General features: G+C 41.7%; 2 long non-coding RNA genes across 2 annotated transcripts; both read left to right on the forward strand.

The window, feature by feature from the left end:
• The first annotated feature begins 25,641 nt into the window (after positions 1 to 25,641).
• Positions 25,642 to 103,434, forward strand: LOC309363532. Its single transcript, XR_014165376.1, has 6 exons — positions 25,642 to 25,686; positions 30,793 to 30,942; positions 69,668 to 69,746; positions 87,872 to 87,913; positions 100,958 to 101,020; positions 101,949 to 103,434. It is a non-coding gene; the product is annotated as an uncharacterized lncRNA (long non-coding RNA).
• A 29,324-nt stretch (positions 103,435 to 132,758) lies between these two features.
• On the forward strand, positions 132,759 to 137,998 carry LOC309363708. The gene is made up of 3 exons (XR_014165547.1): positions 132,759 to 133,159; positions 136,004 to 136,070; positions 137,874 to 137,998. It is a non-coding gene; the product is annotated as an uncharacterized lncRNA (long non-coding RNA).
• The last annotated feature ends 6,181 nt before the right edge of the window (positions 137,999 to 144,179 follow it).

The raw sequence follows: 144,179 nt of genomic DNA on the forward strand, positions 1-144,179 counted from the left end.
GTGGTATAGGCTGTTTGATTCTCCGTTTCATTGTGAGTCCTCGTCCTCTACTTTGGTGTGAGCTCCTCTTGTTCTTAGCAAGTGATTGACTGAATAAATGAACATATTCAGATGCTCTACTGCAATCAAGAATTGTGTCAGTCAACTAGTGCTGGCAAATTCTCACAGTGTAGATGGGATGCAGTATAATCCCACACAAAGTATGCAGTTCTGGTGAGGAGACTGGACTGAAGCATAGGTTATTGACTAGCCAAATCCAGTCTTAGTTTATCTCCAATTCTAACCTCCCCCTCCCCCCTTCTGCACTTGTGGCCTTCTTCACATGGCAGAGGAGAGAATTCATCTCCACCTCATCAAATGGGACAAGGCCTTTTCAGTGGTAATACCAGCCTTGTGAAACTCACTTCCCAGGAAAAGCCTGCTCTCTTGGGCTGTGGGGGCATTTTTGTTTAGTTGAGAAAACTGAGAAAGGTTTCCTTTTAATGAGAGAGTCTTATTTTCTATTACCACTTAAAAAATTTCCCCAATGCTATTGACTAGGGTTTCATTCTCCCCCTGCTGGGCAAGCCTTCATATGCTCTTTGCACCTCCTCATCTGCCAAGTGTCAAAAAGAAAAAGAAAAAAACGAGTCGATAAGTTCGCTCTACTCTCCTTAAGAGTGAGAAATGTTACAATCTCTTTTGACTTGTACTCATGCATATATTTATTCTTTTGACATTGCAATAAATGTCAAAATTACTGGGCAGGAGTTAAGAGCTGTGTGAACGGGCCCCTAAACACTTAAGTTTCTCTTTGCCATTACTTGTCTGGGGCTGGACTCATTCAAAATGTATTTTATTATGAAGGTCATACCTTATTTATGAAGGTCATATCTTCAGCTGATGTAAATCTATTGCTTTCCAGGGTAGCCAAAGGAGTTGTGCCAGTTTACAGTGGCTGTGAAACTGCCATATAAAGATATATGGACACACACACAGTCCTGAATTCAATAAATTTGGAATTCGGGTTCTTTCTTTTTTTGCTGGAGGAGCAATAACACAGAAATAGTTAGCTATTACCCTATAGGTGGCACTGTTGTAACTAGAGACAGATTTAGAGCTCGGAAAGGCTGCAAAGTTTTATTCTGTGTTTCAACTTTTATTGTTCCTGAACTGATCAATTTTGTTGGTATTGCTAGATTATTTTAGTGTTCAGTTATGCTTTTTTGAAATGCGACTGGCTGGCTCGATATCCATGTCTAATTCTGAAGCATGTTTCTAGGTGACAATGTGCTTTTCCGTTCCCTTAATCATTTTGTTTGTCTTTCGAATGGCAGCTCCTCGACATTCAAAGCATTCCCAGTCATACAGATCATGTTTCAAAGACAACCTTATATGTATTTTCAGATGTATGTGCCTTTATGAAGGCTTCTGCAAATGAAGAGACACAGACTTGGAAGGAATTTGATGATAAATGAAGGATAAAGCTATTTGTTTTGAAATTGAATACTATTCTATAGCATCTCTGTTTCATCAGAGGCTATGGGTGGGATCCACCTAACCCTTTTCCACTGCTCCACTCAACATTCCCCCTGAAATTGGCTGTTGGAGGTTTGGGAGAATCTCCAGAAGAGTACATGGAGGGAGGAAAGGGGGATGGTTTCATTTGCCAAGATGATATGCTTGCACAGATTGAATATTTTGAATAGCATGACATTTGAAGTCTACCCTTTGCATTTTAAAAGTTTCACAATGGATCACTTAAAAGGACAAATGGGATGATATGATTGGTGCAGGTGCCTAATCTGACCTGCCCACCACCCTCTCCAAACCATCAACTTGGAGGGGAAGGCAGTTGGCAAAGGCAGTCCTTGAGTATTAAGGAAGGGATTCCTTGAGTATTAAGGAAGTGATGCCCAGAGCACCAAAAATAATGGGGCAGCAGTCAGTCATGTACCACTCTCAAGGGCACTCTTTCAAAATGGCTGATCAGACAGTATATGGAGTGAGGATCCAGGCAGGGGGGAGGCAGTGGTAAGAAACATCCCCGTGTCCTATCACCGTAAAACCTCAGAGGGAGATCCCTAGCAAAAATGTATCATACTCATGATAATAAATGCTGGAAATGTAAGGAAAAAGAAGGAACCTTTTACCACATGTGGTGGACGTGCCCCAAGGTAAAAGACTTCTGGGAAAGGATTTATAATGAACTGAACAAAGTGTTGAAAAACACATTTATGAAGAAACCAGAAGCCTTTTTACTTGGTATAGTGGGGGGGCGAAAACCCCAAAAATGATGTTACTTTTTTCCTGCATGCCACTACAGCTGCAAGAATATTACTAGCGAGGAATTGGAAGAAACAAGATTTACCAACTATCGAAGAATGCCAGATGAAGATGATGGACTATAAGGAACTTGCCGAACTGACTGGGAGACTCTGAGACCAGAGAGAAGAGATGGTGGAAGAAGACTGGAAGAGGTTTAAAGAGCATTTGAAAAAAATATGTTAATATTTAAATCTTAGAATAGCTTTGGAAGTGGATATTGGCTGTGGGGTTAGAAGTAGAAGATAATGTATTTTAAAACAGTATTATTTGTAAGGGATAAAATGTGAAGATTTTTATGGTAAAAGGATGTGTGATAAAAAAGGTTAAAAATTATGATATATGTAATCTGCTAAAGATGAGTTAAAATGAAAATCAGATAGGGGGCACTTGGGGAAGTTCACCCAACAATGTTTAGAAAAAATAGGGATAAGGCAAGAATTTGTTTGTATTGTTTGTTTTTCTGTTTTTGTTGTTCATTTGTGTTACAAAATGAATTATATATATATATATATATATATATATATATATATATATATATATATATATATATATATATGGAGATCCCTAGGATAGCAGCAGTTCTATGTCAGGGGAACACACACATGCCAGATAAGTGACTGATAGTAACTTCCAGGACTTCAACATGTTGGTCATTTCTGCATCTCCCATTTCTGCATCCCTGCAATACCTTTCATATTTGGAAACCACATATTTTCCTACATATATGTGTGTTCAGCTTACTCCAGATCTAGCAGGTCTTTCTCTCAAGGAGAGAAGAGAAAGAGAAGAGGGAGAACTGGAGAGAAGAAGCAATTGCCATTGTCAGACAAATGGGAAGTAGAGGGCAGATGTGCCAGGGGTATGATTGAAGAAAGGGACAGAACAGCAGTAGATGAGCTGGGGAGTGTGGCAATGTCAGCAGCTTCACCTATGCCCACATCAGCCAGATAAGGGCTTTGGAGAAAGTGGTGATGAAGCTTGCATCTCCCACTCTAACCATGTTGGGCCAGAGCAGCTAGCTGAGCTCAGGAGAGTCGTCGTCTTCTTCTTTTTTTAAAGGAACAGAACAGTTTCCTTTCTACTTCCTTACCTCTCATTTTGGATTTTCCATTTTTGTGCCCCCTGCCTTGAGGTTAACACTTGGGTATGCAAATACAGAAGCAGTCCTTAGTAAACCTAACTACTATGAGCGTTTATCAAGCAATCATTACAATTTGTGCTCTTACCTATTTAAAACCAAGAGTTGTGGGTTCTTTTTTTAAAAACAATTCTGCACCAGGCAGCTCAAAGGAAAGTTTCAGAATTGCTGTTTATATATACAATCGGTTAAAATTTTAATTAACATTGAATACTGCCAAGGCTAATATATATAGCTATCCCTCCACATGGGATTTTAAACTACTAAGTGAGAACTTTAAGATGCCAATTATAAAATGATGCTTGTACAATTCCTGTCAGTTTAAAACACAACAATGAGCTTTTTTGTTCTTACATAAGCAAAAGAAAACACAGGATAAGGAACACTTTGCAAGTTTTCAAGCATTAAGTTAAGTATTAATGAACCTCCAGCATAATAATAATTATCTGCTGGAAGGGCGTTCCACAGGGCGGGTGCCACTACTGAGAAGGCCCTCTGCCTGGTTCCCTGTAGCTTTGCTTCTCGCAATGAGGGAACTGCCAGAAGGCCCTCGGCGCTGGACGTCAGCGTCTGGGCAGAATGATGGGGGTGGAGACGCTCCTTCAGGTATACTGGACCGAGGCCGTTTAGGGCTTTAAAGGTCAGCACCAACACTTTGAATTGTGCTCGGAAACATACTGGGAGCCAATGTAGGTCTTTCAAGACCGGTGTTATATGGTCTCGGCGGCCGCCCCCAGTCACCAGTCTAGCTGCCACATTCTGGATTAGTTAGCCTATTTCCCCTAACCCATCTTTCATTTTTCTCTCAGTACAATAATTGCCCAATAAATACACATCATCCAATTTTAAGTGACCTTCTTAAAACAATTGGTTGACGTTTGGTCTTATGTAGTTTCTTCAGTGTAGTTCAAGGTTCAAAAGATGCCAAAAACACAACATGAAATTTATAAAATGGAGTCTTGTTTATTAAGAACACAGCTCTGAACATTGCAAACACTCTGAGCATCTAATTGAAAACTGCCATGCTTTTGGTGAATCTACTGCAGTGCTCATTCTGAATCAGAATGTTTCCATTATGGCCAAGATTACTACAATGAATGTTAAACATTTTCAGGATATTTGCTCTCTTGAAATATGGAAATGTTACTAAACCATTATGCGATGGATCTATAACTATCTCCCTTTTGCACATTACTGTTTTCTGTGATCAGGTGTGGCCAAGAATAAACTAGATATGCACAAGAAACATACTTAAGATCAAAAACTTGTAAGAATTGCTGTGGGTTATATCCAAGTACAGTTATACCTTGGGTTGGAACATAATCCGTGCGGGAGGCACATTCGCAACCCGCAGCATTCACAGCCTGAAGCGCCACATCTGCACACATGTGTGATGCGATTTGATGCTTCTGCGCATGCGCATGAAGTCATTTTGTGTTTCTGCACATGTGCGAGTGCCGAAACCCGGAAGTAACCTGTTCCGGTACTTCTGGGTTCAGCGTTCATAACTGGAGGTATGACTGTATAACTTTGTGCTTGCCTAAGTACTTCTGTAAAGTAGGGCAGCTGATTTTTACTGACCTCCTAACCAGTGTACCCTCCCACCCACCACCCAAAAAATTCTGAGGAAATTCTCTGGAACTGTATGGGATATGACATAGCATGCTGAAATTGGTAGGATGGTACCTGAAAATGGGGTGTCTTGCCTTGGGCAAGTGTAAGCCCCTTCTGATAATGCAAAGCCACTATTAGATAAACTGTATGATTATGTAGCTTTAATACTATATAATGCATTGTGCCCTTGCATGAAAATGTATGTATGAAAATACGTAGGGCCTTGAATTATACAGTTTATAAAATACTGAGCCGGGGGAAACATGACTAGAACTAGTGAAACTTGAGTCAACAGATGAACTGTGTATGTGGAAAGGAAACAGAATTGGAAGTTGAATTACTCCCATGGAATTTACATATATGAATACAAGAAGCTGCCTAGAAGAAGATGTGGCACAGGTCCATCTTCCTTTGTATTGTCTGCACTCTCCCAAGCCCACATTCCCAGCATATTTGTACCCTTGTCTAAGTGACATCTACACTGGCTTGGTCATGTCTACAGAATGGAAGATGGCAGGATCCCCAAGGACATGCTCTAAGCTGGCTTCAGGCACCAGGCCCATTGGCCTTCCAACTCTTGGTTACAAAGATGTATGCAAATGAGGCATGAAGGCCGGCACATCAAGCCCACTCTGTGGGAATCCATTGCAGATGACTATGGTGCCTGAAGATAGATAGTTGGGTTGTGTACTCACTGTAGTGACCAGAGGAGGAATGACCACTGGGATGAGTGCAGAGAGATGAAACTCCATGGTGCATGTGTAGCAGCACAACTGGATGCCTTCATCTGCCCCAGCTGCAACAAAACATGTCTCTCCCGCATTGGTCTTTGCAGCCACAGCAGGCGCTTTAACTCTCCAATGGCTCAACTTCACCTCCAAAGGCGCACACTTCCATTGTTTCCCAAGACAGCAGCCAACAGCTTATCAGGCAAACTTCACAATGTAGTTACCGTAGATTCCGGCGTATAAGATGACTTTTTAACCCCGGGAAAGAGTCAGGGGTCGTCTTATACGCCGGGTATGGCTGCAGTGGGTGGTGGGCTCTGCTCCGCGCTGGGAGGAAGCTGCCTGGCGGAGCTGCCCAGAGATGCTAAGCCGGCTTCGCTGGGCGGCTTCCTCCTGGCGCAGAGCCCTCCGCTCACAGCTGCTGCAGTGGCAGCTTCAGCAGCTTCGCTGGGCAGCAGAAGTGGGTGGCAGGCTCCGCTCCATGCCAGGAGGAAGCCGCCTAGCGAAGCTGCCCTAGCATCGCTGGGCAGCTTCGCCGGGCAGCTTCTTCCCAGTGTGGAGCCCTCTGCCCACTGCCACTGTCCAGCGAAGCTGCCGAAGCGTATAAGCTGCCAATTTGAGGGGTTGTCTTATACGCCCAGTCGCCTAATATGCCGGAATCTACGGTAACTTAAAAAAACAACACAAAAAACACCCAGTATTAAGCATCAAAAAAGTTGTGATGGACCAGTCCATGGTGGCCCATCACAAATATATATGAATGAATGCTAGATTGTGTCTCTTTTCCCGGCAGTTCTGAATAGTTCTCTGGTGGCACATGTGGAAGGAAGAAAACTGCAATTCACCAGGCTATTTGTATCACAGTCCTATGCATGTCTACTCAGAATCATGTTTAATGGAATGTACCCCCAGGCAAGGACAGAAGAAGAGCCTACTGGATCAAGCTAGTGGCCCATCTAGTCCAGCATCCTGGTCTCACAATGGCCAATCAGATGTCAACAGGAAGCCCACAAGCAGGACCTGAATGCAGTAGCAGCTCTGTGGTTTTCAGTAACTGGTTTTCAGAATCTTACTTCCTCTGACAGTGGAGATACATGTGTATAAGATTGCTTTACCCATTTCCTTCCTGCTTCCTGCAGGACAAGATGGTACTCAAGCTGCAAGTTTAAAGTGCATTAAGTGTTTAGTATATTTTGCTGTGGTGTTACTCACTGAAAAATGTTATGAAATCTGTGCTAAATATAGCTGGAATTTGTTTTCCTGTGGCATGAAAATATAGTGAACAAAAGAGCCCCTCCCCTTCTCAGAAAAATGTACTACTTTCAGAAAACAAATTATAGCAACATTTCAAGATATTTAAAGATGCCGCTGCTGCTGACATTGAAATGTGTGCAACATCTGTGGAGGAAGAATGCAGAATAAGGAAAACCTTTTTACAAACTTGGGTGAGAAAGAAATTGCAGCTCCAAGTTACTCTTTTCATAATGTATTAACAATGGAGTATTTGACTGTAGCAGTTATATTGATGGCCCATTGAGTTGGAAGTTAAACATTTAATGGAGCATCTAGTTCAATGTCTTACACCAAAGAAGCATACCCTGTACTGATACCTGTCAATGTAGGTTTCTCTTAAACTTTTCAAAAGATATTATATAGAAACATAGGGAATTGCTTAATATGGAGTCAGAAAATAGGTCTATCTGGTTCAATGTTGTCTACTCTGACTGGCAGCATCTCTCCAGGAAATCAGACAGACTTCTCTCCCAACCATAACTGGAACTATTCAAGGTATAACATTAAATCACAAAGCTCACAATAATGTGTTATGTCTCACCCATAGGATGCCAAGGAAAATTGGCTGTGTTTGGTAAGGTTTCAAGATTTTTAATTATTAGCAGTCCAACATTCATGGTGGGAAGAAATATTTCAATAATAATTGACCATCTTGAAGGACCTCAACTTTTATCTTTTCCCATTGGGGACCTTGCAACTTGTACTAGAATTCCAGACCCCCACTGGAAAATGGCAGTGTTCCATTAATCAATGGGAGGGCCCAGTACCACCTACCTGTTTCCCAGAATAAGGGTTTTTGCCTTTGTGGTGGTGGTGGGGACTGCTAGAGAGGAATGAAATAGGATCTGGGTGGGGACCTGCTTGTGTGCCTGCCTGGACTCTGCACATGGTCATTCAAGCAGAAGTGCTTCCCTATTTAGGCACCCCTGCTTTAAATGTTCACCATATTCCTATTGGTGGCAATTAATGGGAAATCGGTAATCTTGTTGGTATTGTCATCTTGGACAATAAGATCTCAGATCATGTCGCCATAAAGAAGGTTGCACAACAATCAATACAAGTCAAAAGTTTTACAGGATTTATTGAGATGGAAACTCTCTGATCATGCCCTTGCTACAACACTCTAAGAATCTATTCATCCTTTTGATTGTACTATCCATAATATTTACCTTGTCTTTGTTGAATTCCAACTTATAGCTGCACAATGTTTTCCCTTTTTTCTTACCCTTTCCCCTTTACTCCACCTCTCCCTGCCACTCGCTACGTTATTTCTAGCTATGTATAGAACTTCAATAAGAAATCTTCTAATCCAAGATAGCTTAAAAATAGAATGGAAAATGCAAGCACACAGAGAATTCTTTCCAGCTCTTTTCTAATTTTGGATTCTTATTATCAGTTTCATTACAGGTGATATGCACTGCCTGTCTAACTAGCCTTCTGGTGGGTTTTTTTTGGGGGGGGGTTTTGATCATTCAAAAACATACTAACCACAGCAGAAAAATTAGGTCTGTCATTCTAGAACATCAGATGGGCTTTTTGTAGATTCAAAAGACTCTTCGTCTGTTGCTTGACGATTGAAGCTATCAGAAATTCCACACAGGTCAATGATACAATTTGCAGCCGACTTTTCATGTGTCTCTTCATCTTGATTATAAGGGGCTTCACCATCAACATCAAGAGCTGTTTAAAATAAACCTGTAGGGACTTAAAAATTGAACAAACATCAATTCCTAGCCCATTTTCGTATATTAGACTGTTTTCTTTATTAGTGCTGATTTCATGCACTTCTTTTAAGGGTGTAACATCAATGCAAGCTTAAGCTATATATAGTTTAGGAGGTTTACCAGGAGAGGTATGATTTTTTAGTACAGCTTTTTTTTTGTCTTGGTGCTTATGTTACAGCTTGACAATAATGTATGTTAATTGCTATAGTTTAAATTTACTAAATCATTTCTGCTACACCAATGAAATTATTTTTATTTTTTGAAGTCTGTCAAGCATATTTGAAAGAGTGATGTGGGTTGATTTCAACACTCAGTTTGTTTTAATGTATGGAACTGATCATGGATTTTGATTGAACACTTTTTCAGAGAAACCTTTGCCGTTCTGAAGGTTAGACATGACAATTATATGGCCAGTATACTACTCCAAATGTATTGCAGGAAATATTTTGATGTTTTCATTTGTGGGAATTGTGAGAACTCATAAGATGGCTTTATTATTTGTTTTTCTGACAGTTTATAGCTGTAAATAAGGATGTCTCTTTATAATATTAGAGATTTCAAAGAATAAATAAAACCGAACAGCTTATATTGGTCTACTTCACTATTATTGTTATATTTGGCAGTTTTTACATTGGTGCATGTCTGCATGCATCCACCTTGAAATCTATTTCAAGAGTGGATATAAACTTAAGAATAGATAAAGCAAATAAATACTATTTACTCCATATGTCACATAAGATTAATTGTGCTAACTCTTTGCATGTCTACTCAGATGTTAGTCCCAGGTAAGTGTGTGTCGGGGACTGGTTGGATGTATGGGAATGGTGGGAGGAAACAGCTGGGAAACCCCCAAAGGAAGAAGGCTCAGAGCCTGGGGGTTGGTGGTGGGACAATTGTGAGTCGTCAGAGGGAAAAGACTGGGAGGAGGAGGAGGTGTTGGAAGCTGAAGAGGTAGCAGGGCTTAATGAGTGGGGAGAGTCAGTGGCAGAGAGAAGTCCGGAAACAGAAGCTGCAGCAGAGGAGTGGGAAGAGGGAGGCCAAGAGGCAGAGATGAGTAAGGCTGGTGTAGAGGCACAGGTGTGCTTCCCTCCTGCTGTGACAAACTCCCCCCGCCCCGATCTCCCAGAACCAGGAGAGGTATGAAGCAGGAGAAGCAGTGACACATGCAGGCACAGTCTCAGGTTGCTTGGAAAAAATGCTGGAGAGGAAGGGACTTAGCCAGATGTGCAGAGGCAGGGACCTTCAGTCTCTACAACTGCCTCATAGGGGCAAGACCTTCCAAAGAAGAGTTGCTGTGCTCATTAGGTCTGATATTCCTGTGCAGATCCTGTTTTCTTCTAATAAAAGTTAACTCCACTTTGTGTGATTTACTGCTAGCTCACTCCTGACCATGTATATAACAGGGATGGGAAAACTGGCTTTCCCATCCCTGTCCATTGGCCATCCTGGCTGAAGATATCTGGAGAGCAACAGGTTCCCTACCCTGCTGAAAAAGATATCAGCCTACCTGAGAATATATATATATATTTTTAGACCAGGAGCAGCCAACATGTTTCCTTCAGGTAACTCTGCATTACCACCCCCCATCATCCTTACTGTCTGGGGCTCATGGGAGTTGGGAGTCTGGCAACATCTAGAGGCGTGCCTGTGTCTAAGACTGGCATATCAATGCATTGTTTTGTGTCTCTTAGGGGATGTGGATGCAGAGATGTCTTAGAGGAACAGGTCTGATTTCTATGCTTTCTGGCTGAAAGCCCATGCTACTTGTAGGTTCTAAGACTAGAATGCAATTGGAGCTACACTAACATGTAAAGTAGTAGTGCTTAATTTCACAATGCTGTCTTATTCTTTGATAGATTCTTCCCCTCCCCGGTTCCATAGGCACACGCTCAGTTTGACAGCCTTCTAAAGCTAAGCGTGATGTACAGTATTTAGGATATATGAAAGATGGACATTCTTAATTAGAGGGCTATTACTTGGAAAGAGTGGGAGGACGTGTGGCTTTTAAACCTGTCAGCTGCCATTCACAGTGCCATTCTAAAGCCAAGAGCTTTCGCTCAAGCAGAAAAGGGGAAGGTGGGCATAAGAAATGAGTGCTGAAAATAATCTGATCTGTCCTCCCATTTCTTATTGTTTTTAGTCCATGAACTGCCTTCATTTTTTCTCTCTGATCTCATTGAATGGCAGGTGTCACTCAGTACCTTCCCCCGCCCTTTTTGTCGTGTGCTCTTATTGGTACTATTGCTGCTGCCCTTCTCTCAGTAATTTGCAACATCATTCAGTAAGGTTCATTTAAACAGCAAGCACATATGGTTATAGTCACACATAATCTGTGCTTTTAGTCTGTGGTTTTAGCAAATGTTGAGGTAGAACTATTCATCAGAGTAAATGCTTCAATGGAAATGCCAAGGTCAGCTATTTCTAATATTGATCATCTGCCATGCCAATTTAATTATTCCCTGTATTCTGCATCGTATCACAAAACATTTCTAGTACAATCCTATACATGTCTGCTCAAAAGCAAGTCACACTGAACTCAATGGGGCTTACTCCCAAGTAAGTGGATATAGAAAAAGTGAAAAAACCCAACTCCTTAATTACTTGGAAAAAATGGCCAGGTTTTAGGACTCAACATGCTTAAATCTTCTTGATTTCAGTGAGAAAAAAAATCACCCATGTATAGGAGAATGTAGATAAACTGGATCCCCCCCCCAAAAAAAATCAAACCCCAAAGGAACTGAATTAATGTTCAGTTTACCCAGCAATTATGTCAATCAGTTCAGCGATTTTTGAACTAATTTAGTGAACTTTGTTAAAATGAACTAAATCACTCCAAGCATTGTGTCAGAATAAGCTAGTCAGGACTAAAGTCCATTCATTTCAGTGGATTGGAAGCAAATGCTTATATCTTTCCCTATCTTCTGCCCAGTTCTATATTACTCCTCCTCAGAAAATATAGGTGGATATATGTTAGCTAAATATAGTGGTACCTTGGGTTAAGTACTTAATTTGTTCCGGAGGTCTGTTCTTGAAACTGTTCTTAACCTGAAGCACCACTTTAGCTAATGGGGCCTCCTGCTGCCGGAGCATGATTTCTGTTCTCATCCTGAAGCAAAGTTCTTAACCCAAGGTACTATTTCTGGGTTAGCGGAGTCTGTAACCGGAAGTGTATGTAACCTGAAGCGTATGTAACCCGAGGTACCACTGTACTGTACCTCCTAACCTGATTGCATTGTGCTGTCTGAAGTGTATGAAGAGGTTCCTTCCCATTTGTACTGGGAAGCTGTGCCAAGGGGATGGAGGGAGTCTTTACTGGAACTCTAAAACCCAGTTCCAAATTGTACTAATGGAGATGATGGCTTGGATCCTCAGCACTGATGTTAAGAAGTTCCCCGGCGTGAAGGAAGAACTGTCTGTCTTTCCAGAGGAGAAGTTTCTCTAAAAGAGAGAGACTTAAGAATTGACCCATTAATAAACACACACAGGGACTCAGTTCTGTTGTCCATTTCTTTTCTCGAGTTGCTGATACAAATTCCCAGAACTGTCATTCCTGCAACTCATCAGTTCTTTTAATTTTTTGTCTTTGGGGAAAGAAAAAACTCAGATCTATAATGTTCTTTAATATTACTTACAATGGGCTCGGGGAAGAAATGAGGATTTAATGGGCAGGGACTCAAACAGGCCAATACATCAACTCTGTATGAAAGGTTTTGGCTCCAGCACATTTGAAAGTGACGCCCTCCTGCAGCTTTCAATACAAAGGTTAGTATTAAAAAGCTTACTTGAAATGCATCAATTTCTGCAAAGGGATTAAGCCTGCAAGCTTTACCAAATGGGAATTGAAATTTAGGGCAGATTTATATCCTTTTTCTCTGCCTTTCCACCCCATACCTTTTTCTAAGTTTAGCACTGTTTCATCTTGGAAAGTTTGAATTAATCTTTCTGCCTTGGTACATTTAGGGATTTCCAGCTGTTTATTTATGACTGTATGATTCTACTGAAAAGGTTTTGCCTCATGTCATATGAAGGATCCTCCCATTCCACCAATCTGGAATCTAACCCACTATGTACATTCTTAGGGCATTTTCAACTGCCAGTCATATATTATATCCCTCTTCCTCTTTATTTTCACCCATTGTTCTTCAAATTAGACACGGAATACCTTTTGAATAAAACAAGAAGAGTTAACGAGATGCCATCCAAATGTCGTGAGACTACAGTTTCCATTACCCCTTCCTCTGGCCACTGTAGATGAGGCTGAAAGGTACTGTAGCCCAACACCACTTGGGTGGCACTATGTTGGCCAGCCCTGCCAAAAAATATTCCAAATTGCTATTCCCAACAGTTTTGTTGTTGTTGTTGTTTAGTCGTTTAGTCGTGTCTGACTCTTCGTGACCCCATGGACCAGAGCACGCCAGGCACTCCTGTCTTCCACTGCCTCCCGCAGTTTGGTCAAACTCATGCCGGTAGCTTCGAGAACACTGTCCAACCATCTCGTCCTCTGTCATCCCCTTCCCCTTGTGTCCTCCATCTTTCCCAACATCAGGGTCTTTTCCAGGGAGTCTTCTCTTCTCATGAGGTGGCCAGAGTATTGGAGTCTCAGCTTCACGATCTGTCCTTCCAGTGAGCACTCAGGGCTGATTTCCTTAAGAATGGATAGGTTTGATCTTCTTGCTTTTCTCCCAAGAAGCAGGCGTCTTTTAATTTCGTGGCTGCTGTCATCATCTGCAGTGATCATGAAGCCCCAAAAAGTAAAATCGCTCACTGCCTCCATTTCTTCCCCTTCTATTTGCCAGGAGGTGATGGGACCAGTGGCCAGTTAGTTCATCCAGAAAACTTAATTTCATGAAGGGTGAGGGGAAACTATGAGTTGGCCTGGATGTTTTTGAAATATGCTTTCATTAAAAAAATCATAATCTGCCAGAAACAAACAAAAAACCCCCAACCAACAAAATAAGTGCACATCATTTCATTATAATTCAGGAACCCACACTTTGTATTTAAAGTGTGGTTAAATTGTATAGGGCCTTTCTGATTAAAAGCATTTGCAATTTACATTGGGCACATCGTAAGGAAGGCTACACTGGGTGCACTAGCCTAACACAATCAACCTTTACTCGTTCTGGCATAGTGATATTGATGTGATTAAGTGCACACTCTAGCATGAATAATTTAAGAACCACAGTTCAGCCCTCGGTTCGTAAGGTCTGAGATGTTACAGTAAAAGTAATCAATGTTTCAATTCTCTGCAAATACATCTGTGAAAAAGTGCATCTGAAAGCAATAAGGATATTAAGGCTAGAAATGGATGCTAGTCCCGCAGCAAGAATACTTATTGCAAAGTACTGGAAGACACAAGATCTACCCACCCGGGAAGAATGGTAGATGAAGTTGATGGACTACATGGAATTGGCGGAAATGACTGGCAGAATCCGAGACCAGGGAGAAGAGTTGGTGGAGGAAGATTGGAAGAAATTTAAAGATTATTTACAGAAACATTGTAAAATTAATGAATGTTAGAAGGATGTTGGAATGAAGTTATATGGCTTTAGCAGAAATGTTATAAAGGATTAAGTAAAAATAGATTGTTAATTGGCTAAAGGAGAAAAAGTAAAGTTAGATTATATCAAGACAAACTATAGGGCAAAAACTGAGAAAGATGGAAAGGATTTGCTCAAATAGCTAACTGAACTAGAATACAAAAAAGGGAGGTGTGAGGAGGTCAATGAAACAAGCAAATGAAAGATAAGTTATGGGAATATTCGTTGTGTTTTTAATTGTTTCTGTTTTTGTTTTTGTTTTGTTAAGATAAGTAATGTTTTCTGTTTTTTTCCTTTATTGTGATGTGTTGTTTTGTTTTGTTTAATTTTGTGTTTTCTTTTTTCTTTTCTTTCTGTAATCCTTAAATCTTTAATAAATATTACTTTTTAAAAAAGAAAAAAAAGAAATGTATGCTAGTCCCACCCCACCCCACCCCCCGAGTGCTAAAGGCTTATTTAAAGTGTGCATGCCCAATCCACTATCATCTCTGCTCATTGGCATTGCTGGGTTTGTTTGACCAAAAAAAAAAAAAAAAGTTCAGACAAGGCAACAGAACTCTATCATATCAATGGCAAATCTCTTTGAATGTTTGCCTTTCTCTAGACTCTGCTAGTAAGATAAGTTATTAATGCTTGCAGCATATATTGAGGTGGGTTGACTTACGTTTTGCATAGGCTCCTTTTTTTGTTTTACCAGAATTTGTATGGTTGAGGTGTGGGTCTAATTTACTTATCTGTGATCCTGAGCAAACGTTTTTCTTAAGAATCTTTTCATCTTGTTGGATGCAAGCAAAGTCCATGTGGTCCAGCTTTCTTCACAAGAATTCTAGCACTAGGTGGTCCACCAGTGGTCTGTATTGTTGCTTGTGCCCATGCTAATTCTGGGTGGTGAAACTGTATATGGATTACCTAAGACAACTACAGTGGAATGAAAAAAAATGCCAGTGTGTTTATTGTACTTACGTAAAAAAGGCAATGTATATTAGTTTTCTCCAAAGCAACATGAAAATTATCTCAAAAAGTCTTGGTAGTCTGTAGCTGAGAGGTGATTCCTTGCCCTCACTCAGGTTAAGTGTAGTGAGGGCTCTCTGAGGACTTCTCAAACCCCAGGGCAGAATAACTAACAGAGAACCATTTGGATTGTGTGTGTTAGGATGGCTAAGTATGTCAGCTTCAGTTCTTCTTAAAAGCTTTCTCATTTTCCACTCTTAAAATCAGTTTGAATTTTTTAAAAAGTCTAAAGGAAAAGCTATACGTACATGTTTGTGTGCGTTTCTCCTAATGTACACAATTTTGCAAGTGATTTTTCCCAAAACAATGCAATTTGTATGCAGTTTCCCTGCTATTTTGCACATTTTGTGAGTGTGCGTGTTCCCCTAACAGACATATTTTTGTAAGCATTGTTTGGCGAACCATATCGCAAAATTCAGGAAGCTGTGAATTTCAAAGGATGGCTTTGTTTTAGTTCACATATCGGTTCTAGAAGTGCAAATTAGGTAACTAAATTTCTTCCCCCTCTTATGTGAGGGAGCTTGTATGAAAGAGAGAGCTGTTCTTGCCAAAGAAGTAAAACAGGTAATATGCGTACATAACCACTTGAGTTTCCACTTTCATTGGACTAGAATATGCAACACTGTAGCCGGATTCAGATACACCATTTCCCCCCAAAAGTAACGGAATTAGAAAGGTGTTCAATGGGGTTTATCCCCCCCCTCTTTTGTCCTGTCAATACCAAAGTAAGAAAATAGGATAATTTGTAAATCGGAAGTACTAGGTTTTTCAGTAAGTTACTTCAGATATTTCCAAGTTGATTTGCAAGTTTTCACATTGAGTGGTTTCTTGCATCAGTACTTGCAACATTTTGAGTGTGCACTTCCTATAGAAAATTAGCTCCTACAGCTGGTAATTTCAACCACCTTTTCCTGAATTTGGCCTCATCTAATTTTCAGCTCTAGCAGCAAAGCTTTTGAGAGCAAAACTGTTAATTGCTCAGAATGAATTAATGAGCATTAGATCTATCAGCCACCAGTAAATATTTCTGACAGTTAAATGTGGTAGGTTCTGTGATTTAAGTTCACTTCAGCAGATGCTTGAAAACTTTTCTTTCTTTCTTTTTTAAGCTGTTGGCTTGCATACCTCAAATCTGCTGTCTTCCCTGATTTCCATGGGTCAAATAGCCATCATTTTACAACTTAGGAGCACACAGAACAAGATTGGCATGCAGTTTGCACAAACACAAAACTCTCCTAAATCACAAGGGTCTTGAGATGAAGTACACATTTCAAATACTATGAGAAAACAGAAAATTAAGAGAAACCAAACATTAGGGTGAGAGGAGATATGACTAAAATTAAAGTGTGTGATGAATGTTTATGAGGGTCCACTCCCCCAATTCACAAACTTATGTGGAAACTGGAAGAACTGAACTTAAAATTGTAAAAATGAGAAACAGAGACACAACAAAATTCACACATTCAGCCACCCCTGGGGGCTCTCGTCAGGCCCATTGCAATGGCCTTCTGTGTGTCATTCCCAGCTCCTCCTTCTGCCTGACCTTCATGAGTTCAGCACAAAGGTGTGTTGAGATGCAGTTAGAATTGTCCTTTTGGTCTGAAATACGTTGGTTTTCCATACATGAGGAGGATTCTAACTGTGTTCAGCTGAATATGGTTAGAATCTACTGGCAGATCTTCATGCCTAAAAATTAAAGTTTGGGAGAGAAGGGAGCAGAAACAATGTGAATGCCCTCATGGCCCCCCTTCCTCTCAATGCTAGTACCGTATTTTTACGTCTATAAGACGTCCCCATGTATAAGATGCCCCCTATTTTGGGGGACTCCGATTTAAGAAAATGGGGGGGGGGGGAGAGATCTATCCATGTATAAGATGCCCCCAAATTTTGGACATTATTTTTTAGGGGAAAAACCTAGTCTTATACACGGAAAAATACGGTATTTTATCTGAAGGGTAACTGCTGATTTATATGTGATTTAGAATCAAAGGCAATTCACAGAAAAGGAACTAGCAGTATAGAGAGCACTTCTATGTCACCCTCCTTTTCATGCCCACACAATGACTGGTGGTTTCATTTTATGCCTTCCATTTATTAAACTTACAGTAGTTATGAAATAAAATAGAAAGAGATTGGTGGGACCTCTTAGATTAGTTAATTCCTCTGTTCACACAGAGCTGATCTTGTAACATATTTTTAGCTGAATCTGGCTTCAAATGTAATGCGTTAATAACGGCAATTATGACTTAGGCTTTTATGGACGTGAACTGTATGAAGGAAGATGGGGCGGGGGAGAAGAAAGAGATGTTAAGTGGGGGAGGTGGAGAAGAACTATAGTCAAATTAAGCTTTCAGTCATTCCACTTGCAACGTTTAACTGGTAATATCTGGAAATATTTAGGTGGTGTAACTGGTAAGATTAACCCATTATTATTACATTATGCTCAGCACAACAGCTGTGGGAGGAAGGCATGGACTGCTCATGCAAGATCTCATGGGAATTTGGATTTCTGCACAAGATCTTGTGAGAGCATCCCAGAGCTGCCGCACTGAGGGGGCTTTGCCCCACTCCCAAGCAAGGCAGACAGCTTTAAAGTGCTTTCTGCACCAGGTAGCGCCAAGGAGACCTGGTGCAATAAGAGTTTTTAAGCTCTCTGCCTTGCTTGGATTTAACTTGCACAGTTTCAACCAGCCTGCCTTGAACCCTGCATAGTTGAAATTGTGAACATTAGATGCACCTAAGATATGATCGTGTTGTATCGCTTCATGTCCACCTTTATGACTCTGTAATCTGATTATTGTGCCAGATTCTTTCCTGACACAAGAAGTATGCCATCCTGGAGTGAGCTATCATGCCTCCATGCTTCTCCCAGGTACTGGCTAAAACCAACAGCAAGAAGGCATTCAGAATAGCCTTTTCATGACACAACAAATGTGAAGGCATCTCTTGTGTTTCCTTTTGCACTATTTTGCTTGACACCCAGAGAGTCAGTCCCCCAAAATACAACATATGAACTACACACACCCAGTATTTCCAACAGGATCTAAGAAAGTTTATTCTAAGATTGAAATTTTGCTGAAATACCCCAGGAAAGAAGCACAAATGTCTTTTGGCGCTTCTGATAATCCCTGGAATAGAACTGATTAAATGGTGTGCAAGAATAGGATGCAGGCCAATGAACTTAGAAACAAAGTCCCCATAAATGTGCCTCCTTTAAAAGAAGATGTACCGTACTTGTCATTCCTAGGGCTCTAACTACCAACCCTATAGAAGCAAGGAGTCTTTCCCCCCCTGCTGACTTCAGTATGATTTCATTTGTGCTGAATTTCTCAAAGAATCACTTGAGCCAGCAAATACTTAAAATGCTTAAGTTTATCCAAAGGAAAGTGACTTAATTCTTCACGGATCAGGTCAGTGACCACATTGTAGCAAAGCACCCATGGCTTCTGTTTTCTTACCCCAACTGAGTTTGCCGAAACTTTTCTTGGCGGATCAATTTCTGACATTTGCGGAGGATAAACTGCTGAAACCTTTAATAAAAGATAAGGAAGCACTAAGCTCTATCCGAAATTACACGAGGAGGAAGAGCAGAAGTAGCTGTCTTTGCCCACAATCCAGCCTACTTACAATCACAACCAGGACACTGCTTCACAGAAAAATGCAGGATAGGACTACCTGTAGTTCTTCCCTGAGAAGGTTGTTGTCCCAAGGGGCAGCCACACACAGGTCCCAGTAGCTGCAGATATTCTCACTGACAGTGGCTGCCCAGGGTCTCAGAATAAGGTCTTTCCCACCACTTAATATCTGAGATGGCAGGAGGGGGCAGACCTGGGCTGGCCATCTTCTAAATCCTAAACCAGCCCAGCTGCTCCTCCTGGCCCCCAATGCTATGCCAGCTTGGAGCAGCTGATGCAGCAGAAATCACTGCCCACCCCCTACTTTTTGAACAGTCCAATATAAGCAGAAGGTGCCTAACTGGGAGTTTGGATTCAGTCCTAAACAAGTAACCACAATCTCATCTTGTGTGTCATTGCCTTCTTTATTTTCATCTTCTTGTCTATCCATAATCTCATACCACTCCATTTCATGGGATGACCCTGAGCCTTCCCCAACCTCTATGACCCAATAGTGATGATGGGAGCTGGGGTCCAAAGCATTTGGATGCAGTTGGTTTGGGGAAGGCTGCTTTACAACATCAACATATGTACTAGTCTAGGAGCTGGCAAGATATGGGAGCTGGGGGCACTCTAGAGGCATTGGTGTGGACTGAGGTGGAACCTAAAATATATAAATTGGAATATAAAAAACGCTCTGAAAATGTTTTTTTAAAAACAAGTTTAAATCTATATATTGGATTTGCCAAGAGCTCACAATCGTCATCTAGTGTCACATTTGTATAATGCACTTCAAACATATTTGCAGCTGCATAGCTTGAGTCCTTCTGCAGATGTCTGGTGGATGGTGCCCATTGTTCTGATAAGGTGTCACTTCAGAGTAACTCTGTCCAGAGGTGGTTGCTGATGTTAAACCAATACAAATAGCTGCCTTTTGCAGCTGTGTCTGATAAAACAGTGAAAATACACTGAAATCGTACTCCTGCTCATGGTGCCTTTTCAAGGGGCTGTTTAACCATTCTGCTTTGCTTGTTACATCCTTTAAAAAATAAAATAAAATCTTTGGGTAGGGCAGAGATGGGTGGGGAGGTCAGATGCGATTTGAGGTTGAGTTCTGACGTGAGGAGATAAAGCCTGTAACAGAGAGCTAGTCATTTTCTTCCCCCATGACCACCTAAATGGCTTTATTAAAGCATCTGCCAGTTCATTCTGCCCCTGCTGCTAGCTGTCATTAGTGGGATAAAGCATCCATTTTGCAGCAGAGCCTCTGACAAAGAAAAGCTTTGCTTCAGTAGGTGCAGATTTAGTGCAGCTGATGAGCTGCTCTGCCACTAAATGGGTGCCCCACAAGGGAAGGAACGTGTTCAGAGAGCAGCTGAGGGGAGCGGCGTGCTCATTTCAAAATGGGAGGTTAATTGAGAGGAAGGAAATGTGAATGTTCTCTTACACACCCTCACATATAGTCATGTTCCCATTGTTGGAAAGAAAACTCTGACCTATAGCCCTAATAGCTGAATCACAGACGAAAAGGGATGAACTTGTAAGAGAGGTTGCCATCATATGAATATAATTCCTGCATAAACTAGTTATGCTAGATGTTTTATGCAAGCAACTAAAATCCATTGCGTGGACAGGCGGAGTCCCCAGATCCCGCGCGGTCCCCCCGTCATGTGGAATAACGACTCAAGACAACGTGCTATGGGATTAAATTGGCCACAACTTTATTAAATTTCAAATGTGGGTAGACCTTGGCTCAGGCATTGGGCGTTCTCCCTCCCCAGTCCCCAGCCGGGGACCTAGGGAGCATCAGGGTTATCCAGTGTGGGGGGGGGGATGGGCTGGCTCTGGAGAACATATGTTCAAGCAGAGATAGCCGCCCCCATTATGCCGCCGCCGCAGGGGAGAGCAATGACGACCTTTCGGTGTACGGTCAAAGCCTCCCTTCAGAAACCCCTTTAACGGGGAACCCTGGTATCGCCGCTGCAAAGAGGAAGATGGACTAAAGGATTCTGCCCAAGGCCTGATACCGCCAAAGTTGTGACGTTTTGCTACGGGAAAGGCGAAACCTGCCAATGCAGGGAAATTCCTTTCCAGCCCTTTAACAGCGACCTTAACATAGCAGCGCCCGCATACCTGTGAAGAAAAGTTAACCTGAAAAACCTGTGTAGAAAAGTTAACCTGCAAATAAGACATTAACTGAGGGTGGGTAGGGTGGGAGAAGCTCTGGAGCCAAGTGAGGATTCCCAGGTAAGATCCTCCCTCTATTGTGTGGGCAGGTAATCCCTCCCCTACCTGGCCTGGTCTCCTTGGCAATGCTTCCCCCAGGTGGGATTGGACAACTGACTGAGGTAGGCAGAGACCTCCAGGTATCCCACCTGAGGGAAGGCAAACCAAGCCTATGCTGTTGGAGCCGCTCCAGATCTAGGGGCTGCACGCGTCCACGCAAAGGGCGCCCCCCGTTTTAAGCGGGGAGCGGTCATTCCCATCCGCTAACATCACAGGTAGCTTGGAAAACACTCCTTTTGATTAGCGGACTCCCCAACTGCACAAGTTTTATAGGCTCAGCATCATCGTCTTCACCTACATTTGAAAGGTTGGCTGATGTGTACAGAGTTTGCATCTAATACTGGAGCTCAGCTACCACTTGTACTTATTCTGGTTGGCATTATGCTGTCTGCCTCCCTTAATGATTGGGTGCAGCAATTCTGGCAGCACATCCTTCAGCTTGAGCCACAGCTGCTGGAGTGGTAGCATGGGATTGACTTGTCTGTGTCCCTCATATCTTTTCTGTGCCTTGCTGATATTTTTAAAAAAATTCTTTGTATTTCCAACCTCTTGGCCTAGTATTAATATTCATTTACTTGGATTTGTACCCATCACCATTCCAAAGAGTAATATCAGTCGCAAGGTTGTGTATCTATGCAAAATGGGACTGATGGCTCCTTTGGACTGGCAGTATTTTGTGGGAGGGATTCAAGTGCTTACTGACAAATTTAGATTTGCACAATTAAAGCGGGGATTAATGTTTTCTGTTGACATAGTGCAACAAATCCACTTTTAGAAAAAGAACCAGACTTTTGTTGTTAAGAAAGTGATTGGGAAATGTATTGAAAAGTATAGCGGGAAGTTGCATAAACACCCCATGAGCAAATAGAGGGTGAATGCTCATTGTCGTATGATCACCTCACAAATAGATCAGAATGAATGCTCAATAAAATCCTAGCATAGTCTAACCTCTGTGTAAGCTTTTTGCAAGCAAATCAGTGTGAATGCTCAATAAATTAATCATCCGGAGGAGCCCTAAAATCCCGACAGAAACCAATTTAAACATTTATCCTATCTACCTATGCTTTGTAGTATATTGGACCAAGCAATCTTCCAAATGCATAGGTCCCTTAGGTACAACCTATTGGCAGCTATTCCTATGGCTACCAGGTTATATAGGATTTCTGTGCCAGCTCGGGAAATAAAAGGTATTGTTAGGGTATCTGCCGTGTTAAGAGTTGCATTTTGTGCCCCCCTCCCTATTTGTTTTTAGCCCTCAAATTTAACAGTTGTTAGGAACTCAGAAGCAATCCTGCCCAATGCATTGTGAAATGATATGTTTTATTTTTTATTTTTTGCAGAAATATTATTTTCTGTGTGATGTTTATCTCATGGAAGATGATCAGAAGGAATATACAGCAGTAATTAAGGCTTCTGGTTTTGTATTAGAACCAGCATCTCATCAGCTGCAATAGCAAACATAACCAAACCCATCCCATAAACATGCTGAGAATCAACACTAAGCATTCAATTTTTTAAGCTAGTAATTTTTTTTGAAAAAACAACATTAAATTATTGATTCACCCAGCAGAGTGTTTTTCTGATTTTTTTTCTCTGTGCATTACTGGGGGAGGGGAGAATCAGAGAGAGAGAAAGAGCAGTTTGAAGAATTTGAACTGTGAAAGTTTTAGCAAATCAGAGTTTTTAAAACAGTTTCAGTTCAATTAACTGAAACTGTTTTAAAAACTCTGATTTGCTAAAACATCCAGTTATTCCACAGGTTATATTCTTCTTTTTCTTGTGGAATACATGTACAGGAGATATTACAAATCTTTCAGGCAACAAAGCTTTATATTGCGAGAGCAGAAACATAGATTTTCAGGGACATTCATAGCTAATTGAAATGGTCTGAAATTATTCTAGGAGCTTAGCAAAGCAATTCTTAAAAGTTCCCCACCTAAAAATAGTGGCCTAGGCAAGATAGGGAAATGGACAAATAAAAGATGCTGAAATACATTTTGTGATGCTTTTTATGAGATTAGGCGATCAGATAGAACATCAGCAAATAAAAGTGAAACAAAAAAACACAAACAAACCCAAAACTAAATCTTTCAACTGGCTTGTACATACAAGGAATGCATGGCCAAGGATCAGAAATATGCCAGCACTTCATCCTGCGACCCATGCCCTCCACAGATGTCTGAAACATTTCTCTTACTGTACTTGTTGCTATTAGAGATGCTGGCTGTGTTTCCTAGATATGCTGGGTGTGAATGCCAGTTGTTGGAGTCACAAGTGGGAAAGAACACTTGACTTTCTCTTCTTCGTCTCTCTCAGCAGGATATCAGGGATTGACAGGGCTCTGAAGGGTGTGTGGCAGAGGCAAGAGACCAGGGAAGAGACCAGTGGGTTTTTTTTCAGAGATGGGAACCTGGCCTTATGGTTCAACTTTGAACCTTTCTCAGTGCATTAGACCTGAACCTGTATTCAATCATTGAATGCACAGACCGTCAGACTCTTCTCTAGCATTGCCCTTGGGACTGTGATCAATAGAACTTTCTGCTTAGACTACGTTGCTCGCCATGTACAGTATCAGGACTTAACCTCAGAGTGCACCAGGGTTTAGGATGTAAGCCAATTAGCAGTGTAGTTTTTCAAACCTCTCTTAGTTTTTAAAAGATCAGTTTTTCACAGACCACACTTCTGTAACTAAATAGGTACATTGTGTCTAAACCAAATCCTGTTCTAGTAATTGCATTGTAAAAGGTCCACACCATGGGTGGATCTACACACAGTAAAAAATTGCTATAAATAAGTCAGAAATTAAATCATTATAACAAAAGTGTGTGTGTATGTGTGGGGGGAACCTATGTAAAAATGTTATAGAAAGGTTTTGTGCTCTCTGACATCATCTAGTGTTGCATGTTTATAACACATTCAAATCACTGTTTTTGACTACTGTAGCTGAGTCCCATGTCTCAAACCATTTGTGAGCCACTTTTCAAGATAATTAGTACTTTACTTTGTGGCTTTTCATAGAGTATTTGTGAACACTGAAGACATTACCAGTGTCTGAAGCAGATCATGTTTGGGCTATTAATGTAAAGGCCATAAATTGCGTTGGAGCCTACAAAATGGGTCAGGAATCCCATTGACACCCTTGCTTTGTGATCACTTAAATTAGGGGTGGGGAGCCTTTGGTTGGGTTCCAAGTCCCATCTGCCCTAGCCAGCATGGCCAGCGGTCATGGATCATCAGACTTGGAGTCCAGTGTCAACTGGAGGACCACAGCTTAGCTACTGGCTTAAATATTGCTAGTCCTCCAATGGCTGCCCACACAGTCTTTACAAGGAGTTGCATTTTCAGCTCTTTATAGCATTCCTTATCCAAAACTGACACTCATTCCTCCACCCCTGTAGGCTCGTTCTCTATAATAACTTTGTATGGCTTGTCTTTTGGCAAATATCCTGTCCTTCAGAAAACCTTTTTTCTCTTCCCCCTCCCCCCTTTTTTGCTGTATGAAGGATTAATTGCTCTAAACATGGGCCATGCTTCTGTGAGTTCAGCAACATCAGTCAATTCCTGCCAAATTAATTTTCTGTTTGTAGTTGGCCCATTAACTGCAATATAAAGCCCTTGTCCCCAGGCTAAAGATGTGCACAACTTTTTAATCTCTCCCCCCCCACCGCCCCCGGTGATAGAGCAGGCAAAACAGGGAATAAATACTTCTGCTGTCAACTTCAGACTAGGTTGGTTAGAACTGGGCAATTTTCCAACCTTATTGTTTAGGTGATGGGCAGGCTGTAAATACTTCACTTTCACAAGTTAAGCTCATAAATTATTAGTTTCAGGCTTGTCTCTCTAAAATATTTGGTGTCAAAGCTCTCCTGGAGAACAGAATAACATTACCATCCTCAGAATATGATATCTTTGTTTTTTGTTTTTGTTTTAAGCTTGTAGGAACATACTGATTGTTCCTAGCCATGATGGGAGGTGGGAGCGGGAGCTGGAAGTGTTGTTTTTTTAAACAGCTGTGGGGGGCGATTCCAGCTGAAGAAGGGTGGAAGTGGTTTAGAATACATATAGTGCAATACCCCCTGATATATTATAGATGAAAATAGGGACACTTTCACTTCCTCTTAATGTCCCACTTGTAGATCAGATGCTGTTGCGGACATGGACATTTATAAGCAAGAAGCAGTAACCCAGTAACAGTTCTGCTAGGAAATATTATTAGGGAGGAGAACGGGGAAAAAAACAAACAAACTATTGGTCTATGACTCAATTCGGAATGTGAATTATTCACGCACGGAGCTTGGAAAATCAAAGAAATCAATTCAGAGTTTGTCCACAAAAAAGGCCTTGTTTTTGTAGTTTCTAAAATGATGCGTTCAGGGAGCAGAGTGTTAGGTTGTAGTCACTGGGTGTAATGGATGGTGAGAGGGAGAATGGGTGAGTAGTTGTATGAATAGCATGTTTTATGCTGTTTGGGATTTTACATTATGATTCATTGTAGTGCTCTCTGGTGTTATTTACTGTATATTGATATCTTGGTTTTTTTATGCGATTAGGCTATCAGATACATATGAATCTTTTGGGTTTTATTTTTTGAGATTCTTTTTGTTGTACTTACTGTGTGTGTGTGTGTGTGCCTTCGGCCTAAGGGTTAGAACCAGCCTCACTTAACCTCAGCCTTCTAAGCATTCCATTCTTCAAAACTCTATAATTGTCACCTTGGAACTGTCATAAAGAGTCATAGTTACTCCTGCCATTTACCTGAGCACCATTTTTATCAGAGCAACTGATGAAGGTAGAAGCCAAAATATTGATAGAGGAATTAAGAAGTTCTCTTTTGCTCATCGCTGTGTATGTGTGTTGTGTGTCTGTATTGCAAACTGCTTCATGATCTCCAGATAGTAAAAGCATTCTATAAATAGAAATAATAAGGTTTTACTAATTGTAATTCTCAGTTTCATTATTTGATACATATATAGATTGTCTTGTAGGTTAAAAACCATTAACACATGAATGTACACCACTAGATTTGTCACTGCTAGCTTACAGTTGTGTCTGTAGTTTAAACGTGACACCATTGAAAATAATTGTGTTTGAGGTTGTAAGCTGACATAAAGGTTCTGTGTGTGGTGTTTGATCCATATCCATAATATCTCATTCATAGATGCAATTGATGAATTCACACATTTGACCCAGTCATTAGTCTGATTTGTAAGTTGTAAGTTTATAGATAGTATTGCCTTGATAGATTGTGAATTAAAATTAATTATTGAGCTAAAACTGGCTTTACAAACCCAGATGTATGCAATAGTCAGTACATGGAACTGGGGCATGCAAAACTGGACGTCTTCCTCATAGGATTAATTCAGTTTACTGTGCTATTGTAATAAAATAATAGCATAAACCTAGGGTTCCCAAACTGTGGTCCCTGGGCCACTGATGATTCATGAGCTTCATTCAGATGACTGGAGGTATTTCTGGTTGAAGATGGGAGATGATATATCCATCACACTAAATATTCAAATTAATATTTTGTCAATTTTTACTGCTTCTTTTCTTTCTTATATATTGCATTTTACGATAACATGCAACTGAAAACCATGCAGCATTGAGCACAGCACATTGCAATGGTTACAACAGGAAGAAAAATGATTAAGTGGTTCACCAAGACCCTCAGCAATTTTCAAGGGGTACATGGAGGGAAAGGTTCAGGAACCACTGGTATAAAATCATAAGGAAGAGGTAGAAGAACAAAATCTGTAATTTATTGCACATGATTCAGCTGTGTGCCTTGGATCTGAAGGATAGGCATGCCTTTCTCCTATGTGAACACAGAAAAGAATTTATACAGGTCCAATAAATATATTGGGAGTTCTCTGTGTTTCCAGCTCTATCTTATCACGTCTTGTAAAAGCTTTCACAGATTCCATTCCTTCTTTGCTGAAATTGGGATTATATTTAATTCATAGCACGAGCTGCTAGTATAATAACAAGATTCAGTCTTTCAAAAATTCTAGTGGCTAGGGATGGCAGCTGGCACAATAATGTAGCACTGGAGCAAATGAGTGAGGAATTGCTATGTTATATCAAAAGCAAACAATCCCACAGCATCACACAAGAATCTTCACACCAAAGCATTTATCGCCTTTTCAGTTTTTCAAAAACTGAGCTTTTTCGTTGTTGTACTCTTGTTGGCTACATGTGTCTACTAATGTTAAACCAAACAGAATTTGTACATATATGGGGAGAGTTTACCAAAGAACAAAAAGATAATTGGATCATGTAAATAATGTCTTACACTAATTGATGGGGCAATTTTACACTTGCTGATAAATCACATGATTGGTTTTTTTTTTAAATTTAACATAGAACCTTCTGAAAAGTAGACTATAATCCAGGTTGTATGGAGCTAGGGATTGTTTACAACATGCATATTACCAAGGCAAAATAAGAATAAGCTGCACTTTCAAGTCAAAAAGGTATAGTGCATCCACCCACCACTCCCAATGCTGTTGGGAGTATGTGAATCTTCTGAAACAGAATGGGGAGGTGATATGGGAGAGGGCTTCAACCTGGAGGGAGAAACTGGTGAAAATCCACTCATGGCAGCCTCCATCCTTTTATGGAACTTTATGATCTCCACACATTGCCTCCTCCACTCAGCTTGACATCTCTCTCCACAGATAAGCTTTGCTCCCAAGCATGGCTCTGTCACTGGGTGCTAGGGTCCATGCCTCCTTTATCAATCTGTCTTGTTTATAGCAGCAGTCATATTTGCCTGACCATCATGGGGAAGGATAGCTCAGCTCTTTGACCTATTGACAGCCCACCCTGCTTTTCCAGGTAGGCAGAAAAAGCAGGAGATTTGTTTAAAAGGACCCCACTAATACTGCACAAACTCCCCTGTTTATCCTTTGAACAAATTGAAAATTGTAGTAGTGATGGAGTACTATTGTTGAATGACTTTACTCGCACAATCCAGGCCACAAATGCTTAGGGAGTCTGAAATGTGCCCCTTAGGTGTTCTCATATTAAGAGAATATAGTCCAGCAAATGAGAACTTGTGGACCGGTAAATATAAAAAAGAAAGACCTCTTTTGGTGGCCTTGCTGTACAAAGACAGTGTAGCAGTAGTATACCAACCCTGGAAGGTGACATCTTCCTGTTCCACCTTACTAGTTTAGATGCACCTGTGTGGTGAAATGGTTGTTCCTAAACACCTTCTGGTTCATCTGAAGCAGAACTTTTACATTTCCCCTGATTCTGATCACACACACATATTTAAGCGGGGAACTGTGACCACTCTATTTAGAACAACAAAACAAAGTTAACTTTGTGCAAGTTATAATTGACTGTTTCTCTGAAAATCTAAAATGATGCAGAATGAAGTTTAGCCACCTCTCACTTTTCTATTATGAGCTTCTGATTTGCTTTTCTTTGATGTTAAAGGTCGCCACCAGGTTATTTAGTGGCGATCGGAGTAACATTGTGGAAAAAGCAATCCAGCCCAAGCGTACGGTGGAATTTCAATCCTGCTATATATATTCGAGTTGTCACCTAGGGAAATCTAGACTACAGCCTCCAGTAAAGATCAATTTACCCTCATGGACTCAGTCTCTGGTATAGATTGCATGCATCATTTTTATTAACTACCACACATGTCAGCAAAGGCATAGCAGCACATTACCCATAATCTTTATATTTAATTACATTTAAATTTTTAAGAAAGCAAATAAAGCCAAGTGTGAAATGTGGATTTATGGTGTCTTCTGCACAATACCCTGGCTTTATTAAGCATGCATAGAATAGCCTTCTAAGAATGTAGATGATTTCTATGAGATCTATATCTATATATAGGCAGTACTTAACATTTAAGGCACACTTAGCACCTTGGGTTTTCACAGTAAAATCACCATGCCAAGGTGATCCAAGCAGCAGCTAGACATAGGGCACCATGGAGCCATTTACACACGTCTTCCCCTCCTTTGTCATCCATCAGTGCCTTTATCTATGGCAGTGGTTTTGACCTCAGCTGATAGAGCGCAAATATATATTTGTTGACAATTCAGATGATTATAAGTCTGTGAAGGTCTGTCAAGGGAGAGAAGACAAATATGTGGGAATATACATACCTTTGTTCTTCAAAGAATAAAGTAAGGAAAGACCTTTAAAAAGAGAGACAGAAAATAGAGGTGAGGATTGTAAATGTGTGATTCATGTGCGGCTGCTTTTGTTGTTGATATTGTTTCATACATTAGTCTAGGCTCTCCTGGAAGCAGAGCAGTTTGGACAATAACACTTACTAGAAATATCCACTACAATAAAACATTCTAGGAGTAATAAATATTCATAGTAGTAGCAATTACACATCTACCATAAACACTCTGAACACATGACACAAATGACACAAAGCCCCGTATAAACCATGGCTCACATAATATCACACACACACACAGAGAGAGGGGGGGGAATGTCAGCTGGGGGCATAACAATTGGAGTGCATAAAAATTGGCCATTGTGAACTTTCACCAGGCTTCATGGACACAATATTTATCTTGCTCCATTTGCTTGGCTTAGGGACACGGGTGGTGCTGTGGTCTAAACCATCAAGCTTCTTGGGCTTGCCGATCAATAGGTCGGCAGTTTGAATCTGCACAATGGGGTGAGCTCTCGTTGCTCTGTCCCAGCTCCTGCCAACCTAGCAGTTTGAAAGCAGACCAGTGCAAGTAGATAAATAGGCACTGCTGCGACGGGAAGGTAAACGGTGTTTCTGTGCGCTCTGGCTTCCGCCATGGTGTTCTGTTGCGCGAGAAGCGGCTCAGTCATGTTGGCCACATGACTTGGAAAGCTGTCTGTGGACAAATGCTGGCTCCCTCAGACTGAAGCAAGAGGAGCACCGCACCCCAAAGTTGAAATCGACTGAACTTAACCTTCCAGGGGTCCTTTACCTTTACCTTACCTTGGCTAATGTAGGGAAACAATATTCACCACCATCCTATATTTCCACGGCACTGAGGCTGCATCAGAAGCAGATTCAGAGCTTTGGTTCTGTGACCCAAAGACGGGCAGATTTGCATCACATACACAGCTCGCTCCCATAGTTCAGTCTCAACATACTCAAGTGGCAGGCACTTTTTTCTAAGGAAAGATAATATTGCTTTAATTATTATGTGGGTCTTGAATACAGTTTGAGAAATAGGTTTCTGGTTACATTAAAAACATTGCCGTTTTTCTTTCCTTATCTGGCATGAGCTCCCCCCACCCCACACACTTTGATTTACAATAAGCTTTCTCATAAGGTGAACTATGATCACACAAAGAAAACTTTAATCATCTCAGAGGCCCACAGCGCCTCTGAACATTGTGATGCTGTCATGGTAACAAGCAGATCCACACGAGGGACATGGCAGGCTCAAGTTCTGGATTGTGCTGTTTGAGTGAGAAAAGACAACAGCATGTTTAATCTTGGAACCCCAAATGGAGCGGTTTAGAGTTAAAAAAAAAAGCAGCACACTAATCCCAATGCACATTTTTTGTTTATAGTCTTCATCTGAAATGATTTAGCTTCCATCTCAGTCGGTGCGACTGCTGGAAAGAAAGCTGGAGGACAGCAAGAGCGGAAGAAAGCCTCAACCAGGCTGATTAAAGTCTTCCCTCTGAACTACAATGCTGTTGACATCTCCAATGATTTGGGTGAGTTTAAAGCATGCAGCGCTGGAAGGAGACGGCTGTGCACAAACGGAAGAAAAAGCTGGCCAAAACCGTAGCAGTAAAGGAAGGTGGGAAAGCTGGATGGTGGTGAGAGCAAGGAGAAGGAATGGAGTCACATAAGAATGGGCAAATCTGTCAATTTCATTTCCTCATTTTTCCAACTTTAAGTTTGGTTTTCCACATAAATTTTCATTTAAAAAAAATCCTCATGAATATTCATCAGCATTTCAGTGCAAATTTCCCTTAATACACACATTTTCCAAGCAATCTTGCCCCAAACACATAATTCTGCAAAGCAATTTTCCCACATGTAGTGCATTTTGTATATTACGCTTCCCTGCTACATGAGTTGTTATGCACACTTGGCAATAATATTTATATATTTGTATGTAGTACTTGGATGGAGAACTGCACCACAAAATTTGGATAAGTGTACATGTCAAAGGATGGCTTTGTTTCAGTCTATGTATTGTTTCAGGAACAGCAAATAAGGTATGTTTGCCTTTAGATGTGAACTCAATTGAATTCCCCTGCCAATCCCTAGGTGAGGGTGCGGGTGGGGAGATGTCAACTTCAACAAGGGGAAATATGTTTTCAGCAGTTTTTTTTTAATTATAAAAAGCACACTCTTGAATACATTTAAAATACAGTTGTTAAAAAATCCCAAACACTTGTTGTTTCAAGACATTTACTATAACTTTTATGTGCTTCATAATAAACTATGGAAGTGTAAGTAGAGTCTTGCTGCATAAGATCAATGGTAAGGTAAGGTAAAGGGACCCCTGACCATTAGGTCCAGTAGTGATCGACTCTGGGGTTGCGGCGCTCATCTCGCTTTATTGGCCGAGGGAGCCGGCATACAGCTTCCGGGTCATGTAGCCAGCATGACTAAGCTGCTTCTGGCGAACCAGAGCAGCGCACGGAAACGCTGTTTACCTTCCCGCTGGAGCGGTACCTATTTATCTACTTACACTTTGACGTGCTTTCGAACTGCTAGGTTGGCAGGAGCAGGGACCGAGCAACGGGAGCTCACCCCGTTGCGGGGATTCGAACCGCCAACCTTCTGATCGGCAAGTCCTAGGCTCTGTGGTTTAACCCACAGCACCACCTGCGTCCCAAGATCAATGGTAAACTCTGCCAAATCCAGGATCCCATTTTTCTCAATGGTCAGCAAAATGTCCATGGGAAGTTCACAAACAGGACATGAATGGAAGGGCATTAGACTGCAGATAATTAACATGTTTCTTCATCATTGCATGAAGCCTGGAACGGTTGAAAGCACAGTGGTCTTTCTGTGTTTCCGGAAACAACTGAAAAGGACCTGACTGTGGGCAGTAGCCAGCTAATGAATCCAAGGATTTCTACTTGTGTAGCCGGACTCCCCCCTTCTCTCCCTGTGTGTGTCCTCAGCCCCCCCAAAAATCTGCTTCAGGCGGTTGGGAGAACCCCCAGAACAGATTTAGGTGAGTGTAGGGGGAGGAGAAAACTCAGCACTAGTTTAGCTGCAAATCTATATTTTTAACCCTCTGGAGTGGCATATAATAACAGGAACAACTGGTATATGGCCTCATCTCCCCAGGAGCATAACAGCATTGAAGTAGAGCTGAGTCATGAAAAAAGCATTCTCAAACAACAGCTCCCATCATCCTTGACTATTGGTCATGTTGGCTAGGACTGATGGGAGTTGGAATCCAGCAATATGTTGAGGAAGCCTGCCTGTGTAAGAACATAAACGTTGGATCGCTTGATCAGCAATGAGATGATCCATCTCATTCAGCACTAACTAGGACTGCCGTGTGTTGCGATTTACAGAGAACAGGACTCTGTTTGAAGAAGGTGTCTATGCGAAGGGGTGTCTAGTTCAAAGAACCCTAAGAAGTGAGAATAGGGGCCTTGAAGTTGCCCATCAACCCTTAGCACTTGGGCAGACTGAGGAGCCCCAACAAAACCTGGTGGGCATCAGGTCGGGGAAGGCTGTTCTTATGAGTAAGGAAAGGTTGTTTCTCACTTTATATCAAAGAATCCAGTTTCTGTTAAAAGGGCAGACCTAAAAGTCCAATTCAGAGTGCTCACTGGCAGCATCTCTCATAAAGCTCAACAAGCTGGAGGTGCCATTTATTTGTAACTGTGTGTACTCACCGTTGTAGCTGATTCTCCAGCGAGCCATTCCGGTCAGCAGCAGTATAAATTGATTTCCCAGTTCGCACATAGCTTTGGAATAAATGCTGCTGGAACCCAGGTATACCCAGCTCCTGTGCTGCAGTGGCTGCCCAGCAGAAAAACTAATTAATTGTTGTGGCCATGGCAAACAGTGCACGCTGCTCAGGATGTTAAGATCTCTGACTGGGGGGGGGGGAAATGCTCCCCAATCTGTACTTTTAGGATATGCTGCCATTGGGCTTGCATAAACATTTGTGACAAATAATTTATAAATATATATTTAAAAAATAAAACATCAGAGGCATTTCTATGTAAAGCCCCCATTCTTAATTTTGATTTTAAATGTCTCGGCTGAACAGCAGGTGCTCCAGACAGCCACCACACCTCATTTTATTCCTCCAGTACTGAACTATACCGTAGTTATTTCTCATATAAGCCTGTTCCAGACACAGAAAGCTCAAGATAAATGCTCACTTTTCAGTAAAAGCCTCCATATTAACATGCTGCCATGTTGCTCCGCGTTATGTTGGTACTAGATACTTTCATGTAAAACAACCACAACCACCAGAAATATTGATGACTAGCTTGATTTGAAATGAGCATTTAATCTCCACAATGCATTTAAAGGAAATTGGCCATGAATTACTTCTGAACATCATAATCTCCCAAAACAAAAGCCCGCCTATCGTAGAAACATGAGTCAAGTTTGTGCTTTGTATCTAATGCAGTTTCACCTACACACATTAGTGTGGGAGTGACTGATTGCTTCGGGTTCCATTTGCGGTGCCTCAAGAAACAAGTTAATGATAAAATAAAATGGAATCTCAGTGTTGATGAAATCCTGGACTGAAAGATAGAGGCAACAGAGGCCTGATCCTTATGCTTTACTTTTCTGGTGGTGGTGGTGGCTGGATGCAGTGGTGCACTGGAAGAATCCTGGAAAGGCAGAGGCCTTGTGGGTGGGTGTTCCCATGCCCAAGAAAGAGGTCAACTGCCTGTTCTGGATAGAGTGGAACGCCCTCTGCAGGAACAGGTGCACAGTCTGAGAGTGCTTCTTGGTTCTATCACTTAGAGGTTCAAGTGATGTCTGTGTCCAGGAGTGCTTTTTGCCAGCTCTGGCTGGTAAGACAGCTGTGACTGACAGCTGGACTATGACAGCCTGACCACAGTGGTCCATGCACTGGTAACTTTATGGTTTGGTTAATGCAGACCCTCCAAGTGTCCCTATTTTCCAGGGACAGTCCTGGATTTTCAGAAGCCGTCCCGGTTTCTTATTTGATCCTGGAAATTCACTCCACTTCCCAGTGGGGAGGAGTTGTGGTGGACTGCGTGGTCACCCACTCCCCTTCGGGGGCGGGGGACTTACCGTAGTCCCCTGCTTTTAGTGAAGACAGAGAAATGTTGGAGAGTATGGAGTTATGCAACCCCCAAGCCAAGGAGATAAGTAACTAAACAACCTTCAGAAGACATCTGAAGGCAGCCCTGTATAGGGAGGGTTTTTTTATGTTTCATGTTTTCTTCTGTTTTTATATATGTTGGAAGCTGTCCAGAGTGCCTGCGCCAATCCAATCAGATGGACGGGGTACAAATAATAAAATTCTTATTCTTATTATGGAATAGGACATATTTCATTAGAGAAATGATGGTGGGTATGTTAGTGTGGTTTATAGCTGGGAAGCTTCAGCTAATGAAGACTGCTCACAGGAGCAGATTACTGGCAACATGTTACTGTACCACACTGCTGAGAAAGCTGCACTGGTTGCTGATTTGCTGCCATGCCTGCTTCAAGTTTCTTATGTTAATTTGCAAAGCCCTGAACAACTTGTGCCCAACAACTTGGAGAACTTTCTGATCCCTTATGGTCCACTTTGATCACTGAGATCCTCTGAGAGGGTACTTCTGGTGGTTTTCCACACCCCTGAGGTTCAGTTGGCCTTCACTGTAGACCGAGCCTTTAGTGTGGTAGGCCCTACCTTACAGAACTCCTTACCACAAGGAGTTTGTCAGAAACCATCTCTCCCTTCCTTCAGATGTCTTTTGAAAACTTCTTTGTTTAGACAGGCCTTTCCAGCATGAATTGTCGTCTTTAATCCAATCAGTATTGCTGCTTGCCATGATGTTTTTAGAGATAATTTTTACATATTCTATTCTGCTTTGCTTTATTTATGAAAGTACAGATTATAAATTCATTTGTAAATAATTGAGTACTACAAGCTATTTTGAGCATTATTCTTTGATATTCTTTTGCAAGGAATTGATCTTTTGCAAGGAATTGAACTCCCTTGATATTAATATCAGGCAATCCCTTTTTGTACACAGTTTTAAAACCTGCTAAAGCCAGTTGGATAGAGCCTGATGCCGATAACACCAAGGTTGCAGGTTCGATCCCCATAAGGGACAGCTGCATATTCCTGCATTGCAGAGTGTTGGACTAGATTATCCTTGGGATCCCTTTCAACTCTATGACTCTATGATATGCCAGTGTGGGGTGGAGCCAGAGTATCTAATGTGAATTTCACCTATGTACAGTAAGCTACTCACACTCCTTTTTATCAGGACAAGGAAAAGGCCTTGTCAGAGTTCAATGACACATTCTGGCCAGGCAGGGCCAGTGAGGTCTGTGGCCTGGGGACAGTTCTGAGGGCCAGATACAAAGGATTGAAGGGCCACACCTGCCCCCTGGGCCTGAGGTTCCCCGCCCTTGAATGACAGTCTTACAGCTGTACTTCAGCTTTTCATAAAGTTGCCTTTTCATTCTGAGCGAAGCCACAGACTGCTACTGCTTGTCCAGTTGCTCCTACATTTCTGTCAAAGTGAATATATTTCACAGTTCATCAAGGGTTAACTATTCAGTTGGCTGAGGAAGGACGAGGGGCAAAACAACTCCATATGTGAACCATGAAGGAAGAGGTGAAATTATATGTACTGTTCCCTACAGCTCCTCTGTTATATTATTCTCCACAGCCCTTCCCCAAATTTATTGAGCTATTTCACTTGGCACATAAAAATCCCTCTTTCGGCTCTGCGCTGAGGTCTGCAAATAAAATAGAGCCTGAATCGGAAGAGGAAAGCACTTGGTTCCCCCCTCCCTCAAAAAAACCCAACGGTGCAGGCATAGCAATGCCGCACATAGAATAAGTTTGTGAATATTTTCTAAAGGCAGGACCATGCTTGGGGCTATATCTGAACTTACCATTGCCAACCGCCCAGCTGACAGACCTGCTGGAGTATTCATGGGGTGCCCAAAAGCCACCATAACAGTGTGACTGCCAATCTATCATTCTACTAACTGAAAGTTGCAGTTTTACTGTCATGCAGTGGATTAATTTAGCTCTGCAAAGGGGAGAGCCTGTGGTTCTTCTGTCGTGGGCAGTGAAAGGATTGAGCCAACATTTAAGCATCCTGCTTTGGTCCTCTGTCAAAAGAAAACAGCAGGGGAAGGTGAGGTGGGCCTCTGCTTCCCCTGGAGAAAGAGTGATTTAGGAGTAGATTTGTTACCTTTTATATACGTACACATGAGTATCAGATGCCATTCTCTTTGGTTCCGATCCTGCCTAAGACCAGGCCTTTGGTGAAATGAATGAGAGACTTGTTTCACTAAGGGACTGAGGTTCCTGACCCCAGTGACAGTAGGTTTGAGATATTTGTGACACTCTTGATCCTTGGAGAAAACACTTCTCGCTGTGCTGCCATACAGGTGTGAGCAATTGACCCTGGACAGCCATTCTTTATTGGTTTTTATTTTGTCAGATGCTCTTTCACTTTAGCTATTACAAGGAGTAATCGCTTCAGACAGGCAGGACCGAGATGATTGGCTGTTGCCTCTTTTTTCCAGAGTATCACAATCATGTACTGGTTGGAATTGGCTTTGCAGCACAACAGCTGTCTTATGTTTTCTGAAATAAAAAATCTGAACGTTTCAGTTTCTTTAAACACAATACTTATTCCATTCATAAAATTAAGATTCAGCTTTCATTTATGTGTAACATTCATTTTTTAATTAATTTGATATTAATGTAAAAAATACTGAGCTATATAGACCATTGGTGCAACTCGATATAAGGCAACTTCCTATGTTCCTAATTTTGGTGAGTGTAACTAACAAAGTGATCTGTGCGTGAATTCAGGAGATTTACCACCATTGATGTTTAGTGAGCAAATTAATATTCTGTTGGGTAACACACACAAAGCAAGTCTTCATTTCCATCCTAATCACTACTGGGATTTTTATCTGGAGAACTAAACTTAGTTTGAATTTCTACTGACCCACTAATGTTGCTTCAGTGATAATATTTAATAATTTATTTTTATTTCTGTTTGTATTGATTTAAGAGTTTTCTTATTCTAGAGTTATTAAAACATTCCAGATTAGGCAGGCTGATGGGAGTTCAAAGGTGAACCATAAATAGCTTGTTGGATTTTTTTTTAAAGAATAAAATTACCGAAATCTCTGTGTTCACAAGACTGTTACCTGTAATTATCCTCTCTTTGATTCAGCAGTGAGGGAATGAATTGTATGGAACTATACGCACAGAATTCTAGCTAGCACCTTCTTTTGTTTCCTTTGTCTTGAGTGTCCCAGAGTGAAATGAGCTGATGGTTTTCTTCTTCTTTGTGATGAGTCGTGTGATTCAGAGACAATATTAGTAACCAGTAGGGGTTGAGCCAAAACTTAGTGGTACAACAGAGGCTAGGTTGGGAAAGGTTTCTGCCTGCCAGAATAGATTATTGGCATTGCTGAATCAAGGACCTGACTAAGTATAAGGCAGCTTCACAGGTTCTTAAAAGACTATGTGAATTTCGAGAAAGCCATTAGTTAAAATACATAGAATCAATAAACAACCTTCCCAGTACTAGACTTGCATATACACTGGCTCTATTCACACATTACACTGAACAGTGGTTTCATGTCCATGAGCTGGAACAAGTCTGAACAAGTTCAATCCCATATGATTGAAAAGAGGACTTTGGAACCACGTACTTTGTGGTTCAACTTTCATTATGTCCAAACCTGGGATCATGGTTTAGCATTAAGTTTGGTTTATCAAAAGAAAGTCAGGCTCAAACTTTGAAGTGTGAAGCTGGCTTGTTAAAATTAAACATAGTATATAAACCGCAGTCCACAGTTTGAATGAAATTGCAAGCTGTATTGAAGGGAGACTGAAAATAAATTTGTCTGAAGTTGTCATCTAGAGTGGCTGGGGCAACCTGGTCAGGTGGGTGGAGTATAAGTAATATATCACCACCACCACCCTCTCCACTACAGTGGTACCTCGGGCTAAGAACTTAATTCGTTCCAGAGGTCCGTTCTTAACCTGAAACTTCTTAACCTGAAGCACCACTTTAGCTAATGGGGCCTCCCGCTGCCGCCGTGCCGCCAGAGCACGATTTCTGTTCTCATCCTGAAACAAAGTTCTTAACCCGAGGTACTATTTCTGGGTTAGCGGAGTCTGTAACCTGAAACGTCTGTAAGCTGAAGTGTCTGTAACCCAAGGTACCACTGTATGTGGGAAGAGAAGGCACAAGGAGGAACAGGTGAGCCTAGGGCTTGCTTGACCTTATTGCCATTTGTACATGTTCCACTAAACTGTGGTTCAGCTTAACATGTTGACGTGGCTATTGATTATATACATAAGTGTATGGTTCAAATTTCATCCCAGCCATGAACTCACTGAGTAGTCTTTGGCAAGCTCCTTTCTTTCAGCCTCCATCTGCAATAGGAAGATGAAGACAATACCAGTCTACATATTTATTGAAGGGACTTCTCAGTTAAAGAAATGTGGAGCACATGTCATATAAATTAGTGCTGTGCCTAAACCTGTTCTCCAGTTTCTCAAAAGTTTTCTTCCCCAGCCAAGGAGGATTCTGGTTCCCTGTCTTATTTTCATGGTACATTAGACTTAAAAAACAAACAAAAAAACTTGGTGTGGAATGTAGCTTACCTTATGCTTGTGAGATGGCTGGCAGTGGTGTATAACCTTCACCCTGACTAAACAATTATCTGGCATTTTTCAGCCTCCCTGGCTGTCCCTTTTTCCTGATCTGAAAAAAAATTCTACAGTTTAGTGTGAGGTGTGAAAACATGAGTTGCCTTATGAAATATTCCTGGTTTTTTAAGTGAAATACTCCAAGATGAGAGGTACTACACTTTCCAAAAGATATCCTTGGCTTTTGGATGAGAGAGGAATGTAGGGAAATGGTTGTTGTGCCGTGTTAGTGGAATGTTTGTGAAGCAAACTGAGTCATATAGCCTTTTATTTTTCTTTGGAATTTGACTCCCACAATATGTTGCAAGGGAAATTAAAAGGTGTTGGAAATCATCTACAAAACTCTCCTAATATGAGTGCGTAATGCCAGTGGTGAAGTTGGAAACTGAACCAAATAAAGTCATGTATGTTCTGGCACACTTGCTTGAGAGTCAGCCTCATAACACTTGATGGGATTTACTTCTGTATAAACATACATTGTGCTGCATGGCTCCAACCCTACGTATGCTTCCTTGGGCTCATGCCCACTGCGCAAATTGGCTCATCCTTCAGAGTAAACATTCATGGACTTGAGCTGCCCAATTTGCCCGCCTTCCCCCTAGAGCGCAGGTTGACAAATTATGCTGTGTCTGATGATCGTTAGGTGGCAGATGGCAGGTGATCAAGATTTCATTATCAAACACCGATTTTCTTCTAAAGGTGAAAAGATGACCAGCTGTTCTCTACTGCAGTGCCTAAGGGAGCTAATAGCTCTGGTTTAGCCAGTTACAAAATATAATAACAAACGTCCCTTAATTAATTTACATACAGCATTCAGCTTGGATTATTGCCATTCTGATATCATTTCAGACGAACTGAGGTGAAACTAATTATGGCCCGCGTAATGCAAATAATGACATTTCCTATGTACTATGAGCAATTGACTGAGGAACATTCTTATTTGTTCATTCTTCCTCTTGAAGGAAGCGTTGCCCATTATATTAAAAGGTGACAGATATAAAGACCAGATTGCATCAGTCTGTCTTCTAAAATGCCATTGTGATAATTTACTTAGGAGATTTACAGCTGCTGCTTCTCAATTGCTCTTACCGGAGAGTTTGCTGCGTCTTAAGATTCTCAGAGTCAGTACTGTGGGATGCCGGCCACAGCAGTATTTGCCAAGCTACCAGGGCCGAGCTAGATGCGATTTGAAATGCTACAGACACCATCAAGAAACTAAAGCTTTCCTATGTATACTTCATGTAGATTATATACTTGCTATCCAGTTGTGGCAGCTAGCTTGTGTGACAGCCATTTTACTAAGAGGGACCATTCTTAGCACAGCACAACAGATAAATCTGCTTGCGCAAAATATTGTACAACTCTTAGTGGAGCTGCTATTGGTGACAGTTAAGCTTTGTGCATTACCTCCTCTGCTACAGTTTGCACCCCCTGCCAATGAGAGAGCTAAAATCTCAACATGCTACAAATTTTCCTTCCTGTATTGTCATGTGTATTAGTGAAAGACCTCGATGCCTTATCATGACTTCTTACAGTTTATATAATTGGGTGCCTTTAGATAGTATTTTTTAGTCATTAGTGAATTAACTATGATCAGAGAGCTCTTCAGACTATTTCTACATTTTATTCTAATCAAGAAGATATAGTCGTATAATTAGTCTTTAATTATTGAGAATTTATGTGATATATTGTCCCCTCTACAACCCCTGATGAAGGCTTAAAGTAACTGCAGACTGAAACATGTTTTTCTTTTGTTTTACTAATATATTTCATTTTCTTTTGTTTTACTAATATATTTCATTTGCAGTATCTTGAGATTTTCTCTCTCTCTTGGTCATTTTGCACACATAACATTCCCCCCTCTATTTTTGGAATCATTAGCACAGCAACATCAACTCTCAAACTTCTTGTGCTAGCATTATGTTGGATCTCATCCTATGAGCTTAACAGGAGAATTCATGGGGGTCTTTCCCACTATTGGAGAGGAGAAATCAGTATAAGCTATGCAGGACGGTGGCAGGCAATCAGGCAGGGCAGGATGATAAGGCGATGATAAGGCTGAGGCTTGTTGGAAGTGCTACCATGCCCTTTAGTTTCGTATCAAGCCATGAGTGTGGCTGATGTTCATGCAGTGCAGCCCTAATCAGGTTGACTCAGAAGCCAATCCCATTACAGTGGTACCTCGGGTTACATACGCTTCAGGTTACATATGCTTCAGGTTACAGATTCTGCTAACCCAGAAATATTACATTGGGTTACAAACTTTGCTTCATGATGAGAACAGAAATTGTGCAGTGGCAGCGCAGCAGCAGCAGGAGGCCCCATTAACTAAAGTGGTGCTTCAGGTTAAGAACAGTTTCAGGTTAAGAACGGACCTCTGGAATGAATTAAGTATGTAATCAGAGGTACCACTGTATGTGAAATGGGCCTTACTCCCAAGTAGGTATGTGCAGAGTCGTGGCCTACGGCTGTGATCTTAAAGACCACTAAAGTATAACACAAAATCATTCACTCACAATTAGGTAGTTATGCTGTCATCAGCTGATCTCCTGCAAAAGCAAGAGCTATTGTCAGGTGTATAAATAGCCACTCCCCTGATCATTCTGCACTGAATATTAACAGCTAGGATGGTAACCAGGTCTCATAATTGAGATAAGGCTTCGCAACAAAACTGTGATCATTAATTTTTCTTTTCTGATTTCTCCGGGTTTTGAAGTTCTGCCAAAGCTTTGTCCCAGATTACTGCCTGAGGCACCACTGAGGGAAATGATAGCTCACTGAACTACAAAAAAACAGACACCAGAGTAATTTTTTACAACCTCTTTGCCAGTTCCTTTGCTGCATGAGAGACAAAAGTAAAACATGGTATACTTTCCCATAACAGTAGACATGGGAATTGGAATTCAAAAATATGAAGCAAAAGCTTTAAACTTTCATTGCAATTTGCAAGCAGAGATAAGCATAAACTAATAACTTGCTTACTTTTATGCTTATTCCAATGAGGATAAGAAAGACCTAGAGCTTAAACAAATGCATCCCATAAACTTTCCTCAGGAATCTCTCTTGTAAAACTTGAATATTCAGCACCAGTATTTTAGACCCACTGATATTTAATATAACATTTTCCCATTTCACTGTAATAAGTGTTTAGGATTTGACAAACTCTGATGGGTGGCCTGCAGTGGTAGATAGTATTTCACAGTATTTGATAGTTTTTACTAAGTTTATGTTGGGGGAAGTGGGGGACAGTTGCTACATTTTGTGGGCAAAATCTGGCCTAAGGAAAATTGCTAGAAGACACCATGATTAAGCTGGGAGTGCTGCTGTTTCTGTCTTGGTCAACACTACAAATTAAGACAATGCATGGCTCTAGAGAGCAAAAAAATTCTTCGTGATTTCCCATAGCATTTTCTTTCTTATGTTATAACGACTTAATTTCTGACTTACTTATAGCGGCTCCCCCCCCCCCCCGTGTGTAGATCCACCCCAGGTTTCTGAAAAGCAACAGAAGAGATGCCTGCATGCTTGGTAAGTGGAAAACACTGCTTGAAGGGTTTGGCTGGCTAGTTCCCTGGAAGCACTCTTGTCAAAAAGGACTAAATACACTTGTTTGATGTTGGTTTGATGGCCAAATGGATGGAATGATGGAAAGATTACACTGTAAAAGGAGAGGAAGGGAAAGCAGAATGAAATATTTGTGTATGTGAGAGCTGGACCATAAAGAAGGCTGATCGCCAAAGAATTGATGCTTTTGAATTATGGTGCTGGAGGAGACTCTTGAGAGTCCCATGGACTGCAAGAAGATCAAACCTATCCATTCTTAAGGAAGTCAGCCCTGAGTTCTCACTGGAAAGACAGATCCTGAAGCTGAGACTCCAATACTTTGGCCACCTCATGAGAAGAGAAGACTCCCTGGAAAAGACCCTGATGTTGGGAAAGATGGAGGGCACAAGGAGAAGGGGACGACAGAGGACGAGATGGTTGGACAGTGTTCTTGAGGCTACCAGTATGAGTCTGACCAAACTGCGGGAGGCAGTGGAAGACAGGAGTGCCTGGTGTGCTCTGGTCCATGGGGTCACGAAGAGTCGGACACGACTAAGTGACTAAACAACAACAAGGGCCCAGTGCTTCCTGTTGATCTGGATGGTATTGTGTTTTGTTTCATACGTTTGCTTGGTTAGGAGAAGTGTGGGAAGCTGTATGCACATATGCTTTCATTGCATTTGGGGCACATGAGGATGTCTCCAGTCTAGAATAGAAACTAGAATACCCCTTCAAGCAAACAAAATGACTTGCTAAAATGGCCATCTTGAAATATGTATGAAAGTAGAGGGCAAATGAAAATGACAGAAAGGAAACCACACGTCATCTTAAATTACGTATGCATACCAAAGCAAGTTAATGAATTACCATTAATTCTAGTTCATTTAAATTAGATTTTTGATGCTGTTATGTACTGAGTTGAATAGGATCCAAAATGCAGCAGTCTGATTGGTCCTAGAACAATAGGATTCAGAATGCAGCAGTCTGATTGGTCCTAGAATAATGCAGCAGTATGATTGGTCCGCAGGAGCCACCCAATCCAGCTCCAGGTGGAAGTGAATCCGCAACCTGATTGGCCTACAGGTGAATCCCAGAATTAGCCAATCACGTGTGACCCATTGTGTAAATAATGTATATAAAGCAGATATTTTGGGGGAGCATTCATTCCTCCTCACCACTATGAGCTGAATAAAGAGCATGAAATCCACTCTCGACTCCGAGTATATTTCAGATGCCATGTGTCTATTAAAAATACACACAGTAGCAGCAGCAGCCATTAACAACAGCAACAACAAATAAAGCACCAGAGAGCCATTCCTTTCCTTGGAGGTTTTTAAGCAGAGGTTGGATGGCCATCTGTCATGGATGCTTTAGCTGAGATTTCTGCATTGCAGGGGGCTGGACTAGATGACCCTTGGGGTCCCTTTCATATCTACAGTTCTATGAGTCTATGGTTCTAGGAAAAACATCAGCCAGGAACACTATCATTAGCAGCTGGGAAAGATTGGCAGAACAGTTTTCAGGGTGTATAAACAACATGATCTTGTTTCAGATCTGCACCTACAAGACCACTTATTAGAACACGAACACACACACACACACACACACAAACAAAACCCCCAGTAACTTAATATATTGAAATCTTTCTTTCTTTTTTTATTTAGGACAGGTGTGGGGAGCTCCAGACCTACAACTCCCATCAACCCTGGCTGTTGGCCATGCTTGCTGGGGCTGTTGAGTTGTAGTACAGCAACATCTGGAAGAGCAAAGGTTTCTGTACCAAGTTCAGGGCATAGCAGAACTTATTTCTACAAATGGCTAGCCTCCACTCAAAGGGCTTTGCTTGGTTTACTAGATCTGGTACCATTGCCGAACACTCGGCTTGGTGTGACTTTGGGCAGTGTTGGTGCACCTGTTTGAGAGAGGAAGGGGAGGGGAAGCAGGATTCCATCTCCCTCGCTCTCCTCCACCTCCAACAGGTGATTGGCACTGTCATCTTTGACGCTGCCAACCATCTGCTCTGCACAGAGCACAGCGCTGCATGCAAGGTTATCTGGACAGGAGCCAATGAAGATGATGGATATGATCCATGTTGCCAAGTTTTGTCTGCTTTCTCGAATATGGGGTCAGAAGGGGGAAAGCCTGAGGGAGAAGCAGTCCATTTAAAGCTTGCATATTCATCTCTGCTAATTACTTATACATCTGGGGGAATAGGAATTATTTTTAGATGAAAGAAAAAGTGTTGTCCTTCTAGATCTAGCTATATATCTATAAAGAAAGATGATGATGATAATGTGTGGTGAAACAGATATTATTTGGCATTTTATCCTCCCTTCTTCACCTGCAACCTCAATGCCTGTTACTATAACTTCCTTATTTCAAACTACATGGCCTCCATGCTGTGAAAGAAAAATTGCTATGTGTAGGGGTGCCTTTTTGCTGTAATTGTCTACTGAGACCTTGAAAGCTTCAGAATAGAAGACATTGCAGTGGTAATGGATCAGAGAGAGGGGGGGGGAGGGAGGAATTGGTTGCAGGCCTAAAATTCTTACTCTGAGGAAATGATGTAGAAGACTCCTCTTTACTTATGAGTAGGAAAGAAAGGTATATTACATTTCACAAAAAGTGAGTCACAATGATTAAATATTTTGCATATATTAGGGTTGCCATATTTCAAAAAGTAAAAACCTGGACACCCCAAATCAATTATTATTATTACTGCAATTTCATTACAGCCTGGCATACAACTGCCAGCATCTTGACATGCTGTTGGTGCTCTGCCTCCATCTGTGGGAATGTTAGAAGCTGCTTTCTACTGAGCCAAACCATTGGTCCATCAAGCTCAGGGTTTCCCAAGCTTGGGTCTCCAGCTATTTTTGGACTACAACTCCCATCATCCCTAGCTAGCAGGGCCAGTGGTCAGGGATGATGGGAACTGTAGTCCAGCTGGACACCCAAGTTTGGGAAACACTGGTCTAGCTCAATATTGTCTATGTTGAGCATCAGTGGCTCTCCATGATTTCAGACAGGAGACATTTTAAGTCTGACTTGGAGATACTTGGAACCAGTCCTTTTTTCTGGAGGGACGCAGAGGGACGCATACCCCTAAACATTTTGTGAATCTAAGTCTGGCCTCATTGAGGGGCAGTATTTCAATATGAGTAGGAAAATGAGAGTACCCCTAAACATTTTTTTTAAGAAAAAAAGAACTGATTGGAACCAAACCTTTCTTTTCTGCATGGAAAGCACAGAGCCCTTTACCACAGAGCTATAGACCTTCCACATTCAACCTGGCTGTTCTTGGGTCTGTTAAAACACCAGCTGCATATTATGCGTCCATGTTCTTTGTGTGAGATGGCAGTGGGAGTGGGGCACGATAAGCATCTCATTTCTGCAGAGGTTAATATGAGAAGCAGCTCTGATTAAAGCGTAATGTGACCCTCCGAAGTTCACGCCACTGGTCTCTCACTGGTCCTGTAGGGAGTGCCAGCGAAGGATTAGAGAATTAGCTTCATTCCTAGTGTCTAGTTTCTTTAGCCGAGAATCTAATAATGCAAAATGAACTGGCTGCGGTAGACATCACAGGCTGATGTGCTCCCAAAGGTACTGTGCTCAGCAAAGGCTATCAGGATTTTAAACAGCTGCACAGGCGAGATACTGCTTTACAGAACCTGTAAACACATTACTGCAGCTGTCCCTCACGGTATTCTTTGCTCTCACCCTCCATTCCAAGCTCAGCTGTTCTGCGCATTTAGATAAAGCCATGCTGCAGGCAACTGTGGCAGGTAGCGGGACCCTGAAATTAAGGTGATGCCTAACACACACTGTTATTTGCATATCCCACACTGTGCTGCTAAGTCATCCCCATGGTGAAATTCTCGTTGGCCCCGTTCTCCTCCTTTGTTATAGAAAAGTAACTATTAAAATGAGTTCCATTTCTCTCTGCACCCAATCGTTCCGAGTTTGTACCACGGGCTTATTAGAGGCAATATTCACAGATGGATTGCTAGCTTTACTTAGAGACCTGCAAGCACTTGTCCTGAATCTTCAATGAGAACAAGCATTTTCTCTTTCTTTCCGTGTGTACTTTTGTTTTTGTTTTGTTTTGACCATTTTTTCCCTCCAATCTTTTTCAAACACTTGAGTTAAATAGTTGTTGCCAGGGCTCCAGGCAGCGTGAGTCAAATTCACTGCACTTTTCAATTACCCAGGTTTCTCTTGCAACGCACATTCCGGGATAAGAATGCAAAATGGTGCAGAACCTTGTCTGAAGAAACATTTCTTTCATTTGTCAAGACATCATTAATGAATGGAATCCACTACCATGAAATGTTGTGATGTCCACTAGCTCGAGTGCTGCTGCTGCTGCTGCTGCTGCTGCTGCTGCTGCTGCTTCTTCTTCTTCTTCTTCTTCTTCTTCTTCTTCTTCTTCTTCTTCTTCTTCTTCTTCTTCTTCTTCTTAAAAAAGGTGTTAGTTCAGGGATGAGGAAGCTGTGGTCCCTCCAGATGTTATTGGACCCCAGTTCCCATCAGCCCCAGCCAGTATGGCCAATGGTCAGGGAGGATCTGTAGTCTAGCCCCATCTAGGGGGCCACAGCTTTCCCATCCATGTGCTAGATAAAACCATGGAGGACAGGTCTATGGATGCCCACAAGTCATTGAAACTAGGTGGAACCTTCATGTTCCAAATGAGGAAGGGAACAAAACAATGGTACTCCGTCCTGCCCAACAGGTCTGTATTCATTTGTGGTGCTGGCTCAGGAACCTCTAGAAAACAGAAAGTTCTGGGTCCATTCTGTAAATCTTAACACCCCATGTTCTGCTTTAAATGATGGTTCTAGTATGGATTCCTGAAAAGCTGAATAGGATAGGGTTGCCATATTTCAATAAGTGAAAATCCGGACACACTTCCGACATGGTTTGCCATACATCTGGGTTTCCCCAGACATTTAAGCGATTTCTGCCTGGTCACTGTTTTCGACGGCCAAATCCAGGCAATGTCCTGGAAATTCCGGATGTATGGCAACCCTAGAATAGGATTGCTTATTCTTAAGGATGAGAATTAGGCTGCCTACACGCTATACCTGTAAAGCACATTCAAAGCACATTCCCTCCCACAGGGAATTCTGGGTAGTGTAGTTTGTCAAGGAAATTTTAACTCTGTGAGGGATAAAGCTGTAGTGCTCAGAATGTTTAGGGAAGCTTTGAATGTTTAACAGGTTATTGTATTTTAGTGTTTTGTTGGAAGCCGCCCAGAGTGGCTGGGGAAACCCAGCCAGATGGGCAGGGTATGTATGTATGTATGTATGTATAAATAAATAATTCTCTGAGGGAAGGAATGTGCATTGAATTCACTTTAAAAGTATATAGTGTGTATGTAGCCCAGTCCTCATCTTTAAGAATCAGCACCCCTATTCAGTTTTTTAAAATCAACTTAAGTGGTGGTGGAGGAGTGCTGGTGCAGCCCTGCATTTCTAGCCTCACTGGCTTTACTTCTAACCAAAGCTCTGAAGAGGAGTTTGAAGTGAATGCATCAGAGTGCTTAGAGAAACATCTGTCTGATTGGAAACCCTGATAATATGGATTTACCAATTGTCGGGGAGGCTTCCAAGTGTGTTCAACTGAAGCCCCCTTCAGACCGCATGGATTGTGTTGTTGCACCCCACCCCACTCTCTGAGCTGTGTGAGTTTTCAGAGGTTCCAGGCTCTTCCCCAGGGTTTGGTTTCCTTTGAATGATGAACAGTGGAGACTGGTGTTTTTATGATATATGATTTATTTACACATGTAGACAACCTGAACCTACAATGGAGGGGCTCACAGCATTAACCCTCCAAGAGGGTATTGCGTTTCCCCTAGCTGCAGCCTTGGATTCAAGCAGAGATCAGGCATGCCTCTGTCTCTCTGGCTTCCCAGCCTGCTTCTAGCTTCTAGCTCACACCTCAGCTCTGCTCTTTGTCTTTCTAACTGCCAGGTAGTTGAGGGAACAGGAGAAAACAAGCTTGTTCCCGCTTCCATTTGACAGTTCTTGGCTATCATGCCTCCTCTCAGTCTCCTCTTTTCCAGGCTAAACATGCCCAATTCCCTCATAAGGATTGGTTTCCAGACCCTTGATCATCTTGGTTGCCCTCCTCTGCACATGTTCCAGCTTGTCAATCCCCTTCTTAAATTGTGGTGCCCAGAATTGGACACAGTATTCCAGGTGTGGTCTTACCGAAGCAGAATAGAGTGATACTATTACTTACCTTGATGGACACTATACTTCTGTTGATGCAGCCTAGAATAGCATTTGCTTTTTTTTTGATGATTCATGTTAAGCTTGTGGTCTATCAAGACCCCTATATCCTTTTCACATGTACTGCTAGTAAACCATCAACAATATAGATTTCGAAGTAGGCAGAGAGAATTTTCACTGCTAAGCAGTGAGGGGGGAAAACAACTCTGAACATTTTTCTGTATTTCCAAAATTTTTCCCTGTGCAGATGTGGAGCACAGCTGTTTTCAAAGCTATTGTTTCTCCCCATTGTTCCTGTTTGTTAATTCCAATCCTAAAATATCAAGCCCAAGAAGGGCTCCATTTCCATTTGTCACCAAGGAAGAGTTTATAGAGTGTTAACTATAATAAATAAGAGATTAACAATGCCCTCTTGTTCTCATGTAAAAAATTCTATTTTGCTGAAATATTTATAGTTAATCTTTTTTTTCCTGAGCTGCAATGAACATTTAATGAGCTCTGAGCAACACTGCTAACCATATTGATTAATAGATCAAGTGAAAATGTTTCAATTTTGCCATGATATAATCAACGTGATTATAGCAGCATGTTTGTCATCTCCCTTTGTATACGATTAATAATTAGATTCTGCAAGAGATGAGATGCAGTTGACAATTTGGAAGCAAAATGATTAGTGGTTACAAATCAATTCTTACTGTTAAATTATAGAAACCACTTAATAAAAGGCATCCAAAGCAAGATTGCCAACTGTAATCGAGTTTTTCTGGTACTTGTTATACTTTGTTTTAAACTTTATAACTATGATACATTTATTGTTTCAGTGTAAGATGTTCCTTAGGCACTTACAAGAGGGAATAGCAACTAAATATTGCAGTGTGTTACCATCACACCTAACAGGACTACTTCTGCTGGGCAGACAGATATACTTTCCCCTGGTATATAAACTGGAACAAGCCAAAGCTGAACTGGACCTTGTCAGAGGGTCCTACCTAAGAGTTAGCCATCCCCCAGAAGGTGGGAATCCAGAAATATTATGAAGCCTCAAAATCAGTGTCGGATTACCAGATAGGCAGAGTAGGCACTGGCCTATGGGCCCCATGCCTTTTAGGGGTCCCATGACAATGGATCAAAATAATATGGATTTGATCTTGAAAGAAAATTACAAAAAAAAGTTTTAGGAGATAATTTGCAAGCCTCCCTCCCCCAAGATTTTGACTGCCAAGGGGCCTCCACAGGGTTTAATCTGACACTGCTCAAAATTTCCAGGTTTCCGAATGATATAGTCTCAATCAAGAGAGTCATAGTTATCAGTTCCATTTCCTTACTCAACAGTGACTTGGACCAAAAAGAACAAAATGTGAATTCTTGCTCAGATGTGGAACTTTCTGGGGTTACCTATCTCACCATCTCACAGCCTAACTTTTCTGACAGGGTTAGACTGGGCAAGCTGGGGTTCAAATCCCCACCTAGCCAGAAGGCTCACTAGTGATCTCTCATCATAATCTTCCTTACAGAGCTGTTGAGGGTATAATATGCGGAGGGTGAGACTGATTTTGTTGACTCTAGTTCTATGCAGGAAGGATGGGAAAGAAATGCAGTAGTGTGTAGTGTGTGTGTGTGTGTGTGTGTACACACACACACACAAATTGTATACAAAATGAGCCAGATAATAGTGTGCCATTATCAGATTATAACATGCCACTTTCAAAAGGAAGGAACAATGTTTCCCATGTCAAAGGATGCCTTGTAGGCAAGGAATATGTTTATCAAAACAAATCCAAATTACTGATGGGAAAACTCTTCTCAGCTTGATGTGAAAATGGGTAATCAATTGCAAGTATTACTTTTTGTTGAGAACTCTCAGAACAATCTTGCTTTCTGCTCTCTGTCCTCCCCCACCGAGGGTTCCAAATTGACTCATAATGTTGGTTGCGCTAAATCGTGTTGACTTAACATGTCACTTATTTGGTTGTCTTTTTCTCCCAGGTCCTGGGTGTTAACCTCAGCTCAAACAGACCTGCTGAGGGATTTGTATTTCTATGCTAGAAAGCATGAAACTCAGAAAAGGGCCTTAAAGCAGTTTTCTGTTTCACTTTTGGAACCAAGTGTGCCGACTTGCCCCCCACCCCGTGACGTGAGCACACCACATGCTGGATGTATGCACATGGCTGCCATGGAATTTTGAGGGGGCCAGGCCCCCTCCTTGAAATTTTTGTTGAGGCCCTTGGCCCCCAGCCCCCCTAATTTGGCACCTCTGTTTGGAATCGAAGCCATAGTTTGTTGTTGCTAAACTGTCGTTAGGACAAACCATGGTTTGGTGTCACAGTCACATGCCTACCTTATATGACAGGAAAAAAAGGTTTATCCTGATTTTGAACATTATGATGATTGGATAAAGTACTACAGTGCAAATGTAAGTGTTAGACACTTACCACTGGCTGGGTGAATACAGACAACAATTTAATGGCACATTCTGCTACATCCTTTATTGAAACCAACTTTTCAAGTATGACAAAATACACCATGTTGCATAGTGATACTGGTGGCTAATCTATGGTAAAGTGAGAGAGCTGTTGCTGAGGTAGTTTGGTTCTCTGGTCAAGTCAAGTGGGAAGAACTTTACCAATCCAGATGCAGATAAATGTTTGAATAAATACAAGCATGTGATTATAATCTCTCTTCAACTCTGCAGAAAACCTTACAGACGAGCATCACACTGAGGTAAACTATTACTTGATAAGATTTGTAACAAGTGTAAGCCCTGCAATCAGCTGGCCGGATGCTATTTCACCTACTGGTAATTCTGTTCACATCTTCACTTTGAGTCTGGCTGCCATTTTGCCAGTTTAGAAAACAAGGAAGGCTGAGTTTAGTTGCTGGTTCAGAGGGTCCTGATCTTAGTGCTGATTGTGGTTTTTGCTAAGGCATTAAAACTGCAGTCTCTATGCACACTTATCTGGGAGTAAACCCCATTGCACTCAGTGGGATTTACATCTGAGTAGACAGTGGCACTGTAAGGTTGCACAATCCTATGCATGCTTCTTAGGAAGCAGCATTGAAATCAATGGGATTTCTTACTGAATGCATACATAGCACTGCCTTGGAGGTCTTTTTGTGACTTTCCTGGAATTCAATCCGATGAAGGATTGACATCTCTAGAAAAGTTCTGTTTCCTGCTTGTTGTTATTTTGAAGGGCTTCAATCCAAATAATGATTGCATTGTAGGAAATTGTAATTAGTGCATAGATAATATTCCCCAAGCAGAAAAAACAGATTAAATATAATGAGTTGGTAGAAATTGCTCATTCAGCTGCAGAGACAACTTAGGGAAATTTTGCTAACCAGAAATTTTGTCTATCTGTCTGTGTAGAAACTGAGTTGCATTAAGAGGTTTAAAAAAGCTTCACCATGGTACATATTCCACACTCTGGACTCTACCATCAGCCAGGGGCCAGGGGCCACGGGCCACTGGAAGAATGGTTTTTCCTGTCTCCCTGGAAGAGCATCATGGCAAAAGGCAGATCAATCTGATCCCATCCATTGGCCAATGAGGACCAGATGAAGTGACTTTGCTTCCAGAAAGAACACACTGCCAGAAATGGCTCATTACATGGGGCAGAGCTGCTAATCCAGCTTCCATGTAGGTGGGTTGCTGTTCAGTTCTGGGAAAGATGAAGTGGTGGGGACAGTGATGTAGCATACAGGGGCCAGGGGGGCTGTGGCCCCGAGCACAGATTTCTGAGGGGTCCAACCAGGCACCCCCACAGCAAGTTCCCTCATCAAAGCCGGAACTGTGGGAAGGCAAGTTCCGCCTGGGCTGGGCCTTTGGGGCTGGAGCATTGGCAGCACCCACTTCTCCTGGTGGTTGATGAAGGGACACCCTCATGCCCGGGGCGGTTGAGAGGGAAGGAGGATGAGAGGCACGGCTGCCGCCCACTGAGGGAAAAAGAGGATAGCCAGAAAGCATTGCTAGAGTCATGTGTGTTGCCCAGAGTGCCTTGCTGTCAGGACAGGAGGGCGAGGAGACACAGCGGCACTCCTGGTTTCGTGTTTGTCTGCCTTATATCTGCTCCCAGTTTGGGGCTAGCTTGCAAGGTGAGACTCCCTTTTATGCTGGCCGACGAAGGGACTGTCCCCTGCCCAGTCCATCTGGGGTGTGGGTGTGTGCAAACCCTGCCCCTCCCCGGGTGACAGCAACCCACGCTACGCCCCCGGATGAGGAGATCACTGCTGTGCAAACCCACATGCGGAATCAATATGGCACCCTGCTGTTGCTTTTCAACTATGCCAACCTCCTCACCACCTGACCGCCTTCTCAGTCCCAGCAAGCAACAGTGATCCACCTTCCAGGAAGCTAGTGTAGTGACTCCATCCCACTTCTGCAATCTGCCATATAAGCCAGTTGTACTGAGCCTGCAGAAGCAAGGGGGAAAAGAGCTCCCAGACCCCCATCCATTTGTCAAAAGGAAGAGAGCCACTAACCAATTTAAAAGCAAAAACGCTAGCAAGGGAAGGAAGATCAGCCTGGCCTGACCTGGATACAAATGCCTGTTTATAGCTCATCCCTTCATTCTGCTCTTCAATAACTAATCTCCTAAAACACTGTTTCCAATTTGGCATCTAACCTTGGACAAAAGCCATCAAACTGGATAAAAAAGTTTGCCCCCTACACAAAAAAGGTGGCAATTGAATAGGGAGAATCCATGGAGCATATCTAAACATATATCGACTGTCATGGCTGTCCCCCTCACCCCAAGAGTCCTGGGAATTTTTGTTTGAGTGAAAGTGCCAATAATTCTATTGGAGATATCTAGTTTTTCTTTCTGAACTAGAGTTTCTTGGGTTCCCTAGTAAACTTCTTCAAGCCTGTGGTGCTGATATGTCCACAGATGCCCCATATTCCCCATTTGGATTGTGCTATTTTTATTGATAGAGAAATCAGTCGACTGACACAGATGCTCTTTGTTTGAGAACGACAATGTGAAGTTTATTTCGCGTGCACACAAAAAAAATGCAATCCCAAGCTCATGAGCAGAACAATGCTTACAGCAGAGCAATAAGCTCAGTGCATTAAAAGGCTTGTATGAATTATTTAAATCGGATCTGAAGGATTTATTATTTTAATAATTATCTGAACAATTATGCAGTTATTAAGGCACTCTGCACTCATCTGTTCAACAGGCTTTCAATTTTTAAAAAGGTTACAGTCAGAAAATGAAGGTGATTGATGAGGATATAATGATTAAGAGAGAGAAGGGGAGTGGGTCTGCGTGTTCTACACTGCAGAAGAAACAGACACACACAACCAAATACCCAGGAGTCATTAAGTTGCTAGGACTGCAGGGGCCCTGATGCAGTTGACACAATTTCAAAAGGTCATCCCTCCACCTTCTGAATTGGCAATTCCTTGGAGTCTAATCGAAACCTAGCACTCTCCACCCCCCTAATCTCCCTCGCAAGCTGTCTCTTGTAGATGCTGCGAGAGCAGCTGTCTTTTCCACTGGCACATATTGCAAGAACATACAGGGTGAAGCGTTGCTTGAATCTTTTCCAGTTTTCTTCCATGTTTCCAGAAGGATTCATGTCTGGTAACTTGCTTTTACTCGCCTCCATCATTAACCCTTTAGTGGCCATTTGAAATTGTTTTTAGTATTTCCGGAAACGTGCAGGCATTGGAGGGTGTTTCACTCATGCACTGGCTAGAGCTAATCTGTACTCAGGATAGGGATCATTTCGGTTTCTCTAGTTTCTCAATTTTCCAGTCTTTTTCACATTTCTCGATCACTTTTTTTAAAAAAAGAATTCCTCACAAACATTCATTTACATTTTAGGCACATCTCCTCCATTATATGTATTTTCCCTTGCAATTTCTCTTACTATGTTGCATTTTTTGGGGGTACATTATTTTCAGTAACATATTCAATTTTATGCAAACTGTACCTGAAGTGCTTTGTATGCAGATGGTTCCAGTTTCAATCCCTGGCATCCCTAGGTAGGGCTAGGAATGCCCCCTGTCTGAAACCTTGGAGAGCTTCTGCCAGTCAGTGTAGACAATATTGAACTAGTATGAGGCTGACTCAGTATGACTCAGTATGCAATATGTGTTCATATTGCAATTAGATCATTGTACATTCTTATGTTCATGCAAGCACAAGCGAGATTTGCAGGTGAGTCTGCAAAGCAGAAGAGGCAAACAGTTTTCAGAGGTGGAGGACTAAGGTGATGGAACACTGAAAATCCATCATCTTTATCACTTGCAGTGTGGCACTTTAACCTCACTATGTGGCAGTACTGGCATTTGTTGAAAAAATGAGATGAAGAGGTGGGAAGGAATCTACCTGAGAGTCTTTCAAGACATTGCTTGTGTTTTGGAGTCTATCGATTTTGATGGGTATTTTGTCACTGGCTTTAATGAAGTTAAGACTCTGTCCGAGACATCCATTGAAATGCATTGCCCAATTCTCCCGATCAGTCTTCTGGTTCTCTTAAATCCATCACTGTTCCTTCATAGCCAGAAGTGTTTCGCTGCCTCATAAAATGGCAATGGCTTTTTGTTTGTTTGTACCTATCACACTATTGTCCAAGTTTTTGTAACCCTAAGGCAAAGCTCCTGTAATGTAAACTACATCTTTGAAAAAATATATGGAACCTTTGGTTGGTGCTCAATATTGTGCTCAGTCCACTGATGGGAGAGGGAGCATATAAGCAGCAGCTTCCTCCCTAAGATATGCTTTTCTGTGTGCTATCCAGTGCTGTGCCAAAACTTGTCCTCAACAGCTTTCTCTCGCTATGAAAGAGGCTACCATTTTCCTCCCATGTCATCAGGGTGGTTGAGCACTTTGGCAGCTATGGCTCTTTTTTATTTATTAGAAAACCTGCATCCTGCTGTCTCCTAAAAAAACAACAACAACAAACAACCACACACAAAACCAAAGCAGTTTACAAGAATCACAGAACAAACCATATTATAAAAACTGCACGCAAAAAATAAAATCTGAGATCATCAACTACCTCTTACAGAAATACATTTTCGTAATTGTCTGTATACGTCTCGTAGCGTATATTTGATTTTCAGTCCAATGCTGAATATCTGTTGAAAGAGCATTTCACAGGATTGGGCCAATGACAATAAAGGTTCGGTTTCATGTTCTGGAGGAGGTATATACACAAGTAATCAGCAGTCACTGGGAAAAGGTCAGGTGGGCCAAAGGTCAGAATGAGCTTATGGACCTCTAGCAAATGGACTTCCAGTGACTTCTTCCATTCTCTCAATAGCTGCATGCGAACATGCAAAGCTACAGAGATGTAGTGATGTGAGAGAGACTCACCTGTTGAATTTAAGCCTTTTGGGGCACAGGGGTCCTGCCAGGGTGGAAAGGGGGTGAAAAGTATTGAGAGTAAAAAGGGGACAGGCATAAGGGACTTGCGGTAAGATTGTTTCTCAAGTCTCTTTTTCTGCTGCTTATTTAATCTTTGGTCACATGCATGATTCGATAGGACTATTTCCCCTCAGATGCTATAGTAGTTAAATCTCAAAGATTCCTTGGATATCTACAGCCCCTTGTTGAAATGCCATTATCTGGATTTTGTACCTTGTCTTTCCTATAAAAACATTCCTCCTACCCCGCTTTTCTAATATTCGCATTTGCTGTTTCCCATTATTTCCATCATTCGCTTTTCATTCTCATTGTCTCTGCTTTATTAAGTTGTCATATTATTATTTGATCAAGTGTGCTCCCTTCTTCTGCACTCCAATTATTGTAACACTTAAATTCCCCTTGCAACTCAAAGGATATTAGTCATGAAACAAATTGATGGCCCAGCTCTCTATTCTGGGCTTACTATTGTGTGAGACAACTTTCATCTCTGTGTGCATCTGGCATAACCCACACCTATTAAATTCTTATTCCCCTCTCATTTCAAATGTGGCCAACAACATTGTTTTGAAAGGATCAAAACAGACCCCTCAGGTGTTGCTGGACCACAGACCCTCCCAATTCTGACCACTGACCATCCTGTCTGGGGCTGTTGGGAGTTGAGGTCCAATAACATCTAGAAGCCCATAGGTTATCCATCCAACATCTAGAAGCTCCCATAGCAGAATCTTCGTTTTGATGGTGTGGAGATGGCTTAAATAAAGCGGAGATTTTCCTTTGATGAATCTGTCCAAACAGTAGTGGCAACAATTTGAATAGAGCAGCAAAGAATCATGTGTGTAGTTGGTATAATTTCTGCAAAAATAATTTTCAATAAAATGTTAACCTTTAATGACTTTGCCACCTTGGTTTTTGCCTGATTTTAAACTCTTTTAATAGTCAAACCTACTACAGTGGTACCTTGGGATGCGAACGGGATCTGTTCCGGAGCCCCGTTCGCATCTTGAACAGAACGTTAGATGCGACAGCACGTCTGCGTGTGCGCGGGTCGCGTTTAGTCGCTTCCGCGCCTTCTCATGATGTCAATTTGACTGTCTGCGTGAGTGGCAAAACCCAGAAGTAACACTCTCCTTTACCTCTGGGTCACTGCGGAGCGCAACCCAAAAAGACTTATCCTGAAGCATATTTATACTGAGGTATGACTGTACTTTGATTATATACCAAGACACTAATTTTACTGACTGAACCTTTTACAGGTCCCTTTCATCCTAGGCTATTTCTCCCCTCATCTTTGTTAAGAACATGTTCACATATTAGGGGGCAAGACACTTTAACTCCTATGTACAGCATCGGCTTGTTGAGAGCAGGGCAGAGACAGCTGTGTCTTCCTGGTGGAGCCACTGAATTCATGGGGATGGGACAGGGTGAGGAAGCAGCAAGGTCTCACCAGTTCTCCTCATTTCATTGTCTCATCCCATTGGCACTGAGCTCCCCATTTTCTTTCCCCTCTCCCTCCTGGTAAGAACCTTTGCCTTAGAATGGTAAGATTCTGAAGACAAGTATGTCAGATATTCTACTAGGACTGCTGATTGACCAAAACAATAATGGATCTAGCTGAGTTTGTTTTGCCAGAATTCTGTTGCCAGATTTATTCATTTATTTATTTGTCAGAACCAGATGCCTGCTGCTTGTTTTTAGAAGTAAATATAGATACGTTGTTAAGTAAAAGTCAGTATACATGTTTGAATAGTGTAATAAGCACCTTTACCAGGGTTTCCAAAATTTGGGTCTCCAGCTGTTGTTGGACTACAACTCCCATCATCTCAAGCTGCCTGGCCACTGGCCAGGGATGATGGGAATTGTAGTCCAAAAGCAGCAAGAGACCCAAGTTTGGGAAACCCTGACCTATACAGTAGTAGAGCATGGAAAGGGATCCTGTGACCCTGAAGATGATTATATGGACTACAGCTCCCATCAGCCTCAAGCAGCATGGCCAATCATCAAGGTTGATGGGAGTTGTAATCCAACAACATCTGGAGGCTTCCACGGGAGCCATTCCTGCACTAGAGTGTTAGGTGGTTGTGCTCCATTTCCATGCACCATTTCACAATGTAGCAAATTCACTGCTTACAGCATCCCTGGTGGGTGAACATCCTGCCTCTGCTCAAGAACCTCTAATGAAGCAGATCTTGCCACCTAACTAGGCAGTCTGTTCCACCGTCTTGTGCAGTTTGTACTGTCAGGTAGTCCTGACAGTACAGGATTTCCTCAGAAGGTCATCAAGGATACTCAACGAGAGAATCAATCATAATGGACAAACTTTTCTGGAAGACAGTTTGCCTGCCACTACATCTTTTCCTCTGTAATCCAGAGCGAGAAAGGAGGGTTTGGCAAGTTCCAGTGTGGGCTTGAAGTCCATGTGGGTTGATGGTCTGATACAACAGGCCAAGCCTGTGTCGTGTATGGGACAGCTGCTTCCAACCAAGTCAGACCATCTAGAAAAGCATTCCATAGTGACTGGAAGCTTCAGACAATAATTTTCCACTCTACCTGGAGATGTGATGGTTTGAACCTTCTATGTGTAAAGTAGGTGCTCCCCCATCGAGCTACAACCCTTCCCAAACTATGAACTCTCTCTGTATGCTTCAGAGCATATCCCAGAATCCTCTGGAAGGATCCATAGTAGACACACATGTTTCCCAACAGATGGGTTGAGAAAGTGTTCCTGAATGTAGAAAGTTTGAAAACCACTGCCTCAAATCTACCATGCAGGACAGGTATTTGTTTCCCTCCCCCTAAAATTATGAAAAAATATTCTAACATACTGTAGTGTATTTAGGGAACTTTAACAAATGATAAGTAGGCAGAGGAGTTAAAAATAAGAAAGCTTTCTACTATAACATAATAAGCAGTAATGCAATGAATTTGTCATCATGCAAACTCTGAAACTTAAGGACATAATTATTTCTCCTTGTCTTCCTAATAAGTGGAAGGCATGGATAAATTCCCTTCTGAGTGTGCACTTAATCAGGGCAGCCGTAATTGCTGCTTTACAGAAGAAAATGCAGGAAACTTGAATACCATATATTTCTGTGAAAAGACATCATTCTGATTTCCACTAACTAAATAAATAGTGGAACGAAGATAAAGCACTCATCCATCTACCCAAATTCACTGTAGCTCATGACTCCTTTGAGTGCTTTTGAATGGTTTTGTTCAGTTTCCCCTTAGAAAAAAACCCTCCTGTAATAAAATTACTGGGTATAAAAAGACATGAGAAAAACATTAGGTTTCAGGCAAACAGAATGCTTAAAGCGTTGCTTGCAAGGAATATGAAGTTGGGAGGGGGGTGACTCCTTGATCATGAAGACAGCTGCATCAAAGTATTGAGCTCCACTTTTCAAAGTATTGAGCTCCACTGCAGTTTTCCTGCAGTGTACAAAGTGATATTACAAAATATAGATAATACCCAAGTGATGAACAGATCGGTCTATTTCAAGTCTGTGTTTATTTCACATGTGTTCTTTCATAAGAACTGAATAATTTCTGCATCCCCCCCAACCCCCCAGTATCAGTAGTTTTCTTTCTCTTAAACTAATATTTATTTATTTGCCTCTTAACATATTGCTCAAATTTCTGATCTCCTCTCAGATCCAACAAGCCTTGACTGTGCCTCATTCCAAAAGGAAGCATGAACCCTGGGAGATTGGGGTGGCACAATTTATTATGCTTCCCCATTGCACTGAGTTTCCTTTGCAATGAAATGAATGGGGTGGAATAAAGCAATGGAAATGTACTTTCCATAATTACATAAGTTACATAATTTCACCATAGTGGGCAGGGAGATAAATAACATAGGTTTGGGGGAGAAGATGAACTAGGGGAAGAAAGATAAGCTCCCTGGTGAGAGGGTCTACTTTTTCGTGTATGGAAAAAATGGATTGTATGGGGGGGGGGAGAGGTCTTTTGTATTCATTTTTATCTTTGTGTTTGTTCTTCTGCCTCTCTACTTTCCTTTTTTATTATTATTTAGGTTTTTCTTTTTCTTTAGATGACTTTGGCTTTTATTGTATGCTGTGTTGAAAACTTTCAATAAGAATATTTACAAACGAGAACTGCACCATAAAATTCAGAGAAATGCATTGTTTTGGAAGGTGCAAATTAGGCGGGTTTCCCTTAAAGTGCAAACCATCAAATTTCTCCCCCAATCCTAGTTGTAAACAGAACTCAGTGGCTCCTACACATAACCTTCGTATCTGTATCTACACATCCATGAAAAATTAAAATAGAAGTGGAGCCCTTCAGAAACATACAACAACTTTCATTTCTGGCCCACCTTCCAGACGGTGCAATATTTGTAGTGGAGATGAGCTCCATGAGACATCTTCAAGGCTTTGTTTGTGCAAAGCATCACTGTGTCGTCCTTTCTTCGCAGAACTTAGCCCATCTGGACCTACTGCTTTCATGCTTCCAGTCAAATGATTTCCCCCTCCTCCTTTCCCTGCCACCAGGATAATATGAACAGACATCTGTGCCAACTTTGAAAACAAGCAAGCATGTGTTCCATCCCAAACAAGGATGCATGGAAGCATTCAAATGTACAAATGCTTCATTTATGGTTGAATGAAAGATTCAAATAAGGAACTAATAATAATAATGTAGCACGTGGATAGCTCCTGGAACAAACTGGATGCATTTGGAGTTAAACCTGAACATCTTCCTTCCTGCAGAGAAGCAGGAAGTACAAACAGTGTTCCAGGATACCCCGCGGTCCCTTTGAATGTTACTGGAGTCCTTCATAGAGAATAGTAGCAGTGGCAAACAAGCTTCCCTGCAACTGAGGTCACCACCTCTTCTTCTCTTGCAGTCTGCATCCAGCAAGGCATGCATGGAGTGCGGGAAGAATTCTCGGAAAGACTTCCAACTCAAGCAGCTCAGCGGTGAAACTCGACACACTTTACATGGAACGAGTTGTGTAACCCTTTTGGAGCATGCCTCAGAGTCCTTTGCTAATGTGCTGTGGTTCTGTGTCAGACATGCAAGGATTCCTTGTCAGCAGTAGCAGGCAGAGGGGTGGAGTGAGGCTGCTCACCCGACCTCTGGCCATTTGGATCACTGCTGCTTATGGGGAGGCAGAGGGGAACAGGTGAGGGAGGTGTGGGGCAAATGCACCAGCGGCCAAAATGAGTGGCTTCACCCCACTGCGCCATCCACTCCTCCTTGTCAGATTCACTGCTCTTGATAATAGGACATTTGAAAACCATGCCTCTTTAACAATTGGTGCTCCGGCTTGCTTTCTCCCTTCTCTCCCCTCCCGGTTCCTTATTGATTTTGTGCTGTCTTTTAGATTGTAAACCTGAGGGCAAGGGATTATCTTGTAGACCACTTTATCTTTTTGATAAGGAGTGGAATAAAATGTTTTATATTAAACCACTGATATGCCCTAATGAATGAAACCACACTGAACCACCCCACATATGCCATTAACATGGAATAAATGAATGGTCATTTAAATGTTTGTTCCCAATTATCCCCACACTAAATATAAGCACCTGGATGAAGATTTATCTGCTTATATTATATTATATCTGCTCATGAACTTGCTCCAAGCACCAAGGACTAAAGTGACCCAGGGTCAGTTTCATGATATACACAGTAATATTTTACTTTTCAATTTAGTTTTCAGCATGCACAAAATGATAGGAGGACTGAATTTAAGAAATATGCTTCTTTGTATTTGGGGATTCATAGCCTTAATTTGCTAATATTTGGACAGCTGGTAGGCTATTCAGGGAGATATTTGCAAACTGTGAAGCTACAATGTTATTTAGCACCATTAATGATTTATATGAAATTTCACAGATTTGGCTACTTGTTACTTATTAACTCATTAGATGATAAAACAATGCTTCCTTAATTGGGTTTAAAATTGCAAACCTTGGACAGCTGATGAAACATTCCCTCAGAAGTGGGGGGGGGGGGGCAATCACAGAAATATAAATAGGCACGGTTTGAGGAACAGAGGGTTGCAAATTCTTTGTGCAGTGATTTGAAAAAAGATATAGATAGATATATGCTATAATCATACAGTGCCTTCTTAGTGCAAATAACAATTCTGAATCACTATGATACATAGCATGATGCCTATACAAGCATGCAAAGCTTTCCATCTGGATATGGGTGGTGTGGTTGTATTTTTCCTAGACAGTATGAAATGCTAGTTTACCAGTGACTTAGTTGTGTGTGTGTGTGTACAGAGAGGGGAGCTCCTTGGGGTTCTGATGCAGGAAAGGACATTTTGGATAATTCTAAGCATTACGTCTTGCACGCACACATCTGCACACACAAAAATCACACCACACCAAACCCACGTCATCTAGCAATAGCTCCACTTTAACAAATTAAAGCTATTATACATTTCCTCTTATTTTCTTAATACAGCACTAACATGCTGTTGTTACCATCTATAATGCTTTTACAAAGGAGTTTTTCTCTAATCTTCCAGTGTGACAAAGAAAAAGGATGGGAATATGTAAATAGGCAGAAAGGGAAAGATCTATTCATGCAATTGCTACATTTTTATCCACCTTATCTTTGCAAACCTCATGTATGAGATTTCCAATTTCAAGTGCTTTCTTTTTCAGGACCAGTTGCTGGCAGCCATAATTAGGAGATTGCTTACGGACTCATGTCAGGCTTGCAGGTTTCCCATAGGCATCTGGTTGTCCACTGTGAGAACAAAATGCTGGACCAAAGATGACTTGGAGTGATCCAGCAAGGTTCTGATGTTCTTATGGCCAAGGGGTGAAACTATAGCAGTGGGGTGGGATGTGGTGGGGGGGGGATGAACAATGTTCTCCAGGTTCACCTCTACCAGGCACACCGACTTGGGTAGGAATAACAGGGCTGATGTCCAGCACGATGCCACAATATCATGACGTTGTATCTGAGTGTTGCATACAACATCATGATGCCCGGACATTGGACACAGCATTGTTGCACACAACATCTGGGCGTTGTGCGGGAGCTCGGCTTTCATGGCTGGCAATGCTGGTGGCTCCTCCTCCTCCTCCTGCCTCCACCAAAAGGAAAAGGATGTGAAAGGGTAAATGGCTAAGGTCAATAAAGGTAAAGGAGATAGAGTAAATAGTTGCTGTCATCTCAAAGCAACGGTAACAATAGTAACCTCTCTTTAAAGCAACAGTAACACATTACTTGCATGTTGCATATTGTCTTTTTAAGTACGGTAATAATAACATATTGTTTCTAATAGTAAGCCAACTTGATTTTACAACCTACCTGCAAGTAAACTTGTTATGTTTTGTTTACAAAAGGCTTTAATAAAGCTTGACATCATTGTTGAGCAGGAAACTCCAGTTTCTTTTGTCCCATGCCTACAGCAAGTCACTGTATTTGGGAAAAAATGGTAAGAGGTAAATAAAAGTGTCTTAAAAGAGCCAGTATGGTGTAGTTGTTAAGAGCGGTAGTCTCGCAATGTGGGGAACCGGGTTCGTGTCTCCGCTCCTCCGCATGCAGCTGCTGGGTGACCTTTGGTCAGTCACACTTCTTTGAAGTCTCTCAGCCCCACTCACCCCACAGAGTGTTTGTTGTGGGGGAGGAAGGGAAAAGAGAATGTTAGCCGCTTTAAGACTCCTTAAAGGGAGTGAAAGGCGGGATATCAAATCCAAACTCTTCTTCTTCTTCTTAAAATAAATGGTGGTAGGGGAGCAGAAAATGATAAAGAAACCATGTATTTGGTTTAGTTGAAGGTTTAAAGTGGTGGCAAAATTAGTTGGGTCAGAAAGCACCAGGGCCACAGTTCTCGATAAATTCCAGGCACTAATAGGATAGAAACTCCCTGTTGTCCCACTGGAGCCTCCTCAGGCTGCTATGCACTTATGTGCAAGCCATTCATCAGAATCCCTAATTCTTTTGCTTCTCAGTTTCTCAGACATTCCACTCGAGCACGGCATATGTTTCCTCTGTACAGTTCCTCTCTTTTCATGCATATTGTTAGCATTTGTGCAACATGCTCTCAAGTACAGCAAGTGGCTGTGTGTGTGTGGCTGGGTATGTCTTTCATGTGATGCTGCCAGTAATAAATACTCCCTAATTTCTACCCTGCCAAGAGATAAAACTTGGCACACCTGAAACGTGCAGCTGGCCACCCTGTTTCTTTGACTTATCTTTTCAATTCGCTTCTTCAATTCTGCCTTGTGCTTTCTCGTCTCTTTTTTAAAATTATGTCTGCTGGAGACATCCGTGTGGTGGACTAGGGAGTGTTTGTCATTTAAGAAGATGCTGGATAGTTAGAATTTTTTTTTAAAAAAGAAGATATTCCCAGGCAAAAGATTCCCAGGCAAAAGAAAAGCCCCAGAAGCTAAATACAGTGGTACCTCGGGTTAAGTACTTAATTCGTTCCAGAGGTCTGTTCTTAACCTGAAACTGTTCTTAACCTGAAGCACCACTTTAGCTAATGGGGCCTCCTGCTGCTGCCGTGCCGCTGGAGCATGATTTCTGTTCTCATCCTGAAGCAAAGTTCTTAACCCGAGGTACTATTTCTGGGTTAGCAGAGTCTATAACCTGAAGCGTATGTAACCTGAAGTGTATGTAACCCGAGGTACCACTGTATGTCCCTCCAAGCCTCTGTATCTGACCCACAGGACTCTTCCCACACCATATACTTTCCACAGTCACCTCTTTCTCCCTCACCAGCCTGCTTTGCACTCTCTGTGAGATGTTTTGCTTTGCTGGAATGTGTCCTTGAACTTGGATAATGTTTTTAGTTGCCTGGATGGAGGAAAGAGAGGTATGTGTCTAGAAACTAACCGATTGCACAAAGGTAAACATCGCGTTTGTTGCTCTGTCCATTTTTGCATGTGGCCCATGGAAGGTTGTTTTACTTGGGGTGAAGAAAGATCCTTCACCCTGCTGTTAGGGATGCCCTCTTATCAATTTAAAGGACTGGGTTGATAGATATTTCTAGTGGAATATTGCTTTCTGCTCTGGTCCTTGTGTTGGGCTGTGTGGGGAGTTAGGAGAGGCATAGAACCTCTGGTATGGGCCAAGCTACCCTTCTGGGGTAGCTTGTCCACCTTTGGGCACCACCCTGCCCTCAGCTCTCACCTGTAGCTCCTAGAAGCTGTCAGCATTCAGCAGCAGAGACACTGGTAACAGCTTTGAGTGGACGGCTAAACCAGGTGAGGGTAGTCAATCTGTAACAAACCCTCGTGAGTTAGGGCATTCCCCTGAATGCAAAGACAGGAGACAAGACTAAGAGTGGGTCCCATGGTCAAGAAGGCGGTTTCTGCATGTGCTGAAGAAGGAAGCGAGGAGCAGATGGGACTCTTCAACCTGGGAAGGTAGCCCATCTAGGAGAAGGAAAACTCTGGTCCTAAACCTCCACTGTCTCGTGGAATGTCTTCGGGAGAAGAAAAGGCCTTGGAGTAAACCCTACACAAATCTGGAGTGGAGTCTCTAAGACAGTTGTATGGCACCTTGTACATTTCCTTCTGACAATTCCTGCAGCCAAGTTGTTGCCAAATGTATTGTTCTGCTTTCCTTTGGACCACATTGGGGGGCGGGGATCTGGGCAGCCCAGGACCTCCATATATCCTTCCCAGGCTTCCACCTTGGGGAGGTCACTTTGTTGCCACTAACACAGTGGTTTGACTTCATCCCTAGAGGGCACTCCATTGTCTCTTGAGACACGGGTGCCAACTAGGTCCTTATGTAGAAATAAATTCATTCAATGCAAGAAGAATAAGTTCTAAAGCTTTACTTGCAGAAATTCGGTTACGAAAACAATAACTCTGTTACATTTGTCTTCATCTTACAAAGTCCCTGTACACTGATCCCAGCGTGATGACTTCAAAAACCTTTACAGAAGAAAATATAGCTATCCAGATAAAATACCAGCTCCATGGAAGAATAGAATCATAGAATTTTTGAGTTGGAAGGGACCCCAAGGGTGACCTGGTACAACCCCTTGCAATTCAGAAATCTAAGCTAAAACATACAAGGCAGGTGGCTGTCCAACCTCTGCTTAAAAACTTCCAAGGAAAGAGAGTCCACAGCCTCCAGAGACAAACCAATACCAATAATGTATTGAATGTATTTAAAATACTAATAATGTATTTAAACATTCTTTACAGTAACTTGGATACAATGCATTTAAAATATACCGCATTTTATGCAATATTAAACATAATTTCATCATAGCAAGAGAGAATTTCGGGATGAGCCAATATGTTCAAATGTGAGATGTATTCATTTAGGGGATCCAAAGTCCCTCTTCTAGGATGCAACACACATCCCATTTCAACGCTAAAGTCCCACACGTAGTAGCTAACCTCATTCACAATAGTATTCAAAAATGATCAGGTTGATGATTATACAATATCTAGAACATGCTTAAACATGTTTTCAACAGGGAAGAAAAGACTGTTTCCTACATAAAAAAGAACCATTGTATGTTGACTCTTAATGTTTCAGCTGACATGAGAGCTATAACAGATCACAGCGGAAGAGAGCAAAACTGAAATGCATCTCTATGAAACACACATAATAAAAATGTTAGTAAGCAAAATAAGGTCTAAAATAAAAGGAGAATAGATAATAGGAAAAATAATGTAATACTAAACCATCCTTCTTTTGCAGCAGCTGCAGCTTCTAGTTTGGAAAATTATATATATACGATATTAAACAAAACTATTACCAAATATTTGTTATGTCTCATCCCTATAAATGTGTCTGCGTATATTGCTGGTATCATATCATCATATATATTCTTCCTTCACATGATCTCAGCTCTTCAAAACCTCCCATGTTGTAAACCCAGTTTCTGGATGCTATGAGAGTCACAAAATTGCTGCCATTGTGCTTCCCTTTCTCATTTCTTGCTGGTAATGAATGACTAAGCATAGTGTTATCTAGGGATAGGTGAATCTGTCGATTTCAGTTTCTCTCAGTTACTCATTTCCCCCCAGTATTTCCTCTCAACTTTTATTGTCAGTGTCTGCTACCTTCAAGGTTAGATTACTGCAATGTGTTATATGTAGGGCAGCCTCTAGAGTTGGTTCAACTGAAGCAGAATTTGGTGACCACTGGGGCAAGGCGGGTTGGGCATATTTCACTGATCCTGGCAGCCAGTTACTTTCCAGACTCAATTCAAAGTGCTGGTTTGGACCTATAAAGCCTTAGACAGCTCAGGACTGCAATACCTCAAGGACCGCCTCTTCCCATAAGAAATGACTTGGACCCTGCGATCATCATCTGAGGCCCTCCTATGTATGACATCTCCATGAGAAGTTAGTGGCCTTTTCTGCGGTGGCTGTCTGTTTGAGGAATGCTCTCCCCAGAGAGGCTCGCCTGGCAGCTTCATTACATACCTTCAGGAGCCAGGCAAAAATGTTTTTCTTTTAACCAGGCCTTTGACTGATCAACATCCTGTTTCCTTTTAAATGTGTTTGTGGGAGGAGGGTTACTGGATTGTTTCTGTTCTTGTTTTTAAATGTATTTTGTGTTATCATTTTGTATTTTTATGTTGTGGACCACCTTGTAGTCTTTGGATGAAAGGCAGTATACAAATTTCAGCAGCAGCAGCAACAACAACAACAATAATAAGTAGTAGTAGTAGTCGTCTTATTATACATTTGATGTTATTACATGGTCCATTTCTTCAACACAGTTCTCTAGGAGGGAATAACACAGAGGGCAAGCATGTTGCATCATGCTTGGTGTGATACTAGGTATTTTGTCCTCTCTCGTGACTGCTGCTGGCTGAAATTACTCTTTACATGGCAAAATTAATTTCCTGCAACATCTATTTTCTCTCTTTTGTTTAATTTGGTGGCGTTTTCACATCTGCTACATCTCTTCAACAAGCTGGTGAAACAACCTTTCATGGCCTTGTTATATAACTAGCAAAAGTTACTATATCTGGAATTACATTTGCCCACAACATTTGCTGCAGAGAGGGCAAACTTATGTGTTTTTATTATTTCATGCAGTTTATTTATACTCCTGCCAAGTGCCTTGGTATCTTTTTGCATATACTATCTTAATCTAGCCTATAAGCAATGAAGAATCTTGTGCTAGGCAAGTTTCAGCACAGAGGTTTTAGCAGTTTGATAACATGCCTTTAATAGATAATGTGTTGGCTTGTTATAAATGTTACTTTGAAGTTCTACATATTCCAGTTAGTCTTACTGAAATTCTTTTAATGAAGATTATGGAATCTAGATATTAAACATGAACTAGTGGTAATTCTGGAAGCAAAACTGAGAGTGAGAGGGAGAGAAGGAGCGCAAAGGTAGCCTTATAAATGGTAGAAATTGACTATTCAGCAAATATTGTTTCAGTGTATTGTTTACAGTTTATGAGAGCTGGGCCTTGTGCAGTATATCTTGCATATTAGTAGAGTAAAGGTCAAGCAATTTTCATTTTGCAAGGAATTTTGTAGATAAGCAGGGTTCCTAATGGTTTCCAAGAAGGTCATTTAATAATTGGGCTGTCTTTGAGACTTATCTTGCAAAGCTCAAGGAGGGGAGGAGGTGGTGGTTAATTTCTGAAGTGAGATGCCAGGGTTCCAAGCAACCTTTAAGCCACATCCTCTGACTTGCCACACCTGACCCAAATCTCAGGTGTCTGTATAGGTGCCCAGGCTTATTTGTGAAAAGCAAAAGACATTCCCATTCAGAGGCATTCCTATCTTAGTCTAACCTGCCTCACAGGGTTGTTGTGAGGATACAATGAAAAGGGAATACATGCCACCTTGAGATCATTAGGGGAATGGTGGGATATAAATATGATAAATTAAAATCTCAAGGCTAACATGGCATGCCCCTCCCCAAATAACCTAGTTAAGACTTCAAGAGGGGGAGCTTGCATGTGGTAGGAAAGTAAGTAATTCTATGTATAATCAGGAACCATTGACTTAAGAGCCCCAGTATCTTTGTAGAAAGAGCTGTCTAATTTTTTTCTTATTAGCATACCGCCACACGTTAACAATTTCTGGAGCACCCTTTACATAAAAGACACCTGCTGCAAAGGGGAAAAATAATAATGAAAATAACGACAGCACATCCCCTAATTATAAAACGAGAAGTCTTTCTCGTAGGAAGTAATTAATGCTGGTTAATTATCTGATGAGGCTTACTCAGATTTTAGGTGTTCTAAAAGAAAAGAGAAAAACAACAAATCACCTCTAAAGCTAACAAGATCACTGCCTTATTAAAAATGCATTCATTACTGAATTTTAATGGTAACATTTGTCATGTGAAAACTTCCCGTTCTGACTCGTCCTCAAAACTAGAGCTATTAATATGAATAATGCCTATTCAAATTACTTTTAAATATTTAAAACACTCTACTGTTTAAGCCCTTGCCATATTTTATTTCTTTGCAGGGCACAGGTATTGTAGCTGTAAAAGGTGAAAAATCAATGGATGAAGTCAAGTATTAAGAGAGTTCCTGAAGTAACACTGGTAATTCAAAGTTCACAATTCCATTATAATACTAATGGGCATTAGATTTAAAAAGATCAGCTTGTTTCTGAGTTTGGACAAGAACTGATAAAGCTTTCTGCTACTGTGGAAAGGTAGCAGAAAGGTGGAATACATATGTTTTGCTGGTTCTGCATGGAGTATAGCTTTGAGAGATGCTGTGGCAAAGGTGCTTAGCTCAGTAGTAGAACACCTGCTTTGCATGCAGAACGTACCAGAAATGGGGTTAGGAAGGTGAAAAGTGAGCTTAGTAGTTGCATGAAGGGGAGGCTCTAGGGAGTTGACGTTGGGGAATGGCAGGGGGGTTGATGAGTGACACAGACAGGAACACAGCCCCTAGGAATATATATTTTCTCTCTTTTATTTTTTTATGATCACCCATGCTCATTAAGCTAACATCTACATTGTACACCTCTTCATTTTGAGTAGAGTGATGTTGTTCTAAATTATCCTTCTTGTGCCTCAGATCTATCAAAGAAAGTAGGTAATTCTTAATTTCTGATGCTACTAAGATGTCTAGGATTCCATTTAGAACCAGGGACTCAGCTCCATTAGTAAAGAAACAGTGATTTGAATGCACTATAAACATGCAACACTAGAAGGCACCATGGAGCAGGAAATTTTAAAACACGGTTTTCCATAGGGATTTTTTTTTTGTTATAACAATCTAATTTCTGACTTATTTATAGCGTGTTTTCCCCCTGTGTCTAGATCTACCCCAAGTGACCAATTTCACTGGTGCTTATATGTTAATGTTTTAGTTCAGAATTCCACTTCACTTTCACCATTATGTTCTTAAGGTTGTTTTCTGTTTTGTGGTCCAGGGAGTAACATCTGTGGCTGAGTTTTACCATGTGATATTTGTTCTTTTCTTTATCTGCAAAAGTGCTGATTGGAGCTCTGCTGTGTTGAATTAAGCTAATGCATAGATAACTGTCCTAAGAAAGTCTGTAGATATGAGAAACTTGAACTTTATCTGCTAAATCTCTGGTTCCTCACTGGAAAAGTAGAAAATGCCATTTTAGATGAGACCAGTGATTCAAATATAGTTATGCTGAAATTAGTAGCAGATGCTTCAGTAACCAGGCGTAAAAAATGACATAAGGGACAGATTTTTGGAACTAACTTTCTGTGGGGAATTCCTCCTCCAATCCTATTCCCTCCCAAACATATTTGATTGATTCTCTCCCCCCCCATCTTGAAATCTTTTGTGGGTTTTAGCATCATTTACAATAAGTCCAAAAAAATAGTAGCATGGATTTGTGGAGGGGCAGGAGTAGAATACAGGTGGACTGGCATGAGGGCAGGTGATAGGAGACCATTCAAGAACAGCAGAAGATTCTCCAGGTGTTAAGAGCATTGTTTGCCTGAATGACTACAGTGAATTGTTATGAGGTTTGGGGATGAGGGAGAAAGCAAGCAGGAATGGTGTGGCTCTTTATTAGAAACCAGTAGTTGTGCAATAGGATAGAATCCCTGAGGGGTCTCTTCTGATGAAAAAGAGAGTCCAGGCAGCTGGAGGAGAATGACTGCCTTCTCTCTAAATCAGGGAGGTGAAACTGTGGCCCTCTGGCTGTTGTTGGACTTCCATCAGTCCCAGCCAACATGGTTACTGATAGAGATGGTAGAAATTATGGTTCAGAAGTACCCCTGCTCCTGCCATTGCTGCCTGGTTCATGGGCCAAGTGACTGATGTTGCACTATGAAGACAGATCCTTTTTAGAGTTTAAGCACTGCTTCCCTGCATTTCTATTTCAGCATGGGGGAAGGCGGGAAGCAACCTTTGTTGATTCCCATCTGTGGATAGGCACAAACATACTGAAATACTAAGGGCTCAGATTTTTAATTTTTAATTTTTTTGAGATTGTATTGGAAAACAAAGACAGGAGAAAATGGTTAGGTATGTGCGCTGCAAACCACTTGGAATTTCATAGGTCAAAGCCAATGTCTGGAAATTGTGGCCAGAAGGCTACTGGAATCTATTTGAAGTGCAGACCCTGAAGTCAAGGAGAAATGTGCTCCAGAAATCATTCCTATTAAGAGATGGGCGGCCAATTCCCCCCACTCCTCAAATCATTTGCAACATCCAGCAAGTTATCAAGGGCAGCCTGAAGCATGGCTTATTAACACTAGTCCAGCCTCAAGGCTTCAAAGGAGATGGTATGTAAGTTGCCACAACAAAATCTCAAAGGAAAGAGCCAGAGTCTTCTCATCATACACATGGCAGTGTAAAGTGCTTCTGGCCTCTGCTGATGCCTAAAGCTCCACTAGATTTAGAAGAACCTAAAAGCTCTGATCTTGCACACGGGTACATGAGAGAAAAAGTTCAGTTGAATTCAGCTGCAATTTACTCCTGAGTAACCACATACAGTATTGCATATAAGCACATATATCGTATCGGCAGCAACCACGCAAACAAAACCCTCTTTTGTTTGAATTGACGCCGTGCTCTGGAACGTTGCGGTTTACCATTGTTGTTAGCAAACCACCTATGAAATTCTGTTTACACTTTTACTGCTTGGGAACAGATAAACAGATTGTGATTGATCAAGACCTTTTCTAGAAGAGTGGCTTGAAATTGCCTCCATGAACAAATGCAAAAGGGTCACAAACCTACCTAGTCTGCTGAATTTAATCAAGCATACTTGTCTTCCAATGCCTGGTGTGTGTGTGTGTGTGTGATTGGGGGCTACTGTCAATGCACATATGTCACTATGCAGACACCACTATGATGGCCTGAAGGTGGCTCAGTTGGTTAGAGCATTGTTCTGATAATGGCAAGTTTGTGGGTTTAATCCAGCTGCATTTTCCTGCATTGCAGGGGGTTAGAGTAGACAATTCTCTGGGTCCCTTACAACTCTACAGTTCTATGATTCATTCTATGATTCTATAATACCAGAAGCAGCTATGATTCCTTGTATTCTATAACCAAAAAAAAGAAAAAGGAAAAAAAAGAAAAAAAGAAAGAAAAAGAAAAGAAAAAGGGAAAAAAGAAGAAAAGGGGGGAAAAAAAAGAATATGATTGAGGTGCTAACTTTGCACAGTTAGTTAAGGAGCTTGGAGTATTTCTGGCACATTGTTAATTTCCAGTCCAAAGTCTAGCTTTCCCGTATTCTTAGAATTTTCGCACTATGCCAAAATAACTAATAATTAGCACACTAAACCCATTACAAACCTCTTAACACCAGGCAGAGAATACTTAGGAATTCTCTGCAACAAAATACAAAACCTACTCATTAGCAATTATATTGAACGGTTTGCTTCCAAGATGCCACAATGCAGGCATAATTAGCCAATTAAGGAACAAAATAAATAATTATCAAATATAAAAGTGAAAGGGAGAGTGTGGGCAATTTCCCTCTGGGAACATAAATACATTTCCAAGAGTCCAGGCGACATTGGCAGCCCCTTTCATTGTGTGAAGCATCATGCTGATTTTTTATTTTTTTAATAATAATAATAATAATACAGATAATTCTGCAGATGCATGAGAATTTTCTCTGCAGCTATGGGGCAGGAATATTTGTGCGTGCAAACAACCAAATGCACCAAGATCGGGCATGTATAATTTATTGGACTGGATCCAGACGAAACATGAACACTGATTTCCATGGATCTACTCTTAAGCACGACTAAATCTGGATCCAATCTATTACTGTTGCTATTCCTTCTTAAACATGTTTCCAATCACATGGCACCGAAGGCAACATACAAGCCCTTTTAAAAAAATATCCAACAGATAAGCCAGTGTTTGTATTTTACTTTCCACCCTGGAGACTAGAACTGCGTTCCCATGGCAGTTTATCCCTTTTCCCTGATGTTTCCCTGACTGTAAATTTCCACATTATGTTTGAGCTTTCACATGACAGACTGTAAAAACAACTTCTGAAAAACTAATTGAATATAGCTCATGTTTAGTGCTCATTGCGCTGCTATTTGATTCCAGAAAAATAATAATCTATGGATGTAAGGTAAAGGACCCCTGACCATTGGGTCCAGTTGTGACAGACTCTGGGGTTGTGGCGCTCATCTCGCTTTATTGGCCAAGGGAACTGGCATACACCTTCCAGGTCATGTGCCCAGCAAGACTAAGCCACTTCTGGTGAACCAGAGCAGCGCACGGAAACACTGTTTACCTTCCCATTGGAGTAGTACCTATTTATCTACTTACACTTTGACATACTTTCAAACTGCTAGGTTGGCAGGAGCTGGGACTGAGCAGCAGGAGCTCACCCCATCGCGGGGATTCAAACCGCCAACCTTCTGGTCAGCAAGTCCTAGGCTCTGTGGTTTAACGCACAGCGCCACCCTTTCCAAATGCCCAGACCTTAATTCTGCCTCCTCCCACCCAGGTGTTGATCTTGGAAAAGTCACCCTGATTTGATAGATGTCATAAACTGAACCTTAACCCAGGATTGACCCTGCCAAGCAATCAGCCAGCAGATGGGTTAGATGATTCAGGATACACACCCAATGCCTACGCCAAACCCTATTCACATCTGTAATCAACCAAGTTGTGGGTTTGTTAACCCCAAGATGTTTGTCCTGTGTTTCTCACATCTCTCATGCTTGAGCCCCCATTGTTGGTGGGCTCACTGGGCCTGGGACTGCAAATCACAACTGGGAAGGGGGGTAGTTCTATGAAAGAGCACCCACCTTGCACTCTAAGGCACCCAGGGTTTATACCCCTGGCATGCCCAGGTAGGCATGGGAAAGGCTCTGTCTGAAGCCTTAAATAAGAATAATATAATAATGATGTATTATTTATACCCCGCCCATCTGGCTGAGTTTCCCCAGTCACTCTGGGCCCAATTGGGTGTTAAAAACAATATAGCATTAAATATTAAAAACTTCCCTAAAGAGGGCCGCCTTCAGATGTCTTTGAAAAATAGGATAGCTTCTTATTTCCTTGACATCTGATGGGGGGGGGGTGTTCCACAGGGCGGGTGCCACTACTGAGAAGGTCCTCTGCCTGGTTCACTGTAACCTCACTTCTCGCAGTGAGGGAACTGCCAGAAGGCCCTCGGTGCTGGACTTCAGTGTCCGGGCTGAATGATGGGGGTGGAGACGCTCCTTCAGTGTAGACAATGAAAGTGTAGACAGTACAGAGCCATATGCACCAATGGTTCTGCTCAGCCCAAGGCAGCTTCCTATGTTGCATTCTTACAGAGAGGCAAGGTGACCAAAAAAGAAGCTTTACTTCGTACCCTCCCAACATTTCTTCAATGAAAATAGGAATGTCCTATTCAATAATAATAATAACAATAACAATAATTTTATTTATACCCCACCCATTTGACTGAATTGCCCCAGCCACTCTGGGTAGCTTCCAACATATATAAAAACATAACAAAACATTAAGCATTTTAAAACTTCCCTGTACAGGGCTGCCTTCAGATGTCTTCTAAGGGTTGTGTAGTTACTTATCTCCTTGTCTCGGGGGTTGCATAACTCCATACCTGCCAACATTTCTTCAATGAAAATAGGGATGTCCTGAGGAAAAGTTGGGCTTTCTGAGATCAAATCAAAAATTGGGATGGCTTCTGCAAATCTGGGACTGTCCCTGGAAAATAGGGACACTTGGAGGGCCTGTTGCTTGGGTATGCACCATCAGAACCCATTTAGTTCGTTAGGATGGTTGAAGTGGAAGCCAACCACACAGTGTCTTTTTCTTATTTCATTTTAGTACTAGGCAGACTTAGCAGATGATATTTTGATTTAACTGTGGGTGTAAGAGATTTTCCCCAGGCGCTCTCTCTCTTTCTCCATATATATATATATATATATATATATATATATATATATATATATATATATATATATATATATATATATATGGTGGTTATAGCTCCCCCCCTTTTTTTTGTTGGAAACAGGCAGGAAAGCTCTTAAAATGCATGAGGATTATTTCTATGACACATTCTATACAATAGACAGCCTCAAAATATGGTAATGCTCCTAACTTCCAATGTTTTTACAAAAGCCTCACTGTTGTCAAGCGGAAAAACGACAGTTTTTAACAGAACAAGAAAGCGGATTATGTACAGACTGCCAGCATTCATCTGTGATTTGTGTGAAGGATTTATAATGGCAATCCTCGGATTGCTCGCTCTGGAGAAATGAGGCTGCACATGGGACCAGGGGGGTTGAGGGCCACCGTCTCTCTAATCTAAGTTACAACCGGATTTTAAAAAATGAAGATGGCCTTTGGGTCTTGATCAATCCTGTGGAATAGGATAGTGGTTGTTTTTTTTTTTTTTTTAAAAAAAAGAGCATTCAAGTTTTAGTTCTGGTGAGAGAACTGGACTAAAATTAACAGGCATCCAACTGGATAATAGAAATTAGTTTTCTTCTCTGGCTCTGCACTCTTTTAGTAAAATGATTAGGAATGGCAGAGAAATTCAATTCAGTTCACATTTAAAGGCACATCTAACCAATCTGCACTTTCAAAAACAATATACAAAGGGGACCACAGCCATCCTTCAAAATCCACACTTCTCTGTCTCTTGCAATGAAGTTATCCAGCCAAGGAACATGTACAGAATGCATCTACTAGGCTAAAGCGTGCATAAAAATGCATATATTTGGAAATTTGCTTTGTAAAAATGTGTGTATCAGGAAAAATCTGCAGTAAAATGTGGATGAATCTTGATAGAGACTTTTTTTTAAATGCAAACTGATGTGGAAATGTGGAGAACTGAATTTATGATTTGAAAAATGAGATTCTTTGCAGCGTGGGGATCTCAAGTGCTTTTTTAGATCTGACCTTGGTAGATCTCTGGGCATTCTCCAAGCTGTTGACAAATATCATTATGTCAACAGTTTGCTTTTGCTTACCTTTGCACTGCTAAATAGGACAGGGATACTTGTGCATTTGTTACCGTAAGTGTATTGCTGTGGAGGTGATGACTTGGCAGGGAGCATCTCTGATGAGGCAATATTGTTGTGCTCCTGAAATAGTTTAAAGGGCCAATACTAGAAAACTATAGACACATCTAAGGTTGCAATTATAAGCATACTGTACTTAACACTAAGCAAAAAACCCTCGATGAAATTGATTCTCGAAATGATGTGTTCAGGACCGTGTGGTAAGAAAGCAATATTGCTTTAATCAGTTAACATTCACCTCCAGTAGACATGCCTGTTCAGATGTTGCCGTCCTTGAGAATGTGACCACCAAATGAAAGCTGGACATGTACAATAGGTTTGAACAGCGTAGTGAAAGAGGCAAATTAGTCATCCCTTAGATATTTTATGATTTTTCTGCAGCCTTTGACCTCTGCTTGAATGAAATAATTTAAATGGAAATGGACCTCTTAGCACAATATAGCGGCTGGCTCTAAATGAAAGGGGGAAGAAACCTTACATTTTTGGTGTTTTCTTTATCTTGCAGTGACATTCGGGAATTGAACAAAAATGGCCAATTCAACTAATCCCTAAGGAAACATTACGAAAAAGACAATGTTGTGCAAGGCTGCAGAAATATTGGCTTGCATCTAACCAAAGGCACATGATAGTTTACTGAAAACTAACCCAGGATTGTTAACTTTATTTTTGTATCTGTGTCTTCAACAGTATATTTTTAAAAAAATATTTAGCAGGGTATAATGTTTATTTACCTGCTAATTTTCCCAATCAAGCAACTTTTAAAGGGAAAGGAGTGGTTTGAGCTCCAATCCCACCCCCAAGTCAGCTGGCAATCTGATCCTAATAGAATATTTAGGGTGGAATTCAACAAATGTACCCATACAGAATATTTAGAGAGGAATCATTCCATTAGCACAAGCATTTTGCTTGGCAGGCAGAACAGATGTTGTGCCCCCAGTGCCCCATTGTTCTGGGGGTTCTCCTATCCCAAACAAATTTGTGGAGGGCACAGCGGGTGCATGCATGGTGGAAGAGGAGGGGAGAAAGCCCCACTGCACTAGTGGGAATTCATTGCACTGGCTCCTGCTATTGAAATGATTTAGCTGCATCTGACCAAATAGGCAGTAAGGTATTGACTTACAATTGCAAGGGTCGCACATGAACAGTATGTGTGCATGCATGAGGGGGCTCTCTACAAGTACCAGTTAAGCCACGTAAGTTTGGGTGGACTTGCCACTGTGATGTCACCTCTCATGCCCATATATGCACGTTCACTAAATACATTCTGATTGGTTAGAGCTAACTCATCATCAGAGGAATCCTATGCAAATTTAGATTGCTGTTCAATGGAATAGGATTGCAAAGGGTGCAAGGCCATTTGATCCCTGAAAAATTGCACACTTACAAAATCCCTTGCAAAAGAGAAGCCCCCCCACCCCCGCCTTTGTCAGGATCACAAAAGCCTAGAATATGGGAGGACACATAGACCGCAGAGTTGTGAAGCACCTCCTTTAGTGAACACTCACATACTGGCTTGGGATGAAGTTATGTGCAAATGTACACTTCCCCTACCAACTGCTTCTGAAGGCTCATTTTACACTTAGAAAGCCAGGGCTCTGAAACAATCCCCAGTTTACCTGCCATGAAAATTAAAACAGCTTTACAGTGAGCAGCAGCTATTGAATCTGTGCTGCAAGCAAAACACAGAAGGTCACAATTCTGTTTTGCAGACAGTTCTAAATTGGCATTCCGGTGACCCGTCTTCCTCACATCCACGGCGACATTTAACCCTGTGCAAACAAGGTCTGGAGTCTGACTGAGAACTGCATAGAAGGTGACAGAAAAACGTTTTGACCACAGCTACTGTCTCTCCCCGCCCCCACCCAATATGGAACTGAGTGAAATAATTCTCCCTTAGCTTTCATTACAAAATGTATGTGTTTTGAAAAAGATTGCATTGCTAGTCCTGAGAATTGATGCCTATACGTATATATGTTCCTCTCAAGGGCTGCTTGCAAACCAGTGAACTGCTGGAGGCAGCTTCTCAGGGGAAGGTACCTTCAGGCCTTAGACTGACCTCGTCCAATCAATGTGCCAATTGGAACTTCCAGACCCTCCAAGCTGTCCTGGTTTCTGATTTGATAACGGAATGTCTCAGTTTTCCTTAGGATGTCCCTAATTTCATCGGAGAAATGTTGGAGGGCATGGAGTTATCTGACCCCCGAGCCATCTGCAGGCAGCCCTGTATAGAGAAGTTTTTAAATGTTTAATGTTTTAGTATGTTTTTATGTATGTTCGAAGCTTCCCTGAGTGGCCGGGGCAACCCAGTCAGATGGGTGGGTTATAAATAGTAAAATGATGTTGATGATGGAATAGGACATTCCTGTTTTCATCAGAGAAATGTTGAAGCGTATGATCTTCCTCAGCAGCAAGGACTATTAACTATTTCCTATTTCAGTTTAACCTTGCTTGAACAACAGGGTCGTCCTGAGCTCTGGTGTGCTCCTGTATCCTTGGCTATTCTTCGCTCATACCTCCTGGTTTGTCCCTTGGTCCTGAATACTGCCTTGGCCTGTGACTCTGTCAGCTCAGAATACTGACAGAAAAAGCAGCTTGGTGGTGGTCATTGTTGCTTATTGGGAAGAGGCAGCAGGGAGGCTGGCTGGTGCCAATGTACTGACAGGTCTGCTGGGTTGGCTTTGCCTGTGTGCTGGATGCTTGGAGCAAATCTGTATATGAAAAAAGGCACACAGTGCACCTTTCCTGGAAGTTTACCATTTCAGAATACAGTTTTGAAATGGTGAGATAAGTGACACACTTAGTTACAGGCTGCATACCAAACTAAATCACCATTGATCTATTACACTATTTGGTTGGTGGGAGAAAAAGCATGGAATCCTGAGAATAGTTAGATCTACCTGATTTCCTATTTGTCAGAATGCAGCTTTCTGGAGCAAAAGTTAACTAACCCCCCCTTCACCTTTCTTCTTAAAATGTGCTTTACCTGATCAGTTGACCTTTCTTGAAACTTTTTAAAAAAGAATCTGGATAACTTGAAAGTAAGTAGAAAGAGAGATGCCATGCTGAATGTAACTTAAATTGATCGCATTGACCTTTATTTGAGTTCTCTGCTCCAGCCAGGGGAAGCACTGTGAGAGTTTAACAATACAACAAAACCAGAAGGTTTTGTTTTTTATTTTATGTTTTAATTTTTATTTCATATATATGTGCCACTTTCCCAGCAACTAGGTTGAGCTCCAAGCAACGCACCAAAAACTTAACAAGTAATAGCATTTAATATATAACAGTATCCACCTGTAGCGAGGTTCATACAAGGATGGAGTAGTGTCCCAACATCCTCCTCTTCCATCAGCTTAGGTAAACACCAACATTACTTGCATTTTGGCACTTATCCAGAAAAGACTGGGGAAATCCTTTTAATATCTGATACTAATGGTTTGCTCGTGATTTTAACCTTGCTCAGGGTTATTAGCTCTGTTTCACTTGTATCGCATTTCCATTGTTTGAAATTTATATTTCAAATGCTGTTTTATACCACCTCAACATCCAATGTGAAAGGCAGTACAGAAATGTTTTAATAAATACAAATAACAAATAAATAAAATCCTAGGTTTTGTTACTGTTTTGCTCCCTGCTACCAACACCCAAAAATTCAAAATACTGTAGCTGCTTAAAGAAGTAAAAGCTTTTGCAAAACAGAGTCCTATTTCCCCCTTTGACCCTCTCTCCAGCTTGCTGCATTTTACAGACTCCCACTTTTCCTCTCTAGCTCACATCACAGCAAACTCTAAAACTCTGCTTCAAAGGCTTTTGTCTTTCTATCTAATTCTGAGTTGAGGGAGGGGCTCCTTCCATTTGCCCTATGCCACAGAGCCACTCTCTTTGTGCCCCTAACAACCCATTTTTAGTGGGTCATTACCAGGGCAGCCTGGCTATTTCAGCAATTGAATTCCTGGATCCAGGAATTAGAAGTGGGGAAGGGGTAATAATTCAGCCTAAGCCCTTCCCTGGGCAATTCCCTGGACACAAGACCCCAGCCTGGTTTGTGTTTTAACATGCTAAATCCAGTGTCTGGCACCCAGGAATTATAAGGGAGGTCCAGGCCACCCCCACAAACTCATAGCAGTACATTTTTGCTCTAAGCATTTAAATTATGACAAATAAATAGACAGAATCAATTATACTCACAGCTTCACCTTTTTTTGTCCGCCAAGAAAAAAAAGACTGCAATAGATCAATGATGAGTAAGTTTGGCAGCTGACATTTAACTAAGCAGATGGCTCATCTGATAATTTGTTAGACCTTCTTTGACTTGGGCCTTCGTGTGAGACCTTGAGAGACCTCCACAGGCAAGGATCAATCCTTCTCATATAATTACTGTTTCCCACTCCAAGTCCTTGGCATGTTTAGATTTAAATGTATTGTTATAGTTGCAGACATCCAATTTAGGCTCACTGGCCTAAACTTGTAAATAACAGGAGAGCCATGTTATACGTGGCAATGTGAAGTAGTACATGCAAATGTAGCATTTGCAGTTTTCTCTTAATGAAGCCAGTCTGTTGATTGGAGCAGTTAAACTGGAGATGAGTGGACAGGAGAACACTCATCAGACTCCTGAAGGAATGTCACATAAGGCTTCTCCTTACATTATACTTAACACAGTTCACAAGCTGTCTCTACACATGTACAAGTGTTTTTATGAAAGAGTGGGAAATTTTTGATTTGTGCAGCTTAGCTACTGTGTACACAGGCTGTGCGCTCATTGAATATTACATGTGTACAAGGGTGTATCCAGGTACAGACTGTATGTACATTTGTTGAATATCACGTATGAACATGCATGTAGAAAAGGGCAAAGATGCTTTCCCTGCTGACCCAGGGGCCACATCTGGATCTAATCTAAGTTACAGGAAGGTAGCTTTCAGCTGAACGTTAGGAACAACATGCTGGTGAGAGCACTTTTACAATTCATCCAGGTCCCAGAGGTTAGAGATGGACAGAGGAGCCTATTTCTTTGCATATGTTTATTTATATGTCCTTTCCATCAATCTGTGTCATGAACTGGCAGGATGATGTGGAGGAGGAAGAGGATCCCTGGGACACACCGGGGCAAACTGGGGATGGGGAAGGAAGTACTCACAGGGTGATGGAGGATGACAAGGGGATGGGGGTCAATGCACAGGAACCAGAGCAGCAGGACCCATCACCAGAAGGGCCCCAGTCTCCACGAGCACAGTGGACTCTGAGGCATAGGGAGCAGTGGGAGTGTTGGTCTAGGAGGCTGAGGCAGGCAAGCTCGCTAGCTGGCCAGGTGGGACTCACTAGCTCTAGGAAGAGGTGTGTGTTTCCTCAGCTGGAGTAGGCTTGGAGCAAGTAAGGGTCACCTGCCTCGTCAAGCCCACATGCTGCAGTCAGCATACAGAGTACAAAAGGAAGCAGAACTGGGGTGCTGTGTTTACTTAGTTGCCCATGTTGATGGACCTTGACTTGGATGCTCCTGGACCTCTATGGGACTGTGCTTTGGATTTGACTCTGCACTGTATGTTGACTGCTAGGCTTCAGACTTGGCTACTTGGATTGGCCTTGTACTGCATTTCCTGACCTCCAGACTTTGGATTTTGGACTTTGCTTAAATGGATTGAGCCCTGGACTTTGAACTTTGGATTTGGCATAGCGTCTTGCTGCCAGGTCGGCCGGGGTTTGGGACAATCTTTCTTTTTAAAAAACTGCATTGAAATTAGTATTAGTATTACTTTTAATGTATTTCCCCTTTGGGGTAGATTCAACTAATTCGTTGCACTATATCGCCTCTCCTTCCCCTGTGCCACCCCAAAATTGGCTCTGGAGTGGGGGGTGGTAGGAGAACCCCCAGAACACCACACCAAGAGGAGAGGGGAGAATGCTTCATCAGCCAAGCTGAAATGCTTATGGTGGTGGAACTTTCATCTTAGAGCAGCATTTAATTCCTCTATCTATATTCCAGTGGAAGAGTAGGAGGCTCTTAGGGGCACGAAAGCTACCCAAGGCTGACTCAGCTCCTACTGGGTGTTTCCCCATCCATCTCGAACCTCTGTTATCATTAGACTCATGTTTATTGCTGTTGGGCAGCATTATAGGACAGAGGTAATAAATAAATATGGCTATGAGTTATAACTGCCAAGTCAGAATGGAATGAAAGCTCATCCAAATGAAAAAGGGATCTGTAGTCAAATAGCCCAATGATTTATGGGCCACAGAACGGGCTTTAGTGTATATCAACATTTGATTCCCAAGGTTTATTTTAGTCAAATGCAGTTTGATGTGACAGCTCTGAAATGAAAAAGGTGTTCAGGCTGGCCAATGGATGATATATAACAAGAAAACATTATGCACTTTCAGGGGGATTTGTCAAATAAAGCATCTCATGAATATATTGCCTGTGTTCCCTTTTAAACTCTCTCATTGTAGAGCATTTAAATAAGGGCAAGCCTTAAAGAGTTTGCACTTTTCTTGTGCTGACACCGCTGGGGAAGAATCCTGTCCTGTTGATGAATTGCCAGCACAATTCGGAACAATGGGGGAAGAATAAAACCAAGGGCCTTAGAAATATCTAACCTCCACTGAGCTAAGCGATCATAGATTTTAGTGATACAAAGGCTACAATAGGAGAAGAAAAATCCCTCTCTCTTCTCTTATGCTTTATATTTCTAGCTCAGGATCAGAAAAAAAGGAAGTGAGGGTGAATCTGCCTATAGGAAAAACAAGGTTCAGTTTCTTCTCTTCCATCCTGAATTCTCATCTTATATAGTTTCAGTGCCCATGGCATTGTTTTAGGGGGTAGCCCGAGTCTTTTCTACTGTACCAAAACCCAATAAGTAAAATGTCTCTTGGAAATTTTAGTGGGACAGAAATATAAAATCATTTGTTTGCCTCCACAACCTGGAATTGAGAAATACAATCTTTCAGGTTGTTTTTTGGTGTTTATTTTTTAACCAGTCAACGAAATTTTTGTGCATCTCACAAGCTTCTGATCCCTAAAATGGACACATTTGCTGACAATTCTGCATGCTTATTTTCTTGATAATGCATATCATGTGTGTCTTGACTAACTTTCTTGAGTTTTCTGCTATGCACACGGGAGAGTTTCTTCTATTCTATTTGTTGTACAGATTGTGTTGTTCTTTGGTTGCTGGGTATAATGTGTGGATGGTATGGACTGGTGACAAGGGGCTTGTAAGTATATGCAAGTGCTTAGGGTTGCCATAATTCAAGAAGTAAGAATCCGGACACAAATAGTTGTTCAGGTTTTTTGAAAAACCACCCTAAGACATTCTGGACCCAGAAAATTCTATCTCCATACCACAGTTCATAGTAAACCCCCAACAACAAACACCAAGTTTGTATTTGTCCTTTTTGAAAGTCATCCTAAAGTTGTATCTACACATACAAATTAGCATATGCCTATTTTGTGCAAATTTATGTCACTCGTGGGTCAGTGCCCAAATTCTTTTAAGCACCCCTGCTTAGTGCAATACCTCAGCTATAGTTAAAATATCTTATTTTGCTCAGCTTGAACTCTCTTGTGGATTTACATGCTGCAATTGTACATTTTTCTCTGCTTTGTGTGGAAGGGAGCATCAATTGTGGGACCAAAAACTGCCAAGATGTTGGTTAAACTGCCAAGATGTTGGTTAACAATGGAGAAACAAGATGGATCCCTCTCCAAATTCACTTGCCCTCACTTAACTTTCCTTCTCCTCCATGTGCTGGAAATGTAAAGGATTACTGCAGAGGCTCCTACTGCGTTGAAGGATGGGTAAACTTTATATAGGGAGCTGTGCTGACAAGATAAGCAAAACTGACTCCTATGACCGCCTTGACTCAGCAGCACCCCAAACACGATTGTCATGGTGAATCATTTACAAGCCAAGGACAGTCAGCTGAATTCCAAATGAAATATAACTTTAAACTACATGCCTTTCCAACACTTGGACATTTAACAGTGTTTTAAAGTTTTGTCTGTTAGTACACAGTATATCTTTGCAAACTTTGAACTGCATAGCGATAAATTTGAAGGAACGTTGACAACCACCTTTTGATTATTATTTTTTTCTAAAGGTGAGTTAGGGTGGAACTAAACATGCTCTCATTTCCATTTCTGTTGAAATTCTCTGACGTTACAACACAGGAGAGCTGATATATATGGGAACTCCTCAAAAGTTGTGCATGTCAAGTTCACAGACCTAAGATAAACTTAGGATTGGAAGGAAATTCTCTCTCCTTGCTATCAGGAAGAATCGTTGGGCAACAGAAGCTGTGGAATCTTCCTTGCTGACTTTTCAAATCAGGGAGAGCATGTTCTGGAGATGGTGTATATCAGGGGCCATGGACCAAATTTGCCCCCCAGGCTCTTTAAAGGCCCTGCATTCTCCTCAGGCCAGACACCACAAAGGACCTACTCCTTGACTTCTTGCATGACTTGAATGTAGTGACATCTGTTCCCACCCACTTGCCCCTCATCCCACCCACCACCAGCAGGTGGCCACCATGTGACCCTTGAACTGAAAAAACCTTGCTCCCCTCCTAGTGTGAAGGGGATAATACTAAGTAACTCTCACTCTGCCTCAATCACTAACATTTTATGATTTTTCTCTTTATTCCTTTTAACTATGGGGTGTGAACAAGTAATCAAGTGTATTCCCAGTGGAACAAGAAATTGTGTGGGCTACTTCTCAGTTCCTTGCTATCTCCAAAGTGCTGTTGCGATTTTGCTGATATATTTTGAAAGCCATAATAAATATGCATCATAGTGACTGACAGTCAACATACTAGTCTCTCATGTATGATTGCCTTTTAAAAAGACTGTCGGCTCCATCAAGCCTGTGTTACAACCCAGCCTACAAACAGTGATTTGATTGGGAGAGGGGCTAACTAAGTCAGTAGTGCCACCACATTCTGGACCAGGAATCTGAGACTTCTAACTTAAGTCTGGAAGTCCAGGCCCCCAGAGACTTCAGCATCTGAGCCTTCAGATCATCCTTTTCCCCAAAAGGTCACATGTGTAAAGTCTTTCCACTGCAGGCAGGGGGCAATAGAGAAACAACATGGTGCCAGGCTTCATTCTAGAAGCCCATCTCTTTAATGATCTCCATTCTCCAGTAAGAGGGCAGAACCTGGGAGGGCAGTCAGCCTGAGGGACTATATTAGATCTCAGCGAGCAACTACCCCTTGTTGGAAGAAGTTTTCTCTACCCTTGAACCTGTCAATGATTCTGATCTACCAGTCTCTGACTACTCTTGTTTTTCGATCTGTGACTCACAAGCAGATATGTCCTCATTCCCTGTCAGTTCCCCACTCCTGCTATTTGGAGACTCCTGGCTCCATTGCATCCTCACCATGCCACCTGGCAGAGCCTTTTTTGGGTAGTATGGGGCCTTTTACAGTCTGGCCCAAGAGAGGTGGTAAAATCAACAGTGGCCTGCTGTGACTTGTTTGCAAAATATCTGGGGGATAAAATTGCTTGCATCCACTGGGACCTTGGCTCTACAGCGGTACCTCTAGTTGCGGACTTAATCCGGAGGTAACCCGGAAGTAAGTTGTCCAAGCTCTTGGAGGCCTCGCTGCTGCCTGGAGGCAAACCTGGACATTGGTGGGGCCTACGGAGCTCTCTGAGGCCTCTGCAAATGCCGGGAGCCAAGCCCCGATATCCGCAGTGCCTAGAGTGGCTCCGTGAATGCCAAACCCTGATATCCGCGTTGCCTAGAGCGGCTCCGCGAATGCTGGGAACCAAGCCCCGACATCCGCGGTGCCTGCAGGGCTCTATGAATGCCAGGAGCCTAGCCCTGGCATCTGCGGTGCCTGCAGGGCTCCACGGATGTTGGGAGCCAAGCCCCGGCATCCACGGTGCCTGCAGAGGCTCTGCGACTAGGCTCCAGCCGCAGGAGCTCTCTGAGGCCTCCACAAATGCAGGGAGCCAAGCCGATTGTGATTGTGGAAGAGGACCCTGAGCCCCCTCCAAACAGTGAGTTTGGAAATAAATATTAATTTTTTCCATCTAAAATACTGTCTTATTTATTTTATAGTACAGTCCATTGATTATTGCCTTCATTTTATGGATCAATGGTCTTGTGAAACAGTATTCATGTTAAATTGCTGTTTTAGGGGGTGTTTTTTCATCGTCTGGAACGGATCAATCCACTTTCCATTATTTCAGTGGGAAAGTCCACTTCAGGTTAAGTACAGACTTCCGGAACCAATTAAGTACTTAACCTGAGGTACCACTGTACTGTTAGAGCACATGAATCTTGAGAGGTGTCCAGAGCACTGTCTAGTCCTGTTATGCTGGATGAGTTTCAGTTAGTAAGGCTTGAGGATGTGGACAAAGTGCTTGGATTGGTTAGGACAATCACTTGCGCTCTGGACCGTTGCCCATCTTGGCTGATAAAAACTAGCAGGTCGGGGACTGCTGACTGGGCCAGGGAGGTGATTAATGCCTCCTTGCAAGAGGGGGGTGGTCCCTGCCTGATTGAAGGAGGCAGTGGTAAGACCACTCCTCAAGAAATCTTCCTTGGACTCAGAAAATCTAAATAACTACCGGCTAGTTGTCAATCATGTGAAGGGAATGAGCCTACAATGGAGTCTGCATGAAGCAGATTCATAGGATTGTCACCCGTGCGAGTGAGAACTCTGAAACAGAGCTTTTAATGAGAGCTGCTTCTGTTCCCAGGAAATACTGAATCACCTACACTTTTGCTTGACCTGAATTTTTGATTACATTGTATACAGATTAAGCCACCCAGGTCCAAGTTCTTTCTTCATTGTTCTGTGGCTGTGCCTTGTGAAAATTCAGTCTTACCTGCTGAAGCAAAGCTCAGTTAAGCAAAATATTTATTTGGATTTCCTGCGCATCTTATAAGATCCAATTCAATGGGTAAGATCGGAGTTTCACTAGCCACAACTGCAGAACAACAAGAGATGCTCTCAGACCTGGGGGAATTAATCAGTACACAAAATCCGGGTCAAGCAAAAGTGTGGACGAGCTCTTACACGGTTCTTCATGAGGTCTTAAGTCTGACTATATTCCACCTCAATGTTTTTGTTGGTTTAAAAGTTTTGTGGTATGGTTATGGGTTGCTTTCCCAGTAGGCATTTAATATGGAGTTGCAATGCTGTGTTCATTTCCTATTTCAATGACTTCATCCTCAAATTCTCCTGTGTTACCCTCCATCCTTCTGTTTCAGATTAACTTGTGCTTGGGATGGTAAAGCTGTTCAGAAGGACAGGTAAATTTGCTTGCTTGCAGATAAGTGGGGTGGCTATTACTATAGAATATGCTTCTGTTTGGGGTGGATTTTGCTACCCGGTTGAGCTTTTAAATGGATGTGAGATTTGAGCATGTGTTTTTATTTTATCAAATTTTAACGACTCAGTTTAGTGTGTTCTGAATGATATGTGTTTGAGTCCCATGCAAAGGGAAGGGAGTAGTGGGACTATAAAAATTGAAGGGGTGATCAGAACACATGAGGCATTTTCATATTAGCTTTCAGAGTTAAGTAAATGGTGCGCTGATTAAGAAACAGCTAAGTACTGTTATGCAGTTGTCAGCCGAGACAATATAAGCTGTTTGAAAGGTCAGGAGGGTGAATTAATGTAATTTAAGTAAATAAATTGGATGAACTTTAGTGTCAGAAAATTAGTCTTTGTACAAATTAATTTGCATGCTAGGTTGAAAGGTTCTGAGCAGTCTTTGCATTCCTTGTGGTAAATCTCCTCCCTGTACAGAGATTGGCAGTGAGTGTATGAAAGCAAAGGGACGAAAATTCTCCCTTCTGTATCGTTACTACAATATTCCCCCTGTAAACGTCATGTTCTATCAAATCTCAACATGTGCTGGTTCTGTTTTTTGGTAGAATACAAAAGTTTTCAGAAGACTTTTCAAGTTGTTACATAAGGGAGGACAGGGGTTCCAACTTGAATAAAATATTTGGAAAGGGCCAAGTAAGCCCTGCCCCACATAATCAGTCTCATGACATGGGACACACATACCATTTGAATGGCAATGCCCACCAACTTTGTAGGGGTGGGGGTCCCCACGAATATTTTATTGGGGGGAGTGTGAAATATTTTATTGGGGGGAGTCACCCTAGGAGGTGACTCCTGTGAGGGAGGATATGGAAGCATTGTTGCAAAGGAAGGACTATAGCTGCAGTCTATATACACACTCATGAGTCTTCCACAAGTAGGGAATGTTCAGGTGGCTTTCTTACTGATCTGAGAAATGTAGTGTTCGGATTTAATCCTCCTAACAATACAACCAGACAAAGAATATCATGGGACAAGTTGATGAAGTCTCCGTGGGTGGATCCACACAAAGGAAAAAACCAACAACACTATAAATAAGACAGAAATTAAACCGTTATAACAAAAGGGGGGGGGAACACTATGGAAATTTTTTCTCTCTCTCCAGCGCCATCTGGTGTTGCATGTTTATAATTCGTTCAAAATGCTGTTTTTTTACTAATGTAGCTAAGTCCCATATGTATGTCCCTGAGGGGTTAGGTTATAAACAATGGTGAAAAGCGAAGTAATGTTAATTTGAGAAAACAAGAGACTTGTGTAGTGTCTGTGTAGTGTTTCATATTCACACAGAACAGTACAAATATCATTCCTCATGGCAACCTTCAGTGATAGTAAATATTGTTATGAGTTTTCGGGGAGAGGGTGTTAGGCTGAATTCTTGGCCCCCATTCTAATTCTTGGAATAGCCAAGTTAGCTTCCTGGTAAGGTGATAGCCTAGGTAATGAGCCATTACTGGAACAAATGAAGAGGTTCAGCATCAGAGGCAAAATGGGTGGGCCCCCTCCATCAACGGGCTGATAGAAAGTCAAAGAGAGGAGGGGGGCTGAAAAGCCATAGCGACAGAGCCATACCTGATTTCTGCTTGAATCCAAGGCTATGGGAGAAACAATACCCCTTTGGGTTGTTGATTCTGTGAACCCCTGTCATAGCCTCAGGTTGCATATAAATAAACCATGTGTCATAAAGACACCACAGTCTCTGCTGTGCCTCATTCCAAAGGGAAATATGAACCCCTGGAATCTTGCACCACTCGGAGATTGGGGTGGCATACAGCAATATAATCCATTTAATGAATGGGGAAATTTTGAGCAGAGAGGGCTTGTTCTTCCCATCTTTGTGCTTCTTCAAAATGGCAGCTTCCCACAGGGGCCATGTGTGAGCCTTCATTTCAGACATGTCAAAGCAGCATGAAAACAGGGAGCATGATTCAGTTTTACTTTCTGCCCAGGTGTCTAATTACTTTTTTATAAGCAGTTCAATAATAAAATCTTCTAAAATGACAAAATTGCTTATCTTAAAATGCCTCAAAATACCACCTGGTGAGTGGCTGATTTAATTATTTTTACAGGAAAGTAGTTACAAGAGATAGCTCAGTCTGCTAGAGTGTGGTGCTGATAACGCCATGTTTGCAGGTTCGATCCCTGTAAGGGATAGCTGCATATTACTGCATTGCAGGGAGTTGGGCTAGATGATCCTCAAGATTCCTTCCGGTTCTATGATCTATGAATATTTGGAGCCCTCCTATTGTTGTGGACTACATTTCCCATCACCCTGGGCTACTGGCTAACTTCACTGGGGCTGATGGGAGCTGTAGTCCACAACCTTCCTCTTTCAGTGTGCCCTTTATGTAGAAATCTTTCTCAGTCCGTTTTTGTGTTAGAGCTGTTGTGTGCCCAGCTGCAGAGTGAGTAGATACTTCACATTCACTGGGTAAGATCTAGAGACCTTTTTATACGTATGAAAGCCACTCCAACTCACACTTGGAGTCTCCTGCTACTGCTGCTGCTTTTCACAGAGAAGGTGGTGGAGCATGTGACTTGTATGCAGTGCTTTTTTTCAAGAAAAATAGGTGCCAGAAGTCACCTCAAAGCTCTTATAGTAAGTCACCAGGAGACTCAGGGTAGCCCTGAACAGATGCCGGTTTGACGATGGCTGCGTTCACCACTCACGCAGGTGCTAAAAATCACAGCAAGCTGGTTTTGGGGGTCGCTTCCTGGTTCTGGTGCAGGTCAAATAAATGGGCCCCCACCTCCCTCTTTCTTAGATTCAGGCGGACGGCGAGGGCAACTCAGAAGGGTCCTTACACAAAGTTGTGTGTGAGAAAAGGATGGAAGAAAAGGAAATACAAGTTGGCCTCGCCCCATAGCTTGGCCAATCGTTGCTAGGAGCAGGCTGGAGTCATATATCTTTTTTAAAAGTGTAGGACTCACGCACGCTGGCCATCTGACTTGAAATGTTCATTTGGGGCATCTCAGAAGTATGTAAAGGCAAGAAGTGGGCAGGGGAGCCTCGGCCCATGATGGCACCCACCTGAGAGGTGCTGGAACTGTGTCCTGGCACACTCTGGCTGGAAAAAAAGCACTGCTTGCATGCAAAAGGTTGGGCTGGGAGAGGCCCTTGTCTCAAACCTTGCAGAGCTGCTGCCAGTCTTGATGGAGACAATATCCAACTCAGTATAAGGCAATTTCTGATGCATCTCCATATGCAGCCCTCCAAACCACATCCTGTGTCATTGTGCATGTGTGTTTGTGTGTCCTAACCCTCAGGAGCAGCTGCTTTGGGTGATCACAATGGGCTGCAGGGTGGAAGGAGGAGGCAGGAAATCCCCATCGCGAAAGCATAGCTTGGCTCTTAATTCTTTTTGTCCTTTTATTGAAGAAAATGAACTTGGAAGTGTGACAGTTGTGAGGTTATTTCCCCCTGTAACAGATCCTATTTCCATACTTCTGCATCTCGGGCACAGCAACATTTTTTTTCCTTTGCACTTAAATCTTCATGAAAATAATTGCATGTAAATGGATGTTCTAATAATATGTTGATTAAAAATGCATTAATTTTACATCACCAAATCATCATCATTAGTTGAAGCCCAATACACTACAAAATGCCTAATTTTTCTTCAGCCGCTTTGCATTTGTTGGTAACTGAGATTAACACGGCACTGAAAAAGCTCATTACGCATTCCTAGAGATTTTCTTTTGTTAATTTGTCCCAAAAAAGACCATACATTTAATCAATTTTCCACAAAAAAAGCTATGCTAAAGTGCTGCTAAACTATCACTAATTAAACCAGCTGTATCGAAAAAGGGAAGGGTTTGTTTCTGTAACAGATATAGTGCTCATTTCATGAGCACAGCTTTTCATTTCTGCTTTGGGTTTCCGCTTGCAGCTGGAGAGAACAGAAGAACAACATGGGAAGTGCTGGTGGCAATTGGGAATGCTGCTCCATTTATTGAAATCTCACCATTTGAGAGGTCACTTTCTTTAGAGCTTCAAATTGCATAAGAACAGCAGGAGAGCCTGCTGAACTGAACCAATGGCCCAACTAGTTCAGCATCTGAGTCTCACAGCGACCAATCAGTTCCCTCTGGGAAACCTGTAAGCTGGACCTAAAGACAAGAGCACTCTCTCTTCCTTTGTCAAGGGGATGAAGCTACTTTTTCACAGAGAAGTTGCTTCTCCCGTTTATAATTTTGGTTGCCCTTTTATTGTCACTCTGCAATTTTGTTTTTAAGGGAGGGCAACCAGAACTGTACACAGTATTCCAAATGTGGTTGTACTATAGGTTTAACAGCATTATGATATTAGTTTAATTTTCCATTCCTTTCCTAATGATCCCTAGTGTGGAATTCATCTTTTTCACAGTTGTCATACACCGAGTTGACATCTTCAGTGAGCTAACTACCAGAACCCCAATATCTCATTGCTAGTCAGTCATATATATATATTTGCCTTGACATGCAACATTGAATTGCTTCTGTCATTTTACTACCCTTTCCTCAGTTTGGTTAGGTTCTTTTGGAGCTCTTTGCCATCTCTTTTTGTTTTAAACATCAATAACTATTAAGTTTCAAAAACCTGGACCACCTCACTGCTCACCCCTAACTCTAGTTAATTTAGTAACCAGTTAAAAAGCACAGATCCCAATATTCGTCCTTGTGGGTCTACTTTCTACATGCCACCATTTGAAGAACAGTCCATTTATTTCTACTGTTTCCTGCTACTTAACTAATATTCCACATGGCTCTGCTTACTGTGTTTGTAAGTCACTTTGTCATTTTACTCAAAGTGACTCAAAAATGACTCAAATAAATAAGTTACTACTGGAAATATGAGAAGAAGCATAACCCACACTTCTCTCACGGCTTCCCATGAACACCTGAAACCATTTATAGATTAGAGTCTTATCATCATGATTACTGCACCCATTGGTGGAGAGACAAGCTGTACATTGATAAGCTTATCTTATCGCATGTAGCAACAATTTATTTCCACTTTTCTAAAATAACTGTACATACTTTCCCTCCCAGTCCTATTGTGTCTGCTTCTACATCATGAATGACCACTTTAATGTAACATCTTTCCTCTTTAAAGAAAAATGGGCATCTCATTCAAACTGACTTTGCTGAAGTGTCCTCCTATTGTGTCTCTTTTTTTTGTTATTATTGTACGGAAGACAATTGTTGAAATTTGTATTCAAACATGTACCCATTGTGCACTCCTGTAGATAGTTGAGAATGGTTTTGCATCTATTCAGAGTATACCATCTGAACACTGAGAGATTTCAGTTTGCTTTAATATATATTGGGTGTCATTTGATAGGTCAGACCGTAGATGCCATACAAAATACTGTGCCTTGGAAGATTTTCTAAATGACTTGGGGAGGATCTGCTTTCAAAATGGCATTGCCATTCAAAACCTGAAGACATGCTCAGTCCCCTTTTATCTCTGTTTTGGAAGAATGTGAACCTGGTGTATTATTTTGGAGCAGGGGAAAGGCTGTACCCTGCTAAGACAATGAAGATGTTTTTGACGCTTAGAGTTAATGATATCATAGAGGGTAAATGTATGATGAGGAGCTCTAATAGAGATGAACAGGCATCTCCTCTGAAGATTAGTGTGCGGGGTGAGAATTTGAAATTCATGGGGTGGGGATTGGCTTAAATTACTTAGGATGCAGCTGAGTTGGTAGCATTTGCTATTTTCAGGTGGAATCCAGTTCCATGCTGGGAAATGCGTATTGCACAATTAGATGATTAAGGGGTCTTGTGCAAGAAGCCCACATCCACAAAATCTCAGACTTTGTGAGGATGGTGGCAATTCACTGTAAAGTGTGGGATAACACTTGTTTTGACATGGTGCCATCTAACCTCCCCACAAACAAATGAGACCAAAAGATAATTAAATAGCCAATATCATCTCATCTCCCTGCAAACATATCATAAGGAGCAAGGTTGACTGTATTATGGATGTGACCCTCTCTTGTCCCTCTCAGCCTAACTAGAATTTAGATAAGGTCTCTTAAGGAGCAGGCATGATGGAATTGGGAGAGGAAGGTAACTTAGACCTAAGCCATATAGTAAGTGCTACGTATTTTGTGATTTTAATATATTACCCTGTTCCTCCGGGATGGGATGGACTGAAACTCAAATTGATGCACATGAAACTGTCCCAAATTACTATTAAAAATCATATTTTGACTGAGAACATCTGTTGTTGTACATAAATGTACAGAACTTATTACTGCTGTCTCGGTTGGGGAAAAATTAGTTGTACATCCCAATGTGGCAGTTAGAAATCCCTGTGGGGAGAGTTAATTTGGGCTGTTTATACTGACAGAATAGACGAGCATATTCCAAGACAGCTAAATGGCCTTTGATGCTTCCAACAACACGTTGGGTAGTTCACATGCCTCCGGTGGAGCAGCCAATGTCAGAAATGCTGGTTTCCAGTTAGAGATAGGGAAGGGCCCTCCTCATGGGCATGGACTTTGATATAGAAGATGATTTTGTTAAGGGCAATGCTGGGTGGGTAAATACCACACAACAGAAGATGGATAGTGAGCTGTCATTTGTCATAGCAATTAAGTTTTCTTGTTGCAGAACTGCAGCAGAATGACTAAGGGTGGTGGGTGTCTTAGCAAAAAACAACAACCAATCTTGGCTGTGAGTCCTGGAAGACCTGCTGTTGTTTATGTTTTTTTTTATCTTTCTTTTGGATCTTCTGATTTATGTGGTTTGGTTGTGTACAATTCGATGGTTTGTTTCTTGTTTATTACTACTTTTGTTATGTTTGTAGTTTTGCAATTTTTAAAATATGTTGTAAGCTGACTTGGGCATGGTTTTAACTTTGGAAAGGTGGCATACAAATAAGATGATTGATGATTAATAGGGACAAAACATGCTTACTAGAGGATATTCATTACTTTCAAGGGATAATAGCTGGATGAAAGGTGTCACCTGCATTAGATTTTTGCATTTGTTCTGGGAGATTAATTAGGCATGCATTAAATGTCATGGCCCATGTGAAGGTCTAAGTTTTAGGTCACCGTAAGGAAATCCCCCTATACAACTGTGAGGGTTGGCAGGAACTTTGGGAACTTTCCCTGAATATATGATACATAGCTTCTTCTGATTATTCATGCAATCTTGGCTCAGAGAAAATCCAGACCTATCATCTCAGGGCATGTGCAGACATCCAGCCAAACTGAGCTGCTTGAGAACAGCAGGCAGCCCATGAAGGATATATGAATGGTGGAACAGGAAATGTAAGGGAGTTTTCAAGTGTGAAACTTAAAGGGTTACACAACATTGTTACCAGTTTGCAAACACACAATGCACACACAGCAACAATGTACATTCATTACATGCACATGTGTGTGTGTATCTGAATTGCCCTTGCGCATGCACACACACATGCACACATACACAGAGTGCTAGAATGTTTGTTCCTCTTTGAAAATGCTAATTTAAAACTTTGCTGCACGCTTTAAGTATAAACTGGCTTGACAGTAGTTGCACCATCTGGTAGCCCTTCAGGGATTTTCTTTTCCTTTTTTATTTAAATATGCACTACCAAATACTGGAAGAAGCAAATCAGATGGAAATGCAATAAAAGGCAATTCAAAACAATGTGATCTCTTTATCAAATATGGCAAAAATTAGAAGACAAACATCTCCAGGGCACAACAGTAAATGAACCATAACTGGAACAGAAAAAGATAGAATTTAAACTCACTACTGAATATTACTGAATTTAAACTTGGTATAAATATGTTGCTAAAACTGCAAACAATGTCTGGTTTCATTACAACTAGAAATGTGTGTTGTTTTACAGTTAGTATGGAAGCAGACCCTCTTGAACAATCTTCCTCAAACTCATTATTCTCTGTTAGTGTCATATTTATTACAGGAACATTCTCAGATGTCCTCTTTCTCACATTCAGGGCCCTGTGGTATGTTTATGCTGTTCTCTGTTTAGCCCATTTTCCAGCTGTTTTATATGTGAAGCCCCCAGTGAATTTAGAAGCCCCACTCATTACTTGAAAATCCATCAGCATGTAATTTATTGAGAAATAAATTTTGTAATAATTAAGAGCAGAATTATAAACAGAACGCCAAACCCTGAGAATTGCAGGTGACCTGCATTACTTTTAAATACACAGTTGGAAAACAATAAGCATGATTAACAAAAGGATATTAGCTTGTAAATATTTCTCAGATAGCTTTATAAACTTAGGTTCCAGGTCCTAGAATCTTCCTTTCTCTTCCCATGCCCTCATTGCATCCTTCTCAGGTGTAACACTTGGAATGCTAAGACTGTTAAAGGCAAAATGACATATTGTACTTCACTGGGTTTTAGTAACAGACCAGATGCAATCATTCTGTTTAGTGATATGCTTCTTCTAAAGAAGACTATGACGCTCAGAAGTGTCACATTTTAAATCTAGGGACTTGGCGTTAATGCCATATTGTATCTGTATGTGTATCAGTCTTAGTTTCGAGATTCAGTACTCTGATCGTCAATTCTTTAAGCGCTGCTGAGGAGTGTTCCATATCTTTCCATAGACTTTATCACAGAATCACAGAATTGTAGAGTTGGAAGGAACAACGAGGACTGTCCGGTCCAGCCACCTGCAATGCAGGAATCTTTCACTCAACCTGGGGCTTGAACCCATGACCTTGAAATTAAGTCTCATGCTGTAATGCATGAGCTATTGCAGTTCAAACCATATGACACACAGCAGCAAGTGCAATTCATTTGCTGCATCCTAAACAGACATTGATTTACAAAATGCAACTGAGAGTGCTGCTGAGTTGGGTGGGGGCTTTTGAGTTCATAAGCGAGGAAACCTTGGATAACTGAAGTTGCAGAAGAGACTCCTTCATGACAATTAGCAATTGTCACATTGGGAGCCCTAATGGCAGTTGGCACCTTGAATTCACTATGTATTCAGATGAGCACGATTATCCAGAGCTCTGTGTTAAAATCAGATGTGTTGTGTTGCTGCTGGTACAATCATTGGCATCTCAACTTAAAGCAGGGATGGGGCATCTGTGATTTCACAGATCTTGCTGGACCACAACCCCCAACATCACTGATTGTTGGCCTACTGGCTGGGGCTGAGTCCAACAACATCCAGAAAGTGACGTGTTCCCTATCCCTGAATCAAAGGCTCTTCAGACTTGCTCTCTGCAACCTTCCTTGAAGGGGAAGGCCCCTTGGTGATAGGAGGCAGCATCAGAGGTGGTTCCATGGTAGTAGTAGTAGTAGTAGTAGTAATTTATAATTTATACCCCGCCCTTCTGGCTGGGTTTCCCCAGCCACTCTGGGCGGCTTCCAGCAAAACACTAAAATACAATAACCTATGAAACATTAAAAGCTTCCCTAAACAGGGCTGCCTTCAGATGTCTTCTAAAAGTTTGGTAGTTATTTTTCTCTTTGACATCTGGTGGGAGGGCGTTCCACAGGGCAGGTGCCACTACTGAGAAGGCCCTCTGCCTGGTTCCCTGTAACTTGACTTCTTGCAGTGAGGGAACCGCCTGAAGGCCCTCGGCGCTGGACCTCAGCATCCGGGCAGAACGATGGAGGTGGAGATGCTCCCTCAGGTATACTGGACTGAGGCATTTAGGGCTTTAAAGGTCAGCACCAACACTTTGAATTGTGCTTGGAAACGTACTGGGAGCCAATGTAGGTCTTTCAAGACTGGTGTTATATGGTCACGGCAGCCGCTGCCAGTCACCAGTCTAGCTTCCGTATTGGTTGAAAGCATTGGACTAGGGTGTCAGGTGTCATAGGGTTGGGGCTCTTTTTTGACAGCCCATTTGGTCCTTCCTGGGATCCAGATCTCCAGTCCCCAGCCAGCTGAGTCTCTCTTGCAGTCTCAATTCCACCTCCCCTCCCTTGTTGGGACCTGCCCCTTGCTGTCCCCTTGTTGTTGTTCTTGACAAATCCTCTGTTCACTCTGGTGCCCTGTGAGAATAGGACACTCACTAGGATGGCGTTGCCAATACAAAGGCACTGTCTCCTGAGTGTTCTGTAGTTTCCAGTGCCTACACGTAGCCATGGTTTGTCATTGACTTGCTGCAGAGCCTAGTTTGGGATTAATGAAGTGATCCTTCATCTCATTTACTACATTGAGCCAACATTCCAGTGTGTCTATGGAATTACTTTTGCATGTGCTACCATTTTTTGTTTTGTCTTGTTTTTACAGTTTGCCTTCTTATTTTCATTTGTCTATTCTATATATCATCATTACTACAATCTCTTTATTAGTGTGTTAATCCTTTGGTCTTCCAGTTTCAGGCCAACATGTTACCATTAATTTTAAACACACAAATGTCTCCAGGTGGCATTTCTACTACTAGTGGCTGCCTTAATTTACACTTTAAAAGCCTTTAAAAAAACAACAACCCTTTTCCTCCTGTTGGTAATCACTTACAATTGGAATCTTGTACTAATGACTCCAGACTTGAAAATCCTTTTTTCCTTTTGCTTAAGCCATTTGCAAGCTTGAAAGGATCAGAGAAATGTGTGTGAGAAGCTCTTGATTGCATTAGAGGGCCAAGGCATTGCTCTTTCTGCAAAAAGCAAATGACCTGATCACTGCATCTCACATATGTTTTGGTTCAGCATAAAAAAGAAAATGAGATAATACAATAAGAACAACACTTGATCACTTGCTACAGAAGCACATTGCCATTTGATTCTATTGTTTCCTCTACCTATGAGGTTAAAAATTGCCTATTGAAATCCAAGTAAGGTTTAAGAGTTGCAGAAATGCAGCTCCATACAAGTGAAGGGTTCACATTATATTTTTGCTAACCATGCAGATTTTTTCATCTTATCAGTGCAACAGAAATGCAGATACTCATGTACACACTGACGCGCAGCGTAAATTAATAATGCAGGGTTTTAAAGAATAAAAGCTTTACTGGATTAAAATAAACTTCTTCATTAACATGGTTCCAAACAGTTTGACTGAGATTACATACTGACTGTTCACAACTGAAGCAGACAGACTGTGCCTGAAATCTTACAGAGACCGCAAAGTGAAACTGGCTGCTAAGTCACATGTCAGAGTGACTCAACAGTTAGCAGTTAAGCCTGAACAACTTCAGTAGGCCCAAATGATTGTGCAGTCCCAGCACTTCTCAGCACTTGCTTTGCTGCTTCTGCTCTCATGTGTCTTTGTCACATGACACACACATGTTCATATTAGTTTTTTGGGGGGAACCCCCCTAGACCCTAGAAATTAATAAATGACAGGATATTTGGGATGAGAAGGGATAAATATGAGCTGCAGAGGAAATCCTGAGCTAGCCTATGCAAAATGACCTGGCCAACCCAGGACCATTAAGAAACAATATGGCGCCATTGAGAACCATTGGCAGTGCAGGAGAACTGTCCTTCCCCCTTGTCCTAAGGTATGAACAGAGTCTAGGGGGGTTGGAAGCTTGCCAGGGTAACTAGATGTGAGGTGACAGAAAAAGAGTCTTTTAGCAAGATGTTCTGGTAAGAAGAACAAGGAAGAAAGACTGGGGTCCATCTTGGGCAGGCTGGCTGCTTGCTGGCTGGGGGTGATGACTCGGATTCCGGGGTTACACTGCTGTGGAGTACAAGGACTGTGCTGTAAGATCTGGACTCCCTCCATACAGACTGAAGGTGTAAATAGATGAATAAATTGTATTTCTTAAAGCCACGGCAGTCTCTGTCGTGTCTCAATTCTCCAAAGCAGGCATAAGCAAACTCAGCCCTCCAGATGTTTTGTGACTACAACTCCCATCATCCCTAGCTAACAGGACCAGTGATCAGGGATGATGGGAGTTGTAGTCCAAAAACATCTGGAGGGCTGAGTTTGCCTATGGCTGCTCCAAAGGAACACAAATTCTGGGTGAGTGCCTGGAATCCCATGGGCTCTTGCCACTGCTAGGCAGAGAGAGGGGGAGACACCCAACTTTTATAACAATATAATCATCAGATCTGTGTGGTGAATCAATGGCTAACCAAATGGAGGGGGGGGTCTCCTGATAGAAATTTTAAAACAACAGCAGGAAGACGGTCAATCACATAGTTGATAGGCTTCACAACTTTGTCCTCAGAAAAATATACCCACTGAACACTTTTAAAGTTAATACAAAGGGTAATGCAAAACATCATTTATTTGTTAAAACTATTTCTGTACCACCTGTCATGTAAAAACAACACAAGGCAGTGTAGAAAAATAGATTCAAAATTAGGTTAAACCTTATTTATCAAATAAATAAGGTATTTTTAAATTGAAAATAATATTTCTTTTTACTGACTGCTCCCATATGTAGCCCTCTGTCATGCCAAAATATTTTTGTCTCTAGCAAACCCTCCCCCCCCCACATTTGTCCTTGACAATGGTTCACAACCATATTTTCACTCTGACCCTGCCCACTTGTATTTAGTGGGGTTGCCATACGTCTGGAACATAGCTGGCAATTGACCATCAGAAGCAGTGTCCAGGTGGAAATCGCTGAAATGTCCGGGAAAATCAGGATGTATGGCAACCCAAGTTGAGGTTTTTCCTAGGTTTTGCAAAAAATAAAATAAAGCTCAAACCCTATATTTAGCCACACCTACCTTGACATGTGGTCCCCTCCGCCCAAGAAACATCACCACCTCTGATGTATACAGTAGGCAGTATATGTTCTAGCAAAATCAAAAGTTAAGCTTAGCCATTTTGGGGATTTATACACACATACATATGGGAAGCAGGGAAGCTGATATATATTTTATACTTCTCCGCCCCCTCCAAGTGGCTAATAGCAGATTGGGGGGAGAGGACAATTTAAATTGGGGGGAAAAACTGGGATGAAAGGCTGAATCACTTCTCCCCAGTGCCATGACTCTGATTCAGTTTGCCTTTGAGCCTAAAAAAGAAAAAAGAAGATCAAAGCCATTAACTGACCTGTGATCAGATTTTCTATGTTATGCCTAGGCTGGCCCAACTGCAAGAAGAAATAATCATGTTTTATGTCTGCAGTGTGAAACCACAAGCCAGGTGAGATTTTTACCTTGAACATCTCTGCTCTGTAGTGATGTTACTTCTGGGGAAAAGCAAGCAGTAGATTTCATCTACGGGTGTGTAGCAGTGCATGAGAAACTTCTGCAGCTTACGCACCAATTGCACTTATTCCGATTATTCCATTTCAATGAGACAGACATATTATTCAAATATACAGCTAGCTATGTGTGCTGAAGTATGGCAGCCATAATGTTCATGTTGCTTCAGCTGGGTTTGAGGTCCTATGTTGTTTTTGTGTGGAAACAGTGCAGTGTATAGTGTGTTCATATTTTGACCTTGCTCCAAAGCCTGTTTACTCATAAGAAAGTGCCATTGATATCAGCAGGACCTACTTAAAGTAAATATCTCCTTTAATACCCTTGGGTGCAGCTCATGAGGCCCTGGAGATATGAATTCATTTAAAGCAGCTAGGTGTTCCTTCACCGCCTCTTGGGCTGCAGCTCCCTCTGTGCATCATTTATTCTGTTATCACCAGGTTGAACACTGCTTTCGTTTTGGGTGAAGACACAGGCAAAGTAGAAGTGGAGCAGCTCTTCCTTCTCTCTGCCTTCTCTCTGTCACCCAATAGCATTTATCCATCTCCACACAGAAGATCTCCTGTTTGTCCTTCCTCTTGCTTCAAACATAGCTGAAGAAACCTTTTAGAAATTATTTTTAAACTCTCACCATTCTGAGCTCATGCTGAATTTTGGTCCGCCTAACCTTCTCCCTGCAATTGTTGACTACTTGTGTAACCATAAGCTTAAAATACAATGAAAAGAAACTTTCCCCTAAGAGTTGAATCCTGGCCAAGTTGATAGATTGAAAGCTAAAGAGTACCAGAGCCTACCAAAATTCCTCTTTGATCATTACTATGGAGAGGAACAGAATGCTCTGCAATTTCATTTTGCTGATCCTCTTCCAGTTGTTGGTTACGGAGAAAGCTGCCACATCTAATTTTGTTTGTGTAGTCCTTCCATTTGCATGAAAGGAGATAATGTAAACGAAGAGGAGGGGAAAACACTCCGGAGGATGACAAGTTCAGATTACTAGCAGAAGCGAGCCAATTTGTTATTCATTAAATGCTAATGAACTCAGCACCCATGTTTTATTTGTTGTACCTCGCTTCAGACTATGATGGTCATGAATCACAGTCAAAGTCCATGATAAACAAACGTGTCAAAACAAGGCTTCCCTATAGCACAATGTGTCAGTCCTCAAATTCTAGGGAGCAGAGAGAGCCACGACCTTGGAACCCATTGTGATGTTACCCATAGCTGCTTTTTTTTGGAGACTACTGTGGCCCGATTTGGCTAAAATGGGAATAAATGAGGAGGGTGGGTATAGGGCCCCCTGCCTTCCACCAGTTCCAATGGGTACCAGCCACCACTGTAGATATGTTATAACCATGGGGTAGAAAATTGTCTACATAAAAAGAATAAATAAGCATCCCTGTCCCTGGAGTGGGCTTTCTCCTTCAGAGCCTCAATGCCAGCCCTGGATAGCAGCTGTAAGCCATGTCTGATGGGCAAATGGGCCTCTGCTAGGGCAAAAAATTCCACTTTTTCTTCTATGTGGGGATTGCCTTCATGTGCCTCCCTAAGTGATATTTGTTCCTTTTTTGTTAAAGAGTCAGGGCCATTTCTGGCCCATTGGCTCCTCTGAGTACAGTTTGCCGTCTTTTTATATGACTGTCCCTATTTAGGTTATTAAGCATAATCTTATTGCTAGTAAGCAACCTAATGTTAAACCATTTAGCTTCTCCTAGATTACATCAGTAAAATGAGGACTAATATGGGAAATTAATAATACAGCAAAGCTTTCATGTTCTGCTAATATAGGTATGTCATTCATGCCAGCTGGCTCTCATTTAGTCTTGTTGTGAAAATGAACAGGATGGAATGCTTCAGAAACAGAAAGGCTTTGGATATCCTTCTCAGTCACTTAACAAACACATTATTTTTGAATTCAGTAGCCTACCCAGACTGCAAACAATAATTGACAATTAATAATGAATTATTAATATATCATTACTGTTATTATTATTTCTGTTCTCATCTTGAATCTAATCACTGAGTTGGGTTTTGCTTTTCTATATTTCACTGAAGGAGGATTAAGTGATCCAAAAGAGAAATCATTTATAAAGGTTGAATGTTTAGTCCAGAGAAAGGAAGAAAGGAATATATTTTTAAACATGTAAATAGGGCATCTAAAGATGAGGGTCAATTGTTCACCTTGTCGATCAAGTACAGGAAGCAATGGGTTTTAGCCTTCTTTCCTATTACAAGGATTATGTAGATTGCAAATCTGAAAGACTAATTTATGCATGAAATAATGGTTCTCTAATTTGCATTTGTGAAAACTGAATATGTTCCATTCATAATTGTTATTTATATAAGTTTGAAAGTTAATCATGCAATGATGTGATAATTTCATATTTCCTGTATTTATGGAATGCTTGTAGTTCATAAATATAAATGGTGATATTATCTGCATATCAACTGCAAAATTCAGTGGATGCCTGCATTAAAATTCATATGTAGATACATAAGAAATGGTGTTTGTTCATTCACTTTTCGCAAATGAATTTTCCCCCTATTACTTATCATGGTAATAGCACTGGCCCACAACGTGTTTGTAAATAACCCCCTACCATGTTTTGAAAATTAATAGGCAGTATCTATTTTCTCATTGTGCTAAATTATATTATTTATTATATTATATTATATTATTAAAAACTAACAAAAACCAAATTCTTAGGACAATGTTTTCATAAAAGTTCTACAAAGGCAAGTTTCTTACCCAGGGTCCCTAGCTTTCAAACTGATTGCTCACAAAAGACATGGGAGGGAATGCCCACCCGAAAAGGGTAAAATCTGTCCTTGTGGCAGAACTTTTGCTCTTATCTTTCTGAAATTTGGCAGGCTTTATCCTCTCAGAAGCGGCAGCCGTAATAACAATTTATATCCAATTCTTGCAAAAAATAAAAAAGAGACTTAGGAAACACACACATTAAATGCTTCCTACATGAAAACTCCTGGAGTTTTCTGCCTAAAATTTTGCTGGCTTAATCTATTCCACAGCAATTCTTCTGCCTGCAAATTTCATTCGCTTTTGTGCAAACAAAGTTATATTTTTAGATTCTCCATTATAGGCAGTAAGGATGCAACAAATCTTTGGATTTTCATTATTTGGACCTGAATAATGAATCAAATCGGAATGATATAGAATAGATCCAAAAGAAATTGGGCTGCTTCTGGATGCTGCATATCAGGCCAGTGCAGAGCTTGTCTGAGGCTCAGGGCAGGAGTCTTGTTAGCATAAAATTATAAAAAAGGTAAAGGTACCCCTGCCCGTACGGGCCAGTCTTGCCAGACTCTAGGGTTGTGCGCCCATCTCACTCTATAGGCCGGGGGCCAGCGCTGTCCGCAGACACTTCTGGGTCACGTGGCCAGCGTGACAAGCTGCATCTGGCGAGCCAGCGCAGCACATGGAACGCCGTTTACCTTCCCGCTAGTAAGCGGTCCCTATTTATCTACTTGCACCCGGGGGTGCTTTCGAACTGCTAGGTTGGCAGGCGCTGGGACCGAGTGACAGGAGCGCACCCCGTCGCGGGGATTCGAACCGCCGACCTTTCGATTGGCAAGTCCTAGGCGCTGAGTCTTTAACCTACAGCGCCACCCGCGTCCCTTGAGCATAAAGTTATAAACTCAAACAAAAAAAGCTGGTGGGGCCCAGGGCAAGTGTACCCAACTGCCCCCACCTCTGCACAGGCCTGCTGCAGATAGAGATACAAGGTGACTCATATGGTTGCTGAACACCCGTCATAAATAAAATGGGGAATGCAAAAAGGACAGGGAAAGAGAACTGTAGGAAGGGAGAAGTGTTGATACAATACTTCTGTTAACAACTGACGTTATGCTGTTTGCCTAAGCATTTAACAGAGTGATCAGCTGGTTCATGCCATCAGGTTAATAGAGACAAATTGCCATCTATTTAACAGTCTCTCCATAGGGTATTCTTCACTACTGACAAATGTCAGGAACAAAGATCAGCCAAACAGAAAGTCATATTTTGTTGTTTATGAAACAACAGCCTTTCATCAATTACAACCATTGTCATATATTTTAAAAGGCCTTTGAAATAATAAATATAAAATAATGTGTGATTTATAGTTGCATTATACTTTCATAAAGCTCTTGGTGGAATGTATACTGTTTTTATCCATGTTGTTTTTATAATTACTGTGCTGTTTACCACAACCAGTCTTTCTTAATGGCCTGTGGGCATTTAGGTCTCATTCGGCACAGGTTTTTAAACTAGGGTGTGTGTGTCACGGGGCTGCCAGGGAATGCCCCGGAGCTGAGGGAGGGGGAAGAACAGGAGCCTTTAGAAAAGACAGGAGAGGGAGAGGAGGACAAGGAAACGGAAGGAACTCAAGCGACGAGGATGCTCCCGGATGCTGCAACACCACTTGACCAGTTCAGGGACAGAGGGAGATTAAATGCACATTCCTTCAGCACAGGACAGGAGGGGGTTAAAATGTAGGGAACAAAGGAGACGCTTGGGGCTTCCCAAGCTCCTCTGCTGGAGGAGGAGCCGAACGCTCCCACTTCCTGGATCTGCTACCGAGGATTCGGACGCATGAAGCTATGTTCTGTACCTTGTAAATATGTATGTAAATAAAGACTGTAAATATATCTCTGAGTGAGCAGAGGTATTCCTTGAGAAAGGCTTCTAGACCCATCACAGGGGGATATATATATTCTGTCATGAAGAACTCAGTTCGTCCAATTTAGCATATTTCCCAGTGTTCCTTCCCCAACCTGGTGCCCTCCAGATAGTTTGGTCTTCAGAATTCCCATTAGATGTGCCGGCTTATAGTTCAAAACATTTGGAGGGCACCAGATTGGGAAGGCTGCCTTAAATCAAACTCTAATGATAGATAGTAAAATGGAGATTCTCTATTTCCTTCTTTTGCTCCATGATACATAGGTACATAGAAAGCTGTCTGGAGTGTGGTGCAGTGGTTAAGAGGGGTGGACTTGTAATCTGGTGAACTGGGTTCGTGTCTCTGCTCCTCCACATGCAGCTGCTGGGTTACCTTGGGCCAGTCACACTTCTCTGAAGTCTCTCAGCCCCACTCACCTCACAGAGTGTTTGTTGTGGGGCAGGAAGGGAACGGAGAATGTTAGCTGCTTTGAGACTCCTGCAGGTAGTGATAAAGCGGGATGTCAAAGCCAAACTCTTCTTCTTCTTATACTAGGTCTATCTGGCTCCAAATTTTCTACACTGACTGCCACCAGCTCCCCAGGGTTTTAGACAGAGGACAATCACTGTAGAGATGTAAGGGACTGAACCTGGGACTACGCGCTAACATGTGTTTTGTCACTGAATTATATGATGGTTTCTCAGGAGAAACAACTAAAGAATTCTGTTTCTTACCAGAACATAGCTTACTTTAAAGAAATGTTTCCACATGCAATTACTGTTGGGATATGTGACTGTAATAAAAAGAGATAAAGACAGAAAAGGGGAAAGATGCAACAGTGGTGGTGGCAGGGTCAGGATGCTATTCATGAGCACCTAGCCCACATGCCAAATCCCTGATTCTGCCTTATGTTTGTGTGATGGAGCCACAGTCTAATAGATGCCGAAGTGCATAAAGACTCAAGCAATGCAATTGTTGCTCCAGAAATGGTGATGATTGTGTGGATCAGGCCTAAGCACAACACACCTAGATCCCTATTCTACTGTGACATTTCAATGTGCAGTTGTCGGGTGTGGTCTAAGGTAGGCGAGAAGCATTAGAGACAACACAATCTGGATATCCTGCTGCCCATAGGTTTTACAGTGAGCTGTGTTTGCAGGAGCTGGGGCTGTAAAACTTCTCTGACTTCCCTCTGGCCTAGTCACAGCTGCATATTGGGATGGATAGGAAGAGAGGTGAGGTTGGAGTGCTGCAGACATGCTGGCAGGAGCACTGCATTGGCTCTCTGGTGCATTTGCAATGTGCCTCCTCTCCCCTTATCAATCCCAGGATGCAGCATTGGCTTGGCAGGGGTGTGTGTGTGTGTGTCAAGTAAGTAGCACAGCCCCGCTATGCCACCCCCTGCCACAAGTTTGCAATCTGCTCTTGATTCAGTGATTCTGTTATTGGGTGTTTTCACTACTTTTGTTCCCAAATAAAACTTACTGAAAAGCAGGGTGGGGGAATCACAGCCCACAATCAATATTGCCTCCATCTCAAAGACACCAAATTGCACATAAATAGTTTGTTTGTAGCTTGAACTGAGCTGAGCTGAAGCACCGGCCTCCGATTTCCATTTAGTAGCCTCAGCCAGCTTTTCGCCATGACCTGAGTGTTATTTAAACACTGTTGTTCTGTTTCATGTATTATTATTTCTTCTAGCCGTGTTTTGGTCTGTGTTGGCTGTTTCTTTCCTGACCTCATTTGCTCTCTTGGCTGCCTACATTGTCGACTGCTGTGCTTGCTGGTTGGAAAGTCTGTTGTTGCAGTGACAGATTTCCCAAACAGATTTCTGACTGACTACTTTGCCCTCCTGGATGCCTTTCTACGATACTCTCTCTGGATTCAGAATCTTCAGTACTGAACTGATGTAATCATTGCTGTACTTAATTCCCCCAGCATCCTTCACTGCAGTGTATCTCTCTCATGGAATGAGAACATATAGCACATTTATTGCTTTTGACTAAATATATCACACACAATTGTTGCACAACAGCACTTACTTGATTGTATCCAATGTTGCAGTTCCTCCAGATGTGTTTTTTATTTATTGTTTGTGTTCATGATGGTTTGGAGGTGGTTATACTGCGTTCAGGACAGCTTTCATTTGCAAAAGTTTCAGGCGGAGAATACTGCTCCATTTCCAGCCAATGCATGTCCTGTAACTTTCTGTTGATATCCTGTAACTTTTTATACCACAAATGGAAGGTGTTCGGAAATTCAATTTCCCCTGGAAGAAGAGAGGGCTTTAGGTGCAGATCTGGGACAACAACAATGTAACATGTTTGCTCCACAACAAAAACACAAACAGAGAAGATGCTCACCAACTGGTTGGTCAAGTGGTCTAGTCACATGGTTCACAGGAAACGACGATAGTTTCTTGGAGAGTAAGCATTTACCTACAGAGTGACTAGATTTCCAGTCCATGCAGTTTCACAGCAAATAACAAGCCTTCAAATATGAGGGTTAATTCTGCACATGTGGCTTCTACAGATTTACTATCCTTGAGTACCTGGTCTACTTTAGTGCTCATGTGCAGAATGTCTTTTAGCATTCTGAGCCACCAACGAGCTACATGGGAAGAATGTTGCTCTAATTATCATACAATCAAGCTCTGTAAGATGGACTAATTCATATACTGACTGCCATGTGAGTATTGCGCCACCCCAATCTCCAAGCAGTATGAGATTCCAGGGGTTCCATGTGCTTACCCAGGATTGTGTTTCCTTTTAGATATGAGACACAGTGGTGACTGTGAATATACAGTATATATATAAATACACACACACACACACACACACACACACACACACACACAAACTGAGCCTATGAGGGAGGGGTTCACAGCATTAATGTTCCAAAAGGGTCTTGTTCCTCCCAGCCTTGGATTCAAACAGAAATCAGACATTGCTCTCAAATGTTGCTCTGACTCCCCGTCCAGCTTGTCACATCACTGCAACCCAACTCTAAACTCTGCTCCGTCCTTCTAACTAACCGCAAGCTGCCCCACTCATTTGCCATCACACACAGAGCCCGTTTCCTTTGTTTCCCTTAATGGCCCATTGCCCAGGCTATAGGAAGCTAGCCTGGCTTATATTTTAACACTTGCCAGAGCCAGGGGTTAGAAGGATGTCCCATAGAGCCTACTTCCTCTGCCCCCATAAGCTCATAACAGTATAAAGTTCAGCAACCTTACCAACCATGGCTGCTTTTTTCAGGCTTTTATGGGAAGAGGAAAGTCCTAAGACATGGGCCCATTCAGGGTTAAAACACAAAAGAGGTGTTCTTTAAGAATGCTATGGCTTGATTCCTGATGCAGATAATGTCACGTTATCATAAATCAATGAAATGCAGTGAACTGTGTAGAATCCTAAAGGCTGCAGTTCTATACTCACTTGTCTGGGAGTTACCCAACAGGGCTGACTTTTTAGGAAACATGCATAGTATGCACAGAATAGCAAAGTTCACAGGTAGGAGAAAAATGGCTTTCATGGTGTGTGTGTTTATAAAGAAGGTAACTATTATCCATACCAACAGGTAAATAAAATACTCATGTTCTTTGCTATAAGAAGAAGGAAGCTGAATGAGGGTACTGTTGTAGAAGGAGACAGGGAGATTTATATTCCAAGTTGTTTTGAGAAAATCCTAAAATAGGTTTGTGGCCAGCAAAAAGTCTCAGTTTATAGATTTGAGCAAAACCACCATACGATTTTGCCATGAGATGGCAGTATTATGTTGTTGCTTCCTTAATTATGCAACTTATGGCTTGATTGCTCCATGTGTAATTTAGCTTGTAAACATCTGGTTTTGCCGTTATTGTTAGACCTTGTAGTTACTGACCAATCCATCCCCATACAGAAGCTGTCCAAGTCCCCTATAAAGAGTAATGCTGCATGCACCAGGATTCACCCTCACACTCAGGAAACATTCTTCAATTGCTCAGAGCGCAGAATGGGGAAAAACAACCCCTCTGAATGCAGATCAGGCCAGGAACATTTTGGTCTATGAAACTGTTGATGCACACTCCAGCTTTTATAGTGGTGACTATGTTGGTAGAGACATGCAAGCTTTCCAGTCTAAAGAAAACCCACTAACACTCTCCCAATAGTGGTGTTACTTTTTGAATCTGATCACACAAGCACAAATTATGTGTTGCATGCAAAATATAATTTAAAAGCTGAGCTCTGCTTTAGTTTTCATATTCAGTGGACGATAGTGCTTGCTTCTTAAATGTTCCAGATTTATGGATCTGTAGCAGTTTTTAGATTATTAACTTTTAATGATTGCATTTTCTTTAAAAACCCACAAACCCTATATTTAGGGAAATACCCAGGAAGATAAAAGCTAGCAAAAATAAAAATAAAAATCTGAGTCAACTGTAGGTGAAGACCCATGTTACATAGTAGTATTTTTGCCCCCCCTTTTTTTAAAAAGCAGGCATGTAGATGGGACAATTCATTGCTCTCACAGCACAGGGAGAGGTGATAAAATTCCCTCTCATCACACTGATTCTCCAGTGCAAATTCCTCCCCCATAGCTTCCGATACAGCAGAGGTAGTCCTTTGGCCCAGCTGGCTGGGGCTGATTGGAGCTTGACTCCAACAACAATTGGAGGGCCTTTATCCCTGAGGTGGAGACACAGTGAGTGACCCCCTCCTTCTACAGTGGCCGTCAATTCCCCCACTTCAGCTTTTACGAGAAGAAAAACACACTGGGAGGCCCAATGGATTCCCTATGTAATAGGAAATTCGGTCCCCACTCTGTGTCATTAAAAGAAGAAGAGTGATTCTGGTGACTTTAAACAACAACATAAGAGTTTCTAGGCTGTAAGCTACCATCAGAACATGAAGTAGAACTAATAACAGACTAGTATTTGAAAGCAGTTGCCAGAATGTTTTCTATATAGGAACGTAAGAATAGCCCTGCAGGAGAAGGCCAGTGGCCCATCTAGTCCAGCAGTGACCAACCAAATGTCCATGGCCAGCCTACAAGCAGGACCTGAGCACAGCAGCATCCTTACCTTCTGAGGTCCAGTAGCTGCTATTCAGAAGCATACTGTCTCCACAGTCCATGAAGGCAGAGCATAGCCACTGATAGACTTGTCCTCCATGAATTTGTCTGAACCTCTTCTAAAAGCATCCAGATTGGAGGCCAACATGGCCTCTTGTGGGAGCAAAACTCATAGTTTAACTATGTTCTGTGTGACAAAGTACTTTATTTTATCTGTCCTGAATGTTCCAAGATTCATCTTCATCCAGTGTCCCCAAGCTCTGCTATTGTGAGAACGGTAGGATGTCCTGTTTCTAAGGACTGTACATTTTGAGCCCAAATTATTCATTGCACATCAAGACTGGAATGTTAGGCAGGCTCTGGCCCTTCACCGGAAACCATCAGTTCCTTATTGCCATAGGCAAGAAGCAGGCAAATCTATGTGTAACCCTTACCTTAGACTGTCATTGAACTGGACAGCAATCATAGAATCATATGGGTAGAGGTATTCATTTGGCTTTAACAGCCAACTCTCATTAAGCAACAGATCTGAGGTGAAATTCTTCCAGAGAAGAATTTTCTGTCAAACATTTTGAGTATTTTCTCTTTTTTAATTCTTCCTGAATTAGTGGAAAAGTTTGGCAAGATGGCCTCCCCAATTTCACCGCCCAACAGTCAATCCTGCTTTAACATTGCTTAATATAGGGTTGTCATACGTCCGGAATTTCCCAGATATTGCTGGGATTTGCCCGTCGGAAGCAGTGTCTGGGCAGAAATCGCTTAAATGTCCAGAAAAAAAGAAGTGTAGATTTTGGCAAATTTCCTTAAAAATAGCTCAAAAATTCTTCTTCTTCTTCTTCTTCTTCTTCTTCTTCTTCTTCTTCTTCTTCTTCTTCTTCTTCTTCTTCTTCTTCTTCTTCTTCTTCTTCTTCTTCCTTCTTCTTCTTCTTCTTCCTTCTTCTTCTTCTTCTTCTTCTTCTTCTTCTTCTTCTTCTTCTTGCAAATCTCAACAACTTTTGTGTTCAGATTTTCACTTTTTGAAATATGGCAACCCTACCTAATCATATTTTTCAAATTGTTGAAGAAAGCAATGGGCTTGGTTTCTGTTCCTTCCACTCTTCCTCTCTTAACCCATCATTTTCCTTACCCACCTATATGAGGTGATGACAATAGGGTTTCATATCAAGTGATATGAGGGGAGAATTTGGCAAAACGACAAATAGCATGGAGAAATCTGAGAAGCCATTTTTGTTTGGTCCTATTTAGCAATAATCCGATGCCAACTTTATAACTGAAAGTCAATGCTGTTCTCAACTGTTTAACACAGAAGTGGTTTTCTTTGTGTAACTGTGACTAATTTGCCCTTTTCTCTGTATGACTAGAAAGGAAGATAACACATTTTATACAACTCAGTTTTTAATTAGTCTGTTTTGGTATATTGAGGATTCTGTTTTCTTCCCTGTCTGCTGACTGCATTCGGTTATTCCACAAGGGGTAATTGTACTGCAGCATCTCCTGTCCTGTCCCCAATTTATTATGTATATTCAATGAATGTCTAGATATCTGATGGGCAAAGATACTCATCTGATGAGTCAATGATACTGTGGCAGGTGGGCTAACTTTCCCCCTTCCTCATGCCATTTTCCTGGTCTAAATCCCTCCCCCCACCATAAAGTGATGTTTTCCCTTCAGTACTGTAACCCTGATCCAATTCAGGACTCCCTGCCCACCAACCCTCAAGAACTTGTACACAACTTTAATGACTTTATGCTATGAAGTGGTCTATAAATTAAATTAAATTAAATAATTAAATTAAATTAAATTAAATAAAATATTAAATTAAATTAAATTAAATTAAAATTAATAATTGCAACAACTTTTAACATGGATCCCCTGACATCCTGTCTAGTTTGGTGCTTAGGTTATTTTTAGAAGTGGTGGGAATGTATGCTTGGGTTAGTTTTTACAGTACTGTACATTGAAGCTGGCTCTGCAATGGACAGAAAAGTGTAGGACTGATTCGCTCACCTCAGGCGGTAGCGTAGGCTGAGGAACACCAATTTACTGGAACCTATCTGGTGACCCATAGTGTCCTGCAGTGCACACAAATCTAAGCATGGGTTCAATAAGTTGTTCTCGCCTTGTGATAATTGATTATGTAAGCAAATGAATGAGTCATAACTATTAAAACACTCCCCCTATTTAAAAAGAAGCAATTAGTGTAAATTAATATTCATGTTGTTCCTTAAAAAGAAAGCAATGCAGCACATAACATTATAGGTGTGCTGGAGTATATGTAATTTGTCATTCATTAACACTTATTTTCCACCTATCTCATTGCTTTCAAGGCCTATTGAAGTTATTCTGTCCCCCCCTTTTTTTGCAATATTGTAGAGTTTCACCCACATGTTTCCGCCTTGCTGTTTGCTGTGTTCATAGTGCAGATTATGAAGCCCACGTTCTCAAGCCCTAGCATCTGTGTATAATAATAACTTTCACGGTAGACAGGGGTGGGTGGGGGTGGGGGTGGAATCTATATTTCCTCTCTACTAAAGCTTTATTCAAAGGTAAACATTAAACAGCATGGCCATAACAGTGAAGTGCTGCTGAAATCTCCTTTTGAAGGCTACAGAAGGGGGGGGGGAATCCTTATTAAAATCTTTGCGTGCCTGCTGGCTATTGATTTTTATAGTTTTTGTATGCACCTTTGGCAATTTCTTTTGCATTTGATTAAAAAATGATAGTCTTCCATCAGGCAGTTTTATTGCTTTTCATTAAGTTTCTTTAATAAAATGTGAGATGCTCAAAACCGGGGCAAAGCATCTAGGCTTGCATGCAAAATTTCGAACTGAAGATAAGAGTGGGGTGGAATTTGCAGAATGGCAGGGTTCAGTTCAGTGCTTAGGGGTGCCATCTCCTAGGGACTCAGACCTTTTGGGGCCCCCAATATTTTTGGGAGGGGGAAAAGCCCCACCCAATGTTCAAAGGGGTGGACAAGGCCAAGGGTGGAGTTGAGCGCGGCATTGCTTCAGTGGCCATCTCCATCTCCTCCTCCTGCTGCTGCTGCAGAGGGGAAGGAGTGGGAAAGCAGCCCTTGATTGCTGCTGGTGGTGGCAGCAGCAGCAGGAAGCCCCACGGCCATTGAAGCCATGCTGCTGCCATATTGCTGCTGGATTAGGCTCTGCCCCAGCTCCATCCAATGTCCTGACATCACTTATTTTTCATAATAAGTGGCAGGGTGCTTAGTATGAAAAACAGTGCTGCAGAAAGCTGATGCTCAATGCTGACAACAATTTTTCACAAGCCTACCTACCAGCCTGGGGTGACTTAAATATTTGTTCTTGTAGCCCATGAGTGAGGAAACCGTGCTCCTCCATTTGTTGAGCTACAACTCCCACCAGCCCCTGCCAGCATGGCCAACGGCTAGGAATGATGGGAGCTGTAGTCTAGAAACATCTGGAGAGCTATACACTCCCCATCCCCATTGTAGGCTTTCAAGAAAATTGATCTGATACCTCTAAAAAGCATCCATGCTTCAATATGGTGTTAATAAGAAATGAAATTAAGTTTGTGGCATCAAGAGGATAAATAACCTTAAAGAAATGACACCAAATAGACTCCTTATTCCATGATATCTAATCCACTGTTTTCAATGTCTAGACCTGATTATTGCTCATAATTAAGTTCATTAGTACCTCAGAGCCCTATAAGACATTTGAATCATACTTGTTCTAATTAATATTTCTTCTTGAAAGCTGTTTAGAGTCCCCCAAACTTTCTGAAATGGACTGGTAATTGCTGCTTTAAATTTGCCAGCTGTGCAAATACATAGCTACGAGGACACATGAGGGCTTTCGCAGACGCAGTGCCACATTGGATCGGTTAATTAACTATTTGCATGCTGCTGAGACATTTAACTTACAGGTGCTCTCAGACAATCATCTCCTTTCATTTTATATTTACTCCATGTGGGATACCATTTGAGGTTTCGCCAAGAGAGTTGGGACTACAGAGAAGCTGCTGTCAAATGACAAGATATTCAAAACTAACATGTTATTGAAGATTTCATTTTTTAATCATACATACCACACCCTTTTCCAACTCCTCTTTCACTTACCCATTGCTATAACATATAAGGAACTCATCTGTTAACAATCATTCTGATTTTTGGAGGGTGGGGTGGGGTGGGGAATGGCACCCAGCACAAAAAAAATCCAGCCACCATTGGGGTCTGCGATGATAGAATTCTCTGGAACGAAGCAAAGTTTGGAGCATTGGAGGGGGTTGGTTGTGGCCATCAGGAACAGCCACAGAAATCAGCTGTGCTGCTGTTAGCAAAAGTACCCGCAGAATCAATAAAAAGCCCAGGAAAAATGAATGTAACACAACCAATGCCTAAAAAGTGAAGAACGAAACGAAAGACGACCTTTATAAGAAAACTAATGGAATAACAAACTGAAACAAACCTTGCATGCCACTAATATATGTATCTGTGAAATTGTTTTTAATTTTGCAGCATCTGGATCATACATAGGAAATATACTGTGCTTGCTGTCCTGCTGGATTCAGAGCTCCTATTAGTACTTGCTGTTTCCTACTCCCAGCCACCCCCTTGGTCACTCTTTCAGTAGACTTAGTTTAGTATTAATCAGTGTGGAGTTTGGCATGTTTACTTCAATTTGCATGTTGTTTTTAAGTGGCTATGTGTTTCCTCCCTCCAGCTTTCCAAGATATCTAGCTGCGAATTGTTGCCTTGCATTTGGCTTGGCAGCTGACTTCACAATACAGTGTGCAGCTCCTCCGCCCCCCCCCCCCCCGCAAAAAAGAATGTTCCTTGAGCCTCCCAAGTCATCTCCTTCCTCCATATTATTTTTAAGGTCAAGGCAGGTTATAGTTTCATGTTATAGTAGGAAAGTACATTTTCTACGTTGAGATTTTCACATGTTCTATCTTGAAAGCTGCAGTTCCTTGGCATAGACCTAATCTGCACAGTCGGCTGGAGTTTCCCCCCTAGAGTTTAAGCACATCCCCCCCAGTATCCACCACATCACTGTATATGAAATTAACTCTCTCTCTCTCTCTCTCTCTCTCTCTCTCTCTCTCTCTCTCACACACACACACACACACACACACACACACACACACTACAACAGTTGAATGGTAGGGTAGTTTGCTGTTTAGTGATATGACACCACATCCACGAGAGGCAGGGTATTAGCTGCTAAATAAGGACAACAATTTTTTCTTCCCCATGCAATCCATTATTAATCTGTGGGGTTGTCACCTGAAAAAGAATGACTGTAAGCTGTAATCCCCAAACCAGAATCAACAAGAAGCAATGAAATTCAACAAACGTGCCAATTGCAAAGCTTTCGTAGCAGTTATGAACTCAAGCTACGAAACATGTAGGAGGATTTTGGCCATGGGGCATTGCTGAATAGTAAGAAAATAAGAAGAGCTTGGCGGGCTCAAAAGTCCATCTAACCCAGCATTGTGTTCTCAAAGTAGTCAACCAGATCCATATGGGAGGCCTGCAAGCAGGACATGAGCGAAACAGCACTCTTCCCACTTGAACTCTTGCCTCCCCTCAGAAGGGATATTGTAGAGTTGGTGATGATTTCATTAACTGACAGGTGACCAGGATTTACTCCAAGAGAAACATTATATTAAATTGTGGCTATTATCTTTCCAGTCTCCATTTCCACACCTTAGCTCTGTTAGGTTTTGGAGAGATTTCTATATATCAACAATTCAAAAACAGACTGTGCTAAGGTCGCTGTTAAAGGGCCGGAAAGGAATTTCCCTGCATTGGCAGGTTTCGCCTTTCCTGGAGCAAAACGTCACAACTTTGGCGGTATCAGGCCTTGGGCGGAATCCTTTAGTCCATCCTCCTCTTTCCAGCGGTGATACCAGGGTTCCCCATTAAAGGGGTTTCTGAAGGGAGGCTTTGACCGTACGTCGAAAGGTTGTCATTGCTCCCCCTGCGGCGGCGGCGTAACGGGGCGGCTATCTCTGCTTGAACATATGTTCTCCAGAGCCGGCCCATCCCCCCACACTGGATAACCCTGCAGCTCCCTAGGTCCCCGGCTGGGGACTGGGGAGGGAGAACGCCCAATGCCTGAGCCAAGGTCTACCCACATTTGAAATTTAATAAAGTTGTGGCCAATTTAATCCCATAGCACGTTGTCTTGAGTCGTTATTCCACATGACGGGGGCGGGGACCGCTCGGGATCTGGGGACTCCGCCTGTCCACACAAAGAATTACTACCAGCACCCCTCAAAACAGTATCATTTATTTCCTGCTTGAACTGCCTCCCTAGGCTTTATGAGACACAGACAGAATTCTGCAATCACAAGGCCCCAAGGCGGGAATACACTTATTGTGTATGCTATCTGTCTCATGTCCTTTGGGAGATTCCTTTGCAGATTTTTTTTTAAGTCATCCTGCAAGACTCCGTCAAAGGAATGACTGCATATATCTATGGGCCTTTCAAGCAGCTGTTACGTTTCAGATCTGTTACAGAATTCTTATGACAATTCAACTTGAAATTTAAATCCAGCAGGTGGCTGGCTAGTACTTTTTATATGGATATTTGCTGTGCTGATTACTGTGTGCTCCACCAGCACTCTGGAGACAGGAGGGCTGATTCAAAAACTTATTGCTATTAGCAAAACACTAATACTAAGGTAAGAATTTACTGAAGCTGGAGAAACCATCATGGCCTAGAGCTAGGATCTTCTTTTCTATATAAAGTCTCCTCCACCTGTCTCTGGCAGTGTCTCCCTTATATATTCTTTTGTCTGAAACAGGGCTGAAATGGTACCCCAGCTCTCCCACTCTCATGCTGCCACCTGAAGCAGGTCACTTCAATCTCGTGAAAACAACATGCACACATTAATCACATTAGACAAAACTGCTTTGCAAAAGATATGTAAAGGTAAAGGACCCCTGACAGTTAAGTCCAGTCTCAAATGACTCTGGGGTTGCGACACTCATCTCGTTTTACTGGCCGAGGGAGATGACGTTTGTCTGCAGAAAGTTTTTCTGGGTCATGTGGCCAGCATGACTAAGCTGCTTCTGGTGAAACCAGAGCAGCACACGGAAATACTGTTTACCTATTTATCTACTTGCGCTTTGAAGTGCTTTTGAACTGCTAGGTTGGCAGGAGCAGGGACCAAACAACGGGAGCTCACCCCGTCACGGGGATTCAAACCACCGACCTTCTGATCGGCAAGCCCAAGGCTCAGTGGTTTACACCACAGAGCCACCCGTGTATATGATGATAATTTCAAACTAAAATGTGGATGAATTTTCATGAAGGCTTAAAAAAACAAACCCACACCACAAACTGGGAAAATGTGGTGACCTGACCTTAATGCTGGAGAAATGAGAAAATGAGAGAAATTTTCAGGTTTTCCCATTTCTGCTCCTGGTTCTTCAGGATGACAGTCTTCTGTGCTGCATACTTGTCTCCCAGCCCCACAAGTGAGATGAGCTCCTGTTGGGTCAGAAGGAGACAGAAGCAGAGGCTCCAACTTGAATAAAATATTGAGGGGTCCCAGTTAAGTCCCATCTCGCGTAATCAATCACAAGCACACACACCTTTTGAATGGCAATGCCCATCAACTGCCCCCCTCAAATGCTTAAATTGGGGGGGGGTGAAGTGACCTTGGCCCCTAGGAGTCAGCTCCTATTGAAAGAAGGGAGGGAAATGGAGGCAACTATATATTAAAAAAATGGAGTATGAAAGAGGGAAGATGGGGAGAGGCACAGAAAAAGAACAGGAAGTGACATGCAGGGAAAAGAAAAGAAATCAGGAGGAGATAATCTTTGCTATTAGCAGAGGTTTTCAGATGTAGGGAGAAACAGCTTTCCCAGAGATCACTGGTCAGTTTCCCCAACCTCCTCAGTGACTACAGGAAATGTAGTCTCTAGCACCACTTACTTGACCAGAGAATTTGGGTCTGTACTAGACTCTGTGCTTCGAAGTCAAAGGAGGAAGCTACACCTTCCTTTGTGGTAGGAACAGATTAGGAGAGCTTCTAGAGGACCTGTTTCCCAAGCATTCAACCCACTTATGTTTGCGCTAAGTTTGTGGCAAAGTTAGATGCCAGCTATTTAATGAGCATTCATTCTGGCTTATTTGCTGGGAGGTTAGATGTCCTGTCAATATGGGTGTGGCCTGTCCTGTTTTGTCACCTGATGTGAAATAGGAAGTTGACGTCCTTGCTGCCCCCCCACCTCACTTACTGGGGTTGCGTGTCTGCTCTGGCATTGTTGGCTTCTGGTGAACTCTCGTGGATGTTGTGAGATATCGCTGGAAGCCAATGCATGACCCCAGCAGTGGTGGGTGGGGTGACTGCAGGGGCAAAGCAAGTATTATCACTTTCCAGTTGATTTCCCCACTGCTTTTCTTATCACAGTAGGCCTGATATTTGGGGGGAAATTGAGTTTGTTTTTAAAGTACTGCAAATCAGCTTTAATTGCACAGTTGGAATTTGAGATTTAATCCCAGTCGCCCAAAACATTTTGAAAGGGCATTTGGGTTAACTGTGACCAATAGGGAGGGAGTCCTGGATCATTCTCAACCGTTAGTAGTTTGCGTATCCGGAATGAAGATGCTGGTAGCCAGGCAATCCTGCTCAGTTTGACTGTAAATGAGAGAAGACTGATACAGAACCAATAGGGGAAATTACTTTTTCTAGGCCTAAGAGAATTACTGGAGGAGCGGGAGGAATACCTACCTAAATTACCTGCCTAACACCCCTTTTTGACTCTGGCATAGCTCTAGGCAACATCCTTCAGCTACGCATGTGAACTGGATCCTTAAAAAATGCTGTAAGACTTGACTTCCCATGCCTCTAGAAGACAGCTGTGAATTTAGGGCATTTCATCAAATTACTGCTCACTTAATATTTACAGTGTTGCTTGTAAGGGAATGTCTCTAAATTATTAACTCTCTCTTTCCACACACACTTTCTTCCTTATCAGTGTGCACTGGCTCTTTTTATATATATATAAAGCTAAGGCAAGGTTCTGTGTGACTGCAAGTTCTTCTTAGTATTCATATCCTCTTTGCCCAGATCCATATTTCAGAAGAAAGGAGTTTGCAAATGCTGCAAGAGGGATGGAAGTTTTCACTTTGTTATCGCAGACTCCCACACTTGGTACAGTCTAAAGTGTACGCAGATAAGGGGGTGGGGGGAAATATATCTGTGCAAGTTCCTTGTTTTCTGGAGCCAATACAGTGAGCCAGAATCATATGTGCTAGTCTAGCTGTTATCACAGACTTTCACTGCATGTACTAATTTCATGTACTCTGATATGTAAGGAGAGGAAGGGATGTAATGGCTTTTTCTTGAATTTTAATTCTCACAAGTAAATAACCAAATTAACAATGAATATGCAGCTACAATAGTGAACCGTAGGTAGTTTGCATGAGAAACGATCAATACTAGATTATAAAACAACTAAATGTTGAGTAGTAACAAAGAAGTTTGCTTCACTCTAAGATGGAACTTTTAATCTCAAGGCTGCACATTGTGTATAATATTCAAATTAATGCAGCCATGCTTCTTCTCTTATTGGAAAATCCCCCCCTCAATTGCAGATTGGTCAGTTACAAGCAAATGCAAGGCAGCCATTTCATGGGTGAGTAATACCACTGAATTACCATGTGGCTCAAAGCCCCAAACCTAATTTTGGCAGTTTAATAACAAGTGTATTACAAACCATCTTGCATATGCAATCACAAAATATATGTTTAAAATATGATGTGCCTGATTCCCACTGGTAGAAACTAGCAGGCAACCCTGATTAAGTCTCCTGATTAATGGAGCTCCATCCTCATGCAGATTATACACATGTATTCAAAATAGAAATATACTATATGCTGAGGGGTGAAAAAAAACTATTTTAGGCATCCATGTTAGAAGAATGCATTCATATGTGCACAGACACCAAGCTACTCCACCTGCAATTATTCCTCATTGTGATGCTACCACTGCAAAATGTGGTAGATGAAATAATGGTGGGTTTTTTGTTTGTTTTTTTTGAAGCTACAGTTCCCTGTTATTTGTGAAACTCTGCCTTCCTATCTTGAATCTGCTATGGCAAATCTCTTCCCAAAGAAGGCAGATTTTATTTATTTATTTAACAGCATTTCTAACCTCTTATTATTTTAAAAGTCTCTCTGTGGTGTACACTATGTCTGAGTATATAATAAGATTGTAAGGTTGTTGTCATGCTGCAGTTTGCATGGCAAAAAATAACAGCTGGCAGGCAGCCCAGGTAGGCAGGATGGAGCAAACAGTGGGCAGCCTAGGCAAGCTGCAGAGGACCAGGCAGGCCAGGCTGTGACAGCTCACCAGCAGCCATCTTGCTATGCTGCTGCTTCCCACCTCACATCTTTCTCCCATTCATTCTGCTTCCTGCTTGTAGTGGGTGGTGGCGGTGGCAGAAGTAGTGAGATGAAGGGTAGAAGCAATTATCTCCTACACTTCCCTTTCTGTTGCTTCTGCCACCACTACTATTGTCACTGGTGGTGATGGCAGAGGCAGATTTAGGGCAGCATGACTGGTTCCCCTGCACAGGGTGCAGGAGCCAAGGGGCCCACTTTCCAATTCATTCCCAAAGCCTAGGAAACACTGGGATTTGGGAAGAAGACAAGAAAGCTCCTAGAGTCCTCCTGCCTGCTTCCCAAAGCCTACTTGGCACTTGGCCAGCTTCGGAAAGGATGCAAAATACCAAATACAGTGGTTGAAAGAGACATAATGCCCTGTGCATTAAAAAAGGAAAAACCTAGGTGTGCATGTTCAGAACATTTTTTAAAGTTGAAATATTTTGTGTTTTTATGTTTCCCAAATGTTGCTGTTAACACCTAATCCTGCTGAGGAATGTGTAGTCTGACAGCTTGTTTTTAAATGTTGCTTTGTTTTCGCTTTGTTTTTTAAAAATGTATTCTCTCTTTCTCAGTGATTCTCACTTTTTCTTTGACACTCTATTGTATTAAGTTTAGGATTCTGGTTATGTAATGCTTCAGTAATTCTTGGAAAATCTGATGTCTGAATGACATCTGATAGTGGCTGAATGACAGAGAAGCAAATGCAAAGCCCCCCTTGACCTTTCCACTAAGTTCAACTATTATATCAGTGCCCCACTGAACCGTAAAGCACATCTGGGTTCATGAAACTGCTGGATCAAATTGGTGGAAAGTGCTCTAAAATAGAGCACCTGTCTCTTCCCCAACCCCTTCCAGAAACCTCTCCGTGTGGTAAAACTACTCAAGAAATCTCTGTCAGCTGCATTTCTGTGATGCAGAGTTAGTACAAGTGTTTTGCCACTCTCTTTGGCATTATGTAGCACAAGAAGACCTTAGGAGAACCTGAGATCTGTATGCTTAGTTTCTCTGAGAAGAAAATAGCAAATGAGTCTGAAAGCAAGAAGGGTCCTTGCATCAGAAAAAGGTGACGCTTAGAACTTACCATTTTAACATCAAGGATTGAATACTGCACTTCGTTTTTTTGTGGTGCTACTCTTCAAGTCTTCATAGTTACATAATGTGGCAGTCCATCTTCCTGTTACTACTTGACTGTGTAGGCATTCCTGCTCAAATTCTTACAAGCAATGGTGCTATTAGGCTTTAGGACCCAAATCCATATAGCACAGGGCCCCTGTAAATGATGCCAGTCAACAGATGTCTTGGTGTTGGGAGGCACAATGGGAGTAAACCACAGCAGTATTTGGAAGGAAAACACTACTCTGGCAGCCTGTCATGTTCCCTGATTGATTGATTGATTGATTGATTTGAAATGTTTCCCCAAAATGAGAGGGGCATTGAACTGAGCCAAACACTACCTTCCAGGAACATAATTCTGTTTCTTTCCATGTCTGCATTATTTGTGATTTTTTTAAATGAAAATTTTCAGTATTTTGAATATATTCTAAAAGGAATCTCTTTTTCTGGATATGTTTCTCTCTCTCTCTCTCCAGGCACCCATTTGTGTCTGCATTTTGTTCTAAAAGTCCACATTTTTGCAGACCGTTTACCCCCAAATATACATTTTGGCAGCATTTTTGAGCCAATAAATGTATTGCAAAATTCAGAGAAGTGTGAAAGTTGAAGGACAACTGTTTTTCAATCTGTGTATTAGACCTGGAAATGTGAACCAGATTGGCTCAGTTAAAAATGTAGATGAAAAGAAATCCTCAAGTCTCCCTGGTGTGTGCTGGTGCAGAGTAGATTAGGGAATTGTGATTTCATGCCCATTTCCCCAAATGGCGACCATGGCAGCTTTGCCTCCCTGCACAGATGGCCTCTAGTTGGATTAGAGTGCAGGTCTCGAAACATTTGGTAAATTCAGGGTCTCCCTTTTTGCTCCCTGCTCTCAAATTCATTTGTGCAGCTTTTGCTGGGGATGGCAAATTTATAGCTTTAGCATTCACTGCTTGGAGAAACAGGCCAAAAAGTTTGAAGCACCAAAGCCTGAAATCTCTAGTGAAATATCAGAACAGTTGAAAGATTAAGTTTCAGTGCTTCTTTCTTGGCCACTTCTCAAATGTATTTTCTCCTGTCAGGAGAAAACCCATCATGGAATGTTAAAACACATTTCTTTTTTACGTTAGGGAATCAGCTTTTAAAATGTTTCTCATCCACCTTATCTGCTGTCCCCCACCCTCCCTTCTCTGGCTGCAAGTCACTGAAAAATGAATATAATCTGAGTTGGCCACACTTTTGTTCCCTGTTCCTCTCTCCTCCCCAACCCCCTCCCCGTTTGTCACTCATCACTCAGTGAACAAGAAATGTATGAATATTATTAAATCGCTGCTTCGGTCATTATGTAGCTGAAGGAACAACTGCTTGAAATATTTGGGCAAAGGTTTTCTCTTATACAGAATGACTAAGAAGGATTTCAGAGATTAGCCCAAGAAGCATCTTAGAAAATCCAGCGTTCAGATATGGTAATGCCTTCTTTTCCATCATCATTATTCTCATCTTCGGGACTAGTTTTGACAAACTTTTCAAGTTTTTCTTCCTGGCTGAAAGACGTATCAAAGAGACAAACAAAACCCTATTTGCATGCAACTGGCAGTCTAAATGGTGTACAGAAATCAATCATGGGAACGTCTTTCATAAGTTTGCTAGGGCATGTATTACAATGCATGGGCTTGTATTACATTTGAAGTGGCAAGATATCGCTGCAATAATCGTGATGGATCTAGCGGTGGATAAAATGGTCTATCTCTGCTCTTTGTCACTTTCACATGTATTCACTCTTTAAACTGTTCCTTCTCATCTATGCATTAACCTGCAGGAATATGTGCATTTTTGCACAAAACTGCCAGCTGGAAGCATCATTTGCAGTCAGCAGGGTGTGTGATGCAGTATGTATCTGGGGTGTGTGGCTTAGAGGGCTATTTAAACCCATGCCTGCTTTCTCTCATTGTCCTTGGATTTCTAGCACTGACTTGGACCACTCTAGGTTGTTGTACATATTAGTGTGCCTATTTGTGTGGGGCTGAGTAGGATTTTTGTTGTTGTTCATTCTCAAATTGGTTCGGTCATGCAGGTTTTTTCACCTACTGCATGCAGTGGCTGTAAGGTAATGACTGTGGCCAAATTGGTAACATTGTTGGCTTTGGAGTTGAGGGGTGTTTCTTCCTGGCTGTGTGACCTGTGGTGCTGGACGCAGGAATCCTTGGGGACTCACCTACCAGGGGTTGCATGGCCCTGTGGTGGGTCTGAGAAGTCTCCCAGCGAGGGCTCAGATAAGGAGTTATGCCCTTGTCAGAAGCAGAGTGGCTCACTCTAGTTTGGCTGAGTTATGGTTGCTCCCACATTCCATTTATCCTCTGCTGAGATCTACAATATTGTTGCCATATTTCAAAAAGTGAAAATCTGGACACAAAATTTGTTGAGTATCCCCCCCCACAAAATTGAAGTATTTTACTTTTTTAAAAAGGGAAATCGGGCTACCATACGCCCAGGTTTCCCTGGACCTTTTAGCCGCTTTTGGAAAAATCTGCCCAGACACCGTTTTCAACAGATGAATCCTGGATATGTCTGGGAAATTCTGGATGTATGGCAGCCCTAATCTAGAATGATTTAAATGTGCCCTGGTTCAACCCCACATGTTGCCTCTTTTTTACTCATTCAGGTCACAAAAATACCTATTTCTACATGTTTTGCACTTAAAGTACGTATTTTGAGAACACATTTTCAAGTATTTATTTTTAACCAAGAACTCTGTTGGAACTAAAGGGATGCGGGTGGCGCTGTGGGTTAAACCACAGAGCCTAGGATTTGCCAATCAGAAGGCCGGCAGTTTGAGTCCCCAGGACAGGGTGATGTCCCATTGCTTGGTCCCTGCTCCTGCCAACCTAGCAGTTCAAAAGCGCGTCAAATTGCAAGTAGATAAATAGGTACCACTCCGGTGGGAAGGTAAATGGCGTTTCCGCGCGCTGCTCTGGTTTGCCAGAAGTGGCTTCGTCATGCTGGCCACATGACCCGGAAGCTGTACGCTGGCTCCCTCAGCCAATAAAGCGAGATGAGCGCCACAACCCCAGAGTCGGCCACGACTGGACCTAATGGTCAGGGGTCCCTTTACCTTTACTATTGGAACTAAATGTGTTGTGATCGTGGTAGTTTTCAGTCCCTTTCCTGATGATTCCCAGCATGAAGTAGTCAAACTCTGGGTCAACATTTTCATGAAATTATCTGCCATAAGCCTGAAATCCCTTTCCTGGTCAGTCACTGCCAGCTGAGTCTACAACACAGTAAATATGAAATTGCAGGGGAAGGTGCCTCATAGCGCATCATTTTACATTTGCTTTCATTGAACTGCATTTGCCATTTTAATGTCCACTCATCTAGTTTGGAGAGATCCTTTCTGAATTCTTTTATATTTCTTTTGTATGTCTATCTCACATACCTAAAGTATAAGAATTCCTAAATTGACTTTACCCATGTTTATGCATTTTTGTACACCTCACTTTGCTGGAGAACTGCATCGCAAAACTGAGAGAAATGCAAATTTTGAAAGGTGACTGTGTTCCTGTTTGAGCATTGTTTTGGAAAGTGCAAATTAGCTAAGTTTGCCTCTAAATGCAAACTGAATTGAAATTCTCTCCATCCCTAACTCCAAAGGACCTAGCTCAAGGGAAGCAACAACAAAACATCCCCTTTATGTGCCCTGTATAAGCTTCCAGGGCATAGAGGGAAAGCTCTCAGTTGACTTTTCACAGGGCACTTCTGAAATTGTGAGAAAATGGAAGAGTTTTTGAGAACCTCTTCTAGGACACATCTGGTGCATTAAGTGAGAGTTCATTCTAGTCTCACTGGAACTATGCACTGCATTTTAAATACATTTCAATCAAGTGAGGCCATATGTTTTCAGATTTGGTTAGATGAACTTTGCTGAATTCAGTAGCCCCTTTCCTCAGCATTTCAACTGTATTTTCTAGCTAAGGACAACTGAATTTTCAGGGAATAGCAAAGCATTTTACTACAGTACATTTTTTTTTCTTTAAAAAGTGCTTAAATGAGTCATTTATTTGATTGGAACCTATCAAGTAAAAAAAGTAAAAAAAATAAGTTGAATGATAAATTGTACTTAATAAGCTCAAAGGGGAAATAGGCAGGGATGAAAAGCAGGCTTGGGTTTTACCGTGTTCTTTAGATTCTCATTCTTTAAACAACTTTATTTTACAATGCATGGTTTGCTGTGTAATCCTTAAACCTAAAATGGATTAAGGTATATTCTGCCACATGTTTTAAAAAGGTCTGATTTTATGCTTCCTGCAGCACGATATGCTGAGAACTGAGACTACTGCCGGTAATCTTTGCATTTAAAAAAAATGGGCCGTGTAGCCAGATTGTGCTGTATCAATGCAGATTATAATGACAGGCGAGGTTAGTGAGAAAGGTTGTAGACTGAGAAATCTTTCGACTGAAATCACAATACAGCAGGTATTGGCCTTCCTGGTGTTGCTGGATTGCAACTCTGGCCATCATCTCTGGCCATTGGCCAGGCTTGCTGGGGCTGATGGGAGCTGCAGTTCAGCAGCATATTAGGGCCAAGGATTCCCCACACCAGCCATACATACTCTGTCCATAAATTCCCTATAAGGGCAATTGCTCTCTGTTCCATGAGTATCAGAGGAGCACCACCCCTAGAGCTCTGTCCTCTCTGCATAGCACCACCTTTCATCTACACTATCCCATCATTGGTTCAATTTCATTGTCAGCGCTCTTTGGGCTGTTTTCGGAATGTTTCCACCCCTCTCCTTTTGGCTTTGTTTTTTTATGGCGGCAGAGGTTGCATAGACACCCTTGTGCACAATCCCAGCTACACCGCAATATTGGATTTCTTCTTTGACATCTAGAGTTAGCTCTCTACTGGGTCTAGCTGACATTTTAAAATAGCCTCTCAGTAGAAATGATCTCTTCAGCCAATTGGATAGTTCTTTCTACACTTTTTCATATCTCTCTGTGTCTCTTCCTTCCTTCCCAGCCACTCAATTCCATGCCCCTTCTGACCTATGTTCAGTTTTTTCTCCTATCAAGGGACATCCCCACCATACATTTAAAGACTATGATATTACCTTAAACAACCATGGTTCCCTCCCCCCCAAATATGGGAGCTGTGGTTTGTTAAGGGTGCTGAGAGTTGTTAAGAAGTCCTTATACCCCTCCCTGAGGTACAAGTTCCAGAGTGGTTTAACAATTCATACATCTTCAGAATGTCAGAGACCTTTTTATAAGAGAAAGGCATACTTCCTTAAATATCAACCATTCACTAAATGATACTGGTCTTTGGAAGGTTGGAGTATCCTATCTGAATATTTTTCACAGCCTATATATTGTTTATTTTTGCAACTTTCATAAAGAAAGAAAAAAGCTCATTTCAGGACAAGGTATGGCGGATGGCTATCGCTCTCTCATCTGAATTTGCTATTCATGAAATCACATTGATTTGGATCTCAGGATATTCCTTGATGTGGAGATGCAATAATGACAAAAATTATTGACGCAGTTTTTTATGAGAGCTGAAATTCGGCAGTACATTTTAAAAGGCAGATTGGAGATATAGAAAGTCAAGTTATGCTGAGCAATTGTCTGAAATTCAGGGATAAGGACAGTCAATGTGCTCTTCTTTCCCCCCTGAATATCTTGTACGTTGCTGAATCAATATGGATGAGTCTTGATTTAGTACACCATGGTGATTTTCCTGACAAAAATCAAGACAGGCCTATAAGAAGCATATTGCTTCACGCCTCCTTCCCTTGTGCAAAAAGGGAATGTTATTTACTTTCACTGATGTTCCTGTGAAACATTTTACTAAGGAGTAGACCCAGCTGAACAGTGGAACTTAGTTCTGAGTAAGCCTGGATAAGAACTTAGGAATTCAGTGCAAGCTACCATGTCTGAAGCCCAGCATGATACATTGTAAGAGATGGAGCAGTGGCTGGGTCTCCCTTTAATCAACTGAATAATCCATCACACATTTCTGTGACATCCATCCTAAGAGACGTGGTTTTTTTAATAAATATTTTTGCTCAGGTTCAAAGATCTGTGAGCGCAGATTCTCATTCCCATTGCTAAAAGGGGGGAAAATGGATTGATGGAAATGTTATTTTCATGATGATTTTAACACATTATAATGTTCATATAACCAAACTGAGTTAATAGCATTATTTTCTTGAACTTCTGGAACTATATATATTTTTCTACTTTCTTCACCTTCACCTTCTAATCCTGAACTCTGGCTGATGAATATACAAGCTCAGGATTATCACGCAATGTACATTCATGTGTAAAATGAAATTCCTATTAAAAGTTCATTGCTTCAAATGAAATATGCTTTGTAGCATTCCCTGTAGCGATCCCTGCTGAGTTCTGTCATGATATGCTCACATTTGGTCTTGCTCCTCTCATCCTTCTACTTAACACTGTGAGATTTTGACATCATTTTGTATACGATGCTTTGCGCAAAAAAAAAAAAAAAAAGACAGCAGAGGCCAGAAGCTGTTGCATTATTCAACAAGTGCATTCGAGAGCAATAGGAAATGAGCAATGAATGACATTTATTGAAAGGGAAACATTTCTTGAGAACCTTAACCGTGGGTCCTTCGATAATTAACGTGCCTTAGCCTTTGGTTAAATAAATACAGCGATCCTAATCTTGTTACTCTTTGGAACCATTCTTAGGACAAATTTACACATTCTGGCTGTCAGGTAGGTGCCATTTACAAAATGGTCCACATACTGTCAACTTTTGCAGTGGATCATGGGAACAAAGGAAGCTGCTTTATGCTGAGTCAGACCACAGGCCCATTGAGTTCAGTACTGTCTACAGAGACTGATAGTGGCTCTGTGGGCCAGGGGACGGTACTCCCATTCTGCAAAACGGGAAGTGCCACTCTGCTACTGCCACCAAGGCCACCAGCAACATACCTGCCGCTGCTGCCGCCACTGCTGCTTCCACCACACCATCTGCCACATAGGTAATACAGTGGTACCTCGGGTTAAGTACTTAATTCGTTCTGGAGGTCCATTCTTAACCTGAAACTGTCCTTAACCTGAAGCACCACTTTAGCTAATGGGGCCTCCTGCTGCCACCACGCTGCTTCTGGGTTAGCGGAGTGTGTAACCTGAAGCGTATGTAACCTGAAGCGTATGTAACCCGAGGTACCACTGTAGCGGCAAATGTGGCTATTTAAACTTTCTTGAGTGGGCAGTTTAAATGATTATTTTGCACTGCTTCATCATATTTTTGTGTTTTCTTGTTTTCATATATACTTTTGCGTACAATCTTGATAGCTTATGCAAGTTGGCAGTATATAAATAGGTTTATAACTAAACAAATATGTGAACTTGCTCCCCTTTTGCACTAAAAAATGGACACCCACTTACACCCTGCCCCCATGTCAAGTTTGGATTTATCTGAAAGAAAAATGCAACCCATGAGTGAAAACTATCTGCCGTACCATAAGTTGTGCTGTGAGAATGCTTCTCCTTTACAGGCAAAAGGTGTCATTAGGCGTGATAAGATATTCACTTGAATGACCAGCACATGACGGCATACCACTCACTTCCATTAAATTTCCTTCAGCAGCTTGAGATTGTGCCGAACATATTATTTTCATATGAAGTGAAATCATCCATTATCCTTTTGCAACTCAGCTACTGTAGCCAATTACATGCCTCAGTTAAATTAGCTGCACAGTTAAAAAAAGAAAGGGGAAAAGCCAGTGAACACAATCCTCCAGCAACACAAATTAGAATGAGTTGTGAAGGCAAACATTGTGGAATTAAGCACCAAGTGCAATCGCCATACACTGTTTTAGGCCCTGAACACTCAGACATCTGGCAGGCGAGAGAAGCACTATGTAGGTTTACATCACTGTGGGAAACAACTACCAAAAGTTCTGGCAGAGTGGACCATTTTCTCAGTATTTTTTTTTAAATACCTTTGGATACTGAATGAGTGTTCATCCGGACATTTTTAGGCAGGTATGTGCCACACTTTCCCCAGTTAAAGAGACATTTATATCATTCCTCCTGGACACAAGGAGGAATGAGTGTTATGCCTGCAGCTGACTCACCTGGGAGAAATTCCTCTTTGCCGCTGAGCAAGCGAGGGAATGACTAACCACAGAGCAGTTAATCATGTGCAGAATGCCAGAAGTTCGTTCCCAAAGTGACAATGCTCCATTCTTAGCACTTAGGAAAGCCACACTGAAATAAACTCTATTTGTGCAATCCTTGCTCCTGTGCTCAGCAACCTGGGAGCACGGAGTGGGCTTAATGTTGCTTACTACTTTCTCATCATCTGCGTCCATGGTGCCACTGTGTGTAGGTTAATGCCTTTGTGCATACAAGTTGCATATATGAAGACTTCCATAGAATTCAGAGCTGGAGAACGTCTCCATTTGCCTCTTTGACTCAAACAGCGAAATGTGTTGATTTGGCAGGCCTTGCACGCCAGAGATTAAGACTCTCTCCTTTACTGACCCAGCTCTGTTGCCTTTTAGTAATCTCTAGAAATGCAAAAACTAATCCTGTAAAATTGCTTGCACTATTGCACACCTATGCCTAGGAGAAGGAGAGTTGTGCTCCAAGCTTTTGTTAAAAGCACAGGGCCATACCTAGTGTAGAATATGGAAACTTTACCATGCCTCTTCCCTTTCCAGGTGAAACATGAATGACCGCTCCCCGCTTAAAACGGGGGGCGCCCTTTGCGTGGACGCGTGCAGCCCCTAGATCTGGAGCGGCTCCAACAGCATAGGCTAGGCTTTGCCTTCCCTCAGGTGGGATACCTGGAGGTCTCCGCCTACCTCAGTCAGTTGTCCAATCCCACCTGGGGGAAGAGTTGCCAAGGAGACCAGGCCAGGTAGGGGAGGGATTACCTGCCCACACAAAGGAGGGAGGATCTTACCTGGGAATTCTCACTTGGCTCCAGAGCTTCTCCCACCCTACCCACCCTCAGTCAATGTCTTATGTTGCAGGTTAATTTTCCTCACAGGTTTTGCAGGTTAACTTTTCTTCACAGGTATGCGGGCGCTGCTATGTTAAGGTCGCTGTTAAAGGGCCGGAAAGGAATTTCCCTGCATTGGCAGGGTTCGCCTTTCCCGTAGCAAAACGTCACAACTTTGGTGGTATCAGGCCTTGGGCAGAATCCTTTTGTCCATCTTCCTCTTTGCGGCGGCGATACCAGGGTTCCCCGTTAAAGGGGTTTCTGAAGGGAGGCTTTGACCGTACGCCGGAAGGTGGTCATTGCTCTCCCCTGCGGCGTTGGCGTTACGGGGGCGGCTATCTCTGCTTGAACATATGTTCTCCAGAGCCGGCCCATCCCCCCCCCCCCACACTGGATAACCCTGATGCTCCCTAGGTCCCCGGCTGGGGACTGGGGAGGGAGAACGCCCAATGCCTGAGCCAAGGTCTACCCACATTTGAAATTTAATAAAGTTGTGGCCAATTTAATCCCATAGCACGTTGTCTTGAGTCATTATTCCACATGATGGGGGGACCGCGCAGGATCTGGGGACTCCGCCTGTCCACGCAAACACTGAGCATGGTTGCTTCAAAATGCATAGAACAGAGAATTCTTCAGGAAATATAGGCCTTTCCTTGTCATGACTGGAATAATTTTGTGGGTTTTTTTATATTTCACTTCCTTGCTATAAAGAATACAGGCCCTTGAGGAAAATATTTTGCTGACCGTGACTGGCTTTTGTTGCTGAGACATATTGCTAGCTTACAAACTTATATGAAGGATTTCAAATTCAATAGGGCTGAATAATTTATTTCCTCTCCTGCATGCGGGTAGAGGATTTTTCAGTTGGACTAGGCAAGTAGACAGGGATGCTGGCATCACTGAGAGTAATACATGACAGACCTGACCAACATCCTTAGCTGAGTTTCTGCCTACAGATGGTTGTGGACACACCAACTCAAAACTGAACTGGGCTTCAGCAACAGAATAGAATATTTGTGATTTCTCCAACCTTCCCACCTTATGCTATTGCGTAACCTGTTGTTAGTTTTGTTTGTTTTAAAAAAAGGTAAAGGACCCGACAGTTAAGTCCAGTCACGATCGACTTTGGGGTTGCGGTGCTCATCTCGCTTTACTGGCCGAGGGAGCCGACGTTTGTCCACAGTTTTTTTGGGTTGTGGCCAGCATGACTAAGCCGCTTCTGGAGAAACCAGAGCAGCACATGGAAATGCCGTTTACCTTCCTGCTGGAGCGGTACCTATTTATCTACTTTGACATGCTGTCAAACTGCTAGGTTGGCAGGAGCTGGGACTGAGCAATGGGAGCTCACTCCATCACAGAGATTTGAACCGCCGACCTTCCGATCGGAAAACCCTAGGCTCAGTGGTTTAGACTATAGCCCTGTTTGTTTGTTTGTTTGTTTATTATTTCTGTACACCACCTTTCCCCCATGATTCTCCAGCTCCCCATTTTATCCTCAAAACAATATCGTGAGGTAGGTCCTAGTCCAACACGCCACCGGTTATAGAGCTGTTTACACAGAAACTATAGTAGCAACTGGAGGCATCACACGACACAAAAAATAAAACATATTTAAAGATAAAGCACCACATGATACAACAAATGATGAAACATCTCTTGGAAATGGTACATGTTGTCCAACTGTCCAGAGAGCTGGTGCATTTGGGCAACCATGATAAGGCCTTCTCAATAGGGGCACCAATACTGTAGAGCACTTATCCCCATGAAACCTGGATGCAGGTGTCTTTTGTCCACTGAAAATCGAAACATTTTTATTTCTGCAGGCCAGAGCGTTGCAAACTGTGTCGTGACACGTTAGTGTGTTGGCTGCAGTGTGTAGGTGTGTTGCACGAATGCTCCCCACGCTCCTCCTGGGACTGGTAAGGGGCTAGTTTAACCTCTGGTTTGCTAGTAAAACCGAATTACTGTTTCGCAAAATGATGTCTAAAAAGTCTGTCACCGACATGAAAAGTCGGGGAAACTATTCTATGTACTTTCACCAGTATCTACAGTAAAGGTTACTTTTCATCTGTGGTCTCTGCCTTTGTTGTATTTCAATGTAACATTAATGTTGTTCTTTTATGCTATTTCTAACACATTTTTTCCTAACATAGTTTTTGAAAATAGTATTTTATGACCCTATCCCATTTTCAATATGGGAATAATAATGCTACTGTATTTAGACGGGTACTCTGAGGATTACTGAGATAATATATGTGAAGTTCTGCAGACTTTCAAATAGCACTATCCCAGCCTGTTCACAGGTCCTTACATGATCAGTGAAAACAGTTGTTCCGGGCAGTATTAACTGCTCTCAATCTTAACCAGATAACTGCCATTTGTCCATATTTTAATTAGTCTGAATTAATTTTAAGATGTATTTTAATTAATCGATGCCTGTTTTTATGTATACTGTGTCATTTATATGATGTTAGCTGCTCTGAGCCTGGCTTTTGCCGGGGAGGGCGGAGTACAAATAAATAGTAATAGTAGTAATAATAATAATAATAATAATAATAATAATAATATTGACCTTCATTCTCGCTGGGAGGTAGGAATGGGGAGTATATTCAATTCATTTTGCATTTAAAGGTGAACTTGCCAAATTCACACCCTGTGGAACAATACAGAGATAGAAATGCAGCCATCCTTTGAAATTTGCAATCTCTAAATTTTGAAATGCAGTTCTCCAGCCAAATAATATGAACAAAATGCATATGCTAGGGCAACGTATACTAGGGTAAAGTATATACAAAATGCATATACTAGGGTAAAGTCTACATAAAAATGCAAGTTATTAGTGAAAATCACATAAAAATGAATTCTATAAGGCAAATATGGGAAAATGTGTAAGTTAGGTGGAATTGCATAGAAAAATGTTTGCGTTAGATATAGAATCATAGAATCATAGTATAATACAGGGGTGTGTGCAAGTGTGATTTAGTAGAATGTTTTGGAAAATATAATTATGCCCCCCCCTTATTTCAGACCCTCCAAGTGTTCCTATTTTCCAGGGACATCCCTAATTTAGAAAAGACGTCCTGGATTCTAATTTGATTCCAGAATGTCCCACTTTTCCTTAGGATGTCCCTATTTTCATTGGAGAAATGTTGGAGGTTGTGGAATTATCTGACGCCCGAGCAGTCTGAAGGCAATCCTGTATAAGGAAGTTTTTAAATGTTTAATGTCTTATTATGTTTTTATATATGTTGGAAGTGTCCCAGAGTGGCTGGGCAACCCAGTAAGATGTGTGGGGTATAAAGTAAAATTATCGTAATGGAATGGGACGTCGCTATTTTCATCGGAGAAATGTTGGAGGGTATGTTATTTTACATCACTTGTGGCCCAGAGTGAGAGAAGGCTGTCTTAAGATATAAATGTATGAGAGACTGGCAAGCTGAATGACTTTCTTTTAGTGTTCTAAACCTTTAGAGGAAGACATTTTATTCCTCCTGCCGCTTTGCAGGAAGACAGGTTCAGTATTCACCTTGATACAAATGACACAAAAGGCTAATTGTGTGAAACCTTTGCAGCAGCAACTGATTCTGGTGGAATTTTGTGTGTGTGTGTGAAAATTTCACAGCTCCTTCTCTGTGCCAGCCACACTGTCATCCTCGGCAGTGTTGTCATTCCCCTCAACAGGATGGCTGCCCTCGTTTATCACAATCAGAAGGCATGTGGAGATGAAGAAAAGAGCAGCTTCAAAGACGTGAAGTCACATGGATAGCTAGGCCTGCAATCCTAAATATTCTGTCAGTGGCAACAGGCAGCCATTCCAAGGTCGGAATGCATTTACGTAGGCCAAGCTCATCTCCGTAAACTGATACTAACGCTCAGTGGTCATGTTAACTTTTATTCTACAGCAGGACTTTTTTTTTTTAAAAAAAATGCAAATGAAAATAATGATTCCTTTAAAAAATAATAAGTCTCAGAAATACCTACTACAGGCAAGCTGACAATCTACCTAAGACAATTAAAAAATAGAAGATGCCACTTTTTGCAGTGGCGGCTGCATATTCTCCAACTTTTATCTGATGAAAATAGGGACATCCCATTCCATAACGATAATTTTACTCTTTATAGCACACACATCTTCCTGGGTTGCCCCAGTCACTCTGGGTGGCTTCCAACATATAGAAAAACATGATAAAACATTAAACATTAAAAAACTTCCCCATACAGTGGTACCTCGGGATGCAAACGGGATCTGTTCTGGAGTCCCGTTCGCATCCTGAATGGAACGTAAGACGTGACGGCGCGGGTTGCGTTTTGCTGCTTACACACATGTGTGTGACGTAATTTTGAGTGTATGCGCATGTGCGAGCAGTAAAACCTGGAAGTAACGCGCTCCGTTACTTCCGGGTTGCCACGAAGCGCAACCCAAAAGCGCTCAACCTGAAGCACATTCAACCTGAGGTATGACTGTACAGGATTGTCTTCAAATGGCTTGGGGGTTGGATAACTCCATGCCATCCAACATTTCCCCAATGAAAATAGGGACGTCCTAAGAAAAAGCAGGGTATTCTGGGATCAAATAAGAAACCGGGATGGCTTCTCTAAATCAGGGACATCCTTGGAATATACGGACACTTGAAGGTTCTGTGGCTGGTGACCCTTGGGACTGGTAGGGTGGAGGGCAAAGAGGGCAACTGTAGGTAGAATCTGGGCTAATGACAGGCAGAACCGACTAATTCTAGTTCTGTCCTTATCTTCCTTCCTGTTAGGTTATACAAAGATTACTTGAGATGAAGGAGGTGAAGGTGACAGCTAGGGCCATCCTCTGGGTGGGATGTAAGTAAGAAGGCAGGCAGGTGGGGGTTGGCTGAGGGCAGATTGAGGCTGGTGGGGCAGCACCCCATTCCACTCTAATGAACCATCTTTCACTGATTTTTTGTTTCTAACACCATCCTATAATAAAGAAAATTCCCAACACAACACCCCCCCCCCGAGTATTTGAGTATTCTGCCTCAAGGAAAATAGTTTTGATAAAATAGCACAGTTTGTCAAGCAGGGATTCTACCTTCCCCTAGCTTGTCATTTGCTTTTTACCTAAAGCAAGTGTGGAGTTTTGTCCTTTGATGAAACAACATACTTTCATGAGTTTGTCCTGTGATGAAACAACAGTGCGAATTCCACCGAATTCAAATTGTTAGGCAGCAAAATGCAATATAATGAAATAAAAGAAACAATTAAAATGCAATTAAAAATCACTCTGCATATTTAATGGCAGCACACCACAAACCACGTGGGTGGTCCACAGACCACAGTCTGGGACCCCCTGGTGAATAGTGTATGTCTTGCTGGCAGATTGATGCTAGTGGATTCAAAATCAAGACATGGATTTCTGTTTTTATGGATGTAGCCACAATGAAAGTTCTTTATGTGGCATGTTTTTTTCCCCTTTTCATACCCTCAACTACATCACCCTTAGATGCTTTTCATGGAATGTGAAAACTAAAGTATTCTGTTTGCCACAACACAGAGTTGCATAGATAGTGTTTTGAGTTGCTTGAAGGAAGACTGTCATTAAAAAAAAAAGTTTGTGGTTGGTTTTTTTTAAAACTACTGTAACATGGAAAAAAGACATTCCCTTTACCTGAGATTGCATTGCTAGAGATGTCAGATCGATGGATGAAATAAAGCATGTAAGGACGACTGGTGTCATTCATATACAATAGCACCCACCATGAAGCCCTAGACAAATGAGTGGAACAGAACTACATAAATATGCATTTGCTGCTTACTCTAAACTTCAAGGACACTGTGAAATGCAAATCTAGGGAAAGGCAGATATATGGATCATATCTCGTGTGGATTTTACTCCCCACATTTCTCTTTGTCTTGTTAGATAATGCAATGTTCAATTGTTTCAAGCAACATGCCCCCAAACATTGTAAAATGGTCTAATTTTTTCCACTTCAGCTTATTGTCAGCTGTTCATTTAGAAAATCCTCCTTTGAATAATTTTATTTTCTTTGTGCGGCGCAGTTGTGATCTGCAAAGAGGATTAGCCATTGTGTGTATTCTGTTGTGGTGCCAATCCAATATACTATGTCTTATGAACTGGTCTTAGTTGTAGATTTCTTAGATCCTGGCTTCATCTGATATATTAGGTAGGCAAGCTCTATATGTTCTGTGTCAGCAAACATTTTAAGCTCACAAGTAAGCTCACATTTCTGTTTAGGGGTATATGATAGCCAGTAGGAAAGAGCTGCTAGATATTTTGGGGGGGAGGGGAGGGGAGGCGGAGTTACAAATCTTTGTGGAGGTTGTTATCATTGGCCGGCAGTCCAGTGATGGTGAGGAGCATGGTGGATGAGTAAGTAGCAGGAAGTAGAGGATGGATGTGGTCGCTTATCTGGGGAATGCCTGCTTCACGCACCCTCAAAAACCCATGCCTGGGGCCACAGCCCCTCTGGAACCCCCCCCCCCACATGCTACACCCCTGCAAGTAATTGACTAAGCAGTTGTGCTATGATTAAAAAAAATTCTTTTTGAGCAATTATGTGCCTTTCTATTTTTTAGCCTTGCAGCTTCCTCTTTTTCTGAAAAGAGTGAAATTCAACATTTTTAGAGGAATACTTCTTTTTTCAGGTGAACACTTAAATAGCACAGTGTGTGGAAGACAGTTTATTGGAAGCAAAAGCAAAGATGAAATTGAACCCCTGAGATTTGAAGAGAATATGCAATCTATTATCATTTCTGTATTATTAATGCACTTGTTGAGATGGGAATTAAAAAAAAAAAGTTGCCCATTTTTTTATTGGTTTTAGCATCAATTCTGTGTGGTTTTCTTCCCTCTCCCTTCGTAATTTACCCTTTCCTAATTATTTAGGTGACATTTCCTTTAGGAACCTTCCAATCAAACCAACACGGCTAGAAGATTTAATTCACCTCTGTTTTGCATGGTGTTCTTTTCAATCACACAGTCAATATGTGCACTTTCATAATATGCTAAGATTGTTCCCCACGTGATTTCTCCCCCTGCCCCTGAGCTTTAGAAGATGTTGGAGCCATGTTATTGCTCCTCTCCCACTCCTTCCTTGAGACATTTGCAGAAGGTTTTCAGCGCAAAACATCTGGAATGCTTACTGATTGAAATATGCTATAAAGAGAGGTAGATATTGGTGTGTGCATGCTGTGGTAGTAATTCTAAATGTAATTTGTCTGCTACATTGTAGCAAAACCCAGTTGTGCTATTTATTTGAGGGTGTTGAGAAACTGACTGTAAAAAGTTATATACTCCCCACCACAACCCCACAAGCAATAGCTCTCTCTCTCGCGCTCTCTCTCTCTCTCTCACACACACACACACACACACAAATTAGTTTATATTAAGGATATTTTTAACAGATAAACAGGGAAACATACATCTATCATCTCCACTTTCAATTCATAGAATCTTTTAGGCAGTTCCTTGTTAACTCAATGTATGGACAGGGCACCCTTAACACCCTTTTCAAAATTTCTCCACCCATGTATCACCTCAGAAACTATTTTTGAAGCAGAGTATCAAAAGCACATTGGGTCCTCTGCCGTGCTAAGCTGAGCATTTACTAGACAACGGTTAGGATTTCGGAATGCTTTGCCAGGCACCGCAAATGGATTTCCAGTCGAAGCCTAGAGCTTTTCAAAGGACACATTACCCAAGAATATAAGGGGATAAGTTGTTTTGAAGATGGCACATGCGTCACCAGATCTGTCTGCTCTCGCTTTCCCCCTTCCTTCCCTTGCATATTCGGAAAGACGATAGTACTACAGAACTCAAAGAACAGCTTGACTTTCTGACAGAAAAAGTCAAACTGCGGAGGCTCATTTCTTCCTTTGAAAATGACATGCATGAATCATTAGCACCTTTAACAAGTTGGAAAAGCTCCAATTTTATTTGGTCAATAACTCTCTTGACTTCAAATGGGAAACTGCAGCAGTCCCTCCCCTCCTTTGCCAGTTTTTGACGAGGCGACTTCCGCAAAACTGATGAGCAGCGAGTTCAAGGAAACACTGAAGAAAGTGGGGGGAACGACATATGGCACATTTCCTATTTCTTGAATTTCTTTGCTATTAACACTTCCTGGCAGATTTTGAACAGTCTTTGAATGTAGGGTGTGGGTTTCTTCTTTTTGGTGTGTGGGAAGATCAGTTGATGATGAAGATATGCTGCCCTTGAGAAATCATTACAGGTGTTTAAACCCCATAAACTCGTGTACATGTTAGTAAAGATGGATAATTATAACTCCACCATAATTAAAAGCATACAATTTAGCAAAGAAATGAGACTGATAGCTTGCACGTCTCTAGATATAGACTCACTTAACCTTTCCCACCCCCCTGGGGTAGCTTCATCTGATTCCGTTCCCATGGTAATTTCCATGGCAACTACTTTGTTTGTGTTGTGTCTGTACTTGATAATCACTTTTGCATTTGCATCAGTGTTTTGTCTCCCTCCTACAGTTCATTACCCCTTGTAATGAGTAAGGAGGCATTTGATTCTTAGCGAGGACACACTGAATTCATACAGCTATCTGTACTCCTATCTCTGTAATACTGCAGTGTGCAGAACTGCTATTGGGTGGTTCATTTATTAATTAAATTGAATCTAACATGAAGCACTGAGACTGTTCGTCCTGCAACAGCAGGCACCCTCACTGTCATTGCAAGTGCAAGAACATCTTCAGTTTAGCGTGATGATTTTCAGGGAGGGAAATTATTTCCTTCGTATTACTTCAGTGTCATCTACTGGTTGGTGTTTTCCTCCCTCCCTCCCCCCCCTCTCTCTCTCTCGTGTGTGTGCAAGGGCATGCATGATTATCCCAGGTAGAAATGCTCAAATATAAAATAGCTGTCTCATATCTAGACTGAAAAGGTACAAGAATGTAAAATCTGGCAGATGTCCATTGAAAATCATTGGGGCTTGATAATTTCCTGGTTGCTGGTCCTGAATATTTTAAAGAAGACACACATTGAATTTCATAAGGTTACGCACATCACATTTATTGAGTTGTATATTTATAAGCAAATATTTGACTATGACATAACCAAGGTATTAGACAAGATAGCATTTAGGTCCCCTTCGGGCCTATGGTTCAATCTTTTTGTTTTCTTTTTAAAAAAATAGAATAGACTTGTACAATCTTGTGGTCCCTGGAGTCAAACACAGCCCATATACATGTGTTGAGGTTTTCCATTTGCTGAAGATTGCTTTTGTTTTTGTAGTCCGAGAAAAACCCCCAAATCCTATGTCATATAAGCCTGGTAGGTGGCACTTGGCTTGGTGGATACTAAATTCAATATCCCAGATTCCACATAAGAAAAATAATATCCCCTTCTTCTGATAGATCGAACATACAAAATTTGACAACAGTTACTACATTGCTACTGAAGATAACCAGCAGACAAATTGTTTATGGACTGTCTTTTAGAAATGGAAAGTCACATGTTCATTTTAAAAGTTTAATTTCCTTCCATTTTTTGTTAAGTTTTATGTTCCTTGCGTGACTTGGTTGTGCTTCTTTCATCTGAAAGTCCAGAGAAATGATTCAGATTAAAGGACTTTAATGTTGGCTAATTTTGGATTGCTCAGAAAATGTCAACTGTTCCTTTTTAAAATGTTGTTTTTAAATGAAATGGTGTCTCTAAAGTCCACATGTTCATCTACAACATATAATTTTGTTGCGTGCGTACGTGCGCACCTACACACACGCAGTTACAGCTTTTTCTGCTACATTTCCCAAAAGGATCAAAAATCAAAACGATAAACAGTCTTAACTAGCCACAAATATGCTTTTGGTTGGAAATTAAAATTATTTGATGCACAAAGATATGGTTAGCAGGCCAAAAATAAGTACTGGAAGATAAAGAGAGAACAAAGGAGGAATGGGTCATAAGTGAATGACCAAGAAGCAATAAGGAAAGAGAGAGTGAAATATAAGACAATGACACTGAGGAGAGAGAAAGATTTAGAGAACAGGCTTTGGTGATTACAGATGGTTGCCAATGCTGTTGAAAAAGTGCTGTGTGTGTGTGTGTGTGTGTATGTGAGAGAGAGAGAGAGAGAGAGAGAGAGAGAGAGAGAGAGAGAGAGAGAGAGAGTTAATGTTTCAACTAAATGGGAACTGGAAGTTTTTGCAGTGGGTGGGCGCACTCTTAATTTTGCACTATTGTCGTTCCACATTTAATTTCAGAATGAAAAGGCTCTGAAATTGTTCTCTTGTGATTGGAGCACAGCTAATGAGCTCCTCTGTGAAATTTTGGGGAATTTCATTTGTCCTCCAGAGAATATTCGGTGAAATCCCACCCGCTGCCCATTTGGCAACATGCTAATCATTCTTTGGGGAGGCCTACAGCCATAAAAGGCAGATTTAGAGGAGAGTGACCGGTTTGCCCTCACTAGCACAAGCCAAGATGGTGCCTCAGGGGGCGTTGCAATGATGATGTAGAAGGTGAGAGGCACTGAATTATGGCAACGCATAGGGCACCGAATTTTGAAAGCCCAAAGCTTTCAAGCTGCCACTGCAACAAAGTACTTTCAAAAGCCCTGAAGAAGATCATACTTGAATATCTACAATCCTGTTTAGGGAAGTTTTTAATGTTTGATGTTTGATTTGATGTTTGATTGTATTTTAAATATTTTGTTGGAAGCTGCCCAGAGTGGCTGGGGAAACCCAGTCAGATGGGCGGGGTATAAATTATTATTATTATTATTATTATTATTATTATTATTATTATTATTATTATTATTATTTCCATGCAAATGCATGGGGAACCAGTTCTTGCAAACATAGAGCATTCAGTGTTTCTAAAAGACAAAAAAGAAGAAAAAAAAGAAAAGAATTTTGGTATCCAGTTTTATAAATGGCATTTGGGGGTATTCTTGGAATCCTTGGCTACACACTTTTTATAGTTCTTTTCTTTTTAAAATATAATTGGTAGGCTGTTTGAGATAAGATAAGCTTATCTCAGGGAGGAGGACCTGCATCTCACTCATGAGAATTTCCTGAAACATTATTTCACTTTGATAATTTTCTAATGCATTTTCTTATCTCATTAGTTCATGGAGAATGGTTGGGGAAACGCAGGATAATATTTTGGCACAAAATTATTAATTATCACATGATGTACACACTAAACACTGATATATCCATAGGTAGGTAGGTAGGTAGATATATATAGATAGATGATAGATAGATAGATAGATAGATAGATAGATGATAGATAGATAGATAGATAGATAGATGATAGATAGATATAGATAGATAGATAGATGATAGATATAAAAGTTAAAGGGACCCCTGACCATTACGTCCAGTCGTGGCCGACTCTGGGGTTGTGGTGCTCATCTCGCTTTATTGGCCGAGGGAGCTGGCGTACAGCTTCCGGGTCATGTGGCCAGCATGACTAAGCTGCTTCTGGAAACCAGAGCAGCGCACGGAAACGCCGTTTACCTTCCCACCGGAGTGGTACCTATTTATCTTCTTGCACTTTGACGTGCTTTTGAACTGCTAGGTTGGCAGGAGCTCACCCCGTTGCGGGGATTCAAACCGCCAACCTTCTGATCAGCAAGTCCTAGGCTCTGTGATTTAACCCACAGCGCTATATAGATTTCAAGCTATGTAGACAGGTCTTTTGTGACCTATATTGTGATCTGGTTGGAATTATGTATATACTTAGAATCAAATGTATATGTAGCACCTTTTTTTCTTTTTTAACTTACTGTATTTATGGTAACAAAGTGCACAGATCATTTAAAAATGCATGTCCCTGGGACAACTCATTTAAAAACTACAACCAAGAAGAGGTCATGCTGCAACACATCTACAAAGGGAATTAGTAGCTCTATAGCAGGCACGTCCAACACCCTAGTGACTATGATCTACTCCCAGTATAAAAATACTGGCAGTGATCTATCTATTGTCACTGGAGGGAGGAGGAGCGTGCGTGGGTGTGTGGAAGGGGACGATTGCCCATAGTTGTTGAGCTTTTTTTAGGGGGGGCAGGGTTCTTTCTTTAGCTTTTTTGGGGGGAGGCAAGAGTAGTTGCCCTTTTCTTAAGAGGGAAGGCAACATTGTTGAGCTTTATTGGGGGGGGGGGATGCCGTAAACGCTCACATACAACGATAACAGACGTGTGCAGCACTACAGCCAACTAACGTCTCAACAATTGTTGGAAGAAGATGGCAAAAGAACGCACAATTGAGGCGACAGAGGGACAGAGCGAGGGGGCAGGGGTGGAGACATTCTTACAGGAGATTTTTCAATGAGGAGATCCCACGTTTGACCGCGATCAACCGTGAACTCCAGGGGATCTACCTGTTGATCACAGTAGACCGGTTGGACAACCCTGCTCTATAGTATATTGTTAAGAATAGCACAGTGACAAGAATAATAAATGTTGATTTAAAATAAAATGCTGTAGCTCAATGTTTTGATCTGAGCTAGAATTTGAAGAAGTTCACTGGCATCTGTAAATGAAACCAAATGTTCTGGGGAAATGGCAGTTTGTGGTGCCCCAAAAGGGTGCCCTTGCCCTGTCATGTTTTGGATTGGTGAAAGAAGAAAAATTCTTATCACCATAAGACTTCTCCAGCAGTTTGAAGACCAACCCCATCTCCTTCCACAATACGAGAAGAGGGCCGTCTCTGTACACAAACAGGCCTAGCAAATCATTAAGAGAAAAGGGGACTTGTCCATTTCTTGAGAGGACTTTCTGCCTGTCCACTGAAGCTGCAGTCCTCAAAAACATATGTAGATGACTCATTTGAGCACTATCTTCTCCATGCACTTGTGCTTGAGGGATGACTTCCAAAAGTCATTGTGTGAGCTCAAAATATTACACAAGGAAATACCCAGATTTTATAGTGTACGAAATACATCATTGATCTTCCAGGGTTGATTTTGTAATAAC

The sequence above is a fragment of the Podarcis melisellensis genome, assembly GCF_964234715.1.
Source record: "Podarcis melisellensis genome assembly, chromosome: 1".
NCBI lineage: Eukaryota > Metazoa > Chordata > Lepidosauria > Squamata > Lacertidae > Podarcis > Podarcis melisellensis.